General features: G+C 39.2%; 1 protein-coding gene across 1 annotated transcript; it reads right to left on the bottom strand.

The window, feature by feature from the left end:
* Positions 1-64,804: 64,804 nt before the first annotated feature.
* ADAM7 (ADAM metallopeptidase domain 7) lies at positions 64,805-111,024 on the bottom strand. Its single transcript, XM_043927887.1, has 22 exons — positions 110,973-111,024; positions 109,411-109,514; positions 107,444-107,520; positions 103,846-103,924; positions 102,248-102,324; positions 100,828-101,020; positions 99,509-99,562; positions 98,254-98,325; positions 94,934-95,103; positions 90,698-90,782; positions 88,929-89,059; positions 87,167-87,341; positions 85,627-85,716; positions 84,454-84,649; positions 83,702-83,804; positions 78,905-79,091; positions 74,525-74,605; positions 73,095-73,173; positions 72,070-72,175; positions 71,595-71,694; positions 66,063-66,119; positions 64,805-64,919 (listed from the first exon to the last, which is right to left on the bottom strand). Exons 1-22 carry the CDS (start codon positions 111,022-111,024, stop codon positions 64,875-64,877), a joined length of 2,313 nt encoding a protein of 770 aa, XP_043783822.1. The 3' UTR covers positions 64,805-64,874.
* Between the last annotated feature and the right edge of the window lie 21,802 nt (positions 111,025-132,826).

Genomic DNA, 132,826 nt, shown 5'->3' on the forward strand with positions numbered 1-132,826 from the left:
TGGCTGGCATCAGTAAGATGCTGCGTGGCACTATTTGCAATAGCCAGGGCATGGAGACGACGTAAATGCCCATCAGCGAGGAGTGGATGAAGAAGATGTTGTAGATATATAAAATGGAATGTTAATTAGTCATAAAAAGAGACAAAACTGTGCCATTTGCAGAGACACGGATGAACCTAGAAGCTGTCATACAGAGTGAAATAAGTTAGAGAAAAACAAATATTGTATAAGTCGTTTATGTGTGAAATCTAGAAAAACGGTACAGATGAACTTACTGGCAAAGCAGAAATAAAGATACAGAGGTAGAGAACAAACTTATGGATTCCAAGGAGGGAACAGAAAGATGGAATGAATTGGGGAATTGGGATTAACATATACACACTATTATATGTTTATAATATATATATGTTAGTTATAACATGTTAATATGCTAGTATACACACTACTATATGTTAGTATAACATATATATACTACTGTATCTATAAAATAGATAATTAATGAGAACCTACTGTATCACAGTGGTGATGCTCTGTGGTGATCTAAATGGGAAGGAAATACAGAAAGAGGGGATGTTGGTATATGTAGAGCTGATTCACTTTGCTGCACAGCAGAAAGTAACAGCATTGTAAAGCAACTACACTCCAATAAAAATTAATTAAAAAATTAAAAATAAAAGTTTTAAAAAAGATGCTACGAGGCTACTAACAAATAGACTGACTAGGTAGACTCTGGAGAATAATTCTAGCTCTAAGAATAGACCATAAATTAATCATTGATTTCTGAACCATTCCCTATGTGAAATATTGTTCTTAGAATATTAGCATATGCATTTTTTAATTTACAGTTGCCTCTGGGAAATGTTTTTCCATTATTCTTAGCCCAACCTTTGCACCTTGAAAACTCAGCATGTGTCATTCCACAGACAAACCTTTACTAATTTGTTATTTTTTATTTAAATATTAAGTCTCCATGTTCCCATCTGCATAGTATGATGCTTTTCATACCATCTGAAAATTGTGGATCATTAGTTTGTGTTTCACATGGACTGCATAAACATTAGGGCAGGACCTTATATAATTATGCTTTCCTAACTTCTCACACAATACCTACTAGACCAGTTATCCTCAATAAAGCAATGAAGTAAAAGGAAACAGCATGGAATTTATAATTGGAAGACCTGAATTTGAGCCCCAGTTCAGTTTACTTCTAGCCATTTCACTTTGGGGAAATCAATAAACCTCTCCAAAGGGGATAATAATAACTTTGTTATATGCTTTTTGAGAGGTAAATGTGAGATTTTGTAAAGCTACTTTGTAAGCAAAAATGCTCTACCCTAATATTACCATTATTATTCTACAAAAGGAAAGAGGTGTCAGAACTCTGCCATCTCATTATACCAGACAAATGCTGATATCAAATGCATTTCCATTTAAAAAGTATCAAATCCCTCTACAAATACACTTCCCAACTAAAATTCTATTATGAAACTCAGAAGTATCAAAACTCCTGATAAACAACACTGAGGGAGATGATCATGTTTGAATGACTGAAGTCAAGTGTGGGACGGGAGTGGGGTTAATCTGCCAACAGTGTCACAGAAGGGGATATAGGGGCCAAAAAAGTCATGAAGTAGAACTGAAATTTAATTGTTGTTAGTCACTAAGTCATGTCATACTCTTTGCAACCCTCTGGACTGTAGCCCTCCAGTCCATGGGATTTCCTAGGCAAGAATACTAAAGCTAGTTTCTTTCTTTCTTTGTCCATTTATTTTTATTAGTTGGAGGCTAATTACTTTACAATATTGTAGTGGTGTTTGTCATACATTGACATGAATCAGCCATGGGTTTACATGTATTCCCCATCCAGATCCCCCCTCCCACCTCCCTCTCCACCCGATTCCTCTGGGTCTTCCCAGTGCACCAGGCCTGAGCACTTGTCTCATGCATCCAGCCTGGACTGGTGATCTGTTTCACCATAGATAATATACATGTTTCGATGTTGTTCTCTCGAAACATCCCACCCTCGCCTTCTCCCACAGAGTCCAAAAGTCTGTTCTGTACATCTGTGTCTCTTTTTCTGTTTTGCATATAGGGTTATCATTACCATCTTTCTAAATTCCATATCTATGCGTTAGTATACTGTATTGGTCTTTATCTTTCTGGCTTACTTCACTCTGTATAATGGGCTCCAGTTTCATCCATCTCATTAGAACTGATTCAAATGAATTCTTTTTAATGGCTGAGTAATATTCCATTGTGTATATGTACCACAGCTTCCTTATCCATTCGTCTGCTGATGGGCATCTAGGTTGCTTCCATGTCCTGGCTATTATAAACAGTGCTGCGATGAACATTGGGGTGCACGTGTCTCTTTCAGATCTGGTTTCTTCGGTGTGTATGCCCAGAAGTGGGATTGCTGGGTAATATGGCAGTTCTATTTCCAGTTTTTTAAGAAATCTCCACACTGTTCTCCATAGCGGCATTCCCACCAACAGTGTAAGAGGGTTCCCTTTTCTCCACACCCTCTCCAGCATTTATTGCTTGTAGACTTTTGGATAGCAGCCATCCTGACTGGCGTGTAATGGTACCTCATTGTGGTTTTGATTTGCATTTCTCTGATACTGAGTGATGTTGAGCATCTTTTCATGTGTTTGTTAGCCATCTGTATGTCTTCTTTGGAGAAATGTCTGTTTAGTTCTTTGACCCATTTTTTGATTGGGTCATTTATTTTTCTGGAATTGAGCTGCAGGAGTTGCTTGTATATTTTTGAGATTAATCCTTTGTCTGTTTCTTCATTTGCTATTATTTTCTCCCAATCTGAGGGCTGTCTTTTCACCTTACTTATAGTTTCCTTTGTTGTGCAAAAGCTTTTAAGTTTCATTAGGTCCCATTTGTGTATTTTTGCTTTTATTTCCAATATTCTGGGAGGTGGATCAGAGAGGATCCTGCTGTGATTTATGTCGGAGAGTGTTTTGCCTATGTTTTCCTCTAGGAGTTTTATAGTTTTGAGTTTATTTTTGTGTATGGTGTTAGAAAGTGTTCTAGTTTCATTCTTTTACAAATGATTGACCAGTTTTCCCAGCACCACTTGTTAAACAGGTTAACACCTATCTTACTCAAACTCTTCCAGAAAATTGCAGAAGAAGGTAAAGCTAGTTTCATTTCATTCTCCATGGTAGCATCCCTACCTAGGGATCAAACCCACATCTCCTGTGTCTCCAGTATTGGCAGGCAGATTCTTTACTGCTGAGCCACCAGGGAAGCCCATTAGAGCTTGATTTTATCAATCTTTAAATGAATAATTAGAAAACACTCTTCTATAAAATTTATAAGTAAAGAAATTCCTATTCAGAAATCATAAATATAGATGTTATCTAAAAGCTAACAATGACAGGAAACCTGGTTTTGATGGTTTCTCTTATCAGTGGTTGTAGATTAAAAAATATCCAGCAACTTTTGGGAAAGATGAACTCAATTATGATGTATGGATTTTCCTTCCTTTGAAATAAAATTTTGTCAGTCTTCATTTGTATGCTGAGAATCCCTGAGTAAAAGTGATTTGATATGTGTCCAGAAAATCTGAAAGTAACTTCCATGTAGAAGTGAAAAAAAAAAAAATGAGGAATGACATTTATTTAATTTATGTAAAAGGCCAAGTCAGGATTTCTGTACTGGGATAGGAGCAAGAAGACCAATGCTTCTGCCAAAACCAACTAGAAAAGTCAGGTAAAATAAAAATTTTTTAAGATTTAATGTGCCTGAGAACAACGGAATTGTGGGAACTAGAGAGTAAAATTCTAGGGAGAGGAAAGCTTTTAGATGGTGAAATCCAGACATTCAGCTCTCACTGTGGACATTGTCTGATTCAGGGCATGGGCTGAGAGTCTGGGCTCAGCCTAGGTTGCGAGCTACTTCTCGTATAAAACAAGCACCAGAGACTAGGGCAGTCATGAAGGGTTGGTGTGTGCCCAGTTGTGTCCGACTCCCCGTGTTCTGTAGCCTGTCAGGCTTCTCTGTTCATGGAATTTTCCAGGCAAGAATACTGGAGCAGGTTGCCATTTCCTACTCCAGGGGATCTTCCCCACCCAGGGGTGGAACCCGCGTCTCTTAAGTCTCCTGCATTGGCAGGTGGGTTCTTTACCAACAAAGCCACCTGGGGAGTAACAGATTTAGAGATGTGGAAGTTTTTAAACAGATGGCCAAGTTCCCTTTAATGCATGTGCTGAACTACAAATCTCCATAGAATAGGAGACTAAAGAGCTAAGCCCAAATCTCAGAAGAGCTGAGTGGAATTTTCCAGTTTCCTGCTATTTAGAAAACAAATACTTGCAAGAGGCAGGAAACTTGAAAGCAAGAGGTGAGAACTGAAAACCCTTTTAGGACTGGTGAGCTGACGCAGATGCGAAGCTCCAACTTTTTCTCTGGAGGCACTTGCAGATCTGATACAGCTATAATCTGAGAATACAGGTTTGACCTCTGAAAGAGGACTATTGCTGTAGACAGAGAAACCAGCAGAGCTTTTGTGATTTACTCAGAATTGGAGTGATAAAATTGGAAACTCATGGGACTTTTAATCACAGCTGGCCTCCTTCTCAAGACAGTTGTCAAGCTGTGATGTTGTGTGGGATGGGAGGCTAAAGAGCTAAGCTGAAACCCCCCAGAATTAGAGCAGAAGTTCCTGGAGTTTTTCATTGCTAAGGAAACAGATTTACAAAGATCTCAGTGGAAAACCATGAGAGGCCATGCCCCAGGTTCAAAAAGGAAGTTGACTGAATCTTACCACATTGCACCTCAGCGTTGGCCCAGAGAAGCCTGTGATTACATTAATGAGCTGGTCTCCTGCTAACTATTTAGCGAAGGAAATGGGAAACCTCTTTCATGGTAGATAAAATAATTGGAAGCATATGCACATTGTTTTGCCCAAATATATGGCATTCAATAAAAAATTACTAAGCATGTGAAGAGACAGAATACAGGACCAAATGCTAAGACACAAAACAGACACTAGAGGTAAACCAGTCAGTAGTCCAGATACTGGAGTTAGCAGACAAGTTCTTTAAAAATAAAGTTGATTAGAATGTTCTAGAAAACAGAGGAAAAGAGGGGAAATAGGAATATTGTACAACTTTAACATGGAGTTAGAATACATATAAAAAGTCAAATGGACATTATGGAGCTGAAAAATAACAGTCTCTGAATTGACGATTTTAATAACAAATTGAACATAACAGTAAGTTGTATCTGACTCTTTGCAACCCCATGGACTGTAGCCCACCAGGCTCCTCTGTCCATGGGATTCTCCAGGCAAGAATACTGGAGTGGGTTGCCACTTCCTTCTCCAGGGCATCTTCCTGACCCAGAGTTTGAACCTGGGTCTCTTGCATTGTAGGCAGATTCTTTACCAACTGAGTCATCAGGGAAGTCTGAACATAATAGAAGACAGAACAGTGGCTAGGAAAAACAGTGAAAAATATCCAGAGAGAAGCACAGAGAGATTAAAAAAAAGAGTTAAAAAATTTACTAAAATTATCATATGCTGGACTATGAAGGAAGCTTTACAAACTCAAATAATTAATAAAATTTAGTTATGATGTTTCTTCCCCAGTGGAATTAAGCCAGAAATAAATAATAAAAAGATAACTTGAAAATTTCCAATCATTTAAAAATTAAACAACACACTCCTAAGTAATTAGTAGGTCAAAAGAAACTACAACTGAAATTAGAGAATATTTTGAATGGAATTACAGCAAATATACAACAACATTGACAGCAACTCATGAGATTCAGCTAAAGTAGGACTCAGGTAAATTTTTAATTTTATACGTATGTATTAGAAAACAGAGAAGCTGGTATATTTTTTAAAAAGCAGGAATATGAAATTAAATATGAGAGAAGGAAAATAATAAAGTTAACTATAGATATTAATAAAGTATAAAAGAATACAAAGACAAAAGTTGATTCTCTTTAAATAATTAACATTGATAAAAACCGAGAAAGAGTGATGACAAAAAAAAAAAAAAAAGAAAGAAATGAATAAGAGGGATGGAAGGAAAGAAAGAAGAAAGGCAGCAAGGGAGAGGAAACACAAATTATCAATAGAAAGAATGAACATCACCACATGTGCTACACACATAAAAGTGATGAGGATGTTAGAAGCAACTTTCTGCCAATAAGTTTGACTATTTGGATGAAATAAATTCCTTAAGAAAAAACTACTCGAACTGAAAGAAATGGGAACAAAAACCTCTTGCTTAATAGTTAGCAAAGAAATTGAACTCATTATTAAATATCTTCCATATGCAAAAATAACAACAAAACCCAAAAACATCCTCATGTAATTATACCAATGAATGTTCCAAATATTTAAGGAAAAAATCCCACCAATTTAAAAGTATCAAGGAATGAAAACAAAAAGAATAATTCCCTCTTCTTTTTGAGGCCAATATAACCTAGAATTGAGAACCTGATAATGACATTGCACAGCAATCTTTCTTATGGACATAGATGCAAAAATTCTTAACAAAATTTTAGCATAGTGATTTCAGCTACACACACACACATGCATATATATATTATAATTATATATGATAACACACCTTGACTAATCTCTCTCCACTAATACGAGTAAGCTAATATTTGAATGTCAACCAATGCAGCAATTCTCCATGTTAGCAGGAAAATGAAGTGTGTGAGGGAAATCAAATTATCTTTTCTCTTGGTGCAGAAAAACATTGGAGAAAATTCAACACCATTCAGAGTTTAAAAAGGAAAAAAAGAAAGAAACCTTTCTGTAGACTAAAAATACAAAAAGCATTTCCTTATTCTGGTAAATATGGATGAATTTCTCATTGTATCAAGGCAAAAAACCAAATATGCAGAATGCATACCATGTAATTCTAGTTATATAAAATTAAAAACCAAGGAAGAATAATTTATGCTGTTAGAGGTCAGAACAGTGGTTACTATTTGTCTCAATCTGCTTGGGCTGACATAACAAAATATTGTGAATTGGGTGGCTTATTCAACATAAATTTGTTCTTTTCTGGAGGCTGGGGAGTCCAAGATCCAGGTGTCAGTTTTCATTTTGAGGCCTTGCCCCTTGGCTTGTAGGTGGCTGCCACCTTGCTGTCTGTGCACAGAATCTCCTTTTTGTGCATATATAGGGAGACATCAGGGTCTCGTATCTCTTCTTTAAGGGCACTAGTCCTATCATGGGGGCCCTACTCTTATGGTCTCATCTAACCCTAACTACCTCCCTAAATCCCATCTCCAAATGCCATCACATTAAAGGTAAGAGCTTCAACCATTGAATTTTGAGAGGGTACAAAGATTATCCACAGCATCATCATTCAAGAGAAAGTAGTGATTGAAGTGATGGCCAAGTTCCAATTATTGAATTGGTCACTGTTTTCATGGATAGGATCACTGTAAAAATACAACTTAAATATTTAAAGTCTGTGCACATTTTGGTGTATATGTTATGTTTTTTAAAAAGTGCTCAGAAACTTTACATGATGTCCTTCTTGTATATATTATAACTTTAGACTTCTTGCCCCTTTTAAGATTTAGGGAGCTGGTCAAAATAATCTATATGGATTTCAACCACTTTTCCCATCCTAAGTTTTACTTTGCAGTTCTCAAAAAGTTGTCCAGTCTTCTAAATATGAAGCCTTTTTTGAACATGATTCATGAAAATTCAACACAAACAACAAATCTATTTACAAATTGCAATTTTTAAGATTTAAAGTACAGAATTGTATTGGATTTCCTTCTTGACTCTTCTTAACTTTGGATACATTTTGGTTTTATTGCTTCCCATTCCCTGCAGCTCTATTCTTACAGAGCCATGGCAGAATATTTAAAACTTTCAATAGAAAACAATAGAAGGCAAGTCTATGCAGTCACTAGTGACTAACTGCTGGGAATCTATTTTCTTAATTTTCCTGTATGTTGTGTGCTTTGTATTCTTAAGATGATAATATATTGTGTATTGGATTGTCAAAAATAGGAAATGAAGTTTAAGGTAAGTGTATATAAAGCACATGTATGCTATGTTGGTGAAATAAAGGTAATTAAAAATATAGAAAAAAAATTAGCAAGAACTTAATTTCCTGTTGGCCTTCCTACAAAATTCTGAATCATTCTATTTCATGCCTTGAGTCCCCAGGGTGCTATTAGTATTGTGGGGAAAGGTACTTGGAAGACAGGTAAATGGGGCTCAAGGTGTGGTGCTTTTCTCATCCTGGTTTCCCTGGAAAATCATAAGCAGCTACTGCTTTTACTGTTTTTTTGTTTGTTTGTTTTTTAGGGGGAAAGCCAAGACTAGTGAAAATTTGTCCTTGACCTATATTCATTAATATATGAGAGAGAAATGAAGGGAATCTGTTTCTGGGGATGCTAACCAAATGATTTTAATTGCAATGCCTCTAGAGATCTGAAGGGCTTTCCAGGTGGTACTAGTGGTAAAAAAAAAAAAACCTGCCTGCTAATGCAGGACACGCAAGAGACCTGCATGCCTGGGTCAGGAAGATCCCCTGGAGTGGGAAATGGCAACCCACTCCAGTATTCTTTCCTGGAGAATCCCATGGACAGAGAAACCTGGCAGGCTACATTCATAGGGTTGCAAAGAGTCAGACGCGACTGAAGTGACAGCATGCACACACGCAGAGATCTGTAACTTTGTATTTCAAGGGCATGAGCTAAGAGGTGGTGATAGAGAATGAGCTTTGACCCCTCATAAACAGGCTATTGGTTTGGGGCTGTAGAAATCTGTCCTCTTTTGCAGAGGCTGACTCATGTAGCTTCAGAATGAAGCTGTTTATGTTGTCTCACTTTTTAAAACTGTTGTTTATAAGCTCTATGACAAAGGCTGCTAAATAAGTCTTCCTGCTTGGAATTAACATACATATAATGCAACAAGAGAGGCAATTTTCTTGTTCTTAATGACCCTGGCCCATGAGTTTAAAATAACTTGGTCTACTAATCACTAAGCAGATTTTCCAAATTGCCAAATAAATATTTACCAGTGTGCGAATCCTGTCTAATTGTGCAGATTCCCATCATCCTTTGGGAAATACAAAATAATAAAATGTTGTTAATATCTGCTTTAGAACATTGCTATAACCCTTGAATTGCCAATGATGGTCCAAACAAACAAAACAAGTTTATTACATGATTCAAAGTGATTCCTTTCCCAGTTTCTGCTCATCCTTTATCTCAATATAGGCTAAGTCTTTCTAATTGGTCCTAATTTGCTTTTCTCTGCCTCTGACTCCCCTTTTCTGCCTCCACCTTCATCTCCAAGTCTATCTTTAAATGCAGATCTGAGCATGCCACTCTTTTAGTTAAAATCCTTCCATGTATCCCCATTGCTTTCAGAGGAAAACTTGAAGTCTAACTTGGAATATAAGACATTTCATCACTTGGGCTTTGCCTAGCTATTGAGCTGAACGACCTTGACCAGTGCATCATAGCCTCTGAATCTCAGTTCACTCCTCTTCAAAACTGGGATAATGGGTAATGAAGGTTGTACCTCACAGGGCCCTGGCGAGGATTAAATGAAATAAGACATTTAACAGACTTTGCTCAGTCCCTGGATGGAGTAAGTGAGCACGATGTTGGCCATATAACTGCAACTGTACAACAATAACTTTAATGGCCGGCTCCCCAGGGGGCTCAGTGGTCAAGACCCTGCCTGCCAATAAAGGAGATGCAGTTTTGATCCCTGGGTCAGAAAGTTGCCCTGGAGAAGGAAATGGCAATCCACTCCTGTATTCTTGCCTGAAAAATCCCACAGACAGAAGGAGCCTGGCAGGCTACAGTCCATGGGGTTGGACATGACTTAGCAACTAAACAACAAGAAGAGCAACAATTATAATTGCTGTCTCCAACAACTTCCACCACACACTCTCCTTCCAGTCTTAACAAACCTTACTGGTTGCCACATCAAGGGCTTCTTTCATTCTCCTACACCCAGCTATTTAACTTGGTACAATTCAGACACCGATTCCAATCTATGTGTTTGATTTTTTTACACATCGATTTCCTTGGGGTATTCACCAAATGTCCCGTAAATTTAACTTGCTTCTGATACTATCTACCTGGACTTGACATCAGATTCCACAGGTTAAGCTGGGTTCAGTCCTACAAGTCCACTTCCACTTCAGGGGTCCATCTTAGGTGCGGGTTCATATCTGTGCCTCTGGCTGCGTATAAATGAAAGGTTCCCATGACTCCCCTCCTTGGTTGATTAATCTGCGAGTAAGGCTCACAGAACTCAGGAAATCAGTTTACTCACCAGATTATAGAATTCTTACAAAGAATGTTGAAGGTAACAGCCAGATGAAGATATCCGTAGGGCGAGATCTGGGAGGGTCCTGCGCATGGGAGCTTCTGTCCCCATGGAGCTGGGGTGCATCACCTCCAGGTACTCACCAACCTGGAAGCTCTCTGAACCCTGCCCTTGAGGTTTTATGGAGGCTTCATTACCTAGGCACCGATTGATTAAGTCATTGGCCATGAGTGATTGCAGCCTCCCCACCCCCAATTCCCTGTGAGGTCAGGAGTGTGGTACTGAAAGTTCCAATCCTCTAATCCCAAGGTTAGTTTTATTGGCAACCAGTCTTCATCCTTAGGGGTTTTCCAAAAGTCCCCTCATAATCATAAAGAAAAACATCTTTATTGTGCCCATTATAGGAAATACCAAAGGGTTTACAAGCTCTGTGCCAGGAACAACAGTGCCCTAAGACCAAATAGGTATTTCTTATTATAAATCTTAGTATTATACCTGGCTATCTCCTTTGAGTTTTATCTGAAGAATGACCTGCTCAGAATGATCTGTTCCAGTAACATTGTACAGAGTGTTCCTACTGCATGTGCCTTTCACTTGGCTTCCTTTGTCTTTTCTACACCCTTCTTGCTATGCCTGCAGTCTTCAATAAGACAATCACAGCATGTTATTGAAGGTGGGGAGATAGAAACTTAATTCAAATGTCTGTGGATTTCTTTTCTTCTTCTTCTTCTTCTTTTTTTTTTTTTTTTTTGATGTGGACCATTTTTAAAGTCTTCATTGAATTTGTTTTGGGCTTCACTGGTAGCTCAGCTGGTAAAGAATCTGCCTGCAATGCAGGAGTCCCTGGTTAGATTTCTGGGTTGGCAAGATTCACTGGAGAAGGGATAAGCTACCTGCTCCAGTATTCCTGGGCTTCCCTGGTAGTTTAGCTGGTAAAGAATCTGCCTGCAGTGTGGGAGACCTGGGTTCAATCCCTAGGTTGGGAAGATCTCCTGGAGAAGCGAACGACTACCCAAACCAGTATTCTGGCCTGGAGAATTCCATGGACTATATAGTCCATGGGATCACAAAAAGTGAGACACGACTAAGGGACTTTCACTTTAATTGAATTTGTTACAATATTACTTATGTTTTATGTTTTTGGTTTTTTTTTTTTGGCCACAGGCATGTAAGATCTTAGCTTCCTGACCAAGGATCAAACCTGTACCCCCTGCTTTGTAAGGTAAAGTTTTAGCCACTGGACCACCAGAGAAATCCCATCTGTGGATTTCTTAAGTGGAAGTCTAGCACTAATTGCATTCTTCTTTTATGCTTAAGAAGTTTATTTATTTATTTATTTTTGGTTTGAAGTCTCTATATCTTTCATCCTTAGCTCAGTTGCTCAGTCATGTCCGAATCTTTGTGACGCCATGGACTGTAGCTAGGCTCCTCTGTCCATGGGATTTCCCAAGCAAGAATACAGGAGTGGGTTGCAATTTCCATCTCCAGGGGATCTTCTCAACCCAGGGATTGAACCTGTGTCTCCTGCATCGGTAGGCAGATTCTTTGTCACTGAGCCACCCAGAAAGCCCCTTGCATCCTTTAGATGAATATATAATGTTACGAAATGGTTCTTTTCTCTTTTCAGAGCTTTGTCCCCTTGTTATTATCCCTGGGAACCCTGACAAGCACATCTTAGGATGGAGTCAATGTTTTGTTGCAGTACAAAGAGAGAGATGAGAGCATTTTCAGTCTTTGACTCTGATGGATGAAATGGCTGTGAGATGCACCTCAGTATGACAGCTGAGGGCCTCTTTCCTAGGGTCTGCAGGTGACAATCTGAAATGTCCACAGCAGGAATTGTCCCTGGGTAACCCGGCAGTCACAACGGCAAACTTCTTCAATGAGGCCCAGAGCTCCTGGCATTTTGAAGTCATTGCTCCAAGGAAAGGCAAGTTTAATTACTGCAGATGAAATAAATCAGAAGGATCTCATTGGAAATGCAGGCATACCAGACAGCCTTAGCTGCAGTCGTCTCAGCCATCTGCCAATAAGGGTAATTTGTTTTAGCTTCTGAAGGAACAGACTGCACAGTCTAAGGGGAAAGCTTAAAGGCAGAGACTCCAAATTCCTGTACACTCTCTGCCTTTAGGAAAGCAACTAAGGAAATGTTGATGAAGTTGAGGGGAAATAGATGCAGTTCCAGTACCTGGGTGCCCTCTCTGACCCACTTCATCTCCACCCACACAGCCTAGTTTCCAGCTTCTGGAAACTTTAATTTTCACTGTCCCTTAAATATGCTCATCACACCTCTGCACAAACTAGGACTGACTGTATCCTCTACCTGAAATGCCCTTCCGCAACACAGCTGCAGAGGAGGAGATGGTTGTAGGCATCGTTCACTCAATGGACACGAGGTTGAGCAAATTCCGGGAGATGGTGAAGGACAGGGAAGCCTGGTGTGCTGCAGTCCATGGGGTTGCAAAGAGTCAGACACGACAGAGCGACTGGACAACAACGCATTTGTCTCTGCTGTGTTGCATCTTTATATGTATCTGTCTCCTTACTAACCCATCAGGATCTTGAGACACATGTAATTTCATGCTTATATACCTACACTTACCCATATCTCAGTATTTGTTAAATCCTTGAATCTCTACGCTTCTGCCTGAATCACTACATAAAGCACATAGTACCTACTCAGAACAAATATTAGCATATACAACATATTTTTGGAGTATCTACTCTTGGAACTAAATATGACCACCTTTTGTGCATTTTCTCATTTAATTTTCCAAAATGCATATGATCTTGATGTTGTCATCACTGCAATTCTATAGAGGTATATAGTGCCAAGGAACTTCAGTGACGAGTCCCATGTCACAGAGCTTGTAGGTGGCAGAGGTGGTTACCTCAATCAAATGATTCAAGGATCCTAGAATTTCACCTAGCACATTCTGCTTAGCTGGCACTGAATTGTGGAGTGTAGTTTGTTATAAAACAATATTATTATACATTAAATTTTAGTCACTCAGTCATGTGTGACTCTTTGCAACCCCGTGGACTGTAGCCTGCCAGGCTCCTCTATCCATGGAATTCTCTGGGTAAGAATATTGGAGTGGGAAGTCATTTCCTTCTCAAGAGAATCTCCCTGACCCAGGGATCGAACCTGGGTCTCCTGCATTGCAGGCAGATGCTTTGCTATCTGAGCCACACAGGAAGAGCACAATCATAAGAACATTAATACTGTTTTATAGCAGTAATCACCCTGGCAATATAACTGATGAAAATAATTCTGTAAAACAAAGAAGCCAGAATATAGGAATTTGGGATTGACATATATATACTACTGATACCATATATAAAATAGGCCACTAACGAGAACCTATTATGTAGCACAGGGAACTCTACTCAGTGCTCTTTGGTGACCTAAGTGGAAAGGAAATCCAGAAAAGAGGGGGTGTATGTGTGTGTATAGATGATTCACTTTGCTGTAGAGTAGAAACTAACACAACATTGTAAAAAAGCTATACTCCAATAAAAACTTTTATTTGTTTAAAAAAATTTTTAAAAGACAAATCCTGAATGTGAATATTCAGAAGAAAGACAAATAGGTACAGCTTATGAATAAAGACTTATGTATATAGATTAATATTGTTGATGGTTGCTTCTTAAAATTTTCTATGTTTTAATATATTTATTTAGAAATATTGTTTTGATGTATTTTAAGTATACCTCAAGACTAGTCTATCTTTGATAAGTGACCAAAGAACTTTTCTTTCCTAAATTAACTAAATAACTTCATCTTCATTTCTGCAATAGGGTTCTTGGATTTCTAGCCACAAAACAATATAATCACAATAATATTAATAGCTAACAATTGTTGAGCTTTTAGGTATACACTGTTCTAATGTTTGCATGTGTTAAACCAATGTTCAAACAACCTACAATTATTCCCATTTAACAGGTGAGAGATGGAGGCACAGGAAGGTTAACTTAACCCCTTTCATCAGAAAAAGGAGGGTGTAGTTATAAACCCAAATATCTTGTTCAAACTGTATCCTCCCAGGTGGGTCTAGTGATAAAGAACCCACCTACCAGTGCAGGAGACATAAGAGATGCAGATTTGATCCCTGGGTTGGGAAGATCCCCTGGAGGATGAGATGACAACCTACTCCAGTATTCTTGCCTGGAAAATCCCATGGACAGACAGAAGTGAAGCGACTTAGCAGCCATGCATGTGTCCTCACCTCTAGCCCTGAGCAGCAGGCTGGACCCCTCTGGACCTCTCTGAATCTTCCTGGTTTATTCCACACCTGGACTAGGTCTGTTCCTTGGGTATAAGGCCTCTGGCGTGTAGCTTCCACTCTCAGTTACTGATACACATGAAATCCAGAAGTCAAGATGCAGCTCCAGCTGTTGCTCAGATTTCCATGACAGCCATTTCCAAACTTACATTTCAGTACCTCCTCTGACACTTAATGTACTTATTGAAGATTTTTAGTTGTCTCAGCAACTGTGTCAAGGATTTCAAGACCACCTTCAGATTTAGTGATTTTCTAGAAGGACTCACAGAGCTCAGTAAAACTGTTATCCTCATGGTGAACATTTACTACAAAATGAAATCATACAGATTAAAATAAGTCAAGGAAAAAGGTGCATAGTGCAGTAGCCCAGGAGAAACCAGGCTTAACTTTCCAATTGTGCTCTCCCAGGAGAGTCATATATACAGCGCCTACCTCTCCCAGCAATGATATGGGACGCTACATCCGAAGTATTGCTAATGGAAGAGTTCACCTGTGCTTTGGAGTCTAGGGTTTTTATTTTCTAAATAAGTCAGTCCTATAGGCATAGAATGTCTGCAAGACCAACCTTAGCTACTCAGCCTCTCTCCCTCCTCCAACCGCCCAGAGGTCACACTGATACACCAACACCAAGACCCCAAGCAAATACAAATATGTGTTCATCATAAATCACATTATTGTTATAAATCTAATTTGTCTCAAGCTCCCAGGTATTTAAAGATACTCTTATCAAACAGAAAATTACAGAGACTTAGAGGTTCTCTGTCACAAACTCACACATTTCTTTGGAATGTGCAGGGTTTAGGAACCCAAGCCTATTAAATTAACCCTTTTTTAGTCGCTAGTCATGTCCAACTCTTTGCAACCCCATGGACTGTAGCCCACCAGGCTCCTCTGTCCATAGGATTCTCCAAGCAAGAATACTGGAATGGGTTGCATTCCCTCCAGAGGATCTTCACAAACCAGGGATTGAACCCATGTCTCCTGCATTGGCAGGTGGATTCTTTACCAGTAAACCACCTGGGAAGCCCCCAAATTAACCCTTGACTGCATAGCAATAGAATTGTATCCTCATCAAACAATAGGAAACTCTTATGGTCTTCAGTTCAGTTCAGTCGCTTAGTCATGTCCGACTCTTTGCGACCCCATGAATCGCAACACGCCAGGCCTCCCTGTCCATCACCAACTCCTGAGTTTACTCAAACTCATGTCCATTGAGTCAGTGATGCCATCCAGCCATCTCACCCTCTGTTGTCCCCTTCTCCTCCTGCCCCCAATCCCTCCCAGCATCAGAGTCTTTTCCAATGAGTCAACTCTTCGCATGAGGTGGCCAAAGTATTGGAGTTTCAGCTTCAGCATCAGTCCTTCCAATGAACACCCAGGACTGATCTCCTTTAGGATGGACTGGTTGGATCTCCTTGCAGTCCAAGGGACTCTCAAGAGTCTTCTCCAACACAACAGTTCAAAAGCATCAATTTTTCGGTGCTCAGCTTTCTTCACAGTCCAACTCTCACATCCATACATGACCACGATCTAGTATCTATCAAATGTGTTCCACAGAAGCACATGTGGAGGTACTAAAGCATAATGCTTTAGCATTCATATATATTTTGTCAATGACAAATTCTTTGACAGTTCTAAAAGATGAATTATCTGATTTTTGCCACTTCTAGCTGAATATCATGTAAAATTCTGTTGTTTACTTATGACTCATTATTAATGGCATGAGAATCAATTTTTATAACATCTTGAAGTAAGTAAAATTATTTATCACTATACTAAAGGACCTTCAACCATTGTGTTCTTTATTCCTCAGATTTTTTTTTTCCTTTGCTCTGCCTTTCTCCTTCACCTTACTGTCAGGGTTTAGCATAATTTCTTACTGCTCTCTATAAGCCTTCTTTTAGATTTAATGCCTTTCATACTTTCTGATCTTAGTGAATCAGGAGTTCTATGATCATGGTCACTTGACTGAGAAAATGTGGATTCTAAGTAAGAGGCTGAGATTTAATGCATACTATTTATCACGTGGAATATAGATGACGCCAGGCTTCTTTTCCTCCAGCAGGTTTTTGATTGCAGTCTAGAGATCTGAGATTACTAGATTGATGCCATTAAATAAGCTGAGTTGTGTGGGAAGATGTAACTACTTATCTGTACTCTATGTTTTTTAATCTCTAAAAGATATATAAGTACAGTATAAAATTTATTTTACAAAATATTTTGATTGCAGATCTCTCTTATACAAGTACATTTTGGGATGGTCTTTCCAAGTCATTTAGCAAAGGATTGATTAACCAATGAATGTCATTTGGGTAAATGACTAGGAATTTCAACAAAAGAAAGTTGGTTCCCTCCTTCTTATAAAAAATAAATTGAAGTTGATTAAAAATGAAATGTAACTAGAATAAAAGAGTGCTTTGATAAATATTAAGGGAATATTATAATGTCTCAGTGTGGCACTATGGGAAAAACTCTATAGAGAAGTGATGACCATTTTGACCATGGCGGGAGGGTGGAGGTTGGAGACGGGGTAGGGGATGGGGAGGAATCATCATGTTAGCAAATAACAATCATGATAAAGTTAAAAATAAAACTGAAAAAAACAAAAACTGGAGAAATCATTTTCATGTTAAAGATAAGGATTCAATATTTCTACCAAATGAAATCTATTACAGATAAGTAAAATGAGTAAGTATTTTCTATGGTACAGTAAATGTATTACTGTGTTGTAAGTTCCAAGAACAGTGTCTCGTAGGTGATACATTTTATTTTTTTTAATGAGCAAATAGTGCAGAGAAATTTTGAGTATGTAATTTAAATAATTCATATAGAAAATAACTATATGAAAATATAGTCATCTAGTCAATAAAAAACATAAATTAGAATGAACTTTGGTTTTGTCTCTCAGACTTCCAGTGATTAAGAATTAATAACAGTGCTGTTCTTTGCTTTTGTTAACCACTCTGTAAGAATAATCAGAGTATCTTAATTAAATATTTTACCATAACTCATGTTTGGTCTTCTTTTCCCCCATTTTATCTTTTATTTGTTTTTATTTTTTAGCTAAGTTTTCTTATTTGGTTTGACTTTCTCTAATAATTTAGGAAACATATCTATTTTTGCATGTCATGTGTGATTTGCTCAAATTTTTAAAATTATCTTTGCTGGTGTTCAGTCACTCAGTTATGTCCAACTCTATAATAATTAGGAATATGAAAATATTAACTGTCTTTCATGTAAAAGGGGAATACATTATTTTCTATTTTCTATGCTTCTGGTGTTATTTTCTTGGATTTTAGACCTACTGTTTGCATGACTTTCTCTTGGTCACAAAATAGAATTTTCCAAATTTATATGAAGATAGAAATCACACTGGACTTTAGATGCAAACACAGAGTACTGACAAATACTGCTCAGGAGTGGGCACAAGCATTAGTATTTTCAACATGTACTCAATGTATACTTTGTTTTAAGAAAATCAAACATTTTAAGAATCTATTTTCAACCTCTTTATTCTAAAATAAGTTTAGATGATTTATTATTGTGAAATGAAGGGTATAAATGGAGTATATGACTGATGAGACAAAAGGAGATTTTTAGCAAATAATCTAATATGTAGAACTCTTGACAGATTTTATTTGTCTTGAAAAAAGAAATGCACAGTCATCTCACATTTTTTTTTTTACTTCAATTTGACCATGGATATGGCAAAAGGGAATTTTTTTTTTTTTTTGGTTAGAAAAGTTTCATCTGAAAAATACTGTAATTCCAACTAATTCCAAACCCATTTTTACTTTGAACTTTCAAGATTTAATGTCCATGACAAATTATGTCAGATTAGGAGGAAAAACAAGGATGATAAGCTTTCCAATTCATTTAACAAAAAATGCACATGCCTAAAAACTGTATCTGATAATGATAGAGAGAGCATATAATACAACCATTATCAAAATACAGAAGAAAAAAGAAGAAGGAAAAAAGAGAGGAGAAAGGAAAGAGGGAGGAAAGAGGAAATAATCAGAAAGGATTTTGACTTCCCTAGCAATCAAAGAATGCAGATTAAAGCTTTTTGCTTTCATGACCATGACCATGGTTTTCATTATTAATGACGGTGAAAATGTAGGGAAAGAAAAAGTGTTCATTTCTGAGTGAAATTCTGATAAATTTTCCAAAATTTTGTGAAGATTATCCTGGCTAAAATTCTAATCAAGAACTTTATTCATAGGACATTATCTAAAGAGGTCCACAAGGATTTATATACAAGAACATTTGCTATATTCTTATTTATGATAGCAAAAATTAGAAAGTACTTAATATCTAAAAAACATTGTTTAAATATGTGACAATATATCCATAATGTGGAATTTTGAGATCATTGCTAAAGATTTGGGAGAATAATCTCTTTTTTTAAGATTTTTTTAATGTGGACCAGTTGTTTAAAGTCTTTATTGAATTTGTTGCAATATTGCTCCTGTTTTATGTTTTGCTTTTTGGCCTCAAGGTTTGTGGGATCTTAGCTCCCCAGCCAGGGGTCGAATCATTGGAAGGTGAAGTCTTAACCACTGGACTGCCAGGGAATTCTGCTGGGAGCATGATCTTGATATAACATGAAAAAAGTTATCAACAGTATATAATAATATACTAATATTTTCAGATATATAAAATATACATTTAATTATATTGTGCCAGAATAGCCAACACAATATAGAAAGAGAAGAATTAGGTTGGAGGACTGACACTACCCCACTTTGACTTACTCTAAAACTGCAGTAATCAAGACAGTGTGTTATTGGCAAAAGAATGGACAAATAAATCAGTGGAAGACAGTAGAGAGCCCAGAAATAGACCCACATATGTAGTCAGCTGATATTTGAGAAAGGAGCAAAGGCAATGCAACAGAACGAAGATAATCTGTTTAACAAATGGTGCTGGAAGAACCGGATATCTACCTGCAAAAGAATGAAGTCTAGACATGGAACTTACACTCTTCATAAGAATTAACTCAAAGCTTATAGTTACCGGGGGGGGAAGTATCCTGGAGGGATAGTTAGTAAGTTTGGGATTGACGTGTACACACTGCTATTAATATATTTAAAATGAATAACCAACAAGGATCTACCGTATAGCACAGGGAACTCTGCTCAATATTCTGTAACCAACCTAATTGGCAGGAGGAGACGGGGACGACAGAGGATGAGATGATGGGCTGGCATCACCAACTCAATGGACATGAGTTTGAGCAAGCTTCGGGAATTGATGATAGAGAGGGAAGCCTGGCATGCTGTAGTCCATTGGGTCACAGAGAGTTAGACACGACTGAATGACTGAACTGAACTGAGCTGAACCTAATTCAGAAGAGAACTTGAAAAAGAATAGATATATGTATATGTATATCCGAATCATTTTGTTGTGCGCTTGAAACTAACACATTGTTAATCAACAGTACTCCAATATAAAGTAAAAATTAAATATATTAACTCCTAATAATTTTATTTCAGGGAATGGATGTGATAGTCATTCTATAATACATTTAGAGGAGTACTTAAAAAACAGCATATGTAATAAAAGTTATGAGTGCAAAAATTAATTTAAAATGGATAACAGATCTAACTGTAAAATATAAAACTACAAAACATAAGACATATAGCATATGAAGATAACATAAGACAAGATATGGATGACCTTGAGTATGATGGTGACTTTTTAGATATAACACTAAAGGCACAACCCATGAAAGGAATAATTGATAAGCTGGACTTGATTAAAATTAAAAACTTCTGCTATGAGAAAGACAAAGTCAAGAGACTAATATGACAGAACACATATTAGGACAAAATATTTACAGAAAACATGTCTGATAAAAGAATATTACCCCAAATATACAAAAAATTCTTAAACCTTAACAATAAGAAAACAACCCAATTAAAAGATGGGTCAAAGAACTAAACAGATACTTCTCAAAAGAAGAGGTACAGATGGAAAGCAAACATATGAAAAGATACTCTACATCATATCTGATGGGAGAAATTCAAATTAAAAAAAAAATACCATTGCACATCTATTAGAATGGCCAAAATCTGGAACACTGATAATCCCAAATTCTGGTGAGGAATGTGAAGTGATAGGAACTTTCATTCATTGCTCGTGGGAATGTAAAATAGTACAGCTATTTTGGAAAATAGTTTGATGGCTTTAAAAAAAAAAAAAAAAAACTGAACTAAACCTTCTCTGCATAGGATTCAGCAACTGCACTCTTTGGTACTTCTTGCCCAGAGAAGTTGAAACTTATGTTTATGCAAAAACCTGCACACAAATGTTTGTAGAAGCTTATTCATCATTACTAAAATTGGAAAGCATTCAAGATGTTCTTCAGTAGATTAATGGTTAAATGTATAGGGGTACATCCAGACAATGGAATTTTATTCAGTACTAAAAGGAAATGAGCTATCAAGAGTAAAACGACAGGGAAGAAACTGAAGTGCACATTACTGAGTGAAAGAAGTCAATCTGAGAAGGCTTCATACTGTATGATTCCAACTATATGATGTTCTGGACAAGGCAAAACTATATGGAAGGTAAAAGATTTGTGGTTTCCAGGGGTTGTGAGTGTGGAGAATTGAAGAGATGAAACACAAGAGATCTTTAGGCCAGTGAAATTATTCTGTATGATACTGTAATGATGGATACATGTTATTATACAGTTGACCAGATGCACAAAACGTACATAACCAAGAGTGAACTCCAACGTAAGCTATGGACTTAAGGATGCTTATGATATATCAACGTAGGCTCATCAGTTTAAACAAATGTACCACTCTGGTGGGGATGTTGATAATGGGGGAGGCTATGCAGCAAGTATATGGGAAACCTCTGTACCTTCCCCTCAATTTTGCTGTGAACCTAAAACTGCTCTTTAAAAAGTCTTAAAAATATCAAGTCCATCCTAGAGCGTGTCATACAGAGTGAAGTAAGTCAGAAAGAGAAAAACAAGTATTATATATTAATAGGTTAGATAGATAAGTAGAAGGTTTAAAATTTGCATAAGGGAATTTATATATGATGAATAAATAATAGTCTATTGTGTTAACTGTTTATAATTTTAATTTTGTGTAGGGGATTAAAAGCATTTTGGCTTATTTTTACGGCTTTGTATTTTTCCCAACTCTTACAAAGATCAGCTGATGATTCAGGGGACTATGACCCCTTTAGGTGGACAGTTTTGCCAAAATAAATAGGTTTGAGTCTACCTGAGTTTTGGGACCCACGTTGGGGATCCAAAAAATATCCAATTATAGACACTATCTTAAGAAAGAAGATGATTCTGTTGCTTTGCAGCTGGCTGAATTGTGCTCCTTGTTTCTTACCAATTTGTTTAGAATCACATGCCCCCATAACTCAGGGGAGGCTGATTCAGAGGAGATTTGCTCTTGGGAGTGGGGTGCTGTATACATTCATTTCCCAAGAGTTTAGCATCCTTCCTCCTTAACTAACTGTATCTGGTGAGCTATAGAAAATTTACTGCTTCTATTTTAACTGTTCCCAGAAAACCATCAGAGGGTTTTAGCTAGAGTGTGTCTATGAATATTCATAGACAGTCAGCTTCTCTATTAGAAACCACACCCACATCTCCGCAGTATCTGCAGCAAGATCAAGGGCATCCTTGGGGACTCACTGGGCAGCATGAAAACCTGACGGCAGACTGCCTGCACAATGATTGAGGTTTGCTTTGCTGCATTGACCTGTATAGAAAAGCCTTTCTGATGAACCTTCTCATCTCTTGGAAATGTTTTTCAGTTTCTTTTATCTGTTGTGCATGATCTGCCGAATCACAAAACCCTCATTAAATTAAAAGTCATTTTCTAAAATCAGAGATTGATAATGTAGCTTTAAAAAGCTTATATACATTCTTTCTATATTATTTTGGGATGTACAATGAAGTGACATTTTGCATATAAACATTGTAATGTATGTAGAAAGGTGGCTAAATATATAGACAATATGGTTAAATATATAACTAAATATGATGGTTCATGCTATGCATCTCAATGAGACTATCATTTTGAATTTGAGTTTGATATATGAATATGGAGGCATATGTGAAAGAGCTGATATGTGAGAAAAGATTGGCAACTTGCCTAAGATCACATAGCTAATTAGCTAAAGCCAGTGTACATGACTTATTCATAGGTATTATTTATGTATGTCTATGCTGTGTAACATGCTGCTCTGGTGGTTCAGTGTTAAAGAATCTGCCTGCCAATGCAGGAGACGTGGGTTTGATCACTGAGGCAGGAAGATCCGCTGTAGAAGGAAATGGCAGTCCACTCCAGTATTCTTGCCTGGAAAATCCTATGGACAGAGGAGCCTGGTTGGCTATAGTCCATGAGGTTGCAAAAGAGTTGGACATGATTTAGGGACTAAACAACAACAACAATGATGACAGATGCTATGTCACACAAACGTCAACTGGGACCTTCCCGTTCTTTGGGAAGTAAGGAACCCTCGACACAATACTTTTTTGATCAGCTCATATGGCTTAGTCTCTCATAGCCCCCTCTATTTTGAATATAATAAAGGCAGAGGAACCAGAGATCAAATTGCCAACATCTGTTGGATCATAGAAAAAGCAAGAGAGTTCCAGAAAAAATCTAATTCTGCTTCATTGACTACACCAAAGCCTTTGACTTATGAATCACAACAAACTGTGGAAAATTCTTCAAGAGATGGGAATACCAGACCACCTGACCTGCCTCTTGAGAAATCTGTATGCAAGTCAAGAAGCAACAGTTAGAAACAGACACGGAAAAATGGACTAGTTCAAAATTGGGAAAGGAGTACGTCAAGGCTATGTATTGTCACCCTGCTTATTTAACTTCTATGCAGAGTCCATCATAAGAAATGCTGGGTTTGATGAAGCACAAGCTGGAATCAAGATTTCCAGGAGAAATATCAATAACCTCAGATATGCAGGTGACACCACCATTATGGCAGAAAGTGAAGAAGAATCAAAGAGTCTCTTGATGAAAGAGGAGAGTGAAAAAGTTGGCTTAAAATTCAACATTCAGAAAACTAAAATCATGGCATCCAGTCCCACCACTTCATGGCAAATAGATGTGGAAATAATGGAAACAATGAAAGACTTTATTTTTTGCGGGGGGGCGGGGGCACTCCGAAATCACTGTAGATGGTGACTGCAGCCATGAAATTAAAAGACGCTTACTCCTTGGAAGAAAAGCTATGACCAACCTAGACAGCATATTAAAAAGCAGACAGCATATTTAAAAAGCATATTAAAAATCCATCAGTCAAAGCTATGGTTTTTCCAGTAGTCATGTACGGATGTGAGAGTCGGACTATAAAGAAAGCTGAGCACCAAAGAACAGATGCTTTTGAAATGTGGTATTGGAGAAGACACTTGACAGTCCCTTGGACAGCATGGAGATCCAACCAGTCCATCCTAAAGGAGATCAGTCCTGAATATTCATTGGAAGGACGATGCTGAAGCTGAAACTCCAATATTTTGGCCACCAGATGCGAAGAACTGACTCATTGGAAAAGACCCTGATGCTGGGAAAGATTGAGGGCAGGAGGAGAAGGGGACGACAGAGGATGAGATGGCTGGATGGCATCACTGACTGGATGGACATGAGTTTGGGTAAGCTCCGGGAGTTGGTGATGGACAAGGAGGCCTGGCGTGCTGCAGTTCATGGGGTTGCAAAGAGTCGGACATGACTGAGCGACTGAACTGAACTAATTCTGAATGTTGTCTTTCAATCTCTTTCATTTTTAAAATGTTTTTTGGAGTACAGCTGCTTTACAATGTTGTGTTATTTTCTGCTGTGCTAAAGAGGTAGAAGTGGAGAGCAGTAGATTTCTGAGAACTGACTGCCGACGCCCACACCCAGCGTCAGTGACCCACAGGCACAGAGACATCAGTGGCCGGAGGCTTAATGAGGTTCTCACTTGAGAGCGAGAACTTAAAGCTGAACACAGATCGTCCATCTCTTTACAGCCTATTTCTTTCCTGAAGTTCCCGCCAAGGTGTATCCCTCTGATCTCACTAAGCATCCTGCCTTTCTCTTGTGTTCTTTCTTCCCCTATTTTTTCTGTAAGGAATTTCAGTTCTTTTTAATGTGCAGAGTAGCTGCAAATTTGTGCCTAGCTCAAATTTGCTTACCGTAACCTATCAATCTGCTCTCAAAACAAGGCTTTTCTCTTTAACATATCCTCTTTAAAGGCGAGGATGGGATGATTTGAGAGAATAGCATTGAAACATGTTACATTAGTGAAGTGAAAGTGAAGTCGCTCAGTCATGTCTGACTCTTTGCGACCCCATGGACTGTAGCCTACCAGGCTCCTCTGTCCATGGGATTCTCCAGGCAAGAATACTGGAGTGAGTTACCATTTCCATATGTGAAATAGATGACCAGTGCAAGATCAATGCATGAAACAGGGCACCCAAAGCCAGTGCTTGGGAACAACCCAGAGGGGTGGGGTGGGGAGGGAGGTTGGAGGGGGTTCAGGATAGGGGGAACACATGTGTACCTCTGATCAATTCATGTTAATGTATGTCAAAAAACTGTCACAATATTGTAAAGTAATTATTCTCCAATTAAAATAAATTAATTAAAAAAAAAGAACAGTTGGGATTATGTAATATAAAACATGCTTTTCTTATTAGACACACAAGGCTTTTTCTTAAGCGTTGGAGCCTCAGGGTTCCATTTTCGACTTACCTCTTTACCCGATATTATTCCTGGATCCCTTTTGCTTCTCCAGTGCTTCAAACTTCAGTTTCTATTGAAGTGATTTGCAAATTCCCTTCTCAACATCCACCTCCTCTTGTTCAGCAAACCCACACACAGATCTGCATACTGGACGTCTAGATTTGGAAGTCCTTCAAGCACCTTAAACTGAGCATATTCAAAACAAATATCTTTATATCCCACAGACAACCTATTCCTTTCTGTACTCCTGTGTTTGTGGATACCAGCACTGTCTTCACAAACACCCAACCCAGAAATCTAGGCGCCGTTATCAAGTTCTAACTTTTCCTTATACTTCATTTTGGATTGCTAATAGAAATCTCTCTCCTCTAAAATCTATAATTTTCTTGCCAGGGGTATTAGTTGTCCTTGAGGCCTTCAGTATTTTTTTTCTCCTGGGCTCTGGAAATACTAAGTTAGTCTACTCCATTTGGCCTGTTTCGGTTACAATCTAGGGCTTCCCTGGTGGCTCAGTGGTAAAGAATCCGCCTGCCAGTGCAGGAGATAGAGGTTCACTCTCTGGGTCAGGGAGATCTCCTGGAGGAGGAAATGGCAATCCACTTCAGTATTCTTGCCCGGGAAATCCCATGCACAAGAGGAGCCTGGCGGGCTACAGTCCATGGTATTGCAAAAGAGTCGGACACGACTGAGCACACATGTACATTATAATCTATCTTCTTCCACTCATGCCAGAGAAATCTTTCTAAACAACAAATCTTACTTTCTCCTCCCATCAAAGGTCAAGCCCAAGTCCATGCAGTATTCAAGTACAATGTCTTTCACTCTCTGCCTCCAGGTGACTATCAGACTTAACTATTTCTGTTTTCCTCCAGATTCCCAAATGCTTGTCCAGCTTCTTTCTACATTTCTCAGTAAGTTGTCACGTTCCATGTTTTATGTTTCTTTGTGTACCTGTGTAAGTGTTGCTGCTTTTGCCTTGAAAAAGGCAATCTCATTTTTCTGTTTAATGCCCCCTCTTCTTCCTGGATCCAATCCCAAAGAATCTTCTTCACCCCTGTTCTTTTCCCTCCTACTTAGCACTAACTTCCTCTCCATCCCTGTGTTTCTAGAGCAGGAATGTTTTATACCTTTAATAAAGCATATGCTTTATCACACTGTAATTATAAACTTACCCCTTGATTTCCTCACTAGATGGGAGCTCCCACATCAGGAATGCATCATATTCAAATGTATGGCCTCCTTATTTAGTGCAGTGCCTAGAGCAAGCTGGGTGAATGAATGCTGTTGAATTAAACAATAAGTGGTTCTTATTTAATTATTGATAGCTGGAAGCAAAGGGACTTCAGATGATCTCTTGAGAAGGCCTTTCATGTGACAAAGACCCTCTCCCCAAATTTTACCTATGCTCTTCTGAGCTGTCTTTGTGGCTTCACATTGTCCTTGGGTCCTTTGGTCTGTTGAGTTCAGTTTTAGCAAAAATTCTGTTATTTTAGCAAAATTCTCCCTGCCCTTTATGTTTTCGCTTAGTAATTTTCCACTCCCTGACCTTTAGGTCGACTCTTTGGCTATGAATCCCCAGCTGTCTTTCTGTATTCAGTGTTAAGCCCTATCTATCTCCTCTATTGGCAGGCATGGTGACCCATTCCTGTATTCTTGTCTGGAGAATCCCAAGGACAGAGGAACCTGGTGGGCTACAGTCCATGAGGTCACAAAGAGTTGGACATGACTGAAGCTACTTAGTATACACATCTCTTCTGTTGTGATAGTCTTGAAACCTTTTGCAATAGTCCTGAGTAAAATATTCCTTAACATTTTAGCTAAAGTCAGAATAAATAGATTTTTCTTTAACATAAGCCATGTTGTTCCCTTTGAGGAACATAAATGAGATTCTCTGGGAGGTACACTGATTCTTCCAGACCACTTTTAAAAATTCTACAGAATTGATGTTCTTTCCAACCTACACAATGGTTAATTTGTGTCTAAAGGCTAACTTACTTGTATGTCAGAATCTGACTACCTATATTCAGGCTAATACCATTTTTAGTTCTGTTCAGTTCAATTCAGTCGCTCAGTCATGTCCGACTCTTTGTGACCCTATGAACCACAGCACGCCAGGCCTCCCTGTCCATCACTGACTTGCGGAATTCACCCAAACCCATGTCCATTTAATCGGTGATGCCATCCAACCATCTCATTTTAATATCCCATTAATACATATATGTTCATACTTACACATATAAAAACTGGTTTTATAAAATAATGCAAAAGTATATGTCCATATAAATAATTATTGACCACTGCGATTCTCTAAATGAGATAAAAATGCTAACAAAAGAAAATCACCCAGTGTCTAAGGAAGTCTAAGCATTTGTTATATGCTACTTTTCCACATTTCCCTAATCAATATAATATCCTTAAGCAACTGTACACTTATTCCAATGATACTGACACTGATTAAATGCTAGAAAACTCTCGCAGGAGCATATGAATTGCAATATTTTAGGAAAGTCAATACTTCATAATTGCACTTCAGTATTTCTTAAATATTAAAATGCCTCATGCCTACCTCAAAAGACATATTAAACAGTACCTTTCCTGAGTACTTTGTTAAATATTTTTTCAGCACCTACTGCTAGAGACTGAGAATATGGGAGGAAAATCCAGAGCAACTTCTTGTCCTCATAGAGTTTATTTTGTAGTGCAAGAAAATGACAATAAGAAACATGGAGGAAAATATAACAGTGCAAAAAAAAAATAGCAATATAAAAAATACAGCAATGTAAAAGATGGGGTTTATATAGAGGATATTGTTTTATATGGAGTGATTGAGAAAGATCTCTGAGAAGGTAATAATAGAGGAAACATCCAGAGAGAGAGAGAGAAAACCATCCTGTACAAATCCCATATGAAAACCCAGTGCAAAGGTGAGGTTGGAGTGTTGAATTATTCAAGGAGCAGAAGGGGCTGGTGATAAGAGAGAGGCGGTATACCGGAGATGGTAGGGCCAGATCACTGTCAGGCCTCTGGATTTTAATTTTGAGTAAGATGGGACCATTGGAGGGTTGGGCAGAGAGGAGTGATGTAGCTGTCTTTGTTTTTAAAATGATCACTCAAATCACTGTGTGAACCATTGAGTTTATGAGGACAAAGGCATAAGCAGAGAGAGTAGTAAAGAGGTGAGTGTAATAATGAAGAGGAAAAGGACAGCAGTTTTGACCAGCAGTGTAGTCAAACGCTGGGCTGGTTTGTGGAGATATTTTTGGAGATAGGCCTGCAGGATTTGCTGATAGAGTCACAGTTGGATGGAGGAGGAAAAAATGGAAGAAGGATGCTTCCATGGTGTTTTCTCTTAACAACATGAAGACTAAGATTACTACCTACCAAGATCAGAGGAGTGGTGATTTTGGAAGGAGGGAGTTGAGTGGTGAGGAGATCAGGAGTTTGCTTTTGAATGTGTTAAAAATCTATAACCAGTGCTGTCTCTTAGAAAAGAAATATGCTGCATTTGTTCTTGCCAAGATAGCAAGAGGCTTAAAGCTGTAGTTCTGCCTATGCAGTGGATTGTACACATAGATGGTCAGACTTTGTAACGTGAAGGTGGATTACTTGCCTGGAAACCTGTGGGTATGAAGATGGAAATTAAGTGTCCCAAAGTCACCAACAGTCTTTCCATGTTTCACAAAGACAGAAGTGGTCTTCTAATTAGATAATTAAGCTTCAAAGCAGCTTGGATAGAACTCTGTCCAGAGAAAACCTGCATCTTTCTCTCTAGTGTTAAAGCACAGACAGCTTTCTCAGCTTCAGGGACTCTGCAGCATATGAAAATACCACTTCTAGCCAAGAGGCTTTCTGTGCTTGCTTATAAAGGGCTCTATGTTGCCTCAAAAATAAGAAATCATCAGTGTTGCCTTTCTTAAAATTATAGGCAGGTCTGGAATTTGAGGTAGACATTTATGTCTTTTGTAACTCTTACATATACAGTATGTGATTAGATGTCCTTGCATGCAAAACTCTATGAAATAGGTTGGACTAGCACAGTTATTATCATTGTAAGCTAAGAAATCCAAAGTCCCCCAAAAAGGAAAAGAAAAGAAGACAAGAAGAAACATGGGAGGTGGAAGGTGGGATGAACTGGGAGAGTAGTGTTGATGTGTGTACACGACTGTGTGTAAACAGACAGTGGGAACCTCATCTATAGCACGGAGCTCAGCTCAGCGCTCTGTGCTGGCCCAGAGGGGTGGGATGGAGGGTGGGCGGAAAACCCAGGAAGGAGGGGATGTATGTGCACATATAGCTAACACAACATTGTAAAACAGTCACACTCCAATAGTAAAATTTTTAAAATGTTAATAAAATCAAATTTAAAAATGATAAACTACATTCTAGAAGTAGTAGTAGCAGCACAAAGTTACAAAGATGATTTTATCAGAGCTGAGATGAGGGAAAGATGTCTTAACTTCTGGTACAGTATTCTTTACAACACCGTACACGAATATAATCACTGAGCATTTAACTCTGTGTTTCTTAATTTCTTATGTAGGTTTTCTTTTGGGCCCAGCAAGGATCCCTGCAGTCGAGTTTATGTACAAGTGTTGCTGAGATATAATTCAGAGGAAGTTATTGTCAAGTTGAGGAGGGACTTGCTTTTATTGAGTGATCATAAAATATCTTATATAAGCAATTGGAGACTATCCAGTTCTTTCCGGTTGCAGAGAAACTTACCCTTCAACTCCTGGAGACAAGAATTTTAAATTCAACCAATGAAGCACAGGCAAATAGCATTACCTCACCCAAAGAATGTTTCATTGGCTGTTCACTTTCCAAGTTGCTTAAAAATAGTTTCTAATACTTTAACCCTTGTGTTTGTAAATCCTACGTGATGCAGTGTTAGAGCAAACTCCTAATACTAAAGACATTCTATGTGATATACAGATAATGTATGGTTAGATTAAAGAAACAAATACCACTTATCTCCATTAAAAATATATTATAATGCCAGTGATCAATTTGATTTTTTAAAAGAAACTTTAATTTTCTTTTTTGCTGAATCATAATATCTGTATTTGCATGCTAGAAATGTATCATACTTGAACTAAAAGAGCAAAAAGACTCACAAACGGATGGTCTGCTATGTGTACCAAATCCCACAGCTTCTGAAATATCCGGTATTTTCCATGCGTTATACTTTCTCATACATTTGTCTTTGGCAAGTTGGGGGTTGCTATTGGTGTATGTGCTGTAGAGGGAAGTAGAAATCTACTTATGTGTGAAAAAATGATGAATCCACTTAAGGAATTTGTTGTTGTTGTTTAATCACCAAATCCTGTCTGACTCTTTGTGAACCCATGGACAATAGCCCACCAGGCTCCTCTGTCTATGGGATTTTCCAGATAAGAATATTGGAGTAGATTGCCTTCCTTCTCCAGGGGATCTTCCCAACCCAGGGGTCGAGCCCAGGTCTCCATGGAAGCCACCAGGGAAGCCTCCAAAATGACCGTAATTCTTAATAACTAATAGGATGATGAAAGTTTATTCCAGAAGAGAAGATCTGAGTCTTCTGTCTCTTCTACAGTTCACAGACCTAGTTCCTCTGAGTTTTAAGGTGGTTTAAAGTGTCATGATCTTGGAAAAGATCTGGATTTGACACCTCGCTCTATCATTTTCTGAATTGCAATTTCTGACAAGCTATTTAAATTACATGAGCTTTACTTTCCTTGTCTATAAAACTAGGAGAAACGGAACCCTACAACAAATAGTTATAGGGATTACAAAAAAGTTGCATAGATTCTTCCCTCTTGCCATCTTCTTTACTATCTTCCCTTTATTCTGGGTGAAATTTTTTCATTCTAGATGATGTTTTATTTGTATTAGTTGCTCAGACGTGTCCGACTCTTTATGACCCCATGGACTGTAGCCTGCCAGACTCCTCTGTCCAAGGAATTTTCCAGGCAAGAAGACTGGACTGAGTACAGTTTGCCATTTCCTCCTCCAGGGGATCTTCCCAGCCCAGGGATCGAACCTGCATCTCCTGTGTCTCCTGCATTGGCAGACAGATTCTTTACCGTTAGTGCCACGCAGGAAGCCTATTTTGTTCTTAGCAGGAATCTTCTGGTGTCACCTCCCACTTTACTCATTCTTGTCCCATCATGAGATGCTGAAACATTTTACTCATGGCTTAACTACTTTCTGAGGCTCTTGCCAATCTCCATCAAAACAGAAAGAAGTACATAAACAGCATCCAGCTCCCAAATTAATGGATATTGCTTTACCTTGAACATCTGAATGTCACATGGATACGGCCGTAAGCTTTACCTCTGAAGTATACTTCTTTGTTCTAAATGGCTGTGTGATCTGAATGTTCAACTATTCAGTTTCATAGTAAAATAAGTCTTAACCTTTGACCTAGCCATTGTTGGTGGCACCTACCTTTCCTCAAGAATGAGCCATGGTGGCCTCTCAAAGTATGGGGACTCTTTTCATAAGCCACAGGCTTGACCTGATTCTATGTTATAACTACTAGTAGTAACCTATTTGTCTTGATCTTTTGGGACTTTAGTTTTTTTAATTAATTGATTTTTGACTGTGCTGGGTCTTCATTGCTGTGTGCAGGCTTTCTCTAGTTGCAGCCAGCAGGGGCTATTGTCTAGTTGTGATGCAAGGGCTTCTCATTGTGGGGGCTTCTCTTGTTGCAGACCATGGGCTCTAGTGCTCAGGCTCAGTAGTCATGGTGCATGGACTTAGTTGCTCCATGGCTTGTGGGGATCTTCCTGGACCAGGGATTGAACCCATATCCCCTGCCTTGGCAAGTGGATTCTTAACATTTGGATTACCAGAGGAGTCCTGGGCTTTAACATCGCTGGGCAGCCAATTGGCATATATCCTTCAAGAGTAGTTTATTCATTCCCTGTTTCATTTTTCCATTCATTTTCTGAGCATGTAAACTCTACTTCAGACCCTTTCCTAAGTTCTAGAATGCAGAGAAAAATATACTCGAGTTAGTTCCATTGGTCTCAATCTGATCATGTCTCAGCTTCACCTCATACAGCACTTATCCCAACATGACTTATAGCTGAGCCCAACATATCCTTAAATGCTACCTTTCACTATATATAGGAAAAGATGTTCAAACGGGAAATGAAAATGCCATTAACAGATCCAAATGCATATTGAATAGTTTGGGTATTTCCTGAAGTCTTTAATTCACCTGAAGACAAATAAGCAAATAGTCTTTTCCAAGTAGAATTATTTACATTAAAAACAAAATAAGTTAGAAACAGCAACATCTTTAGAAGTATTTTTAGGTAACATATTGCACTTTCCTAGGCAGAGGCAGAGCATGGGACAAAACAAATTTAATACAGAACTCTGTCTTCTCTACACAAATTCTCCAATCTTCCTAGTGGTTGATTTGTTACAGTTCTAATAAAGTTAATGGAAATGATTAAAATCTTTCCAAGTATTTCTTGCTTTTATTTAAAAAATCAATTCCCAACTTTCCATCAAATTGCAATAAAGAATGAAGCCAATATGTAGACTTTACAGAGTCTGCCAGAAATGTCTATTTAAAATGACCTAACACAAGGACAAATGCCCCAGTGCTTTTGTGGCCCTCCAATGCCTGATCCACTGGCAGCCAGACTTGCGTTCTCTGAGCCAGTCCTTACAGGAACAGAGGTTGTGATTGGCAGTTGCTTTTCTCTGGTTGATCTTGGAATTAAGTCATATACTTCAGTCTGAATTTCAGTGGTCACATGGAATCTCTTTTCATGTCAAGTTGACATTGGATTTTGTATGTGGAGATAAGGGCGTAGCATAGCCAGAATTTCTAGCTGGCCCTAGAACCCCAAGTTGATTTCCATGTTAGGGTTTCTCTCCCTGAATTGTTAGTTCCCATCTGAAGGTTGTTTTTTGTTGTTGTTGTTTTTAAATTCTCTCCTATCAAATCTCCCTGGTGGCTCCAAGGTAAAGAACCCGCCTGCCATGTAGGAGATCCAGGAGATGTGGGATCCATCCCTGGGTCGGGAAGATCCCCTGGAGGAGGAAATGGCAACCTGCTCCAGTATTATTTCCTGGAGAATTCCATGGACAGAGGAGCCTGGCAAGCAACAGTCCATGCGGTCTCAGAGTCGGACATGACCTAGCGACTAAATAACAACAACAGCAATGCAGTCTCAGTGATTAAGATCCTCTTGTTCTCTGTAGCTGTTCAATACATTTATTTTTGAAACAAATATTTATTGAACAATTACAATATGCCAGTCAGGTACTGGATTACAGCAGTAACAAGGTGAGATTTTCCCTATTGCCACAGATTTTAGAGTCTATTGAGGTGATAGGTATGTGACAAGACATTATTTTAAAATACAATGAGTGTTAATAGGAAAAATATAATACCTATCTCCTCAAGGGGCTCAATTTTGAATCTGCTCAATGAGGAAATTTCCTAGAATCATAACAACAGTTTACCTGATTGCCAAGAATCCTGTTCCTCTCCCTTTCAATTTCTCCATATCATGTCCTCCCTTCCTGATTTTACTCCTCAACACCGATCACTTAGAAACTCATAACCAAGTCTTGTTCCACTATTTCACTATGCTCAGAGCTACCTGGTTATCTCTTCAGCTGACCTCAGTTGCAAGGTCAGCTCCTTCTAGCAGGGCTTTGGCATTTAGCCTCAAGCTAGCCACTGTGCCTTACTCTTCCTCCCAGCTCTAGGCAGAAGTCCCAGGATTCAATGCATATCAGCCTATTCGGCTGCGAAAAAAGTGTGTTACTTGCTCAGTTGTGTCCAACTCTCCACCGCCATGAGCTGTCACAGCCAGGCTCCTCTGTCCATGGGATTCTCCAGGCAAGGATCCTAGAGTAGTTGGCCATTCCCCTCCCCAAGGGATCTTCTCAACTCAGGGACTGAACCTGGGTCTCCTGCACTGTAGGTAGATTCTTTATAATCTGGGCCACCAAGGAAGCCCATTTGGCTACAAAGATCTCTGCAGGTAAATATTTAAGGAAATTTGGATTTGAAACTGACTTTTTCTGTGGTTGAACCATGTCAGTGCCTTAAGATACAATGCATTGTTTCTTTAAGGAGTTTGTAATCTCTAACAGAGAGCCTGATTCATTCCAAGGCAATATTATACTGTAAACTTCCTTAATGAGGTATGCACTAGTTTCTCTTGTGCCAAACAGAAATAATTAGTGTTGAGTTGAGGATCAAAAAGAGATAATACATGGGAAAACACTTCAATGCATCCCACCCATGTGAAATAGTTTTATAGCTGCTTGCTAAAGGATACACTAGTAAGATGAAAAAGCATTACCACCATAAAATTGGCTTGCTTATGCCCAAGAGAGTAAAATTTGTTCTTCTTTGGGTGTCAGTTTTCTCTTCTATTAAATGAATGACTTTCCAGTATTAATATTAATTCCATTATACTATAGTATCTTATCAATGCTTAAATATTTCAGGAAGATCAATTAATAAACAAATCCACTATCAACATATTCATAGTCAAAGTGTTACTGAAAGGTATGTGTGGGGTCTGGCTACTCACCACTCAAAAGCCAATAAACAGGCCAGGCTGGTGGAAAGGGAAGTTTGCTTTACTTCAGATGCTGGCAGCTGAGAGGAGGAGGGTGGCGGGCATCTGTCCAAAGGCCAACTCCCCCCACCCCCACTGGCAATCAGCGGGGCAAGAGCTTTTATAGACAGAGTGGGGAGGGAACTACATACATAAACAGCACAGTCAGCTCCAAGAGTCATCTTCAGATTGGTCCATGGTGGTCTGACCAGCATCATCTTTGTTGTTTTAGGTACAGTTAATCTTCAGTCCCAGGGTCCATTTGTTCCCATTTCTCTGTGGCCAGTTCTTGGAATTGCGGCAGCTCATGTCCTGGGTACAGTCTGATCATCATGTAGTTAACTCCTCCACCTGGTGTTTCAGTATCTATAAGACAGCCCACAGGATAGGACTCAGAATATTATCTGTGGCCCTTGAGAAAGAACTAAAGGTCCTTGACTATCTTTAATGACTACATTATTATTATTTAGTCTCCTTTGACTGTTTTCCTTTGTTTCAGCATTCCTCACGTCTCTGATTAAACTTATTTTTTGACTAAAGTTTTCCACAGACAAAAGGAAGCCAGAGAACATGGTGGGCAGAGGTGGGGAGGGATGGTGGTAGCAAGGACCGTAGAGTCCTGCTCTGTTTCAATCACAGGGCCTATGTGACAGGCTTCCAAAAGTATTTGCTATTTTTCATATTAGTATTAGATAGTTAGAATTAGCATTTCTTTCTACCAAGCAGAGGATGGGATAAATAGCTCAGTAAGTATAGTTTACTGACTCTTGACAAAGAGAAGTATTAATAGTGTAGTGGATTTGAAGTTGCAAGCCTTGGTTTCAGGTTCCAGCTTTTCCACGGAATGCTTTTGGGCAAGTTGTGTTACCTCTCTGAGGCTCAGTTCTCCCATCTGTATAAACAGCAACAGCTTCTCTTTACAGAGCAGACTACCTCACAGGATCATTATGAACTTTAAAAATAAAATATTTAATCATCTGAAAGGTACTACATAAAACTAAATGATTATATGTTGTCTTCTAACATGTTTTATTATGAATAATTCAAGAATTTATTCAATAAAATGCTGTGGCATTGGAGAAGACTCTTGAGAGTCCCTTGGACTGCAAGGAGATCCAACCAGTCCATCCTAAAGGAGATCAGTCCTAGGTGTTCATTGGAAGGACTGACGCTGAAGCTGAAACTCCAATACTTTGGCCACCTCATGCGAAGAGTTGACTCATTGGAAAAGACCCTGATGCTGGGAGGGATTGGAGGCAGGAGGAGAAGGGAACGACAGAGCATGAGATGGCTGGATGGCATCACGGACTCGATGGGCATGAGTTTGAGTAGACTCCAGGAGTTGGTGATGGACAGGGAGGCCTGGCGTGCTGCGATTCATGGGGTCGCAAAGAGTCGGACCCGACTGAGTTGTGTCCTGTGTGAACTGAACTGAACATGCTTTATTACAAATAATTCAAGAATTTATTAAATAAAATGCATATGGCACTTGGACACTTCCAAATATTTTTAAGTATAAAAATAGCCTTAGCTCTGGCAGCCTGGATGGGAAGGGAGTCTGGTGGAGAATGGACACATGTATATGTATGGCTGAGTCCCTTCACCGTTTGCCTGAAACTATCATAACATTGTTAATCAGCCAAACCCCAATACAAAATAAAAAGTTAAAAAAAACTAGTCTAAGCTCTTTTATCACTTGTAACTTAACTGATGACCTAACATTGGCAGGATTAGATTAAGCTATTAAGAAAACTCCCAGTTATCAGTTTTTGGGGAATGAGCCCTATGTCCAGAGTTTGCCTCATGGGCAAATGTGTTGTCAGGAGACCAGCAGTTGGGTACAATCTGTGCCTCACTGCCAAGGCTTTGAAGAACAACAGACTGTATCCTCTTATATATATGGTCCATGTTCCAAACTGAAGTACATTATACATTAAAAAATACAGGAATGAAAACATTAGCAGCATTAAGGCTAACTCTGCTGGGAAGAGAGTTTGTGGTGCATTGCAGATAAGCAGCAGCGGCAACTGCTGAGTCCAGTTCTGGAATCAGCTTCATTTCCACTTGCCGCCTTGGTCAATCAGCTCAGGAAATGGAAAGAACCAAAGTTCACCAGTGGGCCAGAAGGGATCCTGAGGCAATTTTCCAGGGAAAGTTAAAAACAAATCAAGGAAAAGGGAAACGACTATCCTGCACCGAGTTGCTATAAAAATCAGATTAAATGCAGAACATCCCAGGTGAGAATCCTGTGAAAGAAAATAATTAAAAAATGTAATTTGATGTAAAAGCTGTATTCCAGAAGGACATACTGAGATTAATATTCGCTACCTTTGAAAGAGATGTGAGGGCTTCAATCGTCTTTCCCAGGGCACTTGTGAACACCGAGTGCTTGATGCTGTAATGCCATTATCCCGTTCATCATTCCTAACAGTCAGAACAGTCCCATTTTCTCACTGGGGAAATGGATTGGGTTTAACTGCACTAAGCTCACAAACTGGCCATTTCCAGGTTTGTTCTTTCTCACTACTAAACCCCAACCATCATTCAAATCTGTCAAGCAGAGAAATTTTATAAAATGCACTTAAAACTTAAGTGGTTGAAAGAGCCCACGGTTGCCTAGCAACAGAGCTTTCAGAGGTAAGCAATGTGACGCGCTGAAGAAATCTCTAGAGAAGAGAGGAAACCTTGCTTCTAGGTGTAGCTTTCTTGCTTCTTTAAGTAGAGGAAGCATTTCTGCACTTGAGGGAACTCACGTATAAACTGACGTACTTGAATTAGATTATCACTAGGGTTCCTTTCATTATTTTACCTGTGATTGGATGAAATATCAAATTATTATCATATCAGACTCTGAGACATGACCCTTGGGTTTAGATTTCTAATTTCACTTACTTGCTAAATCACTTCCATCGTGTCTGATTTTTTGCAACCCTATGGACTGTAGCCTGCCAAGCTCCTCTGTCCATGGGAATCTCCAGGCAAGAATCCTGGAGTGGGTGCCATGCCCTCCTCCAGGGCATCTTCCCAGGGATTGAACCTGCATCCCCCGCATTTCCTGCATTGCAGAGGATTCTTTACCCACTGAGCTTCTGGGAAGACCAGATTCTAATGTTTTCATTGATTAATGCATTTTTGACCATTCCCAGTCAAATTCCTTGCCTGCCTAACCCTCTAAGTAAGATACTGTCCTGTCAATATACAATTCTTTTGCATGATTTACTTAAAGAACGAATGTTTCCTGAGAAAGCTATACTTATATATATAAGGCACTATACTTGGGCTAAGGGAATAAAAATGAGTAAATCACAAACTGCATCTTCTAGGAACTTGCAGCCATGCAGAGCCAAAAATAAATTTAAAAATTATCTAGATACTCTACTTCTTCTTATGTTGGACCATTTTTCTTTCATCTTTGTTCCTTCCTCTGTTTTCCAGTACCTGGCAAAATGCAGTTGTTTAAATAATATTTACTGAATGAGTAAATGACTTAAAAGTGGATTTGGACAGAGGACACTGGGGGTCACAGTCCGTAGGGTTGCAGAGAGTAGGACATGACAGAGCAACTAACAGTTTCACACTCACATACATATATGTGTGTGTATATCTAATTCTAGTGTTTAGTTGAGCATGACTATAAGGGGCTTTGCCATGAGGCTTCATAAATCATCTCCAGATGCTCAGCAGGAAGCAGAGTAAACAGACACAGGCTGGGTCAAAACTTACAGACCCAAATGTAGCCCTCATCTCTGAGAGCGTACATAAACCTGAATGAGTTTATCCACAAGCAACGTTAATTATTTCTGGATCTGGGTTATCATTTAAATATGATGGATGGTGCAAAGTAAAGAGAATGTCTAGATAGTGGAGATATATCTAGTCAAGTGAAATCAACATATGATTGCAGGAGGTTTATTTGGCCTCAAACAAAATGGAAATCAATAAAAGAAGTAGAGAAAACACATTTTTTTTAATTAAAAGAAATCCATACTTTTTAAAAATTAAGAACTGGATAAGCAGACATAATGAAAACACATAGCTGAAGAATAACACTGACTGTATGACTATGTCCTAAGTCATTACAATAGTCTCCTGACAGTAGCTGGCAAGAATAACTTGAAAAATAACTTAACCCAGCAGTAGGACAAAAACATCATCAGTAGTACTTAATATACCCTTTTTATATGTATATGTCCATATGCATGCATGCGTGCTAAATTGCTTCAGTCATGTCCAACTCTTTGTGACCCCACGGACTGCAGCCTGCCAGGCTCCTCTATCCATGGAATTCTCCAGGCAAGAACACTGGAGATGCTTGCCATGTCCTCCTCCAGGGGATCTTCTTGACCCAGGGATTGAATCCTTGTCTCTTATTTCTCCTGCATTGGTAGGTGGGTTCATACCACTATTGCCACCTGGGAAGCTCATCTATCTATCTGTGAGTGAGAAAAAGTCAGTCAGTCATGTCTGACTATCTGCAACCCTATGGACTATACAGTCCAGTGGAATTTACCAGGCTGTAATACTAGAGTGGGTTGCTGTTCCCTTCTCCAGGGAGTCTTTCCAACCTAGAGATTGAACCCAGGTCTCCAGCATCGCAGACAGATTGTTTACCAGCTGAACCACCAGGGAAGCCCATATATCTACACAGGGGTTTGCAAATCCCCAAAGTATTAATAAACGCCAGTGAGGCTTCAGTTGTGTGTCAGAGTCCTGTACACTTCAGCTGGACTCCAGCTTCAGATTTTCAATGCCATCAGGACCTGGAGAGCAAATCAGGAAGTGCAGACAGAAGCCCAGGTCTGTAGTCTGGAAACTGATAGTAGAAATGAATGCAAGACTGCAACAAAGTTTACAAACAGCTGCCTGTGAATAACTGCAGCAGAATAGACCCTGGGCTTGGAGAAAACGCAGTTTCCTTCTGGATCTCTTTGGTTTTATCTAACTTGACCCAGAGGTGAGTGTTCACATGATGGGCTCACAAACTATAGTCAAGCCTGCATGACTAGGGCTGGAAGGGGCTCAGGGTGGTGATCCTGTAAAAGTTTTCAATTGTATGCATTCAGGAAGGTCTCACTGTATATAGTTTATCTGTCTTAAAGACAAAATTAGAAATTGTATTGCCTTATTCCTCAGGTAACAATCCCTTTTTCTCAGTGGAATGTGTAAACCTTCAAGTCATGCATGAGATACAGAATCTGAAATAGTGCTTCCACATTGGGACTTAATGAGAATACATGACGAGGTAGGGCCAGCAAATTAACAACCTCAAAGACAAAGGTTTATAATAAACATCTTATGCCCGTGATATTCTAGTCAAAAAGAATGCAAACAATAATACTGAATTCAAAACAGGGGAATTAGATAGCAAACCTGCTCTCTGGTCCTCTTTACCAGTTGGAAGAAGATGCCTTTCGTTTTCACATTTCTGAGTTAGAGTCATGCACTGTGTTTTATGAAAGTGCATTATTAAAATGTTTTGATTTGTTTGTACTCTAGGATATAAAACCAACTGGGGGATCTGGGATGTGTAAGATGTTTATCCTTGCTCTTTGATGATTAATCACTGCCTTCACTTTCCCTTGCTCTTCACCGGGTATCTCAGTGTTCATAAATACCTGTCATAGAAATTATAAATAGAATAAAGGACTCAGAGTTAATGAAGCTATTTTTAACATAGTGATATTGCTGACACTTATGAACATTTTCTATGTGCAGTTTCTGTCCTAATTTCTTTACATATATTAGCTCCTTTGATCCTTATAACAGCCTTATGAGATGGATACTGTTATATTTGACACTTGAGGAAAAATCAGACATGGAAAGCTTACCAAATTTGATCAGGTTTACATGTGTAAGTGGTGTAGTTAAGAATCAAACATAGGATTTATTAATATGAGTCCCTTCTATACACTTAACCACCAAACTCTTCTGCCTCTTAAAGATGTTGAATGCTATCAACAATCAGAAGACCTACTTAATAAGCCTAACTTTAGCATCATCTATGAATTAGATACTGGGATCAGATGGTAAAAAAATCTGCCTGCAATGCAGGAGTGAAATGAAGTGAAAGTGAAGGTCACTCAGTTGTGTCCAACTCTTTGCGACCCCATGGTCTATACAGTCCATGGAATTCTCCAGGCCAGAATACTTGAGTGGGTAACCTTTCCCTTCTCCAGGGGATCTTTCCAACCCAAGGATCGAACCCAGGTCGTCTGCATTGCAGGTGGATTCTTTACCAGATGAGCCACAAGGGAAGCCTGGGTTCATTCCCTGGGTTGGTAAATCCTCTGGATAAGGGAATGGCTACCCATTCAGGTATTCTTGCCTGGAGAATTCCATGGACAAAAGAGCCTGGTGGGCTATAGTCCACGGGGTCAGATATGACTGAGCGACTAACACTTTCACTTTTCAACACATGCTCTAGATGAGTAACACACTTTGTCAGTAGGTCAAAAAGATACACAACCCAAACTACAGATGTGGAAAAAGGTACCCATATTCAGATTCTGTGTCTAATATTACTAAAAAAAAAGAAAAAACAAATCGGTGCAGAACGAGAAGCAAGTTCAGATTTTTATAGCACCTGTCTTAGACTTGAGTTGCATCCCCATAGATTTCAGCCACAATATTTCACAGAGGAATTTGTTCCTGCAATGTTTTCAAACCTGCTGGTAAAAGTCCTTTATCACTACTGCATTTCTTGGTTTTCTTTCTGCTTAGGATCTAAATCATTTTGCATGGTCTATTTCTGTATCTGGAGGTAGGAGTGAAGACTAACTCCCACATCTTAGTTCAACCTCACAGTACCTCGATTTTGCTTAAATGTACTATTCTCAAGGATTCAGTTCTGGGAAACATGAGGCTAGAGTTTTTGGAGGATTGGTGTTTCTGAGTAGAGGTCACTCAGTATAAACCAAGCTAGCATCTTTGCTGTATTTATGTAAATTCATGCAGCCTAATCGATAGAGCCAAAGGATATGGATAGGAAAGAAGCTGTATTACACAGTAACATAGTTTCCTGCTCCTCCACCCCAGTGGATTGGTCATGTTAGGTGGTTTAAGGCTGGTGGCTCACTGGATTACATAAGTCATTGATAAATCAGTGGCAGTAACAAGACTTTCACAAATCACAACCATGAGCTTCTGTGACTCCCAGGTCTATCTCTGTAATATTTTTCATTTTGCTTTTTAATAGAGAGATCTGACACTTTAGTTCTTAGTGGCCCAGCAATCAATCCTATGCTAAATCTAGACTTAAAAACTTATGGGCTTATCAACCTAAGACACTGACAGAACTCAGGGAACTTTACAAGTTGTCATCTTTCCCTACTTCTAAGGCCCTAGGATGTCAGAGCCGTCACTGCTCAGGCCCCTAGTCCTTGCTTTTTCTTTTTGCTTAGCCACAGTGACTTGCAAAAATCACTCATAAAGATTTTCCCCATCAAGCAAGCAATAAAAAAGGATGCAAAGCATTTGGGAAATGCAAAATGCTACATAAATTTAAGCTCAGTTCTGTTTATTGTAAACCTTGCATGAAAACAAATATGACTTTTGCTTAATTTAGGAGAAGAATTGATGTGTTCAGTGAGGAAACTGGTGCAGTGTAAAAAGCTTAGATTTGGGTTCTGAGAGACAAGAGTTTTACTTTCAGCTTTGGCACTTACTAGGTAGGGGATCTGACAGATTAATCTCTCAGAGCTTCAGCTTACTAGGTAGGGGATCTGGACAGATTAATCTCTCAGAGCTTCAGCTTTCTATATAAAAATATATAATAATAATCACGGGCACCCATGAACACTCACGTGCACACACACACACACACACACCCTCAGAGATTTGTGAGAGCTACTTGATATAACAGGTAAAGTGCCCAGCAGAACGTCTATCTGACAGTTTTCCTAATGTTCTTGATGCTAAATCACTAGAGCAAATGATGCTCAATAGAAAACAAATAGGCACATGGTGCATCCAGTAAAGTTATCACAAAGGAAGAGGAAACCCTGATGGTGTCTCATTCTTTCTCATCCTAGCAGCTCTGCTTGGACTAAAAATCCATGCGGACCTGGAATGACATTGAATGAATAGATAGAACTCTTCCTGAAACTACCCAATAACAGGTCATTGCAAGTTCGTCAATGATGGGGAATGATGTTGATGTTGGAGCATGGACCAAAGAAACACGATGCAGAGGAAGCAATCCTGGACATATGCCAGGTGTGGAGGGATCTGGCTCCACCCGGTTGCCAGCTAGCCAGCCCTCCAGTCTTTGTAGGTGGCAGTTTCCTCACTTGAAAAAAAAATGAGGAAAATGGCCCAATAACCTCTGATAGCCTTGAATTGCATTTTGAATCTGTGAAATGAAATTCCTTCATGAAAAAGAGATTTTCTACAGCTCAGCAAATAGGCCGGCTGCTAAGAAGAGCCATAAGGTTTTTAGAGCAGGAAAGAAACCAATCTCTATTATTTCCAGGATGGGAATTTAGCTTTAGCCGTCCCTGAAGCACTGGCTGTTGGCAAAGCCATGAGTTCCATCACTGAGGAGTAAAGCACAAATGACTTTATTCCAAGTCGGAAATGTCACCTGTAGATGCAGCGACATTTTTCTAACCGTATCATTAATAGAGGTGTCCCAGACCTTGAGGATTTTACAAGAAAGTGAAAAAGTAAAAAAAAAATAAAAAATAAAAATAAAAAATAAATAAATAAAAGAAAGGTAAGAGAAACCTCTCTTGACTTGAACATTGAGAGTGAGACAAAGTGATTTTAAAAGCATCTTCCATTTCTAAATTTTCTATTTTTATTCTACATACATAATAGAGTTCTTAATAATCTCACAGTTGTATTTGGAAATGACACAGATTTAAGGAATGCTAAAATGACTTTTCTGCTCAAAAATACAAAGTGACTCTTCAGTACCTAAATAAATTTCAAGATGCCAAAAGTAGGCATTCAGATCCTTCACCACATACAATCTATCACTTCAACATGATATGTTTTCCAGGGTTTCTTTCAACACACATTACTCAATATACATTTAAAATTCCCTTTCTTTGTGAAAACTCCTTAAGTAAGGGATTGCAGTTTTATTTTTCTGGTAGTCCTTATGAATGCCTTGCATATAGGTGGTGATAAAATGTATGAAAATATAAAAGAATAAACAGCATCAAGTCTTTTTTCTCAAATACAAAATGAAGGAGCAAAATAATTAAGGAAACCCAATGAAAGTGTCTTCCCTGGTGGCTCAGTGGTAAAGAATCCACCTGTAAATGCAGGAGATGCGAGTTTGATCCCTGGGTCGGGAAGATTCTCTGGAGGAGGAGATGGCACCCCACTCCAGTGCTCTTGCCTGGAAAATCCCATGGACGGAGGAGCCTGGTAGGCTGCAGTCCATGGGGTCGCGAAGAGTCGGACATGACTGAGCGACTTCACTTTCACTTTTTACTTTCATACATTGGAGAAGGAAATGGCAACCCACTCCAGTGTTCTTGCCTGGAGAATCCCAGGAATGGGGGAGCCTGGTGGGCTGCATCTATGGGGTCACACAGAGTCAGACATGACTGAAGCAACTTAGCAGCAGCAGCTGTGTGATCCTGGACAAATTCCTTAACAACCCTGGGCTTAATAAAACTGATATTAAATGAGGAAATGCAGGGAACAGCACAGAGCTCCATCCTTCTTTTTTTAAGTTTATATTTAATTTGTTACAATACTGCTACTGATATATGTTGTGGATTTTTGACCAGAAGGTATGTGGTATTCTTAGCTTCCTAACCAAGGATCACACCCATCCTCCCTGCGTTGGAAGGCAAAGTTTAATCACTGGACCACCAGTGATGTCCCAGCTCTTCTAAAATGTTCAGAAACATGTTAGTATTTTTCCTCTCTGCTGATTCTGTATTTCTTATTCTTCTCTATGAGATAATAAAGAATAAGCCATGGGCAGTCATTTAGATGATCAAAAAGCATACACCGATTTATGACCTGTAATCTTCTGGGGTCCACTGTGAATGGGCTTTGCTTGCAACCATTTCTGGGTCACTTTCATCTCTTTGCCCTTTTCTATATTAGTGCTTCTTGTAGACTGCAAATCAAACATGTGTCATGATACATGTAGCATGAGGCTAAAGAATTATTGACTCATTTTTTCAGAAATGGAAATTAGGAAAACTTCCCTCTGTAGCCATCATTTCTGGATGAGTTTCTGGACATTTTGACAGCTTTGCAGTTTCCAAGCTCAGAATTGTGTCCTAGGTCTATTTATCTGTCACCTCTCCTCTACTGAGCAGAGATTTAGGAAAGTGCCATAACTGTTTTAACTAAAGATTTCAGGATTTCCAAATGGGCCATGATAGAAGAATTGGCTTGGCTCCTATTGGGTCCTACATCTTCCTGAAAGTCTAATGTAGTGTTTTTGAGGAGAAAAATAAGAAAAGTGAAAATGTTAGTTGCTCAGTTGTGTCCCACTCTTTGAGCCCCCATGAACTCTAGCCCTCCAGGTTCCTCTGTCCTTGGAATTATCCAGGCAAGACTGCTGGAGTGGGTAGCCATTCCTTTCTCCAGGAGATCTTTCCAACAGAGCACCATCACAAATCCAAACTCCTATTAAATTAACCAAAATCACTGAAACAATTTCTCCCAGTGGTCTGATCACGTTTAGCTGATAACTTCAATGTTTTTCTATTGCTAATTTAAATCTAACATCTAATTTAAATATTTCTACCTAGCTTTCAAGCTCTTCTACTGAATGGCTTCATCTACTCATTAAATTCCATCTTCCCTTTGCTCCCCAGCACCTGCTGCCCACAAGCTGTTAATGTTCTACTTGGTTATTACGGCGTCCTGCCCCAGGGTCACAGCTGCAAGGCCTTGCATCTAGACCGCAGAAGCAGAGCCCAGAACCAAGACCACCTCAGAAGCTGACTGAGTCCCTTTGTAACTGTTGTCAAAAGCCCTCCTGATCATCACTAGCCAGCTTTCTGACACCAATTAGGCAAAAATACCCACCCCAGTGTTTACCCTATAGCGCCCTAAGCAATCACCTAATGCCAGCTTTCCAGCAGGAACTGTCTTGGTCTTGGAGCTATAAAAATTGCTACCAATCCATGAAAAGCATCAGTTCACCTTGAGCCAGCCCACTGTAATAACAACATCTCCCACTCTAATAAATAAAAAAATAAGTAATAATAAAAATAATATAATAAATATAATAATAATAAAACAAAATTCTCCCTTCTGATGACTCTCCCTGGCCGGTCAGGAGGTTTGCACACTGCGCTCGCAGTGCCCACTTTATCTCTGCTCTTTGTCTTTAATAAACTCACTCCATTATGAAACGCTCTGTATCTTGAAATTATTTTCCACCCTGTGTTTGCACTGCCATGACACCTACTTAACATAAACGTCACCTGCTTCCTGAAATGCACTCCAAGCTCCCTAGTCCCAAATCCTTTTTCTCCGAGATCAAGTTGGCCTTATCTTGTCCATAAAACTTTTCTGATTAGTCCAACTTTTGTAATTATGAATTTCTTACTCTTCCACTAACATCCTCACCATCCCCCCACCAATGTGAACAATTCTGTCTTGGAACTGTGAATGTTTTGCTTAGATAAGTTAATGGCCTCCACCAGTGGTCCCCAAACTTTTTTGGTACCAGGGACTGGTTTTGTGGAAGACAATTTTTCCATGGACAGGGAGAGGGGAGGAGGGATGGTTTGGGGATGATTCAAGCACATTACATTTATTGTGCACTTAATTTCTATCATTACTACATCAGCCGAACCTCAGGTCATCAGGCATTAAATCCTGGAAGTTGGGGACTCCTCCTCTAGGCCAAGCCTTCCTCCTCATAATCTTACCTGCCATGTCTCTTTGCGTCCAAATTTTAAAAGAAGTGATGTGAATAGGAGCAGGGCCTAATGCAAAGGATGGAGAGGGTAGTTTAAGTTTTATTTATTTATTTATTTTTTGCATGTTTCCTGAGATTATAGTGAACTGAATTTCATAATATTTTAATGACTTAGCTTGATACAAGCCAATTTGTTTTAGAGCCCATGTAATTGCATGTGGCACCAAATGAGGAAAAAGGATGAATGTTCTCCCCACCTCTGCCTGAAACTAAGCAGAATTTTGACTTGTAGTCAATAGGGTCTAGGCAGGTCACAGATGCCACATTCAGCTGAGGATAATTGATCAGTATGCATGAAAAGAATAGTAAGAAGAGAAATTGCTATTTTGGAAAAAGGTGTGATTAGGGTTTTAGGAGAGTCAAAAAAGATGGTAAAGCATCTCACGTCTACTGAGTGTCTTACCAAGTTTTTTTTTTTACTAGAATTTCTCTCTCATACTCATATTCAGCCACAAAAGCACATCAACAGTGGCCAAATGTCTTCATCCTAAGTGCTTATCCCCCAGTAGCACACCGGGTGGGTGGGGAACTCTAAATAGCTTCTTACTTAGGAGACAGGTGGGCAGTGAGGCTGAAAATGCATGTTAACGATCGGCCTTCAGTGGTAGCAGAGGCTGAGGATTGGATGCCCTTGTTACTGAAGATTATTTGTTCTCTCTCTGACTGTTTTAGGACATCGACAAGCCATTTTCTATGCTGAGAATGGAGATGGGAAATCAGGCATGACTCATTTTTCTAAGTTAAAACACTATTTCTTTTTAAATTACAAAAAGTAATCTCCATTGGCTTTTAACTAGTAAATTATGCAAACACACAAAGAGAAGTTTAATAATCTTCTTGCCCCCTTTATTTCCTTTTCTCTACAATAACCAAAGTTTTGAGCCTGAAAGATGACCTGTTAGAAAGTCTCTGGGGTTCAAATCCATCCACGCTCACATATGAAGTAGGTTACTCTGTGTTCCTTTTCTATCTGGATGAGTGCTTGCTACTTAACATGAGATTTTTTTCTTAAAAATTTAACTTTTTTTCCCCAAGCTGATATAAGTAAGAGCCTTGAGAACAGAATGATTTAAAGTATCTTTTGGAGACTTCCCTGGCAGTCCTGTGGTCAAGGCTTTGCCTTCTGGTGCAGGAATGCAAGTTCGATCCCTGGTCGGGGAGCTAAGATCTTATATGCCTCAGACCAAAAAGTCAAAACATAAAAACAGAAGAAATATTGTAGCAAATTCAGTACAGAAAGTCTTTAAAAATGGTCCACATCAAAAAATCTTTAAAAACATAAAGTATCTTTTGTGCCCTATCAGATAAATCTTTACCTCCCGAACCAACCAAACCCACACAGCACCAAGGTGCATTTCAGACCATGTCTTGGGCTTCCTACCATACTCTGGTTGCCACTAGAAATACGAACGTTTCCTTGGTTATCATTGGCTTTATTAAAAAAGCTAGCTAACTAAAGCAAATCTGGTAGTCCTATTTCTAATATCTTGTCAAAAAAGTGCCTTAAGGAGGAAATTTGTACCTCTTGTAATTAAGGGGAAAAATATATACTCAACAATATGCATGGGCTTCCCTGGTGGCTCAGACAGTAGAGAATCTGCTTGCAGTGCAGGAAACCTGGATTCAATCCCTAGGTTGAGAAGATCCTCTGAAGAAGGGAATGGCTACCCACTCCAGTATTCTTGCCTGGAGAATCCCATGGACAGAGGAGCCTGGCAGGCTACAATCCACGGGGTCTCAAAGAGTCAATCATAACTAAGCACATACAACATATACATAGATCAAAATTTTGGTATGAAAAAGGGAAGGATTTTAACCATAGGACTGCAAGTATCATTGGCTTAGAAGATTTTACCATTTTTCTTGTGACGTAGCTATTCCTCTTCTAAAAACCATTTTTAGTTATCTCATATAAGTGGGCATTCTCTGACTCTGCTAATAAAATTTTTTCTCAGTGATAAGAAGAAAATTGCACTATCATCTGCTAAGTACTATAGTGTAATGCAAGGTAGTCTGATCACCACTACATCTAATTAAAATAGGAAATCACTTTTTAAAATCCTTCTGTATTAAGAAGATTTAATTATAACAGTCCTATATTAGCAGTACCCCTTAAAGAAAAGAGGTTAAGTAAACCCACAGTGCCAGAATTCTTAGTCAAAAGCAGGATGCTTTGACAAGTCGGTCAGATTTCTAGTGTCACTGACATGACGTTGTTTCAGCATTACAGCAAAACTGGGTTCTGTCTTGATCACTCGAAGACTGGTAATCTCAATGATTTACATAAGCCACGCAAAATTGGATTTCACAATAAGAGAGCAATTTACCCTTTGTATTCATAGGTGTGTTTGTTTGTTCAATTTCTGAGTCTTTTCATAGGACTGGGCTTCCCTTGTGGCTCAGACGGTAAAGAATCTGCCTGCAATGCGGGAGACCTGGGTTTGATCCCTGGATTGGGAAGATTCCCTGAAGAAGGAAACAGCAAGCCTCTCCAGGAATTCTGTTCTGGAGAATTCCATGGACAGAAGAGCCTGACAGGCTACAGTCCATGGAGTTGCAAAGCGTTGGACACGACTGAGCGGCTATCACTCACTCATTCACTTCATAGGACAGTCTGATTTCTTATCCCCTCCATCCTCTTTACTGGTTGAACTCACAGAAGCCAATGTATATGAGGAATTCACACAAGCCTAGTGCAGGCACAGACTCCCATCTCTAATTATTCCAGACCATCTCCTATTCTACTCATCCTAACAAATTGTCCCTAAATTGCCTAGCTCTCCAATTCCAGTTAATTTTCAATACGCAATTTCTTGACACTTCTTCTACTGCATTTTAAGGACCCACTTTGTATATGTCTCTTTGGATTAGCCGCAGTTTTGTCTCTTAGTCAATTTTACATTGTCCCTCTGGCAGAATGATGATGGCACAGTCTTGGTGCTTGTTGAATCAATGCCGGGATTTAGTCTGCCCTGCCTAAACTCTCAACTAGGGGAAACCAACTTGTAATATAGGGGAAAAATTATTGTGAAGATCAGAAAAACAGCATCTTTTGATTTTCAGCCAGAAAATAAATATATTAAATTTTCATCACAATTGTCTACATTATTTTCTTATTTATATGAACCAGAACTTTGATTTCTAAATTAGATTACTGAGTCTCATAAAGAATAGCTGTCTTATCTCTTTTAAAAGTTTTTTTTTTTTTCTAAAGAATGAAGCGAAGTGAAGTCGCTCAGTTGTGTCCGACTCTTTGCGACCCCGTGGACTGTAGCCCACCAGGCTCCTCCATCCATGGGATTCTCCAGGCAAGAATACTGGAGTGGGTTGCCATTTCCTTCTCCAGGGGGTCTTCCCAGCCCAGGGATCGAACCCAGGTCTCCTGCATTGTAGGCAGACGCTTTAACCTCTGAGCCACCAGGATGCATACATATGTAACACTGAAACACTTTGCTGTACATCTGAAACTAACACATTATTAATCAACCATAAACCAACATAGAATAAAATTTAAAACAATAAATAAAATACTTTTTCATGAAATACATATAGTTTAAAATATCCAGTAATATTCAAGATTTATAATGAAAGATAAGAGCTTCTGCTGCATACTTCCCCATTCTTGGTTTCCATCCACTATACACCAAACAATCAATACTGTAAGTTATTTCCACTATCTCAGTATTTCTAAATAAGTTACTTATGCTTCCCCTCAGCTATATCTCACAATGCTGCATAACTGGATACCTTCTTTAGACCTGCCATAAAACTTATTACTTCTCTCTTTGGCTATGTCTAACATGCTGTTCAGCACATCCATTGCATTTTAATTTTTAATTATATTTTATCTATTTTTAAATCTAGAGGTTATTTTTGTTCCTAATTTCTTTTTCTGGTCAACTTTTAACTCTTTAAATGTAATTATGTACTTATTTCTTATTTTTGAAACCACTAATTCCAACATTAATTATATTTGTGAATTTTAGTCTGTTGTTTTTTCCCTACTAATTCTTACTTCTAATGATTTAATTTCAATTCTGCTTTGAAATTTTCTAAAATGTGGTATGCTGTTCATTGAATCCTTACTATGAGACAAAAATTGAAACTGTGATTAAAGTGGCATTCATTTAGCTTCCATCTCTGAATTCATGTTTCTCATGGTTTCTGAATGCATAGAATTTCCTTTGTTTCTCTGGTAGCTCAGACGGTAAAGAATCTGCTTGCAATGATGAAGAATCGTGTTTGATCCCTGGGTTGGGAAGATCCCTTGAAGACGGGAATGGCTACCCACTCCAATATTCTGGCCTGGAGAATTCCAGGGACAGAGGCTACAGTCCACAGGACTGCGAAGAGTCAGACACGACTGAGCAACTAAAGCTTCCCCTTTCTTCAGCCCCTCCTCTCCCTCCTCTGGTCAGTAATTCCTCTTGCCTGTTCACTCGATGCCAGCCCTTGTATACCAGCTGTGGTACTGGACTACTGTACTTTTCAAGGTACTGCACTGCAAGATTAAAAATGTTGGTTTTTTTGCTTTTATTTTTTATGCATTATTTGTGTGAAAAGTTTTATAAACCTAGGACAATACACTACTATATAGCCAATTGTGTTAGTTGGGTACCTAGGCTAACTTTGTTGGACTTACAAACAAACTGGACTTATGAACTGGCTCTTGGAATGAAACCTGTATATAGGGGACTTACTGTAGAAGAGCCCACCCTAATGACCTTGTTTAACTTAATTACCTCTTTAGAAGCATTATCTCCAAATACAGTAAAATTCCAAAGTTTTAGCTATGAGGACTTCAGCGTATGAATTTGCAGATGGGAAATCAATTCAGCTCATAACACACCTTCCTCTGGCTTCTCCATATTCATATCCTTCATGTATGCAGAAACCATTCACCCCATCACAACAGCCCTAAATGTCTTAACTCATTCTAGCATGTACTCTAAAAGTCCAAATTTTCATCTAAATATGATCTAAATCAGGTATGGGTGAGACTCAAGGTATGACTCAACCTAAGAAGAAATTTCTCTCTAGCTGTGAACCTGCTTTTGTTTCTGGCTCCTTGGAAATGGCAGCTGGGTTTTGGTCTTTATGTATCTTGCTGTCCATAATTTGCCACAACCGCACATGCACACATTTATTTTTAGTCTCTTATATTAATAGTTACTTGATGTTTTGTTGCTTGAGGAAGTATTTGTCCAGGTGCAAACACCTCAGCAAAGGTCTCCGGTCCCAGGTCCCAGTCTGCCTCACCCGATTTGTTTCTGGCTCCTTGGAAATGGCAGCTGGGTTTTGGTCTTTATGTATCTTGCTGTCCATAATTTGCCACAACCGCACATGCACACATTTATTTTTAGTCTCTTATATTAATAGTTACTTGATGTTTTGTTGCTTGAGGAAGTATTTGTCCAGGTGCAAACACCTCAGCAAAGGTCTCCGGTCCCAGGTCCCAGTCTGCCTCACCCGATCCAGCCATGAATCTCAGGATGGGGAGGAACTATGTACTGTATCAACATCTAGGGGAATTGAGTCCTATGCCAAGAATTATCAATATCTCAGTTATTTTCCACTAAGTATCTGACTTCATTGGGCATTATTTTCATTACTTTAAAAAGCAACACATTTATTTAAACTCTCAATGGTAGGTAATGAGCCTATCTTGTATTCAACCCTGTGCTACTGGTCCAAGGATCTGCTGGAGGTAGTCAGCTTTTAGCACAATAATTGAGAAAGTGAAGAAAAAGTGAAAAGTGTTAGTCGCTCAGTCGTGTCTGACTCTTTGTGATCTCATGAACTGTAGCCCCCAGGCTCCTCTGTCCACGGAATTTTCTGGGCAAGAATACTGGAGTGGGTTATCAGTCCTTTCTCCAGAGTATCTTCCCGACCCAGGGATCTAACCCAGATCTCCTGCATTGCAGGTGGATTCTTTACCATCTGAGTTAGCAGAGGGAGCAGAATAAATATTTTTAAGTCACCTTTTAAAAAAAATAATAAAACTTTTCTGAGTAATTTTCCCTAGTTTTACTTTGCTATCATATTAATTCACTACACTATCTACATAAGAGTCAGTTAAAAATGCCTCCAACTTACTATTGCCTCTAGTCTAAGCTGGTTCATCCTCTCTCTTGGTGAAGGACCTGATGAGGCCTTGTCTATATAGAACAGAACCCTAGAAGCCAATATCAACTTTCCCCTCTGCCCAATTCCTCTCCCCTCACTCAGAAAAAAAGCCTTGTGAAGCCACCCTCTTTTGGCTGTCTCTACCATCCTTGGTCTCTATAAAGCATGGCATCTTCTATGATGAACTTCTATGATGGACTATGAATGGACCCATTAAACCCTGGTGTCCACAGACTTTCCAGTTCTTATAGTCCTCAGTTTCTGCTTGGTAAATCTTTGAACATTTGTTAAGATCTCAATGAAAAGGTGCCTTCTTGAAGGCTCCTCCACTCCAACAAACAGTGTACACCTCCTCTTCATTAACCTGGGCAGCCCCATCTATTCTTCCTCCTACGTGCCTTTCATCACCTGTTTTGCCTTTCCATGAGGCTTGGGTTCCTTGGGCTTTCCTGGTGATTCAGATGGTAGAGAATCTGCAATGCAGGAGGCTCAGGTTCAATCCCTGGGTCAGGAAGATCCCCTGGAGAAGGGAATGGCAATCCACTCCAGTATTTTTGCCTGGGAAAACCGATGGACAGAGCACTCAGGCGGGCTACAGCCCATGGTTTCACAAAGAGTTGGGCACGACTGAGCAACTGACACCTTCACACTTTCACTTTGAATTTTTCATTCTTGTTCAGTCACTCAATTGTGTCTAACTCTTTGTGACCCCATGGACTGCAGCACGCCAGGCTTCCCTGTCCTTCACCATCTCCCACAGCTTGCTCAAACTCATGTCCGAGTCGGTGATGCCATCCAACCATCTCATCCTCTGTCGTTCTCTTTTCCTCCTGCCTTTAATTTTTCCCAGGGTCTTTTCTCAGGGTCTTTTGTAATGAGTCAGCTCTTTGCATCAGGTGGTCAAAGTATTTGAGTTTCAGCTTTAGCATCAGTTATTCCAATGAGTATTCAGGACTGATTTCCTTTAGGATTGACAGGCTGGATCTCCTTGTAGTCCAAGAGACTCTCAAGAGTCTTCTCCAACACCACAGTTCAAAAGCATCAATTCTTTGGCGCTCAGCCTTCTTTATGGTCCAACCCTCACATCCATACACGACTAATGGAAAAACCATAGCTTTGACTATATGGACCTTTGTTGGCAAAGTATTGTCTCTGCTTTTTAATATTCTGTCTCGGTTGGTCATAGCTTTTGTTTCAAGGAGCAAACCTCTTTTAATTTCATGGCTGCCATCATCATCTGCAGTGATTTTGGAGCCCAAGAAAATAAAGTCTGTCACTGTTTCCACTGTTCCCCCATCTGTTTGCCAGATGTGATGGGACCAGATGCCATGATCTTTGTTTTTTGAACACTGAGATTTAAGCCAGCTTTTTGACTCTCCTCTTTCACCTTCATCAGGAGGCTCTTTAGTTCTTCGCTTTCTGCCGTTAGAGTGGTGACATCTGCTGAACCTAGAATAATCACCTCCAATACAGCAAGTGTGCAATGAACCCATGCTGAATAATGGAGTAAACGGATAATTAAAGAAGCAGAACCTAAATGGTATTGATCCATGTTTGCTATATATTTCGTTATTTTAAGCCATTTTTCCCTCTGAAATATATAAGGATCATTGGTCTCTGTTTCTAGGTTTTGGTTGTTTGCTTCAAGAGTTGCTTTAAGTGGGGGAGTTCCTAGTGAAAAAGGTCATATTTTGGCTGTTCTGTGATCCTGGGAATGATTTCCACTGTAACACTCTCTTTTTTGAACTAGCTTTTATTGGAGTATAGTTGCTCTACACGGTCGTGTTGGTTTCTACTGTACAACAGAGTGAGTCAGCTCTGTGTACTGTATACACGCGTCTCAGCCGCTCAGTCATGTCTGACTCTTTGGGATGCTTTGGACTGTAGTCTGACAGGCTCTGCTGTCCATGGGATTTCCCAGGCAAGAATACTGGAGTGGGTTGCCATTTCCTCCTCCAGGGGATCTTCCTGACGCAGGGATTGAACTCTCATCTCCCGTGTCTCCTGCTTTGCAGGTGGATTTTTTTTTACCTGCCGAGCCACCGGGGCAGCCCTGGAAGTATCTATATATCACCTCCCTTTTAGATTTCTCACTCTTCTTTCTGAGAGTTGAATATCCAAGTGAACCCAGGGTGCAGTTGGCATCACACTGGACTTATGACTGATAATTCATTTCTGAAGGTGGGATCTTGTGTGTCAAGTGCCCAGCTGATGATATTTTCAGCATAGAAACCTGTTAAACCACCAAGGCAGCGTTAATGAGATGGAATGAACTGATTTCTACTCTGGGTTGACTGGCATGGCCTCAATACTGTGGTATCAAATGAGTTCCGTGTGCTCCTTGGAAGATATTTTTTTCATTCCTTTGGCAGCATAAACACCCCAGTAGATAACAATGTCTTCATCCAAGTCTCTCTGCAGAGAGAGCACCACACACATTTCTGAGATCAAACTCATCTCCATTTACTTACCCTGGACCTGAATAAGCATGTCCCTGAGTCAGGACCTCAGGTTTCTTTTTTTTTTTTAATTTCACCACTCCTGGGTCATCAGTATAAACTACTATATCAAGAGCCTGATGCTGATAAGGTAAGAGAATGGAAGAGTTTAAATATGAGATGAGAATGATTTTTATTATTTATTTATTTATTTATTGAATCAATGGGATATTGTTATCCTTTTTAAAAAATATTAAAAAAATATATTTTGGCTGTGCCACGCAGCTTGCAGAATCTCAGTTCCCTGATCAGGAATAAAACCCTTGCCCCTGCAGGGGAAGCTCAGAGTCTTAAAAACCAGACTTCCAGGGAAGTCTCAAGAATGATTTTTAAATGCTGGATGATATGCCTAAAATCATTTGTTTTCCTATCCAATGAGCCTTTTTTTTTTTTTTTTTTTGAGTCCGGCTAGAATGATGACAGGCCTTTGAATATTTCCTTCCCTCTAATCATTACTTTGAAGAACCTGCAGAAGATGTGAAAATGAAATTGATATCTGCTGCTTTATGGCAAAAACACAGGCCCACCCACTGCACCTGGTTGGCAAACCACTTCCTAGATCAATGTTGTTTCCCCAAGAATAAACTCGTAAGTCATTCTGAGACCACCTGTGATGTTGTTATCATCTTGGGGCACGATTCAGTGCTCAGTTGCTAAGTTGTGTCCAGTTCTTTGAAACTCCAAGGACTGTATCCCACCAGGCCCCCCAGTCCATGGGATCTCCCAGTCAAGAATACTAGAGTGGGTTGCTATTTCCTCCTCCAGGGGTTCTTCCTGACCCAGGGATGGAACCTGCATCTCCTTGGCAGGCAGAGTCTTTACCACTGAGCCACCCAGCATGACCAATCAGCCTCAAAACTGGAGTGGGGAAGAGTTCAGATTGTGGCTTTAGTCTGAAGCATATGGTCAGATTTTCTTGTTTTGCCATTTACAGCTGCATATAGGGACCGGTTATGCTTCGTTTTCTCATCTGTAAAATAATACTGGTCACAAAGCTTTGCAGTGGACATCCCAGGGTGAGCGTGTAAAAGTCTAGAAGTTTAGACCTGGAGTCTAAAAAGGTGCAGTACAAATGTCCTCTTTCCTTACCTATTAAAGATGACCATTCATCTGGTGCATTCTTTATTCAAGCAAGGAAGAAGGTTTCATCAGAGACTCTGTCTCTGTATTGATGCCTACCATCCCCCGACGCATTGGCTCCTTTCGAGTGTCAATAATTCTGCTGGTTTTCCTTCTCTGCCCAGATGGTGGGGGCAGCACCAGACAGCTTTCCTAGGCATGCTAAACTGAAGTAGAACATCACCCAGAGACAGTCCTGTCCTGTTGAGGAAGCATCTTCCAGAGCCTAGAAAGTGAAAGTGTTAGTCGCTCAGTGTGTTGGACTCTTTGTGATCCCATGAAATGTAGCCCGCTAGGCTCTTCTGTCCATGGGTTTCTCTAGGCAAGAATACAGGAGTGGATTTTCATTCACTTTTCCAGGTGATCTTCCTGACACAGTGATCAAACCCAGGTTTCCCGCATTGCAGGTAGATTCTTTACTATCTGAGACCCTGGGGAAGCCAGAACCTAAAGTAGTTGTAAAACACAGAAAAGATTTCGGGATCACAAGCACCCGCTAGGGAGTGGCCAAGAGAATGGTAAAAGGAACTGCAGCCTCAGCTGTATCCCCAAACAAAGCCCTCTGTGAACAACAGCATCTCAACCAGCGATTGCCTAAATTGGGGGGTCATTACTGGGTGGATGTTCTTGTCTTTCCTGGCTGTGTAAACCTATGAATCATTGTCCCTGTGGCTCCAAAGGTTAGGAAGTTTGCTGGATGGAAAATGAGAGTGGGAGTGAGATATATTCATTTCCTTTCCAGGAGTCTGAAATTGAGGGAGTCTACCTTTCCGCTATCAAAATTATATTTACCCGAGCAGCATGGGAATGATTGAAAGCATACTCTTTGGAGTTAGACTTCCTGGGTTGATGTCCTGACTATGATATTTAATCAGCTAGCTCTCTCTCAGTGGATTATTTGACTTTTGATCTTAATTTTTCTCAAACTGTAAAATGAGGATAATAATATTAGCTCATATGTACTAATGTGAGAGTTAGACCATAAATAAAGCTGAGCACTGAACAACTGATGTTTTTGAATTGTGCTGAAGAAGACTCTTGAGAGTCCCTTCGACAGCAATGAGATTAAACCAGTCAATCCTAAAGAAAAGCAACCCTGAATAGTCATTGGAAGGACTGATGCTGAAGCCACCGTATGTGAAGAGCTGACTCACTGGAAAAGACCCTGGTGCTGGGAAAGACTGAGGGTGGGAGGAGAAGCAGACAACAGGATGGGGTGGTTAGATAGCATCACCGCCTCAATGGACATGAATTTGAGCAACCTGCAAGAGATAGTGGAAGACAGAGGAGCCTGGCATACAGTCTATGAGATCACAAAGAATTGGACTTGACTTAACGACTGAATAATACTCACAGAGTTGTTTCAATTTAAGAATGAAATTATGCTATTAAGTGCTTAGATTAATGCTTAACAAATAGCATGCACTCAATAAATGCTGTCTTTGCTCTCCTTGTAGCAAATCGCTGGTGTCCATGGCTTTTGCAGTCACTTATCTAGGATTCTCTAAGATAGCCCTGGCGTGGTTTCTTCCAAACTAGCCCTCCTTTTTCTCTGTCTTTCATCTCTGGAGACCCCCCAAGGTTTAAAGTTATATCTTCTTTTCTGAGCAATCGATATCCATTACGTATAGCTCAGGGTAGCTTTTCCTGGAGAAAGATGTTAATGCATTCTGTCAAAGCCTCAAGGCAGCCACTTCCTTACATAATGGCTTCTGAGTTTCCTGAAAGCCTGACCTTCAGGCAGAAAAGTGATCAGGAAGCTGCCAATCAGCTCAGCCTTCCAATTATTTCTCAGTCTTTGGTGATGATCCATTGTCGTCAAGGGTCCACCATTGAGTCCCAGCAGTCACGCAGGCTGTGGCTTCTCCTGACATTTAAAATCCCTTAGGTGTACCTGGGTGGGGAGGGGTGGGTACCTTCAAGCATCCACGGCAGCAGTGGCCAATCTCATGGATTCCAAAAACTAAGTAAACAAGATACTACAAGATTTAAAAACAAAAGCAAAACTCACAAGAGCCTTCAGGAGACTGGGTTATTTGGGGCTATTGACAAGTCAGCTTCAAGAGGACTGGATTTCAAAACAGAGTAAAAAGGACTTGTCTTTCCAGTTAGAATCTCCAATCAAAGCTTTCAGGCTGCCAACCCCGCTCTCCTCTCTTTTCAGCGATATGCTCTTTATTTTCTCCCTCAACCCGTGATCCTGGCAGACAGGGAAGTTTAGTCTGTCAAAATTCACCCAAAGCTACTTCCTTAATGATCAGGAAGAGGACTTTAACAAAATTCTTAGTGAGTTTGTTTAAAGTCACTGTTTCTGACGACTGGTGTCTAACAAAGGAATGGAATCAGGCTACTTGCTCGCAGATTTAGTTTTCTATGTCGCCTCCTAGTGACCTTTCTAGGAACTTCATTGTTAGGTTATCAGGTACCGAAAGACCTGCCACAGAAGTGGCAAGGAAATGTTTATAAGGAAATGTTTAGCTTTCTTCAGGATGATTTCACAATTTTAGCACATCCAAAGTTCAGTTTTTAAATTCCACAATCACCTATCAGTCCAGGTGCCTTGATAAAAAGGCAGAGTGGCTCTATACCTGGTTGATATTTGAGAAGACAGTCAATCAGTTCTCTGCAATCACATTTATATCCAGGAATTCAATAAACTATGGATAAAAAAACATTGAAAAAAAAATTCGAAAGTTCCAAAAGGCAAAAATTGAATCTGCCACATCTCAGCTCTTATTTATGTAGCATTTACATTGTGTTTATAACTATTAACAAAAGTACTATTTTCCTTGCATTAGGTATTATAAATAATGTAGAAATGATTCAAAGTATACATGTGCATTGCATAAGTGTTAGACACTCCGTCTTGGTAGTCGCTCAATCTTGTCCGATTCTTTGCGACCCCATGGACTGTAGCCTGCCAGGCTCCTCTGTCCATGGAATTTCCCAGGTAGGAATACTGGAGTGGGTAGCTATTCCCTTTTCTAGGGGATCTTCCAGATCCAGAGATTGAACCCGAGTGTCCTGCATAGCAGATGAATTCTTTACCATCTTGTTGATCCTTTAATGGACCGGAACCTGGTGGTTCCAAGCGTAAGAGAGAAAGAGGCTGATATCCCCTGGTTTACGCGGAAAGCCAATAGAGCCCTGTTCTTAGGGCTGGCGCTGCTCCACGTAGGCACCAGGTGCCCTCTCGAGTGGGTGAAGGCGCAGTGCGCCTTCTCGAGAGGGTCTTAGAAGCCCGGGCAAGAAAGTGAGCTCAGCGGGCCTCCACGCTCCGAGGAATTAGCCAGAAATAGAGACAGAGAAAGAGAGAAGGAATAGAAGGAAAGAAAGACACGGGGACCAAAGCTCTGATGGAGCAAAGGTGTTTTAATCAACATGGCGTGGGCATATATACTGTAGTAATTCTCAGCAAAGATAAAGATTAAAATTCCAGACTTAAAAAACATAAGATGACCCCTATCAAAGAGAGAGTTGCAAACAATCATCTTTTACCATTTGGCTCATAAAAAGGAAGTGGGTACTTATCACTGTAATGAGAAATGCCTGGATTCCTCAGCCCCAGGAAAGGCGTGCCTCTCCTCTTATTCCTGAATGTTCAGGAATAAATAAGGGCCAGAGGGTTCCTGACAGATTCAAAACAGCGCAGAGGAAGCCTCCTGTTAAATGTTACCTGACACATCTGAACCACAAGGGAAGCCCATAGGTTACATTGCAAATAATAGGGGAAAAAAAAAAAAAAAAAAAAAAAAAAGGACAACTTCACCACTTTATGTAAGCTACTTGAGCTTGGGAGGTTAGTCTCCCCTGGGGGCCTGGAACTAATCCTCCGCTGATAGCCAAGGAGGACTATAATGGATGCTACTGGGAATGTTGGTTTTGTTTTAGTTTGTGTTGTCATCACTGCAGTCCTAGGCTTCCCTGGTGGCTCAGATGGTAAAAAATCTGTGTGTAATTCAGGAGACCTGGGCTCGATACTTGAGTTGGGAAGGTCCCTTGGAGAAGGGAATGGCTCACTGCAGTCCTGGCAGAACTAATGTAAAAATACACTTGATATTCCTTGGCACCATAACATTTAGATAATATATTGTAACAAATACAGATTTTGATTTATTTTTTCAGAGGATTTTTTTAAAGTGACTTGCAAAAACTTACACTGCAGAATTCATCCCCTGCCCGTCCTTCACCTTTTGACATGTACAGCCACTAGCATCTCTGATCAATTCGACTTCTTTTTATATTTTATACTGTTTTTCCTTGGGGTTCCTGACCCTGCATCACTCAGTGGTTGGAGATTTAGGCGCTGGTTTTGTCCACACTCTGGGAGCCTATAAACTTTGGCCCTCAGCCATTGATCTGCATGTGGGCTGGGGAGCATAGGCAGGGTTCAGCTGGGTTTCACTCCCATCTTGGATTTTCCTCTTTGTGGTGTTCTCCTGAGTACTCAATGCCCAGGCAGGTCTTTCCCCAGTTAGCTGGGAGGATGTGGGAGACGCATCAAACCTACCATGCTTCTCCTATGCCCACATCCTTCTTGTACCATTTCAGGTTGGTTCACTCTCACCCTCCCCGTGATTACAACTTCAGTCTAACTAAGGTGCATCTTTGTCCTATTTGTTTCCTATCAGCACTTTTAAAAATTAATTGAGAAATGCAAATCAAAACCACAATGAGTTACCATTACACGCCAGTCAGGATGGCTGCTATCCAAAAGTCTACAAGCAATAAATGCTGGAGAGGGTGTGGAGAAAAGGGAACCCTCTTACACTGTTGGTGGGAATGCAAACTAGTACAGCCACTATGGAGAACAGTGTGGAGATTCCTTAAAAAACTGGAAATAGAACTGCCATATGACCCAGCAATCCTACTGCTGGGCATACACACAGAGGAAACCAGATCTGAAAGAGACATGTGCACCCCAATGTTCATCGCAGCACTGTTTATGATAGCCAGGACATGGAAGCAACCTAGATGCCCATCAGCAGACGAATGGATAAGGAAGCTGTGGTACATATACACAATGGAATATTACTCAGCCATTAAAAAGAATTCATTTGAATCAGTTCTAATGAGATGGGTGAAACTGGAGCCCATTATACAGAGTGAAGTAAGCCAGAAAGATAAAGAACATTACAGTATACTAACACATATATATGGAACCCTATATGCAAAACAGAAAAAGAGACACAGATGTACAGAACAGACTTTTGGACTCTGTGGGAGAAGGCGAGGGTGGGATGTTTCGAGAGAACAGCATTGAAACATGTATATTATCTAGGGTGAAACAGATCACCAGCCCAGGTGGGATGCATGAGACAAGTGCTCAGGCCTGGTGCACTGGGAAGACCCAGAGGGATCGGGTAGAGAGGGAGGTGGGAGGGGGGATCGGGATGGGGAATACACATAAATCCATGGCTGATTCATGTCAATGTATGACAAAAACCACTACAATACTGTAAAGTAATTAGCCTCCAACTAATAAAAATAAATGAAAAAAAATTAATTAATTGATAATTAATTAAGCCTTGTTGGAATATAGTTGCTTTACACTGCTGTGCCAGTTTCTGCTGACAGTGAACCAGCCACATGCATACACGCATCCCTGCTTTTGGGATGTCCTTCCCATTTCGGTCCCCACAGGGCCCTGAGGAGAGTGCTCTGAGCAGTGTGTTCCTTGTGCTATACAACAGGTTCTCATGGCTGACATATGGTTTGAATTTCTTCTTCCCAACCCACAAGGGCCCACTGAATGTCATTTAAAGAAACGCAAATGCAAAATTAGATAAAAGGTCTGGGAAGCAGCAGCACATGTGATAGGCCCTGAAGAGCCCCAGATTCGTTAGCTTCCAGATAAACCCACCTCTGTCCAGGGCAGAGGGCACTTGACCTAAGTGCAGAGAGCCAGTCCAGCATCTCAAGACACAACATTCCAGGCTGGTTGAGTCTAAGCTGAGGCATTAATAAGGGTTGTTTATTCATGACTGGACAGCAAGACGTTCAGGGGGCTGAGGTAGAGGGCAGAGTTGCTTAGATAGTAGGTCTAGCAGGTGTGTCCATTCCCAGAAGGAGCCTTGACAGCACTCGTGGATTCAAGGGATAGGATTCAAACCTCGGGGAAATGACAAGAGCCAGAAGTATTAGGGCTATGAAATCGTAACCTTTCCACAACCAGAGACAGAACTGTGTTTACAAGGGGACCACTGGTTGTGAAAATGCTTCTGAGTCTGTAGACAGTATTAGAAGAAGAAGATCCCTAGGAAATAGAGCAGAGAGAGGCATTTGAAATGAATATAAAGTCTTGAAGACCTAGGGTGAGTGATATGGACAAGCATGATGAATATTACTTAAAATTAAAAAGAGGCTTAATTGTCAGAAAGCTCCTGGGGTTGTTTAAAAAACAGGGCAGCAGATTAGAAGTCTAGAATGATTATCTAGGCAGGAAGCAATGAAGTGGGAGGACTTAGGGAATTCCAGACATTTATAATTGGAGAGAGAGAGAAATTTGGAAAAAAAAAAATCACTAGAAACTGGTAGTTAGTTGAATGTGGAGCCCAGGACAGAGGAAATGAGTGGTGATGGGGAGTTTTCTGAAAGAGATGTGGGAACAATGATTATTTTAAAGGGAGAATAAGATATCACCAAAATGTATATTGTTCATCAACACATGTATTGTTCAGGGGACTGGAATGTGTGAACATCTCTCCATTTTGTCTATTTAAAAAAAAAAAACAATTTATAGTTGATGTACAATGTTGTGTAAGTTTTAGGTGTACAGCAAAGTGAATCAGTTGTACGTATACATGCATCCACTTTTTCATATTTTTTCCCATATAGATCATTACGGAGTATTGAACAGTTATCTACTTTCATATAAATATGTGTGTATATGTCAAGTCCAATCTCCCAATTCATCCTTTCCCCCAGCCCCGTATCATGTTTGTTTTCTACATCTGAGAGTCTGTTTCTGTAAATAAGTTCATTATACCACTTTTTTAGACTTCACATATAAGGAGTGTCACATACTATTTGTCTTGGACATGAAGATTATTGCTTGCTTTAATGAGGCTAGTGTATACGATATGGAATTTCTCCTTTTTCAAAAATTTACATAAAATGTTTCAGTTAGCATGTTTTGCTTTAAGCATGCATTTATCAGTATTCTTTCTCAAGGAATGGCTTTAATAAGAGTAGATGCCTACTGCAAGCACACTACGTATAAACTGCTGATTCACTGCCATCCTTTGCTGATTTAACTGGCTCCTCCCATCAACCAGTCAGCGTTCCAACAGAAATTCACCAGGAACAACCAGCTTTCTTCTTTCATTTGCAGCTTTTATTTCATTGAATCAGAAAATTTGCATTTAGCTCTTAAAAACTTTATTTCAGTAAATGAAAAAATGATTGCAGATAGCTTGAGCAGTTAAGAAAAAAGAAAATAGAGAACATATGAGAATATGATGAGATGCACCCTTATAAGAAAGAGCTGAAATCATTCCCAGGACAACCCCACATACCAAAGTAATCAACCAGAAATAGAACAGAACTTGCACACTGGAGTGCTCAAACCCATATATTGCAAGGATCTCAAAAGCCCTTCATGGAAATTGTATTTCCTCTCTGCTGGAGTCAACTTTTTGAAAATTTTGTACGTCTATGAGTTTTCTGGCTAGTTCTTAAAGAAGTCTAAAAAATTAAGGAAGTTAGAATTGACTTCTAGGCTTTTTGAATGACCAGGAGAGCTTCATGTCCTCTTTGGCCACCCTCACAAGTTTAAGATTTGGTAGCTGAAGTGATTATTCTTTTTCATCCTTCACTGATAGGGAATGATCAGAACAGCCATTGACCTTTTAATTAAGTAGTGGAATCTGATGCCTCCTGCATGGATTTCCTTGGCATCTCTGCAGGAGAGAACTTTATTTAAACCATAATTAGTGGTAATTATGTCAGGTTCAAATTAAGATAAGTACTTTTATGTTCCCAAAGAAATAACCTGTAATAAAAGATGTTTTCCTTCTTAGACTCAACATTGTAATTTACTTCCAAGTTTTGACTCATGTTTTAAGTAGTTAGATTAATATTTTGTAAGAAAATACTAGTGTAAGTAGACTACTTATGGTTGTATGAAGCTAAAGGAGCATTTAAAAAAGGATAGTTTTTTTTTTTTTTTTTGGTATATTAGCGTGTGTCTAAGCCACAGGTTGTGAATTCTACAAGTAAATGTTATGGAAAGATGCTACTTCTCTTCAGCATGTTCTGTCTGGATAAAAACAGCTGAGAAACTACCAGATATTTGTGTAGCAAATATCTAGGGAAGGTTAAGAAGATCATGCTTCCAGGATCCTCAGCCTAGCCTCGCACAGCCATTTTGGATATCCAGTTTCAAGCTCTAAATAAAAAGAGATGGTTAAAAGTGATTTATTTTCTGCAAAATCTATAAGCATGTTATATTTCAGTGACTCATTTATATCTGCTAATTACAGCAAGCTTTTTACATTCTGTTGTACGACATTTATCCACACTTTCCCAGATCTCCTTAGCCATGGCTAATTAAGCAGTTATTGTAAAATCGACCAGTCTGTCACAAAAGATAGAAAGCCATTTTGTTTTTTAATACAGGAAGGCAAACAGTTTGCTTGCCCTAAGGACCGTCTCTCTCTGCTCTCCAATACGAGGCAGCTTCATCTTTGTGGAGGGGAAGGACTGCTTGAAACCATTTCTGGTGGCTCAGTGGTAAAGAATCCGCCTGCCAGTGCAGGAGACATGGGTTGGATTCCTGGCCCAGGGAAGATCCCACATGCAGCGGGGCACCTAAGCCTGTTCACCACAACTACAGTGTCTGTGCTCTAGAGCCCACGTTCCACCATCAGAGAAGCCACTGCAATGAGAAACCCTCACACCACAACTAGCGTAGCCCCCGCTAGCCGCAACTAGGGAAAAGCCTGCATAGCAGCAAAGACCTAGCTCAGCCAAAAATAAAATAAATAAAATTACATTAAAAAAAGAACAAATTTCTAAAAAACATTTCCTTCTCCATCCCCAAAGGGAAAGTGTATTGGGCAGGATTTCCAGTAAGAATGCTTTCTAGGGAAAACCCTCCTATTAGCCCAGTACTTTGTAGAGACTCAAGAAAAGTCAATGAATGGATGAATGAAGGAATGAAAACAAAAACTCTAAAATGTAGTCAGTCACACAATGCTCTTTTGTCTCCCTTTGGCAAAAACCACAAATTTTTGATAAATTTTCTACCAGTAGACACAGTCATTCAAAATAAAATTATCCCTCAGATTTAGTGAGTTATTGATTTGTAAGTGAAAGTTTTAGCAAAGCAATCAATCATGAAGCAAACTGTTCCATCAGAAAGGATAACTTCTCTATAATTGTTGTTTAGTTGCTCAGTCATGGTGGACTCTCTGCGTCATCTCAATCTCAATCTTTTGATAAGAACAGAGAATCTCTCCGTTCAACGAGTAGGCAAAAAGCACAAAAAGAGCATTTGAGAAGGAGGGAACCATTTGATACGGGAACTTACCATTTTGGCGCTTGAATTGGGATCTGCCATTCCTCTGTGCTCTTTATTTGCAGATTTCTATAGTAAACATTTGTTGTGTCAGGAACTAAACCAGAAGATATCATGCACAGACATACATACACACTCAGACCACCCCTTTTTGATCCATGAAAAACTAAGACTGTGTAGGAATGAAGTGGGCAGAGGTGGGTGAGGGTGGAGTACTGGTTAAGGGACGTTTTATCAGAAATCATGTTTTCTTGTTGGCCTTGCTGTAACTCCAACTGCCAGTGCCACCCTGCCTGTCCAGCACACTCTGAGACCCTTCTGTGTGGTAGGAGGAGTCTGTGAAGCCACAGACTGAACACTCTCTCGGTCACCCCCTTCAATCCAGTGAAGAATGTATAATGAGAATTGCTGATTTTATAGAGATATACTTGATGATTAGCACCCAGCTGTAAATAATACATTTCTATGTGTACTTGAGAATACAGGTGCAGATAAAGACTCCAGTGGTTTAGGTGATCTTAGAGACCCTGTAATCTCTCTCTTCTTTTTGTATCTAAGTAAATGAAGACTTCAGGAAATAAGTCCATCAAAGACACCAGAGATTATGAGATATTGGTGCATATTCAGAGATTGCATGATTCACTAAAATTTCCTGTCATGAATAACCATCTTCTAAAGAAGGCTGAGCACTGAAGAATAGATGCTTTTGAACTGTGGTGCTGGAGAAGACTCTTGTGAGTCCCTTGAACTGCAAGGAGATCCAACCAGTCCATTCTAAAGGAAATCAACCCTGAACATTGCAAAGACTGATGCTGAAGCGCCAATACTTTGGACACCTGATGCGAAGAGCTGGCTCTTTGGAAAAGACCCTGATGCTGGGAAAGACTGAGGGCAGGAGAAGAAGGGGGCAGAAGAGGATGAGATGGTTAGATGGTGTCACTGACTCAATGGACATGAGTTTGAGCAAGCTCCGGGAGACAGTGAAGAACAGGGAAGACTGGCGTGCGGCAATCCATGGAGTAGCAAAGAGTCAGACACGACTGAGCGACTGAGTAAGAATATGATGGTAAAAATTATAATGGAAACCTATAAATCTGAGCTAAGGAAAAATATCTGGGCTCGTTTATTGTAAAGAGAGATGTATTTTACTTCTCTGCTTTCCTACTTATGTAATGTCTCTGTTTTGGCTCCATGTCTCTCATGCATGTGTGTGCTGCTTTAGCTAACTGGCTTCTCTGTCATCAACATTGATTCGGGAAACACACATCCTCAGTTTGTGGAAAGCCCTCTGCTGTTCAAGGTCTCTGGAAACCATCATTCAGCTTTACCCTGAGAACCAGGGCTGGGACTAGAGCAGGGTTAGCAAGGCACTTGTCCCAGGAATAACATTTAAGAGCTACAGACAAACTCTGTGATCATAGCAAATAACATAGTAAAAAACATTACTGTGTTTTTGTTTTTTTTAAATCAGAACTAATTCCCAAGAATTCATGATGAGACAGGCAGTGTTTTAAATAAAGACAGCATCTGTGTACTTACAGGAGTCATTGTACTCCCATCACCGTAATCCCAGCCCTGCCGAGAAGTTCCTATTTCTGCCCAGAGCCAGAGAGCTGTGTTATATCACTGGACCTTTTCAAGGAACTGAGGAGTGGGTAAGTGGCTCCAAGATTATTAGTGACATGGACACAGACTGCACAACTGGCAGAGAGGAGGGACATACCAAAGTGATGTAGTGCGGACTGGAGATGCTGGTTGGAAGTCTCTCCAAGGGCTCTGTGGTTCTTCGCTGGTGAAAAGAGATACTCTTAAGCCTTCAGTTAATGCTCAAACAAATAGGACTATTTCCCATGCCTACAAAATCAATTTTCAAGTCCTCCCTAGAATATAGTCTTAGTAAGTGTGCAAATGTTGAAACACACGGAGATAACACTCTTGCCTAGGTTGTCCTCTTGTGAAGGATGAGTCTAAGAACCTACCTATGAAGCAATCATACTTCTGAGAGAGTGGGAGTTTCTTTGCATGTGTTAGTGCTAAGTTATTTCATACTCTTTGCGACCCCATGGATGCAGCCTGCCAGGCTCCTCTGTCCGTGGGATTCTCCAGACAAGGATAACTAGAGTGTGTGCCCTGCCCTCCTCCAGGGGATCTTCCCGACCCAGGGATTGAACCCATATCTCTGTATGTCTCCTGCATTGCAGGCAGGTTCTTTACCACTAGTGACATCTGGCAAGCCCAGGAGTTTCTTTACATTCTGGCCTAAGTTACCCTTTGTTAAGTGCTGTCTCTTAACCCTCAGTGGTTTTATAATACAATCAGAAAGAATGGTTTGGTGGAAACGGAACTGGGAAGAGGCCTGGGGTACCAAAAATCTAACCAAGCATCATTAATGTAACTGAGAAAGGATCCCAAACACCATCCTTCCCCAAACCACAGTTTTGCTAAGAACTAGCCTTTTGATGGGTAACTAATGTATCAAACAGGCATCAGTTGAATCATTATTATTTATATAATTTTATGACAAATAATACAAAAAGCCTAAACAAGAGACGCAAGGACTCAGACTGCCCTGTACAAATCTACACTTACAACATATCATGCGATGTGCATGTGTGTGCTCAGTCGCTCAGTCATATCTGACTCTTCGTGACTCCATGGACTGTAGCCCACCAGGCTTCTCTGTCCATGGAATTCTCCAGGCAAGAATACTGGAGTGGGTTGTCATTTCTTCCTCCTGGGGATCTTCCTGAATCATGGATCAAACCTGTGTCTCTTGTGTTTCTTGCATTGGCAGGAAGATTCTTTACCACCACGACACCTGGGAAGCCCCATATTATTCTATATGGCTAAATTCACTCAAATATTTATTAAGCTCTTCTTCTAAATTCCCCCATTCAACCAAAATTTTGGATAGCTCTTTGGGATTTTGTATTCTAGAAGTGCAACAAATATGCCCCAGGTGCTATGTGAACCTCTGGTAACTATTTATCATTGATCATGTGGTCAGAGGATGAGATGGTTAGATAGCATCACCGACTCAATGGACATGAATCTGAGCAAACTCTGGGAGGTAGAGGCTTCCCTGGTGGCTCAGATAGTAAGGAATCTGCCTGGAACGCAGAGACCCTGGTTCAATTTCTGGGTTGGGAAGATCCCCTGGAGAAGGGAATGCTTATCCACTCCAGTATTCTTGCCTGGAGAATTCCGTGGACAGAGGACCCTGGTGGGCTACAGTCCATGGGATCACAAAGAGTTGGACACGACTGACTATCACCAACAGGGGCTGGTGAAGGACAGAGGAAACCGACGTGCTGCTGTGCATGGCATTGCAAGGAATCAGACACGACACAGTGACTGAACAGCAATAAACGGTCAGACTACCTTCTCCCGACTACCTTCTCTGAGAGTGAAACTGCTTTGCATATTAATTTAAAGAAAATGCAATTGGGAAAGTTACTGCAACCGTGCATGAGGCATAGTAGACAATTAACAGACATTAAGTGCTAAATATATACAAACACGGGGCTAAGTGCAGTTACATACAGCTTCTTATTTAACCCTGACATTGGCATCCTGTGTTTCCATATCAGAAAATCTCAGTGTAAGCTTAAAAAATTACCACACAATATTTTCTGTTCATCTGAGTGGACAATGAAGACTTGTTTCTTGGGGTCACTATTATCATAATAAAAAGTAAGAATGGATAAAAATGATAAACATCGTATTACCACAGAAGGAGTTTACAATCCTGAGTAAGAGAAGTTCAGTAAAAGCCTTTCTACTGTAATGTCATACATATGTCCCTCAGGGTATGGTGGGAGCTTGTTCTATAATTCTGTACAGTAAAAAGCACAGGACTTATGGGAAATGGAGAGTTGGGGCAAGATCACTAACCAAAAAAAATTCCTAATTTAAAACACTAACACCATTATATTATCATTGGCATTTGCATCTATCAATAATCTGTTCATACTTCCTTCAATAAATAGGCGCTTGTGGGCAGTTTCATTGGTATAATCTTATCACCAAATTTTCTTCATTGGTTAATTTTTTCAAAGGATACTTTTGTAGCTTTTTAATCAGCACTCACACTCTTTTTCTCCCCACTGAGCCAAATACATTGGAAATCATAACTATTGTTAAAGGTACTGAACAAGCCATGACTTGCTGGGATTTCTCCAGGATTGTCATTTTTTTTTTTTTTAAATTTCTATGGGTATTATTTTAATACGCTTTCCCTTTAAAGTAAAAAGATACACAAAGAAATATATGAATAGAAAAGTGTTGAGATGGGTGAATTTTCACAAATGAGCACATCTGTGTAACCAAGCCCCACCAAGATCAAAAAAGGAACTTTACTGCCAACCTCTATCCCCCCAAAATCCACTCTCCCCTGTGATAACAACTACCCTGACATCTAACATCATAGATCAGTTTTGTCAGTTCGAACTTATGTAAGTTGCATTGTACAGTTTGCCTTTGAGTTTGACATGTTGTCTAACAGTATGTTTGTGGTAGTAATACATCACCTACAATAATATGTTGTAAACATCAGTAGTTTGTCCATTTTTCCTTGTCTGTAGTGTTCCATTGTATGAATACATAGTGAAATGTTCACCTTTTTTGTTACTAGATATTTGTTTTATTTTTGCTTCTTGTAAATAATGCTGTTGGAACATTATTGTTGATGTTTTCTGATATGCACGTGTACCTCTTTCTGTTGGGTGTATTCGTATGACCGAAATTGCTAGATTACAGGCAATGTGTATGATCAGTTTTAGGCCATAGAATCAGTTTTACCTACTGGTTGTATCGTTTAAATTTTCATTAGCTTTTATGAGAGTTTTCACTCTATATATCCCCACTAACAATTGGCGTTGTCATCCTTATTCATTTCTAGTCATTTCATGGGAAAATACAATACAGATAAAAAAACATACACAAAACAGATTCGTGGCTTAATGAAACATTTAAGGTAAATACTCTTGTAATTACTAAACTGATTAAGAAATTTCAAGTTTCCCATCATTACTGCCACCCACTTCCTACCCATCTAAATTAACCACTTTCCAAACTTAAGGTAATGACCTCCTCCTTGCACACAATTATACTTTCACCCCTGAATATTTATCTCTCAACACTATACACTGTACATTTTTAATTTTTATGAGAAAAAGGCTTTTCCCAATATTTTTCTGCCACTGATTTCTAATAGAATTTTATTTTGAGGACATATTTTGTATGACACCAACTCTTTTAGATTTATGAAGACTTGTGGAGGTTTACATTTGTAAAATTTTCCAGCTGTGCACAAATTAGTATTTTATTTAACCAACATATTCTATTCAGAAATAATGTCTTGACTTATTTGAATCCTGCCATTCTTTCCTTCCCTACATGTCAACAGAAGGTCATTGATGTGGAATCATGTTAGACTATTCTTCTACATTTCCCACTTCACTTAGCTTAGGGATAGTTCACTTCAAACATACATACAGCTACTTTTGCAATTGATTAAAACTGCTGCAATCAATTTTTTCTTACATGTAGAGGATGAATATCAGATAAGATGGGCTCATTCCTTGTCTGCTGCTCACCACCAAAGTATCCTTTATTCTCCACTCCTAGGCTTTCTCGAGGTGGGCTGTCAAGAAGGAATTGAATATTGATACCAGCTATAGTATGGGAGAAGCCTGTGGTTAATAGTAAATCATCTAGAAGATTTTTAAAAGACTGATTGATACTCATGTGACACTCTATAACAATTAAATCTGAAGGAGGAACCAAATTTAGTGTTAAAAAAAAAAAAACCTTGTAATTCCAATGTGCAGTGAAGTTTGGGAACCATGGGGCTAACATTTGAATGAGAATGAAGTGTGTAAAAGCTCAACTTGTTACACTTTTACTTGGTCTTCAGTAAGAGGCTTATACCTTCTTCCCACCAAATAATCTTTGTGGCTACAAAGTTTATATTGTCTAGGTAATGGTCCCCTTCAACACATAAAGATTACAGACCTACCTTTGAACTTGCTTCAGTGTAATACATTTTTTGTAACGAATTAGTAATATGACAACCACAACACCAAAAATAACCAGGACAAGCACAACCACCAGGATGGAGATATCTGTAACATTAAAACACATGAGCTTCAGCCAAGACATCAACCTTGGAACCATGGAATCTTAACATTTAACTGAGAAGTTACAATTATGTTTCTGTCTTCCTTGAAGGACTTTAATTCTACCCTCCTCTGTTTTTTTTTTTTTTTAATAAAGTCAAAGACCAGAACATTGTACAAATTATTATCTGTATTAGCAATGGACACGCCACCCAAGATTCCATTATGTTTAAGAGAATCCCAGTTAGTGGGAAAATTTGGATTATCAGTGATTAACTGACTATAGAAAAGGCCTTACTGGGTTAAGGATTCTTGGAGGAACTAATCCACATTTAACTGGAAGAAGATACATTCATTTCAGATTAATTGTAGTAAATTCAAACTTGGGTATTTAAACATTAACAATAAGAAAAATATCATACAAATCCATACAGAAATACAACACATGTGTAGTGGACTTGTCATATAAAGCAGAAAGTATTCTCACTGGTGAGGTTTCTGATATATGCAAGATATTATGTATATATACTTTGTTGTTTTATTGTTCAGTTGCTAAGTCGTGTCCGACCCTTTGTGACCCCATGGACTGTAGCCTGCCAGGCTCCTCTGGATTTCCCAGGCAAAAATACTGGAGTCAGTTGCCATTTCCTACCCCAGGGGATCTTCCCAACCCAGGGATCAAACCCATGTCTCCTGCATTGGCAGGCGAAATCTTTACCACTGAGCCACTAGGCAAGCCCCTATATATTTTTAAATGATTATTATTTATTTATTTTTTGGCCACAGTTCACAGAATGCAGAACTTCCCTGACCAAGGATCAGGGAAGGATCAAACCTATCTATGCCCCTTTCAGTGGAAGCACAGAGTCTTAGCCAGAGGACCACCAGGACGTTCTAAGATAGTATGTTATTCCGGGATGCTCACTGGTAACATTTAAGGTTTCCTCCCATTCCGCAGATGCCTGAATTCCCTCGCACTGACACTCAAGGTCACCATCATCCACCTGGAAGAGCCATCAATCAAATAATTCATCACATGACTGACATAAAACTTGTGTTTTCCACCTCATTCAGCTTAGCATTCACACACACCCAAAATACATACACGCACACACTCATGAACTTTTTACTGATTAATTAACGAATCCAAAATCAAGGTTGGGAAAAATAAGGCAATAAAATACAAGGAGCAGCTATCTTTGAAGATGGTCTTGGAGCAAGAGAAGGATTCTGACAAATCTGAAACTGAATGAACCAGATGGTTTGGCTTATCTTTCCAGAAGCCATCAATCTTATTGAATGAACAGCTCTTGCTAAAGTTGGGCATATCATAGCCAAAGAGAAGACTTCAACTAGATTTAGTGAGATAACATTAATGTGAAAAAAAAAAAAAAGCAGTGGCATAAATGTCTACTTCATCAAAAAGCATTGTGTAATGGTTAAGGACATACACTGTTTCTATACCGAAAGCTCAGCTTTTCCTTTCATAGAATATCAGTGTGATTGCTTCACCATCTCTAAAAGAGGGCATAGGAATAGTACTTATCTTTTAACGTGATTATGAAACTTTTACAATTTAATATATACATAAAACTCTTGAAAGAGTACAACTCTATACAAGTGTTACTGATTAATTTGGCTTAGGAAAAATGTTACCCACAAAAGCAAACTGCTAGATACTGCTAGTATTGAACAGTGTCAAAATGAGTGAGAAATTTGTTGTTGCTTTTTTGTTTGTTGCTTGTTTGTTTTTCTCAAAAGCTTTGGGCTAACGTCAATACTGGTATAATTTAACTGTAAGAGAAATGATGATAGATGCAACTTTTTTAAAAGATTCTTTTGGAAGTAGATCATTTTTAAAGTCTTTATTGAATTTGTTACAATATTGCTTCTGTTTTATGCTTTGGGTTTTGGGCCAAGAGGCATGTGGGATCTCAGTTCCCTGATGAGGGATTGAACCTGCATCTCTTGTGTTGGAAGGTGAAGTCTTAAAGTCTTAACCATGGTCTGCCAAGGAAGTCCCAATAGACCCAACTTTAAACTTTTGGTTTAAACTTCATACATACATAAATTACTTGGTTTCTAGATTACCAGTCCAATGACAGGACATATACTTGCAATATTGGCATTATCTATGTATAACACTTGGTTTGGCTCTTTGGTTCAGTATTATAAATGCATGAAAAAATATGGATCCCAAATGCATATTTGATTTAAAAATCACCATGCATACATATATACATATATACACACACACTCATGGGTGCACCTGTACTTATACACAGGCTCGGGAATGAAGTCTTATGCAAACAAGTGACTGGTAAGACGTCAATTTAAAAAGGAGTCAAACCTTACAGAATTTTCATTGCACTGAGCAGAGCAATCAGTTGAATTGTAGGCCTTTTCAATAGTCACACATTCACCACTGCTGCACACCTAGAAATGAAGTCACCAAGATCAATTAGAATTACTCACTCAGAATTTGCATCATTTGTCCTAATGAAAAACCACATATAGAGTCTTCTGTGGAAGAGGAAATCTTCTATAAATGTTAAGTGGGTATTTGAAAAAAATGCACTGTACAGTCAAATATTGTTATATACAATTAATCATGATAATTAATTATGATAATAAATAATTATGATAATTAATCATGATAATGTCTATGTCCTCATGACTTCTTCAAATGTTAACCTATCAATGATTCTACCATTGTAATTGCAGCAATTTCTTCTATTATTTCTACCACATTTTCTTCTAATTTGATAAGGATCCATGTTTGTTATATCATAGTTGCTAGCTGGGCATTTTGTCAATATCCATTAATCTTATTATTATGATTTATACGTATCAATTTTCTTTTAAATTATGCTTTTGGGGGGGTAAGTTTTATGACCAAATTACTGTTTTGTTGCTCTAGGTTATTACATGGCTTATCTTAGCTCATTTATTTGCAAAGAGTCAAACACGATTAAGGGACTAAACAGTTTCTTTATCTAGAATTCCTATTAACTCTGTATCAGATTTCTTAGAACTGCATTTCTTACTTTAATTCACTTTCTTTTCTTTTTAGAAATTTCATCTTAGTTTTCTTTTTTAAGAAGAGTAGCTTTCAATTTACTGATTTTTTATAGTTTTGATTCCATGGCTTACTGCATAAATTGCATAAAAGCAATCATGATTCATTTTGTACTCTGAAGGCAGTGCTTCTGGATTGCAAATTGTATCATTTTTATAAATTTAGTACCCTTTTTAAGAATAATAGCATGTTTTACTTTTTAAATTAATTTTTAGTGGCACATAGTTGCTTTATAATGTTATGTTTATTATATGTTATATGTAACATATATGTTATGTTTCTTCTATGTTGCTATATAATGTTATATCACGTCATATATCCATTAAAATATAAATTTAATTTATTTCTAAAGGTTTTTCCTCTTTCTAAAAATGTATCACTTTCACGGAAACTGTCATCTTTGATTTCTCAGACTGTCTCCTTTGTTCACCATCCTGGTTTCTTTCATGTATGTTTTTTAGTCTTCTTTCCTTATGTTTACAGAATGGGTTTTCTATATACATGATTAAACACTGAGAAACTTTGTTTTAAAACCCATGCTGACCTCTTTTCAAGTATTTCAGGTTCTACCAAAGGAAAATACTGAGATGTTTCTTACTTTTATTTTGCAATTTTGAATGTTTACTAAAGAGATAGCTACAGAGACCAATTTTGAGCAATTCTGTGTGAGAGAACGAACCAACGAATTTCCTCTTTTCTCTACTCTTATTCTCTCTGCAGTCTTATTTCTCTCTTACTTTCTCTTCTCTTTTATTTTTCATCTTTTTTTTTCTTATCTATGTTGTAAGTTCCTAGTATAACTAAGGAAAAGGGCACCTAGGTGTAATGGCATATGTTTGCCCTATTTTCCTATGCCAAATGAAACTGACCCAGAAGGAATAACTACTAAGAGAAACTAGAATGCTTTTAAGGCATTTGAAGTTCCTCATGTCTAAAAAAATAGTAGCTCAGTGTAAATATGAAAATGACAAGTTCTATAAGTAGTGTCTTTGTGATAACTCTATAGACTAGCGTTTGCTATGCATGGATTCCCTTATGAGGAACTGGTTCACGAACTGCCACTATCAAAAGTGGTGCACTTCTGTGCTGAGATTCCTCTTGATGGATTTAGGTCCTAAGTGTGGTGGTGGTACCTGCTCACAGTGTGTTTGCACCATCACCAAACACTCCTTAACAACTGCTCCCCTTTCAGCCTCTCTGCTGAATCCCAGTCACTCTACGAAGGGGACCTCATACTTTTGCTTGATACCTCTGGCTGATTTTCCCTACCTGAAGTGAACAGAAAACTATTTGGTATTTTCTTTAAACTGATGCCTCATACACTCTGTTATTGAAAACTCTTGACCTTTCTAGATGGCGGTTGGTACACAAACAAATTTTCATAACTGTTAACTCTTCACCATTTTTATATTTATTTAGTCATTTTCATGAGGTGTGTAGCTCAGTTGTGTCCGACTCTGCGACCCATGCACTGTAGCCTGCCAGGCTCCTCTGTCCCTCTATAGTTAAAATTATACACTTGAAATATGAAATATAGGTCTCTATGAAATTATTAACTTCTGATTCCTTTTTTATATGCTGAATTTTTACTTTCCAATTAATTTTCTGTCTCATTATATGAATGATACTGTAATGTTTGTGGGTGGTGGTGTAGAGAAGGGGAGCCATGTCATAGATACTTTTCAGTTTCAAAGTTGCTGATTTTAATACGGTATTCTATTTTTCAAATACTCTTGTGCTTATAAACCATGATGTGCTGGCTATTGTTTTTAGTATACATTCTCAAGTCTTCACCTAAGAGTGGTAAAACCTTCCCAAACTTAGCTTCATTTTACCTGTTCAACTTAGTTTCCTACCATTTCACCTGGAACTCCAATCACACTAATGCTGTCAGTTACCTGGATATGCCATATGTTATACTTTGTACCTTTGTATATTATGTAGGTATGTCTTTTTAAAAAAGCATTTTCTCAAACCATGAACAAGATGAAAAGACAACCCTCAGAATAGGAGAAAATATTTGCAAATGAAGCAATGGACAAGGGATCAATATTCAAAATATATCAACAACTCACGCTACTCAAATATCAAAAAACAAGCATCCAATAAAAAAAGAGCAGAAGACCTAAACAGACATTTTTCCAAAGAGGACATACAGATGACCAACATACACATGAAAATATGCTCATCATCACTAATTATCAGAGAAATGCAAATCAAAATTACAATGATCTATCACCTCACACCAGTCAGAATGACCATTATCAAAATATACACAAGCAATAAATACTGAAGAGGGTGTGGAGAAAAGGGAACCTTCTTGCACTATTGATGGGAATGTAAATTGATACAGTTACTACAGAGAACTGTATGTAGATTCTATAAAAAACTAAAAATAGAGCTACCATGTGGTCCAGCAATCCTACTACTGGGTATATACACAGCGAAAACCATACTTCAAAAAGACGCATGCACCCCAATATTTATTGAAGCACTATTTACAATAACCAGGACATGGAAGCAACCTGAATGTTCACCGACATAAGAATGGATAAGAAGATGTGACACATATATACAATGGGATATTATTCAGAATAATATTTAACAGGAACAAAATTGGGTCATTTGTAGAGATGTGGATAGACCTGGGGTCTGCCATACAGAGTGAAGTCAGAAAAAGGAAAACAAATATATATTAATGCATATATGTAGAATTGAGAAAAATGATCTTATTTGCAAAGCAGAAGACACAGATGTAGAGATCAAACACATGGACACCAAGGGGGAAAGGAGGGAGTGGAATGAACTGGGAGATTGGGATTGACATGTATGCAATATTGATACACTATATAAAATAGATACCTGATGAGAGCCCGCTGTCAGTAAGGGGAACTCTGCTTTCAGTGCCCTGTGGTGATATCAATGGGAAGGAAATCCAAAAGAGAGGGGATGTATGTAAATGTACAGCTGATTCATTTTACTGTACAGTAGAAGCTAATACAACGTTATAAAGCAACTATACTCCAATAAAAGTTCGTTAAAACACAGAAACATGTCTTTTCTCTTCTTCTGTATGTTGAAAATGTTCATAAAGTTGAAGCTGAAATGTCTCTCATTCAATGGCATCAAGAGATGCCATTCCATGTTCTCTAAGAAAAGTCAGTCACTTCCTTTGGACTCATACACATTGATCACATCACAATGAAAGCAACTGAGTTGAATTGTAATGATGCACTTGAGTTAATCTAAGAAATTCTCAAGTACACACATCTTTACATCACCTGTGTCCTGCACAGATACTGGCATTGTAGTACATGCCCAGTAAATACATCTGAATGAGTAAAATAAATGAAGACTGTATGGCTACTTCATAGGCAATTAAATTCAAACATTAAGTCTATAATTTCATTAAGCATCTACTGTAAGACACTAATTAAGCACATTTGTAACATTTACATAATTGGTATAAAAATATTAAAATGAATATTTATTTATTAAAACGAATAGTGTTGTTGCTACGCTGCTTATTTAAAAAATGTTGCAGACTTTTTTTCTGTGTTCCCAAAGATAGGCCCTCTGGGGCCAATTATGGGATCCAGTGAAGTTTTAAGTGACTGAACAAGAAGTTCTAATAAAACAAAGGGCATTCATCTTACCATTCCATCGCCACATTTTGTGCCAGGTGCAACCAGGCCAAAATCCTTAGATTCATGGTACAAATAGAAGGTTTTGCATTCACTGGTATTCTGTTTCAGATGCTTCTTAAGGTGGTAGATCTTCTCTTCTCCAAGGACAAAAGAGTGATGCCCACCTGTGCAAAATATCTTTCCGCATTTGATATCTCTGAAGGGAAGCAAGAATATTGGCTCACACTTGGGACAAGAAATAGGACTGCTAGAAACTAGGCTGGCAGTGGAGTGGCCTGCTTATTTTTTTTTAAACTTAGGCTTGTCAGAGCCCAGGAGAGGCCAGGTAAGCCTCTGGACAAAGTCCTGACCCTGAAAACTGAGATGAGCAGACAAAGATACTAAATGACTATATTTCTTTATGACACCTAGGTAATTCTCATAAAGCAATATTAGCTCAAGCTTATAGGAGAATATTATTAGTAATTTGGATAAGCATAACTTGAATCAGTGGCATATTGGGCACCTACCGACCTGGGGAGTTCATCTTTCAGTGTCCTATCTTTTTACCTTTTCATACTGTTCATGGTTTTTCAAGGTAAGAATACTGAAGTGGTTTGCCAGTCCCTTTCCCAGTGGACCACATTTTGTCAGTGACTCATCTGTCTTGGGTGGCCCTACATGGCATGGCTCATAGTTTCACTGAGTTAGACAAGGCTGTGGTCCATGTGGTCAGATTGGTTAGTTTTCTGTGATTGTGGTTTTCAGTCTGTCTGCCCTCTGATGGAGAAGGATAAGAGGCTTATGGAAGCTTCCTGGTGGGAGAAACTGACTGAGGGGGAAACTGGGTCTTGTTCTGATGGGTGGGGCCATGCTCAGTAAATCTTTAATCCAATTTTCTGTTGACCAGTGGAGCTGTGTTGCCTCCCTGTTATTTACCTGGGGCCAAACAATGGCAGAGGTAATGAAGGTAATGGCGACCTCCTTCAAAAGATCCCAGCATGCACTGCTACACTCAGTGCCCCCAACCCTGCAACAGGCCACCACCCACCCATGCCTCCACTGGAGACTCCTGGACACTCTCGGGCAAGTCTGGGTCAGTCTCTTGTGGGGTCACTGTTCCTTTCTCCAACAGGAGATGGCAAGAGTGAACGGTGACGTTTTAGGAATCTGCAAGTTAAAATGGAGTGGAATGGGTGAATTTAACTCAGATGATCATTATACTTACTACTGTGGGCAAGAATCCCTTAGAAGAAATGGAGTAGCTATCATAGTCAACAAAAGAGTCTGAAATGCAGTACTTGGATGCAATCACAAAAATGACAGAATGATCTCTGCTCATTTCCAAGGCAAACCATTCAATACCACAGTAATCCAAGTCTATGCCCTGACCAAGAGTGCTGAAGTTCAATGGTTCTATAACGACCTACAAGACCTTCTAGAACTAACACTCCAAAAAGATGTCCTTTTAATTATAGGGGACTGGAATGCAAAAGTAGGAAGTCAAGAAACACCTGAAGTAACAGGCAAATTTGGCCTTGGAGTATGGAATGAAGCAGGGCAAAGGCTAATAGAGTTTTGCCAAGAGAATGCACTGGTCATAGCAAACACCCTCTTTCAACAACACAAGGGTAATCTCTACACATGGACATCATCAGATGGTCAATATCGAAATCAGATTGATTATATTCTTTGCAGTCAAAGATGGAGAAGCTCTATACAGTCAGCAGAAACAGACTGGAAGCTGACTGTGGCTCAGATCATGAACTCCTTATTGCCAAATTCAGACTTGAATTGAAGAAAGTAGGGAAAACCACTAGACCATTCAGGTATGACCTAAATCAAATCCCTTATGATTATTGAGTAGGAGTGACAAATAGATTAACGGAATTAGATCTGATAGACAAGAGTGCCTGAGGATCTATGGATGGAGGTTCATGACATTGTACAGGAGACAGGGTTAAAGACCATCCCCAAGAAAAAGAAATGCAAAAAAGCAAAATGGCTGTCTGAGGAGGCCTTACAAATAGCTGAGAAAAGAAGAAAAGTGAAAAGCAAAGTAGAAAAGGAAAGATATTCCCATTTGAATGCAGAGTTCCAAAGAATAGCCAGGAGAGATCAGAAAGCCTTCCTCAGTGATCAGTGCAAAGAAATAGAGGAAAACAATAGAATGGGAAAGGCTAGAGATCTCTTCAAGAAAATTAGAGCTACCAATGGAACATTTCATGCAAAGATGGGCACAATAAAGGACAGAAATGATACGGACCTAACAGAAGCAGAAGAGGTGGCAAGAATATTAAGAAGAGGTGGCAATAATACACAGAAGAACTATATGAGAAAGATCTCCATGACCCAGATAATCAGAATGGTATGATCACCCACCTAGAGCCAGACATTCTGAAATGCGAAGTCAAGTGGGCCTTAGGAAGCATCACTAGGAACAAAGCTAGTAAGATGATGGAATTCCAGTTGAGCTATTTCAAATCTAAAAGATGATGCTCTGAAATTGCTACACTCAATGTGCCAGCAAATTTGGAGAACTCAGCAGTGGCCACAGGACTAGAAAAGGTCTGTTTTCATTCCAATCCCTAAGAAAGGCAATGCCAAAGAATGCTCAAACTACTGCACAGTTGCACTCATCTCACATGCTAGTAAAGTAATGCTCAAAATTCTCTAAGCCAGGCTTCAACAGTACGTGAACTGTGAACTTCCAGATGTTCAAGCTGGATTTAGAAAAGGCAGAGGAACCAGAGATCAAATTGCCAACATCTGTTGGATCATGAAAAAAGCAAGAGAGTTCCAGAAAAAATCTACTTCTTTATTGACCATGCCAAAGCCTTTGACTATGTGGATCACAACAAACTGTGGAAAATTCTTAAAGAGATGGGAATACCAGATTACCTGACCTGCCTCCTGATCAGGTCAGGAAGCAATAGTCAGAACTGGACATGGAACAACAGACTGGTTCCAAATCAGGAAAGGAGTATGTCAAGGCTGTATATTGTCACCCTGCTTATTTAACTTATATGTAGAGTGCATCATGAGAAACTCTGGGCTGGATGAAGCACAGGCTGGAATCAAGATTGCTGGGAGAAATATCAATAACCTCAGATATGCAGATGACACCACCCTTATGGCAGGAAGCCAAGAAGAACTAACGAGCCTCTTGATGAAAGTGAAAGATGAGAGTGAAAAAGTTGGCTTAAAACTCAACATTCAGAAAACAAAGATCATGGAATCTGGTCCCATCACTTCATGGGAAATAGATGGGGAAACAGTGGAAACAGTGGCTGAATTTATTTTTGGGGCTCCAAAATCACTGCAGATGGTAACTGCAGCTATGAAATTAAAAGATGCTTACTCCTTGGAAGAAAAGTTATGACCAACCTAGACAGCATATTAAAAAGCAGAGACATTACTTTGTCAATAAAGGTCCGTCTGGGCAAGGCTATGGTTTTTCCAGTAGTCATGTGTGGATGTGAGATTTGGACTATAAAGAAAGCTGAGCAGTGAAGAATTGATGCTTTTGAACTGTGGTGTTGGAGAAAACTCTTGAGAGTCCCTTGGACTGCAAGGAGATCCAACCAGTCCATCCTAAAGGAAATCAGTCCTGAATATTCATTGGAAGGACTGATGCTAAAGCTGAAACTCCAATACTTTGGCCACCTAATGCAAAAAACTGACTCATTTGAAAAGACCCTGATGCTGGAAAAGATTAAAGGCAGGAGGAGAAGGGGATGACAGAGGATGAGATGATTGGATGGCATCACTGATTCAATGGACATGAATCTGAGTAATCTCTGGGAGATGGTAATGGACAGGGAGGCCTGGCATGCTGCAGCCCATGGGGTCGCATATAATGGGACATGACTGAGTGACTGAACCGAACTGACTGAACTTGAATCAGGACATTAAATTTTTTTCTTTCTTGCATAGTGCACATCAGTTGATTCTCATTTAAAAAAATCTATGAAGTTGCTATTATCATAACCCCCTTTTCACAGATAAGGCAACAGTTGGAAATAAAGTAAATTAAGTGTACTTTTTTAGAAGTATATTTAGAAGCAAAGTTGAACTTGACTCTAGGTTTTTATTATTGTTGCATTCAGTACAGATCTTGTTTGGGAGAGTATAGAAACCATGTCATACATCATAAACAAACCCAGAATATGGGTTTAGCACATGTGTTTTAGAAATTGGATCTAATATTCAGTTCTCCCATCCTGTTTTCAATGTCAGCATCTATCATTCTTTCTTCTGATGACTTTCCTTCTCTCTTTCTCTTTCCCCCTTTTCTACCTATTTCCCCCTCTTTCTCTTTCCTTCTATCTCTCTCTCTTTTTTGTAGTTTCTTCCCCTCCTTTTCTTCCTAGGAATCGTAAATCTTCCCATCCTTCCCTGCATTCCATGATTTTCAGTTACAAAATACAGAACATAAAAACCAGTTAATTCCATCAGGGATGTGTGGTCTCTCCCTTCTTGCTCCCCTTTCTTTCTAAAAATCAAATATATTAGTCACTCAGTCATGTCCAACTCTTTGCCACCCCATGGACTGTAGCCCACCAGTCTCCTCTGTCCATGGCATTCTCCAGGCAATAATTCTGGAGTAGGTCGCCATCCCTACTCCACAGGATCTTTCTGACCCAGAGATCAAACCCAGGACACCTGCATTGCTTGCAGATTCTTTACTACTTAAGCCACCAGGGAAGCGCTCTCTTCCTAATCTCCTGAGTGAAAAAGAGAGACTGTTGGCTGTCAGTGTAAAAGCTGTTCTGATTTTGCAAAATGCTTTGAGAGGGCACATGCTTTTCTTTACAAGGTACTTACTTTTCTTCACAAGGAATTAATATGCGTCCCTTGTTTTTGCAGTATCCAAATTTATTTCCAATTGTATTCATCTTGTAGCAAATATCAGAACTGGCTTTCGCTTCTGGGATCCAAAGCAGTATGATAAAAGTAAAACAATGACAACATGATTGTGACAAATCATAAATTCCTTACTTTTCTAATGTCATTGAAATTTCATTGTCACTTACATAGTAGTGAAACAGAATGGGAGGCATAAATAATTTTAAAACTATCTTATTGCCTCAGGAGGATATTTTAGGAAGTAATATGGATATAAAAAAGAAACAAACAAACCTTAACCCACATACTTAGATAGTCAACTAATGTGTGTGTGTGTGCGTTCTTAGTTGCTCAATTGTGTCTGACACTTTGCGACTCCATGGACAATAGCCCGCCAGGATCCTCTGTCCATGGGATTCTCTAGGCAAGAATACTGGAGTGGGTTGTCATTTCCTACTGCAGGGGATCTTCCCAACCCAGGGATTTAACGTGTGTCTCCTACATCTCCTGCATTGACAGGTGGCTTCTTTACCACTGAGCCACCTGGGAAGCCAGTCAATTAATATTAGAGGTAAAATCAATGAATATTAAAGGTATTATTTAGAAAGGTGCCAGGTCATATCTGCCATAAATGACATTATCTCCAATCTTGCCCCCCAAATTCCTAAAGGACAGTAACAGAGAAACAGCGCTATTATCTTTACCCATCATTCACTGCCACTGTCTCTTACCATGATCAAACAATTCAGAGCACTGATCATCCCGGGTGGGACAGCTCCCCATGAAGCAGTAGCCTTTTGCGTTCTTGCAAGGAAATCCATTTACTTGGAATTGGTCCTTAGGACACCCTGAAGAGTGACCAGTGCACCTCTCAGGAAAATCACATTCAGTTTTTGCTGGTCTGCATATAGACCCTGCTTTTTTCAGCTGTGGAAGAAAAATGAAGAGATTGATTCTTGGGCATCCTTAGGCAGGCAAGGAAGGGTCAGTGAGTAGGAGGAAGTAAGTAGGTTGACCCATTTAATTTAACTAAAAGAAGTTTTAAGGATGGGTCATGAGATCATGATTTCCTTCTCCTTTCCACTGAGAATTACTATCTTTATTGGCTTGTATATAATTTTAGGAATGACAGGCTGGTGGTATTGAAATTTGGATTTGGAACAGCGGTGGGGCAGAGTTGGAATGGTTATAAAATGGGGAAATGAGCTTGTGTTCTTCTCATCTTGCCTTCTTCATTCCTTCATCCCTCTCCCCCAGCCCACCATACACACAAAACTGGGAACCCCTGACTATATATATATGTTGACTTTCATTTAGAGAGGGCATGACATGGAAGTATTCTCTCATTTAGTCATTCAATATGCATTTGATTGTGCTGGGGTTTTGGAAAGATTTGAGGATGAATTAAACACACTTCCTTTCCTTTTTTAGTTCATGATCCAGTGGCATGAAGGAAGAGTCAGTGAACCCTTGAACAGAGGCATTTGGGTTTCTGGTCATCCTTCCTAGGGATCTATCTCTAGGTACTAGTTACTATCGCTTCCAATTCCAATAAAACAATTTTCCCTGTAAGTTCACTGAAGTAGGGGGTGCCATTTCCCCCCTCAGCTAAGGTGAAATAGGCTAGTAGTCATTGAAAAAAGGACCAAAAATAATGTTGGTTGTATGACTCCATTTCTAAAATTCTAAGCACTGCTTACCCACTTCTCCACTTCCCAAACCACAGCACAGATCAGGGTTTAAAAGTCAGAGCATTTCAGAAGAAGCTCTATTGGGTACCAGCAAATCTGGCTGCAATCTGGGGTTGGTAATGTAAGGTCACTCAGTGATCAGACAACTCTTTGGTTCTGTGTATACTTAATAAACTGAAAACAGAGAAACCCAGTCCTAGCAGAGTCTCTTACCTGGCAAGACTCACAGCATTCTCCTTCAGCACAAGTAAACCCTGGCTTCAACATGCATTTGCGTGCATCACAGCAAGGATTACTGCAGTCCTGGCAATCATCAGAAATGCAAGATCAGAAGTGCTTTGTACTTTGGCTCCTGTTTAAAGAGTTCATTTACTGTGTTTCTGTGGAACTTAGCCTTAGTTATTTTTCAGAGTTCAGTTTAAATGCATGGTCCTTGATGGTGATAAGTGTATAAAGGCTCCTGCTTCCAACCAGTGTCTGGGACTTTTACTTTGGAGCTGTTCAGTACTCCACAGCTAGTGAATTCTCACAAGCCCAAAGTTTGTGACCTTTTTGGCACCAGGGGCCAGTTTCATGGAAGACACTTTTTCTATGGACTGAGATTATGAGGGATGGTTCAGGATGATTTAAGTGCATTATATTTATTATACCTCCGATGATAAGATGGGAGGCGGAGCTCAGGTGGTGATGTGAACAATGGGAGTGGCTGTAAATACAAATGAAGCTTTGCTCACTCTCTCACTGCTCACCTGCTGATGTGCAGACCGGTTCCTAACAGGCTACAAACTGGTCCATGGCCTGGATTAGGAGCCCCGAGGTAAGGTATTTCAAGTGTTAGAATGAAACTGTAGCAATACTCCAAACAATGCACATGGGCAAAAGCATCAGTTTCCGAAGTTAAGGTTCTCTTCATATTTAACCTAGACATTTGAAAACTAGAAGCCGTAACCTCTGGACCTGTCACAGTCTCCACTCTGATCATGGAGTCTCTTTGTGGCCATCTTACTACACTTTTTTTGAATTGTGCAATGTCTACAGCATAGCTATTAAAAATGTCCTTGGACTTCCAGCATCAGCACAATGTTGTAGGTTCGTAGGAATAGGATCTCAGTTCTACTCCAGACATGCTGAATCAGAGTCCACATTCTAACAACATGCCGGGGTGATGGATGAGCACTTGATAATGTGAGAAGTTGTTATCTAGGGCACATACCTATATGATGAGCTCTAGAAAGAAAGAGCTTCTATGTAGAAGAAAAGCAGATTAAGAGTTAATTTAAAATATGCCTGCAAGGCTTATTCTAAATGTTCCAGAGACTGCTATAAATCTGTGTACGTTTGGAAGGTTTCTGCTCAATTAAATTTTCTAATAATGTGAACTGGTCAACAGGGATATAGACTAGCTTCATAAGGCCCTGAGTCAAACTCAACTGACTGTGTGGGATTTTGTAGAACAAATCCAACTGTGGAAGAGAGATCGGACTTAAGGAGACCTATGGGCCCTTCGCACTAGAAGAGCCAATTAGCATATAAACCAGGCTAATGAGGTAAGATCACTACACACAATTCAGGACTTGGGAAGAAGCTTTGCAAAGAGGGTACCCAACAGCATGTTTCCAATTCTTTTTTTTTTTAAAGCATACTTGTTGAAGCTTTACAAGGATTACCATGGTTGATTAATGGCTACATCCGTGCCTAGGTTCTAGCTGAGTTGACATTTTGTAAATTGAAAGACAGCATCATTTGCAAATACCTGAACAAGGCCACAATCACACTCCTCTCCATCATCCAACCTGTTGTTTCCACAGTATGGGTAATCAGATAGCTTGTCAGAAAATGGAACATTGAACATGCATGTTAGCTGGTAATCCCTGAGAAATTGCTGGTACTGGGCTTTGCTGCATTTACTGAATTTCATTGCAGGAATGCTAGAGATAGGATGAGTTAAAAATAAAGATTAATCATATCAATGCATAGTGGTAGAACAGCCATGAAAATTCTATGAAGAACTGAGAACAAAAAACAAAGAGAAGACTGCTCTGGTGGTCCAGTAGTTGGGAGTCTGCCTGCCAATGCAGGGGACGTGGGTTCAATCCCTGATCCAGGAATATTCCACATACCTCAGGGCAGCAAAGTCCATGTGCCACAACTGCTGAACCCATACTCTAGAGCCTGCACACCACAAGAAGAGAGGCCACCGCAATGAGAAGCCCATGCACCACAACCAGAAAGTAGCCCCTGCTCGTCTCAACTAGAGAAAAGCCCACAAGCAGCAACAAAGGCCCAGAGTAGCCAAAACAGAACAAACAGAAATGACGGACTCAAAGTCCATTTACCTTTCCTGCTCTCACCTTACAGTTACTGCCGACCAGTAACTGGGCTCTTTATTACATGAAATGTCTTTTTGAAATACAGCCAACACAGGCTAGTTTAGTGAAAATATTCAGACTATATATCTTCCAGAATATGCTTCCTGAAGCCTGTGTGCGTACGTGCTAAGTCACTTCAGCCCTGTTTACCTCTGTGACCCTATGGACTGTAGCCCACCAGGCTTCTCTGTCCATGGGATTTTCTAGGCAAGAAATACTGGAGTGGGTTGCCATGCCCTCCTCCAGGGAATTTCCCCAACCCAGGGATTGAACCCGCATCTCTTATATTTGTTGCATTGGGAGGCAGGCTCCTTACCACTAGTCCTGTCGGGGAAGCCCCCTGCAGCCTACATCTAGGCCAACTCTACCTGCTGTTTCCACATCACCTTTTATTGTTCCACTTGAAATAATCTATATATTTGTCTATCATCTGTGCAAGATTGCTAGCTTCTCAATACAGGGACTGAATCATGTTCAAGCTTTTAAAAAAATAAGCACTAGCTAACAGGATACCTGGCAGAAATTGTTCTCTATAACATTTCTTGAAGCAATTAATTTTCTTACACATCCTAGGAATGTGATATACTTCTTTTCAAATTGAAACTCACCTCCCTTCTATCTTCCTCTGGTTTTGACTCCCTGCTCATTATTATTGAAACAATGATTAACTACAGATGGATTTTTAAAGTCTTGAAGACATTTGAGGGGGATGGTGTGTTCCCCTCCCAAATATTACTAATTATGTAGATAATGATGTAAGATTAGATATTAGTTACTGAGTTCTTACCCAGGATATATTAGGAAAATTCCAGATAATAACTATAGTGCTAGTCATTCAGTTGTGTCAGACTCGTGACCCCATAGACTACAGCCCACCATGTTCCTCCAGTCCATGGGATTCTCCAGGCAAGAATACTAGAGTGGGTTGCCATTCCCTTTTCCAGGGGATCTTACTGACCCAGGGATCAAACCTGGGACACCTGCATTGTAGGCAGATTCTTTACCCTCTGAGCCACCAGGGAAGCCCCTCTGAACCACCAGGGAAACCGTAGCCCTATAATAACCATGTAGCCCCATAGCACTGAGTTTTAATCAAAGCCATTCCTCCAATATGGAAATATTTTCTCTATATTGTTGGAATCTCACCTTCCACCACTGTTCATCACACATTTTTCCAAAGCACAGGTACATGGGTAATCATCATGACTCATCCCAAGGTTATGCCCCAACTGGTGTGCCATTCTGCTCGCAATTGCATTGAGGTCAGGTAAAAGATCCTGAGGCCAAAAAAGCCTTGCATTAGAAACTTCTATGAAATAGCACACTACAGTACACAAGCTCTGAAGTAGTCACTAAGATCTGGTTTCTCGCTTCTGGCTAATTAGTATCTTATCTGAGAGATTATGAACTTAATTATCTTCCATTCTTGCACCTTAATTTCCTCACTTATATGATGAAGTTGGACAAAACCTTTTGATGGTTTCTAACTCAAACATTAGTAGATTTTTTTTTTTGGTGAAGTAATAGTCATTATTGATTTTATATAGACTCATTCTTACCAATAGCTCAAACTTATTAATTAGCATCCTAACAACAAAATAAACAGTATTGATTGTCTCCTATTACTAGATATTCAAAGGGCATAAAAATAAAAATATGTGAGTTTAGGGTTTTCAATTTAAAATCTCACATTAGGCAATAATGTGATACAATCATGAGGAGGGAGTTACTACTATGAAAAAGTCAGAAGATCGGTAATGGAAAATCCAAGGCAGTGTTGATTGCTATCACTGTTCTTAGTTCTATTTTATATTTTAACCTCTATGTTAGTGGAAAATTTTAATTTCTGAAGAGGGGTGGGATATCAAGTTACTATAAAGGAAAAACATCCCTAATTTGGTAATTTCATCTTACTCATATGACATTTAAAATGTATCCTGGATGGGTTATAATGTCATAATTGGAGTGCACAGCCTATATTAGATTAATTTGACTCTATTATACAAAATTTTATTTCTGAAATACTATAGGCAAAATTATAATCATAAAAAAAACCATGGGAATAAAAAATCAGGTAGTCATCTTAGTAAGTACTAGCTTTTAAGTTCAAGGTCTTACAAGACTTTCCTGAGCATAGCAACAACTAGGTAAAGACACTAGAGGAAATCAACTTTGATATTTAAAGCTTATCTTAGGGTTACTTGGACAGAATTTACTGGAAGCCTAGTGACCTGGGAAGGGATTGGGTAAACAAGCAGTGTTGGCAGTTGATAGTTCGTAGGCTTGCTAAAATTGAATGGTAAGGTCATCTAGATATGATACTTGAAGTGGTTTATACATTTTCTGAATAAAAGCAATTATGTTCACTTGCTAAACCAGCCATCAAGTTTTATGTACATCACATGTCCTTATAAATAACTGTATGTAATAGGCAAAAGAGCTTTCCTAGTGTTGGTATGTTAATTCATATATTAACATAAGTACTGAATACTCTTTTCATATGTAAGAACCTTTCAGTAGGCTTATACCATTAATAGGATTTTGACAGAAAGTTGCTGCTGAAATCTTCAGATTTCATACTTGACTTTGTAAAAAACTAGAAGTATATACCAAAATTTTATCAGTGTGATTATTTTGATCATGCTAGAGAAGGTTTCAAAGGCAGGAAGAATCATCCAAAATCCAATGTTCTTTTAAATTCTGAAAAGCACTGGTTTATCTTCATTATGTATCTATAGTTTTTATGATACACTTCCCATTTAAAAAAGAAACAAGACAGCTTCATCATGACATATTTTGATGGGAATGTATGATAAGATGCATACGTGGTTCCTTCCAATAGAACACAGAAAATTACAGTAATTTAAGGTAAAATTTCTAATTAAGTAATGTAACATAAATAAAACACAGCCCACCTTAACAACACTTGAGGAATAATAGGGCAGGCACATCCCCCCTGGATAGGAAGTTCCATGTGCTTGTGCGTAGAGCCACTTTCCACTGTGAACAAGATACAAATAAACCCGTAGTTCAATCAACACAAAGACTGAAGTGAAGTGAACCCCCCAGTGCTAGTACCCTGGCACATGAAAAGTGCCCTTTCTTTTTCCTGGAGTTCTGGAATGGAGGATGACCTTAGTTGATATCAAACTCATTTTAAACCTGTGGCATTTTAGAGGCATTGAGAAAGTCAATGTAATCTAGAAATTAAACCATAAAAATGCCCTTTCCAAAAAAAATAATAATAAGGTCAGAGTCCATTTGACTTAACTTTAGTTTGCCCTGCACTCAACTTTGGATAAGGTCACTTAAAAGACCTAAATATTTAAAAGGGTTCAGAGGGGGAAATGCAGCATAGTGAACGGACTCAACACCATGATTAGTTTGCTGTGCTTGAAAATTAAAACAAAAATAATCAACCATAGAAACTCATAGAGAATTTGATAACTATTATCAGATATTTTAAAACACTTGTCATGTAAAAAAGGCCTATTCCTGGATTGTCTAAAAAGACAGATATAGATGTGTATACTAAAGGGACCCAAATTTGATATGCTTTCAAGAAAAACATTTAGAGTTTTACCACTCTGAAAAGAACTGTCATAGGTTGGAGGGCCATTCTTAGAGTATAATAAAGTGAAAGTAAAAGTCATTTAGTCATGTCCAACTGTTTGCTACGCCATGGACTATACCATTCATGGAATTCTCTAGGCCACAATACTGGAGTGGGTAGCTGTTACCTCTCCAGGGGACCTTCCCAACCCAGGGATTGAACCCAGGTTTCCCGAATTGCAGGCAGATTCTTTACCATCTGAGCCACCAAGGAAACTCAGAGTATAATACAGAGGGTTCAAATACAAGAAAGGTTGTCAGGTCAGGTGACCACTCTCAGTCTTCAAATTTTTTCATCAAGAAGAGATGTTATTTTTCTGTCTTCACTACTGAAATATTTATCTCCCTATATTTAAAAGTCTTAGTATTTGACTATGCATCTTAGAAGAATTTAGGATTCCAATCTTTCCAGACTCTGGGAATCTTGAGAGAATATCAGCTATGGAGATGAAGCACCAGAGAAAGCACCATCTGGATTCTAACTTAGCTCATCATTACTGAAAACCAAAAGTCACAGCATGATAATGTCATATATGGTATCCAACCACTTCTAGATCTATGTGAATATAGAAGGAAGACATATAAGAAACCCAACACATAAGAAGTTCCAAATATGATGCTCAGTTAAACATTTAGCACTCCCCTCCCCACATTCTTATTTGTAGACATACTAATAGTGTGTGAAGCTACTGCTCAGAATAATAGACATTTGTGGAAATAAAAGTTTGTCTACGTAAAACCAATTAATATTTCTAGACTAATTTCTTAAGTATTTTAAGACATACATCCATGAATTAGGCAAAGGGGCTAGTCTTGCTTGCTATGAAGGTCATGATGATATTTTAGTTTACCCCCCATGATTTTGGGACATAGTAGTCCAACTCTTTGTGACCCCATGGACTGTAGCCTACCAGGATCCTCCCATCCATGGGATTTTCCAGGCAAGAGTACTGGAGTGGGTTGCCATTTCCTTCTCCAGGGTATCTTCCCAACTCAGTGATCGAACCCGGGTCTCCTGCATCATAGGCAGACGCTTTACTGTCTGAGACACCGGGGAAGTCCATAGTACATGAATGTGTGAAACTAAACCAGATGCAGTTATTCCCCTGGAGATACGTGTTACAGTCATTGTGATACCAGAAATGATATCTGGAGTTCTGGTTTGCTCATCAAGCTGCCAAATGACTAGACCTGAGCTCCCATTATGGGCCTTGCAAGCTTCATAGTTCTGAGCTCAGACTGAAAGTTAACACTGAGATAATGCTGTTGTTATTGTTGTTCAGTCACCAAGTCGTGTCTGAGTCTTTGTGACCCCGTGGTCTATAGCACGCTAGAGTTCCCTGTCCTTCACTGTTTCCTGGAGTTTGCTCAAACTTATGTCCTTTGAGTCAATTATGCCATCCAACCATCTCATCCTTTGTTGCCCCCATCTCCTCCTGTCCTCAAGTTTTCCCAGAATCAGGGTCTTTTCCAATGAGTCAGCTCTTTGCATCAGGTGGCCAAAGTACTGGAGCTTCAGCTTCAGCATCAGTCCTTCCAACACTCAGGGTTAATTTCCTTCAGAATTGACTGGTTTGATCTTCTTTGAGTCCAAAGGACTCTCAAGAGTCTTTTCCAAGACTGCAATTCAAAAGCATCAATTCTTTGGTGCTCAGTCTTCTTTATGATCCAGCTCTCACATCCTTACATGACTACTGGAAAAACCATAGCTGTGACTATACACACCTTTGTTGGCAAAGTGATGTCTCTAGTTTTTAATACACTGTCTAGGTATGTCACAGCTTTCCTTCCAAGGAGGAAATGTCTTTAATGTCATGGCTGCAGTCACCATCCACAGGTATTTGGGAACCCAAGAAAAGAAAAACTGCTGCTGCTTTCACTTTCCCCCCTTTACTTGCCATGAAGTGATAGGATCAGGTGCCATAATCTTACTTTTTGAATGTTGAGTTTTAAGCCAGCTTTTTCACTCTCCTCTTACTCCCTCATCAAGAGGCTCTTTAGTTTCTCTTCACTTTCTGCCATTAGAGTGGTATCATCTGCATATCTGGGCTTCCAGGTGGTGTGAGTGGTAAAGAATCCATTTGCCAATTCAGGAGATCTGAGAGATATAGGTCCTATCCCTGGGTCAAGAAGATCACCTCAAGGAGGGCAAGGCAACCCACTCCATTATCCTTGCCTGGAGCATCCCATGGATAGAGGAGGAGCTGGATGGTCTACCGTCCATTAGGTAGCAAAGAACTGGACACAACTGAAGCAACTTAGCACACGCACACATCTGCATGTCTGAAGTTGTTGATATTTCTCCTGGAAATCTTGATTCCAGCTTGTGATTCATCCAGCCTGGCATTTGGCATGATGTACTCTGCATGTGACAGGCAGGGTGACAATGTACAGCTTTGCTGTACTCCTTCCCAATTTTGAACCAGTCATTTGTTCCATGTAAGGTTCTGACTGTTGCTCCTTAACTCGCACACAGGTTTTGCAGGAGACAGGCAAAGTGGGCTGGTATTTCCATCTCTTTTAGAATTTTCCACAGTCTGTTGTGATCCATACAGCGTATTCAATGAAGAAGAAGTAGATGTTTTTCTGGAATTCCCTTGCTTTCTCTATGATCTAATGGGTGTTGACAATTTGATCTCTGGTTCCTCTGCCTTTTCTAAATCCAGCTTATACATCTGGAAGTTCTCTGTTCACATACTACTAAAACCTAGCTTGAAGGATTTTGAGCATAATTTTAACAGCATGTGAAACGAGCACAACTGTTCAGTAATTTGACATTCTTTGAAATTGCCTCTTTGGGATTGGAATGAAAACTGACCTTTTCCAGTCCTGTGGCCACTGCTGAGTTTTCCAAATTTACTGGCATATTGAGAGCAACACTTCAACAGCATCATCTTTTAGGATTTGAAATAGCTCAGCTGGAATTCCATCACCTCCACTAGCTTTGTTTGTAGTAATGCTTCCTAAGGCCCACTTGACTTCACACTCCAGGATGCCTGACTCTAGTTGAGTGATCACACCATCATGGTTCATCTGATTCATCACCTGGTTCATCACATCATCTGGGTCATGAAGACCTTTTTTGTATAGTTCTTCTGTGTATTCTTGCCACCTCTTCTTAATTTCTGCTGCTTCTATTAGGTCCTTATTGTTTTCTGTCCTTTATCATGCCCATCCTTTCATGAAATGTTCCCTTGATATCTCAGATTTTCTTGAAGAAATCTCTAGAAAGTGTATCTGTGGGCTGTTTTGTAGGCCTTAGGAGAAATACTGGGATTATAGGTAGATGAAATAGGTAAAGCTGGTACCACCCTTATATAGTAGCTTTAAGGACATCAAAAGAGATGCTGAAAGACCATTATTAGGAAAAAGATCATTTACAAGGTCATTTGGAAATTTTCTGTTTAACCACACATAATGTTTTATTCCTGTGACTTTTATCCAAAAGTCAACTGCTTTAAAAATATTTTAGTTTATTGTGTTATTTTCTTTTTAAAAATAATCCATCTAATATGCAGAAAAATAGAGCAGTTACATACCTGAGTAACATACTGTGATCAAAATGTTTCCTTTTTTTAAGGATTATTTCTTGCCAAGCTGAAAAACGCAATAAGGTAGTTTCTATGTTTGAATCTACTTCTATTTTGTCTCCATTTGTCCATATTTCAAGGCCAACTAATGCCACATGAATGTTCAAGGTTTTATAAATCTGTTCAAAGGAGAAACAATTTTTCACAATGTCAAATTGCAGAAGGATCCTTTATTGTGACTATATTTCTTTATATTAAAAAAGTAATTTTGATGTGTGAAGTACATAGTCAAATGTTCAGGCCTCATTTTATAAATAGTTGTATTGAAACAGAATGTGAGGTTGAATCATCCAGAATATTGGGTGAACCGCCATGGCCAACCAAGAAACTTGGCTAAAAACATCTGATTCTCCTTGAAATATAATTCTGATAGGCACTGGGCTCACGATATCTCTAAAATAAATACATAAGTAAAGCTCTGAGATAATACCTGACCTGAAAACATGAATTTATGAACACTGGCACACAACAGAATGAATATTCCTTATCCATCTCTCTACTGAGGTCATGAGTTGGTTTGGTAGTAGACTAGAATGTTGATATTGCATTGTCTGCAAAGGGATTTGTGCAAAAATGTTCATAACAGCTTCATTCACTGTAGCCCAGATTGGAAAATACTCAAATGAATATCACTGGGAGAATGGGTGAACAAATTGTGATTTCCATACCCTAGAAAACTACCTAGAAATGTCAGAGAACAAACCACCAATACACACACAGCTACATGAATGCATCTCAGGCATTGTGCTAAGCAAGGGAAGTCAGACACAGACAAAGACCCGCGGGATAATTCCATTTGCATGAAGCTCTTAGAGTAGAACTAATCTACAGTGAAATTTTTCAGAAAGTAGTGTGGAGAGCCAGCAGGTTACTCCTAGGGATACAGGAATTTTGTGGGAAATGGATTCTACTATGGTCATAGGAGTGTGGATCACATAGGTGGGTTCATTATTCAAATTTTTATAGCTAAGACTTGTGCATTTCAAACTATTGAACTTACCACTCTCAAACCTGTAAAATAATAAAAAGAAGAAGAATGCAGACTTGCATATTTCAAAGTATTGAATTTACCTCCCGAAACTTGTAAAAATACAATAATAATAATGCAAGGGGTGGGCATTGGCTAGTGATATTGATAAAGGGTAGAATGATGGTAATCACTGAAATTGGATGATGAATACATAGAGGTTCATTATACTGTTCTGCTTACTTTGTGTATGCTTAAAATTTTTCATGAATAAAAAGTTATAGAAATTAAAAAAAACAACAAACAAACAATAACTTAGCTCTCATGTTTGTGCTCCGTGTTTGATTTTTGGAATTACTTTGTTGTGTAAGAAAACTTATTGGGAATTGCTCAAAGCCTTAAAGCAGATGGAAATAGTTGTAGCTCAAGCCTTCTCACCCTTATTCCCATCTGCTTTTGTAAACACAAAGTTGATAGATACTTTGATGCCAGGACAAAAAGAATTTAAGCAAATATTATGAAGATTTTGAGACAAAGAACTATGTGTTAAATCAATTTTATATCTCAAAATAGCCAGTACAAGTCAGTTGAAAGGAGGAGTGGATAATAACTATAAACACTGAGTTAAGAACAGAAATAGAGAGGTCAACTTGATAATATTCATAGAAGGTGTAACCGATTATTAAGAAGTTTAATATTCACATCATTGCTATAACAATAATCATGTACTAATTTTTCACTTTTCTTAACCTGCATAATATATATAGAATTTCATGTGCCGACACAATAATCGTGACTCATGGTCATTTCATAACCATGAAGAACTATGGTTTTCATAAACTCTTATAAAGTTAGATCTTTAGCTAACCCATGATCTCAAACCTAACTAGATGTCCATTCCTTTGTCTTTTTTGATGAGTTAGGTCCTGTGAGATGTTTTCTTAACCTGGGTTCTTTGGACTCTCTACCTTCTCGGGTGGATTTCAGGTTCATAAAATCGTAATCAAGTGCAAATGGAAACGATATTTGCCATTCTCTGGATATATTCTTTTCTAGTGAGAAAATATCACTGAACTGAACTGAAAATATTTAGTACAAATTCAGCAATGTGCAACAGTTTGGGGATGGGAACTCAAGGAGAGAGATAGATCTGTGTTATATTTGGATCCATGTTAGGGGAGTAATAAAGATAATTGCAAGAAACAGGAGAAACAGCCCTTGAGATTCCCCCAGAGCAAAGCCACTTCTGGACTGGTGAAAACCTCTAAAAGATGGGCATCCCAACAGTGCTCAGCCTAAGAGATGGGCAGGCAGAGCTGATAGTCTTCAAGCAAAGTCAGTGATCCTGTTCAGCCAGGAAAGCGGGTTAACTTGACTTAAGACAGCCAACAGAGCTTTATCAGTTTCAGAGCTGCTTCTCCTCCTGTGCCCAAGCAGAGAATCTGATTTGCAGCCTTGCTCATTGCTGAATATAGACTTCAGTCTGTCTGACCAGGGACTCTTACCATGGAATCTTCATAGCCCATTCAACAGCCCTAGGCCCAGTAGAATTTGAACAGAGGTCAGCTCATGACTTCCCCTATCTGCAAAGCAAAACTGATGGCCTCACTTAGCCCAGGAATTCAGTACACAGTCGGGCTGGTTCAGGTCCCCAAATATTCTAGTGAAAAACTAGAAACAGATCAGCTGGTGAATGAAAAAAATCACTGACCTAAAGGGGTGATTTCTACAGTGTCTTTTTGGGGAGCCCTCTTTATCCTAGTAAAGGAGCTGGCTAACTCAGAAGGAGTCAGTTTTTAAAACATGTGTAAAATTCACAGTATTATTTATTTAAAAGGGTTCTAGTTCATTCTAAGTTAGACAAAGTAATCATTTGCTGCTTTTCATAGAAATGTTTCCCCTGATCTCTCTGTTTGAAGATGGGCTATAAATTAGCATTTGAAAGCCTTTTTGCTATACAATTCAAGGTCATGGAACAGTAATTTCAAAGAATGGATTTGATTATTCATGGTGGGTAGTCAAGTCTTTGTACACTGCCTTGTAAATTTTGTGCTTAGTAACAAATGCTTGAAACTTATCTAAATATTAAATATCATTTACTTAGAAAACTTAAAACTTACAGTTGTGATTCATTTGTTGCTTTGATCTTTTTTCCAATGTAATTTTGTTAATTAGCTGCCTTGGTGAATTGTATTTTGGGCTGTCTCAGAATCAGGATTACTACAAAAGTCCAGCAGAGATCTAGCCTAAAAGTTTCTTTCATTTGTGTTTTTGGCTTGATTCAAACTGTGTCAAATCTTACCATGTTAACAAAATTGACCATTCCCCAAACTCGGTTCCTCAGTCTACTGTGAGGTTGACTATTCCTGCGATACTGGAAAAATAGACATTCAATTAACATTCATTGATCATAGAAACTGAATGCAATTTCAACAAAATTATTCCCATTATGGTATATTTCAAAGAAAAAAATTCATTGGCTTTCCTTCCAGTGAGCTGAAAAATGTATACAACTTATGCAGAAATACACTTTTAATATAAAATAACCAGATATAGCAGTTTCTAAAGGCAGTTTTAACTTGGCACTATTTTAAGGTGTTTCTTTATAACTCTGTTCCCTCTTCACATTACATTATATAGCATTATACTGATTTATTAAGCCAACTGATAACTGTTCTTTAAAGCAGGGGTCCCCAATCTCTGAGATCAAATGCCTGATGATCTGAGGTGGAGCTGAAGTAATAATAATAGAAATAAAGTGCCCAATAAGTGTAATGCACTTGAATGCACTTTCAGGATGCTGAAACCATCTCCCCACTTCCTGGTCCATGGAAAAATTGTCTTCCAAGATACCAATTCTTGGTGCCAAAATGGGTTGGGGGCTGCTGCTTTAGAGTCCATATGTATAGCAGAACTTATTAAAGCTGTATCAACCAGTATATTGCAAAAAACAACTTTCTCAGCCCTCCTGTATCCATGGTGGCCACAGACTCAGGAGCATATAATCAAGGATCATCCTGGAGCCAGAGATATGATGGAGAAGGACTAGTAATTGTGGTCCATCCCACTTCTCTCCACTTGGGCTTCCCTGGTGGCTTAGCAGTAAAGAATCTGCTTGTGATGCAGGAGACTGCCAGTGATGCAGGAGACACAGGTTCAATTCTGGGTCAAGAAGATCCCCTGGAGAAGGAAATGGCAGCACATTCCAACATTCTTGCCTGGGAAAGACAGAGGAGCCTGGCAGGCTACAGTCCATGGGGTGGCAAAGAGTCAAACACGACTGAGCGATTGAGCACAAACCCACATATAGATTGTGAACATATTTTCAATTTTTTTGTAAGTTGTTCATCATTTCCATATGTTCATAATGGAGAGGGAGGGTTCTATTTTGACTTAGCCTGCTGTATACCCAAAGGACCTTATTGTCTCTTACATATGTCCGGAGAAGCTAAAAACATAACTTTGAACCTGGAATGAAATTCTGATGAAAATACTACTTTCTCTTTGCTAAAAAATCACAACTACAATAGAGAGCAAATGTTTAAGTGAAAACTCACCATGTTATCATCGGCAACAATGAACAGTTCAATATGCTTTTCTTTTTCCTTGCTCTGGAAATGTATGGAAAATTGAATGAAGTATGGTTAATGTTTCTTATCTTAACATTTTAAGTTAACATTTTCAAGGTGAAAAATGTTGGTATTATGTAAGGTGAGGTTCAAGAGTATATCCAATAATTCCAGAAATTTAGGTAAATAAAACCCACTATGTTATTAAGACATGTGGCTCTAGTCATCAGATTTTAGTGAAACTGAAGCAACATTCCATATTTTATATTCCTTCATTTCTTTGTTTAGTCTTTCAGGTAAAATAAGAGTTATAAGTAAAGAATCATGAATACAGTTTTTAACATTTAGTTTTTTTTTTTTTTTCTTTTATAAAGTAAACACTAAGTAAGTTCATGTAAAAAAGGCCATCTATAGCTGAGAGCAGGACATATAACCAGTCAATAGGACTGACTGTATTCCTTCCACTCTTCTGTCTCCCAGTCTCCCTTTGTTGAAATTCAATTCCAAGGAACCTTGTAAAATATTGCTAATTATAGATCTTTATTTTATAAAACACAGTTCCAGGAAATTCTGTTTTCAGCCTTCAGTATCAGGCGCTAGGTATATGCATATTCTCTTGAGTATAAACCAGAGGCATATCGTTCAACTATTTAACTAAGTTATTCTTTTCTGAGCTAATTAATCATTTATTAATTGATTGATTTAATCAAAAAACACCTCTTAGGCATCTAGAAAGTTTCAGACACAGTCTAAACCGTGGATATGTGAAGAAGACAAACATTCACAGATCTTAAGGCTAACACCTCGTGGGGATTTAAGATGATATGAAAAGCCTAAAACACTATCATTGTAGTGTCATTCCACTAGAAATTCCACCCTAACAATTAGAATATTTGGTTTGATGTGAGGGAGATAATCTGGCTTATAATCAACAACTCCTCCCCCAAAAAATGTGGCAAGAAAGACAAGGAAAGAAACGACAATATTTAGGAGCAATTTCAAGATGTAAATTTCATTCCTTCCAACCACGTTTAGCTCTAATACTATAAATCTATATATTTAGGGTTGCAGATATCCACCTTCTTTGAAATTGGTGAGACAAACTGAGACTTGCTATAGAAAACGAACACTTTCTATGAAGATAAGAACAACAAAAAATTGACATTTCAGATTTCAAACAGTGAAGAGTCAGATTCAGGTAGCATATATACTGCATCCATTGGGCTTATAATCTCTCTCTTGAGATGAGAAGGAAAATAAGAGGCATTTGACATGGGATAAAAATGATTTAAAAATAAAGCACTCACTTCCATTTTGGAATCTTCCAGGGATTTAGTATTATCCTTTGGAACAGTTGTCCTGGTAAAGTTGAGCTCTGTACAAGAATAATTTATAGGCTGCTGCATCAGGGGGTCATATCTGAACACCAAATGTTCTCCCTCATCTGAATATTTCACTGGTTCAATGAGGTATCTTTGATCTCTCACCCTGAAGAACCCCCTGTGGAAATTAGGAATACAATGTCTATTTAAAAATCTCTCTCATTTTACTGCTACATTACTAGCACAGTATTTCTCTGTTCCACTTTGTGGAGTTTGCCTTTTTAAGAAAGGGAAACATACTTTAAAGCAATTATCCTCCAGTTAAAATAAATAAATTTTAAAAAATAAGAAAGGGAAACAGTGGAGTCAAGGCCTCATGTCAGCAGGTAGCCAGGTATCCTGAGTGAATAAGAGGTGGTATACTGATGAGATGATTGGATGGCATCACTGACTCAACGGACATGAGTTTGAGCAAACCCTTGAAGACAGTGAAGGACTGGGAAGCCTGGTATGCTATAGTCCATGGGGTCACAAAGAGTCAGACGTGACTTAGAGACTGAGCAACAAGAGGTGATACGGCATGTGACTCTTTGCTAAGAGACAGCTCGTCCGGATTTCAGAAATTTGACAGCCCCATCTTTCCTCTGAAGCCTGAGTAGAGTAGCAATTCCCACTCATGGCTGAGGACCCCTGGCAAGTCTGCGTTCATGCAAAAATTTTGTGAATTTGTATATATTAATTAAAGAGTAAATATATGAAGGTACAGACACTGCTATGTGGCAATTGTGTTGTTAAAGGGTTTTTTATTCTTGGAAATACTGAAAACTGAACACGTAAAATCCTTGTAAATGAAGATACAAGTTTCTTGTTTTTCTACTTTGCCTCCCAACATCTTCTTCCTTTGTCCTTGAGCCCAAGATCTAGAGAAAACTTATATAGGCTTTACTTCTGACTATTTTACTTTCCAGAGGCTGGAAACACTGCCTAATTTAGTAAAAAGCTGTGAAGCATTGTGCTGTGATGTGGTAGGAATTTATAGGATTAGGAAGTAGAAGGCCCGTTTTTGGACAGAGTTCAACCACCAGCAAAATGAATGTTCAAGAACAAATCTCTGATGTCAGTATCCTGATCGGTAACATGAGAGGCCAGGCTGGATGAATCTCAGTTATCTTCCAACTCTGAATCCCTTGATCATATATTGAAAAATTCATCTTGCTTAAAGCATGTTGTATCTTTTTGTCTAAAATGAACATAAAAAATGGGCTAGATTGGATATTCATGCCAAAAATATACAGTACCTTTTTTGCCATTAATTTTTCTATATGAAGTGTCTATAAAAAATAAAAGTGAATGTCTTTGAAAATTCATAGAATAACTCATTTAAGTAGAAAGATATGGTGCATACCTCAGACCATGACACGTGCTGATGCTGAGAGCAGAATCAAACTCATGTAAGATAGATCCTTGGTAAAAACAGTGATCCTAAAAGAGATGAAGAGGCTATTGACATAAATACATGTTTGGGTGTTATATAAATATTAATATCTCTACATTTTATATTCATAATACATCATTATTTTATTTTCACAAATGACACTTATATTCATTAATGCATTCATTCATTGCATTCTTGTTGGAAGATTTTAAAGCTACTTTAGAATCCTTTTGTTTTAACTGCTTGATTATTTTGTTTACAACAGTATATAAATTCTTCCCTGACAATTTTAACAGTCTATGAGTTGATGCTAACCTCAGAAATGTGACCCTTTTCCTTAGAAATATTACTCCTTAATCCATCTTAATATCTCTATTAAACTACCCTCCTCGTGCTATCATACATTTCCCCCTGTTGCATATGAAATCAAATCAAAGTTTTTGATGATCACAAAAATTAGGTCTCACTCTCTAACCAGGTTCCTTCATGACTTCCCTGCCTCTCTGCTTCGATCAGTTGTTATCTTTATTACACCCTCCTTGGTGCTCCATTCATGGTGATTCCACCAGATAATTTCTCTTTCCATCAATTCCTTCTGTTCAGTTCCTGTCTATGTGTGACAATTTCTATGGCCCTAGACCTCAGACCCTCACAGACTAATATCCACTCCCTTTGTAGAATAATGTAACTCAGCTTTCTTACTATTCTATTTTGCAAAGAGTGCAAGATGACTTAGATATCATAGCTGATAACTGCCTTAAATAGAGGTGATATGGTTTAAAATGTATACATTTGGTAGAAGAGAATAAAGTCATCCTTGGCTAGAAGGCTGCAGTGGGCATCTTCTGGAATGGAAGATAAATATAAAAAAAGAACTTGTATCCACTGAAATAATACTATAATAAATGAACCAAAACTCATTTGGAGAATGAAAGAGGACTCAGTGTTGGTGGATCAGAAGGACTGGGCAAGGGGATTTGATTCACATAAGAGTCAAATAGATGGAGGTTTTAAAATTGTTTCATATCTTTAAGCTTTATCCTTTAGCTTAACTACTGCTCCATCAGGGTACCTCATAATTCTTTGGTGTTCTGCTTTACCATTCCTCCAGACTTAACACCATTTTGGGTACAGAGAAATCAATAAGATACATTAGCAGTCACTGATTTGCCTGTTAGGCAGTTATCAGCCTCCTTTAGCATTCAGAGGATCATAGCCTCTATTCTAGGATCATTTAGTGATGGTAGTCAATGCAAGATTCATTTCTTTTTTTAAAATTGTATACTTACTCTATTTATTTTTCACACTCTTTGACCAGTATTAGTGGGAGGAGCGAGTGAACAGTGGTGCTTAGAAGCTCTCATGAGTTGATAGAACCAAGTTAACTCTTCAGTTTTTAAAATTTTTTAAAGTTACTTATGATTATTATTTTTTAACTAACACTTCCTGCAACTTTCTGATTCTGATGTAACACTTTCTGCAACTACTTGTAAAGCTAGAATGGTTTCAAAATTATGCAAGGAAATAATATTTTCAAAGAAGAGACAGAGGAAGGTCCTGTAAGATACCGTGATCTGAGGATGTGTGGTGATTTCCTCTCCTTTTGTGGAGTAGTACGTCTCACTGTAATTTAAGGCTAAAAGCTCCCTGAAAAAGAGGACAGGGAGATGGTGAGATTCATTTATTCTAATAAGTGAACAGATAAAACCTATTATGTGAGAGAGATGCCTCCAGGTTGCTTTCAGTTCTCAGCAAGATCCTCTTATGCTAAAGATAAGCAAAATCAATCCCAGTCACATGAGAAGATTCTATATAGATTTCAGGGTGTGGTGCAGGCAGCAAAAAAAAAAAAAAAGAAAAGAAAAAGATCCTGGCAGTTCTAAAACTGCATCATTTTGAGAAGAACCTAGGAAAAATATTATCTAAGGAAAAATCTCTTGCCTTAAGTGCCAAAATTAATGCAAAATATTTGTGATATTATATATCATATATGTATATGTGATATATATGTGTATATATGATACATATGTATATATATAGTATACATTTTATCAGAACATATACCTGTTGGGTTAATGTGCATTAAGATATATGTGCACATTAACCCAACAGGTATATATTTTGATAAAATATATACTATATGTATACATATATATCATATATACATATATGATATATAATATCACAAATATTTTGCATGCATCAAATGATACATGGACTTAAAAAGATTGCAATTTTTACATTTTATAAAAAGTTATACAATATTCCCTTGTGGCTCAGCTGGTAAAGAAGGTAAAGAATCCTCCTGCAATGTGGGATACCTGGGTTCAATCCCAGGGTTGGGAGGATCCCCTGAAGAAGGGAAAGGCTGCCCACTCCAGTATGCTGGCCTGGAGAATTCCATGTACTACATACAGTCCATGGGGTCTCAAAGAGTCAGACACAACTGAGAGACTTTCACTTCACTTTCATACAATATTAACTGTAAATATATATTTTAATCTCTAAAACAAAAACTTTAAATTAAAGCAGATAGATATTGCTAAAAAGACAATAGATAAAAAGCCAGTAGATAAAGTAAAAAAGAAGTCAAATAATTCAAAGATCCAAAGAAGAGTAGGAAAAGAAAACCAGAGAAACAAAAACAGAGACAAACAGAAATTAAACATTAAATACAACCATATCATTCATTCATAACATTGTAACATATCATTTATTACATTAAATATTAATGGCTTAAGCTTTCCAATTAGAAATAGTGTCAGAAGTCACTAAAAGGCAGCAACCAACCACTTGCCTTCTTACAGGAGACACATTTTAAATGTTAACACACAGGTGGGTTGGGGAAAACGGATGAAAAACCGTACATTATGGAAACAGTAAACATGTGAAGACAGAGCTAAAGTGTATTAATATCAGGTAAAATACACTTCCCAGCAAGAGTGACATTTTAAAATGACATAATGAGAAAAGAGTTAGTCCACAATAAATAAAAAACAATAATAAATATGTGTGAATCTAACTGCTAAGCTTCAAAATACATGAAGCAATTATTTTAAAAATTCAAAGGATAAACAATTCCAAATCATAATTGAATGTTTTAATACTCATCCCTTGGCAATTGACAGAACACATAAAAGAGTAATGTAAGTAAATATAAACGATCTAAATAATTCTATCAGTCTAGAACTCTTCATCCAGTAACTGAAAAATATTTTTTTTTCCCAAGGGCATATGGTATGTTTAACAAATTAGAACATAGGTTTGTCTATAAAACAAATTGCAATAAATTTTTATTTAAAAAATGATATCATACAAATCTTGACAAAGGTTATACCATAAACTATCAGATATTGGTATCAAATAAATAATACACTCTTAAGTAATCCATGAGTCAAAGAAGAAATCTCAAAAGAAATTAGAAAATATTTTGAAAGGAATGATAATAAAAATAAAACATGTCAAGGTTTTTTAGATGCATCTAAATTAATACTTGGAGGAAATACAAAGGTTTTAAATATTTTAAATACCTATGACAGAAAAGATGAAATGTTTCTATAAAAAGAGAAAAGTAAACCCTAGATAAGTAGAAAAATTAAATAATAAAGATAATAGATGGAGTCAGTGAAATAAATAGAAAAGAGCAACAATGAAAAAATACAAATTTTGGCTATTTGAAAAGATGAGCTAATTGATAAACCTCTTCAGATTTGTCAAGAGAAAAGGATGGAGAACTCAGATTACCAGCATTAGAAATTATAAAAGTGTTATCAGATACTATAGACATTAAAAGAATAATAAGAGAATATTATAAAAAACACTTTATACCAAAAATTTGACATCTTACATGAATGTATGTTTTCCTTGTGAATTAGAAGTTAAAACTGATACAAAGTGAAGGAAAAAATTTGAATAACTCTAACCCTCTCTGAATAAAATTGAATTTGTAATAATAAAACCACCCCCCCACACACACAAATCTTCAAGGCACAGGTAGTTTCATTCATGAATTCCATCAAGCATTTTAAAACTAACATCTTTTGGGAAATATAGGAAGAGAGAATACTTCCTAACTCATTTTTGAGGCCAACATAATGTTAATATAAAAATGTGACAAACATCACAAAAATGTAGAAATGCTTAATAATATTCATCATTAACATGGTTTCAAAAACCTTTAACAAAATCTAAGTGAACTGAATACAGCAAAGAGGGTTTTATCACAGGGATGCAAGTATGGTTTAATATTCAAATATCAATCAGTGTAAATTACCATGTGGACATTTCAGTGGATGCAGAGGTTAACACTTTCAGAACTTTTGGGGACTAAAAAAGAACTTTAAGGAAAGGCACACAGAAATTTCTCAATAAATGTTAGCTTCCTTCCATCCTGAGGATGTTAGAATATGCAGATTTTGAACAAATTATCAATATAAGTATGTTATTAGGTTCATATTTCTGTACATTTGTTCAGTGGGAGACTCAAAGTGGAAGGATATTTTGTTGTTGTTCATTTATTTACTTAATTTTTTAAGCTAATAGGCCAGAGTCTCAATTCTTCAGTGGAGTTATCCTATATTTTACTCAACATCTGAGAGTTCTTCATGATTTCAATGTTTGAGGCTGGGAGGAAGAGCTATTGTGCGTAGGATCAACAGAAAAGAAAGAAGTGGAAATTGAACAAAAACAGCAGCAACAGTTGTGAAGAGAGCTAATGAAAAAAGTTTAATGTAATGCATTAGAATTATTTAAGGTACACAAAATAACTTGATAAACTAAATTCTTCCCATCCCTTAGAGTCTGCTCCAGCAGAACTCTATTTGATGTCTATATTCAATAATTTAGAAGTCACTTAAAAAATATATAGTTTTCAAGCTTCTTTTGTTTCACTGATTCACAAAGCATTAATGTATGCACTCTTACAGTGAGCATACTCCAGGTAACCCAGATTGGAAGTAATTTAGGAACAGGAGAGCAGTGTACATAATTGTTGTTAAATGTTATTAAATTGTTGAAATGATACAAGCTTATTTTAGAAGAGTAAGAATTCAGATTACATATACATAAGAAGGGCTCAAGGAATTCACTTTACCAGAAGTTTTTTATGAAAACTAGGATACTATAGACTAGTACATCTCTAAGGTATTGAATTGTCATAGAACTTACCTTGATTTTACAAGGTGCATTATTAATATTTTTCTATTTAGGTTTAGTTGATACAACAATTCTTCTTCAAAAGCTTCCTGAAAAACAGTATCCATCATGTGACTTAAATGTTTGCCCATTGAGTGTGTGTTGGTGGTGGGTAAAGGGGTAGGTAGAGGGGAAAATTACAGATCTTTCACAGTCTACCCAGCAACCCGGAAGTCCTTTCAGGCAAAATCATAAATACTGATAAAGCTGAATTTCTATGAAAAATTTTGCTTTCAAGTTATTTTTTTAAGTTTTTTTTTTTTTACATAGACCATTATAAAAATCTTTATTGAATTTATTACCATATTGCTTCTGTTTTGTATTTTACTTTTTTGACCAAGAAGCCTGTGGGATCTTAGGTCACCAACCAGAGATCCAACCAGCCTCCCCAACCCCCACATTGGAAAGTGAAGTCTTAACCACTGGACTGCCAGGGAAGTCCCCACAAGTTATTTTTTTAAATTTCATTTTATATCGGAGCATAGTTTTTAAAATTTATTTATTTTAATTGCAGGATAATTGCCAAGTTATTTTTTTCTTAATTTTGGTGGACTTTTTTCCAGTTATAAAGTGAAATTAAATGAAAAAATGCATACTTTCCCTACTTTTCCCTTATTCAGAAGTATACAAGTTACTATATATCCTTATAGTTTTACTCCCCTGGATCTTCTGTTTATGTTTTCTTAACAGTTGGTATACACTGTCCTATACTCTACATCTTCACATAAAAATAAATCATGACCATGAACATTTCCTGTTCTAATATATCTTTTTTTACAGTATGTATTTTTTTTAAAACTGGAATACACAAAATGAACTTATTTAATCTACATCTATATTAGAAATTTCACTTGGGATATCCACTACAGTTAGAATTTCACGATCAGCAATGTAGGGGGAAAATGTAAAGCTTTTGGTAAATATTACCAGATAGCTTTGAATAAAGGAAGTTCAAAATTAGAATTTCAACAGAAACTTATAGTGATTCGTTTCCTTGCCTTAGATATTGTTGCTAATAAAAGTCTTTTGAATAACGAAATGATAACATTGTGATAAATTGTTCCTTTTGATTACTTTTGAAATTGATATTTTCCTTTTATTTGTATATGACTTTTCTATCTATGTCCTTTGGTTGTTGTTGTTCAGTCACTAAGTTGTGTCTGACTCTTTGTGACCCCATGGACTATAGCCTGTCAGGCTCCTCTGACCATGGGATTGTCATTTCTTCTGAGGCTCCTCTAAATCGTGATCATTTTTCAGACTTCCCTTATTTCTGATGACCTTGACGGTTTTGAAGAGTACTGGTCAAAAATACTGGTCAGGTTTTTTGTGGGATGTCTCTCAGTTTAGGTTTATCTGATGTTTTTCTCATGTTTAGACTGGAGTTATGAAGAATTGATGGAAAACAACATAATCAAGTGCCATTTTTCATAGCCTCATATCAGAAGAACATACTGTCAATATGACTTATTACTGATGTTAACCTGGACCATCTCACTGAGGCAACATTTTCCAGCTTTCTTCACTTCAAGTTATATTTTTTTCTTTCTTCCATATTATTCTATCTACTCTTGGGAAGGAAGTCATGAAGTACAGCCCATGCTCAAAGGTGGGGTGCTATGCTACACCTCCTGGGGAGGGGGGGTTGGATTTCTGCATTAAGTTTCTGATTTCTTCTTTAAGAGAGATTTGTCTATTCTCCCTCATTAATTTCCTTGTTCAATCACTTTTTATGTAAGTATGGGCTCATGGATATTAACTGATACTTTGTGTTATGGTCCAAACCACCCCCCCACCCCCTACAACTTCTACTCCACTCTCCACCCAAGCATATGCACTAACAGCAGTAAGAATCCTCAGAAAAGACAAGATACCTCACTTGTTTGCTTTCTTCATACCTGCAAAACAATGCATTTTATTTATTAAATCAAAGCCCGTACCTGTACGTCATCCTCATGGATGTGCCAAACATCTCGCTTCTGCATCAGAGGAAGCCTTTTAGGATGAACCAGTTCTTGACCCTCTACTCCAAGGATGACCTCTTCTGAAAGGGAACATAAGCAGTAGGGGGGGTGGGGGATATATTTGATATTAACATTCATCCGTAGTAATTGGATAACAGAATTAATCTCATGGAGTTCATTTGCTTCCAATTAGCAGCCAGGTAGAAGAGCATCCCCACTTTATAAGTATGGAAATTGAGACTGATATTTCTAAGTTAGGAAAATGTGGACTTCTCTTGGTGGCTCAGACGCTAAAGAATCTGCCTGCAATGTGAGAGACGCAGGTTCGATCCCGGGGTCGAGAAGATTCCCTGGAGAAGGGAATGGCTACCCACTCCAGTATTCTTGCCTGGAGAATTCCATTGGAAAGTAGGCAAACAGATTGGGGTCCTTCAGTTTCTTACATCTTTTCACTTTATTCTGCAGGTGTGACCTTTGTCTTCTACTCCTGCCTGTCTCTGGATCCTGCCTCCTGTGGAAGCCAGTCACTGCAATAGTTTGTTTCAATATAAATTATTGATTTTATCTCTATGGGGCATCTGTATTTGAAGTTAACTCTTATAGCTAAATATAAGACTTTCCCATGTGAAAGGGATTTTAGATCCTTTGAATCAGTGCTAAAATAATCTCTATATTACCTATCAGATTGGTAAACATCTGTCAGGTGAGTCCTACCAACCCCAGTACAGAGTGATGTAGAGCAAATAGCGTAGGATTTTGGGATCTGTTCTTATTGGAACCAGAGTTTTACTAGTTTATTAGCAGTATGACTGTGAGTGGGGTTTCCCAGGTGGTGCAGTGGTAAAGAATCTGCCTGCCAATGCAGGAGACACAAGAGATGTGGGTTTGATCTCTGGGTTAGGAAGATATCCTGGAGGAGGAAATGGCAACCCACTCCATTTTTCTTGCCTGGGAAATTCCAAGGACAGAGGAGCCTGGTGGGCTACAGTCCATGGGGTTGCAAAGAGTTGGACATGACTGAGCAACTGAACACACATACATAACCATGAGTAATATGTCTAATCTCCCTGATCTACAGATATTAATCTCAATGTTCTTACCACTGAAGTGGAGACAATATAGAATTTTAAGAGTGCTAATACACAAAGTGGTTAATGGCTAACATGTCTCACTTCCAGTTCAGTCACTCAGTCATGTCCGATTCTTTGTGACTCCACGGGCTGCAGCATGCCAGGCTTCCCTGTCCATCACCAAGTCCCGGAGCTTGCTCAAACATGGTGTCTGCTGCCTTGCAGATATTTAGTAAAATCCACTCCTTCTTCCTTCTCACCATCTATCAGAGTACTTAAGAGTAATACAGCATTTTATAGAACTATTGAATCTCAAGATCAACCATAATCTAGTCCAAATTCTATGCTATGTTCTCAGCAAAATCAGTGAATATTAATATTTTATCATTTACAATTTAAACTTGGTGACAAGAGAGATGTTTCCTCACAGCATACTCAGAAAACTATCATAAAAAGATTAAGACATACCTTTAATTTGAAAAATGAGTAAAATCATGAAACATAAACTCCCGGGAAACATTCTGAATGATTCTGGCAAACTGGGGCACATGTGTTTGAGAAAAGACGTGCACAGTTCTTGGTCCTTGCTTCCACAGAGAGGATGAAGACCCTAGCAGACAGACAGGCAGTTTTGATCCAGCACAAGGAAGTGTTCCTTATTGCGTTACACAATTCGTGAAGTGCTTTAGGCTAAAACCTGGAGGTTGGACATCATGTACTAATTAAAAGCAACCACTGAGATTGTGGTGGTGGAGGAAGTGGGCTGGACAGAGATCCCTATATTACACCTGTTATAAATATGACTCCAGATGTACTAAATTATTTTTAAAGTGAAAACATCACATTTGTCTTGGAAAAAATTACTGAAGCATGTTCATATAAACTGTGGTGGAACAAAGTCATCTATGCTGAAAGACACATGTAAGAACTGTCAAGGAAAATTTGATAAAATAAAGTAGATAGAAATGTTGAGAACTTTTTTTTCTTAGCGAAATAAAGGCCTGGACCATGTGGGACATGAGGATAATGATGTTTGTGGTACTAAATGAAACAAAGATATGAATCCATATTTCATCCCCACCCCGATAAAAGAATCCAGAGAGTCACTAGGGTAAGAGGGAGAGATGAAGGGAAATAACTTTCCCTTTCCTGATTTTATTAAGATATAATTGACAACAGTTTAAGGTATATATCATACAGATTTGACATTATATATTATGAAATGGTTCATGTCATATAGACACTAAACACCCCCCCCCATTTTTTCCTTTTGATGAGAACTCTAAAGATCTATTGTCTTAACAACTTTTAAATACACCACCTAGCCCTGTTCACTACAGTCATCATATTGTACATTACATCCCTAGTACTTATTGGTCTGATAGCTAGGATAGATCACTTTCATCTAAACTTATTTATGAAAACTCATTTATGCTATAAATCACAAATTAATTTTTAAAAAGGCAAATAAAAACTCCCAAACTACATACAACATATATAATAAAATGTGAGGGCATAGATCCTGATAATATAGAACTCTTTCAAATAAATACAAAAAGAAAACATTAATGGGCAAATGTGCAAAGGACCTGTACAAACCCTTCTTTATGCAGGTGTTCTCTCATTATATTAGAAGAGATATACCTTTGCAATATAACCCCATATCTGCTTGGGATTCTATCCCTCCACTATCTCCATTATTGATTATCCCCATAATATTCCCATAAACTGAACTGGTTTACCATAACTGGAAGTTTTCTTTAACTCTTTATGTTGTATTGGGGTATAGCCAATTAACGGGCTTCCCTGGTGGTTCAGATGGTAAAGACAATGCCTGCAATGCAGGAGACCCAGGTTCAATCCCTGGGTCAGGAAGATCCCCTGGAGAAGGGAATAGCTACCCACTCCAGTGTTCTTGCCTGGAGAATCCCAAGGACAGAGGAGCCTGGCAGGCTACATTCCTGGGGTTGCAAAAGAGACATGACTAAACAACTGAGCACACACATATTAACATATTGAAGACTTTGGAAAGATACTCGGTAATACTAAGCACCCAGTAAAAGTAGACTATAATTATTTAACTTAACTAGGACGAGGTTGTATAATACAGTAAATAAAAGTGGACATTTAGATCCAAACCACCCGGGTTCTGTTCTCAGCACTTATTTTTCCTACCTACAAACCTTGGACAAGGTCTGACCACTCCATACCTCAGTTTTCTCATCTCCCAAAATGAGGGTAACAACAGTATCTTGGGGGTTCTCTGTTGGTTCATATGGTAAAGAATCTGCCTGCAATGCGGGAGACCTGGGTTCAGTCCCTGGATTGGGAAGATCCCCTAGAGGAGGGTAGAGTTAATAGCCAGGATTAAATGGTGCTAATTTAACTGAAATCACTTAAAAGTGGTGTCTGCTCCATATTAAAGGCTAGATAAGTGATGATTTTTTAAAGAACTACTTAAATGTTGAATTTTGCTTTTATTAGTTTTTCTGTACCGATTTTATCTACTTCTCATCTTCCTCTCCTTCCCTGAGACTCAGGAGCTCTGGCTTCCTTTCTTTATCCCAACATGCTATGTTTTCTCCTATCCAAGAACCTCTGGATACACTTGTTTCTCTGCCTCTTTGTGACCAGATTAATTCCTCATGCTTCAATTCTTAGTTCAAGGGTCACTCTCTCAAGAAAGACTTCTCTAACTTCAGGGTCTAGCACAAGCTTCTGGTTGAAACAAGATACCCTTTTCTTTTCTGAAAAGTTGTTAGTTTATCACAAACTTATTCGTCCAATTACTTATCTATTTCCTGCAACAAATATAACTTCCAGAAAGCAAACTCTGCTTGCTTTTTCTTACTCTGGAACCACAAATGTAGAAGTGTCTTGCATACAGACAGTGTATTCAATATAAATTTGTTGAATGCAATAAAACTAATTCACAATATGAGTAGGATCTGGTTCCATCTTCATGTGTTTCTCAAAATTTTGAACATAATTGGAATAACTTTAAGTGCTCACTTCTACCAGCAGAGTTTCTTTCAGGTCAGCACAAGAGATAGTTGAAGACCAAAGGACATACACAATATATCGGACCTGTCATCAAACAAATATTCATCCACATATCAGGTGGAATTTACCAGCTTCATTCACAGTAATGATTACAGAGAGCATTTTAAATTGGGTGATAAGTAGGAACCATATTGAAGTTGCCTTTATTACAGTCAAAGTAGAAAAAAAAATTTAAATACCAGTTGTGGAATCCTAGTTATTTATGGTGTCATGTTAAATGATACAGCTTAAGGGCATTTGTCTGATGCCTTTAGCTATGGCTGAGCTAGCTTTCCAGCATGTCTAAAATACAGCATTATCCACAGTTAATCCAGGTGAAACAACCCAGAACTTTCAAAGAAAAAAATTTTTGTAACTTAATCAGGCCCCATAATCAATAAGGGGAAAGCAGACATGAAAATTTCTGCCTGACCCCATGTTCTTTTTATATGTTAGTAGTTTTTTGGACATAGAAACAAGCTTTATTTTCTCATAATCACTCTATAACCAAGCATTCAAACCTGGAGAATATTATACTTCAATTCTGAACCCGACCAAGTGACTAGAGTAGGATAGTGAAATATTATAGGTAGTTTATATATTTCTTTCACTCTCAAGTCATAGCTTTCTGTTTTCAAAATAACAGCATCACTAAAGTATGTAAAGCTTTAAAAACAAACAAACAATTAACCCTGAAGCAGATTTCAATGAAAGTGGCTCTGGGAAGTCCATTTATCATACAAAAGCAGATTTTAAAGATTAAACGAATATGAGAATATTCTGTTTCCTCCTTATTTTTCTGCTGCAAATTTGTGGAGCAACCTCTCATAGGAGGTTCTCAAATCTACTCCTATCTTGGTTTCAGTGAGGGGTTTGGAGGTTGTAGATTCTTTTTTTTTTTAATATTTCAATGATTTCTATTTAGTTTTTTGGCTGTGTCACATGGCTTGTGGGATCTTAGTTCCCTGACCAGGGATTGAATCCATGTCCCCTGCTTTGGAAGCATGGAGTCTTAACAACTGGACCACCAGGGAAATCCTGAGATTTTAGATTCTTATGTCCAATCTTTACGGTTGCTAGGATCAACCCTTTAAGTCAGGCAGGAGTATGTGTCTCAGGGGCCTCCTAGCTTTGATAACAGCGTGTCTGCCTTCTCCCTTTGACCTCCCTCACAATCCACGTACCCCTTCAGGTTTCCTCTTGAGCTTCCTTCTCCCTTTCTTTTCCTCAGTCCTGCTCCTTCTCTCTGAGCTAGCAACTTAGCAAGTCCTCAACCCTCCTTAAAGACTTAGAGTGAATTTACAATCGTGCAGGCCCAGAAAGTGTGACAGATGATAAAGAATACACTCTAAGTCAGAAACAAGAGGCGGTCCACTATGCAGACTCAAACAGCTTATTCTCTTCTGTCCTTTGCAAAGAGAAACATGGAAAAAGGGGGCAATAAGTTAAGTGAATAAAGAAAATCTTATACAAATTGCAATAGAAATGGCAAAAACTAAACACAGAAATACTGGATGAAAGATTAGCATTTTCTATCTGACTTTAAAAGAAATACTATTATAAAGTACTCCAAAGTCACATTCATTAAGTTCTTTTTGTAGAAGCTAATTTCAGCCCATTAATTGTGTTTCAGTGCATGAAAAGAACACTAGATTCAAAATAAGGAACTCTATGTTCACCTGTGAGTAATTATTCTTTCTTTGGCAAATCATTTATTTGCTTGGCTCCAGTGCTTCCTGTATAAGTTAGGGATATTAGATTATTTGATCTCTAAGATCTTTTTTTTTTTTTAACATCAGGGTGTTATGTTTCCATGCTTTTACTGAATTTATTTTTCCTTTTCTAAGACCTCTTCATTGTAAATAGAAATTTTGACTTATTAGAATAACGATAAGGTTGGATTTTTTTTTCTCACTATCCGTTTTGTTGTTGTTCAGTCACCAAGTCATATCTCTGCGACTCCATGGACTGCAGTACACCAGGCTTCCCTGTCCTTCACCATCTCCCAGAGTTTGCTCAAACTCATGTCCACCGAGTCAGCTATGCCATCCAATCATCTCATCCTCTGTCACCCCCTTCTCCTCTTGTCCTCAATCTTTCTCAGGATCAGGATATTTTCTAGTGAATCCTACTGTCTATAAATTGATATACACAATAAATGTCATGATATAGATGCAACAAGAGCGCTAAAAAATTTGACTTACTTTGTCATGCAAAAAAAAGTTATTCGTGGGGAGTAGCAGATCCTGAGTAAAAAGAGTGCATAGGAATTTCACCCTTTAATTCTGATAATCAAATTACTTAGCTAATGACATTAAACAAATTACTTAATATTCCTAGAGTTTTGGTTTCTTCATGGCAAATTAAAGATAATAGTGCTTCCTACACCAGATCACTGTGTAGATTAAGTAAAATCATTAATGATGAGTACTAATACATAGCACATATACTACTCTCAATTTTGTTGAAGGGTTGACATTATTCCTCACCTTCAATTTAACTCTACTTCATAACAGCTTTAGGAAATACATTAACTTCAGTGAGGTCAAAATGTTTAAACAACATAGACTTAAAGTCAATGGGTGACAAGGTATGAAATGAAATGTGATTAAGTTTTCTCCAGTCGGATAAGTGGCAGCCTTCATGATCTTATCCATAAGTCCAGTTCCTACAGAACTATGTCACACATTCACCTCACTTCTCAACACACTGTAACATTCGTATTTTAATAAATTATAGTAACTCTCTTGATCTCTCATGCCTTCCAGCAACCTCGATATTTTTCTGATCCCTTTATAACAAAATCCTCTCAAGGAGTTATCAATAATTCCTGTTCTTAGTTCTTCATTCTCTCTTTAAGTCACTCTCTTATGTCTCCTGCATTGACAGGCAGTTACTTTACCACTAGTGCTACCTGGGAAGCCCTTCTTAGTAGCATGAACGGTCAAATGTGAGGCGACATACGTTATTCTAGCTAGCCCCTGTTTGCACAGTATTTTAAGATCATCAACTGAACAAGTGGTGGAACTTTACTTTGAGTGATTGCTCGGTTGGTTGGCCTCTTCAGTTCTTAGTGGCCCTGCTCCTTTCATCAGTATGCCTGTGTGAGTTCTCCTGTACGGCTGGCCACCCTTTTATCTGCCCACAGAAACATCTTTTTCAAGGTTGGTTAAATAGAACTCAGAGTATACTTGTCAGTCTTTTGTGGTTTCATCGTATTCTTCATTTCATGCTATTCTTTGCCTCCAGTTTGACAAATACAATAAATTACTCTCTGAGTGAGGGACCACCCTGCCCACCTTCCCAAAACCCAACACATCTAGTACCACATTCTTCATGATATTTCTGTTAGCCACCATAGCACACACTGGTCCTTCCTTCCCGTGATTCCTAAAACCCTGACTAGCTCTGGTGTACAGTTGGTGTATTGGTATGTAAGCATCTTTGAGTGAATCTTTCTTCTCTGCTTGTTATAATAGACTTGATATAATGGAGCCTGCAGTATTGAGTGAGCTTTCTTGTTTATATCTTAACAAAGTAAAATGAGAGTTGGACCATAAAGAAGGCTGAGTGTTGAAGAATTGATGTTTTGGAATTGTGGTGCTGGAGAAGACTCTTGAGAGTCCCTTGGACTGTGAGGAGAACAAACCAATCAATCCTAAAGGAAATCAACCCTGAATATTCATTGGAAGGACTGATGCTGAAGCTCCAATACTTTGGCCATCTGATGTGAAGAGCTGACTCATTGGAAAAGATCCTGATGCTGGAAAGATTGAAGAAAAAAGGAGAAGCAGGTGGCAGAGGATGAGATGGTTAGATAGCATCGCTGACTCAATGGACTTGAGTTTGAGCAAACTCTGAGAGATGGTGAAGGACAGGGAAGCCTGACGTGCTGCAGTCCATGGGGTGGCAAAGAGTCGGACACAACTTAGCAACTGAACAACAGCAATGTCTGAGTTATCCTGTGCCTATCACTACTCTCAAATATCTGCAATGATAGAGATCACTAGTATAATTTTCACCCTATCTCCTGAAGTATGTGTGAGCCCTTTGAAAACAGAGACCATGGCAAATATTCACACATCCCCTGTGGAGTCTAAGAGTACCAGAGCTTGCATGTTGTTGGTACTCAATAAATAGCAATTTAAGAAGTCAATTGTAATTTATCATGACATTATTGCTGCACTCAATTTACAGATGATAAATACGAGTTTACCAGAACTGAACAAATATTCTACCAAAATTCCTATTTTCCTGAATCTTTGAGCTTCTTTGGATCTCCGTTGTAGTTAACCCAAGGCTTAAAAGCCCCAGAGTCACCTGGGGCTAAGAGCTATTCATGGACCATCAGGTACTAGGAGCCAGGGTCATATTAATATTTCAAATAGCTTTGATATCCATTGTGCCTTTCTTCTGAAACCAGGAAAGGATGTGATACCATCTCTAGAGTCTGCCCATTCAAACTCTGCAGTTTACTTTCACCCACAAGGATGCCTTCCGGCACAACTTGATCTTGGTGTGCCTGTACCAGCAGCACTTCATTAATCGTGGGGCAGAGGCTGGGAATTGCCCTCAAGCCTGTGCCAGAAACTCCCCCACAGGGCCAACGTCGCCTTCTCACAGAGGGAACATCAAGGGAGGGAGGGGTTGCTGGCACCTGGATATCTCTTAACTCAGAATGTCCAGTCTTGACTCATCCTTGAAATTAACCCCACTACTTGGTAATGATATAAAACTTACACCCTGAGCACACACTCTGTGAGACATTTGCTTGTTCAGTGTTAACGATATGTGGCAGCTAAATGAAATAATAACTCAGCCATTTGACAAATGAAAGAACCGAGTCTCCACAAAGAAATTCATCCATTTGAGGGTGGTCAGCAAGTGGTGGAGCTTTGTGTACACCCAAGTCCTTAAGGCAATGTGTAGGGTTTAGTTGCTAAGCCATGTTTGACTCTTAACAACCCCACGGACTGTAACCCTCCAGGTTCTTCCTTCTATGGGATTTCCCAGACAAGAATACTGGAGTGGGTTGCCATTTTCCTCCTCCAGGAGATCTTCCCAACCCAGGGATCAAACCCAGGTCTCCACATTAATTAGCAGGAAAGTACTTCACTGCTGAACCACCAGGGAAGCACTCAAAATTAATGTGTGAGGTTCCCACTATTCTACTCTCTCCCTTCTGAGTATCACCAAGAAATCCTACAATAGTGATAATCTTAAAAAAATTTTTTTGATCTTTCAAAGTAACCAGTCTCTGCGTAAGGTTTGAAATTTCTTTCCTGCTTCAAACTCCAACCACATGCCATACAAATATGAAGAGAGTATTTCAAACCTTTGATTTCCATGGTGTTCTGTAGGTGATGGTCTGACAGCTGCTTGGGCCCATGGTTAGAAAAAGAAATAGAAATTGGAGGGTTTTAATTTTTTCATCCATTTCTTCTTTTAAGAATCATATTCAGGGAATTCCCTGTGGTCCAGTGGTTAGAGCTCAGTGCTCTCGCCGTCATGGTCCGGGTTCAGTTCAGTGTCTCATAGCATGGCAAAAAAAAAAAAAAAGTAAAAAATGTTTAAAAACAAACAAAAGAATCACACTCCATTCTCCCTTATGATTAAATAGAATTCCACCAAGAAAACTATTTGCTCTCATTCTCTTCCTATGAAGTCAAGAAATGTGTGTTTAATTCTGTGTTATGTTATTCTCTTTTGTTCCTTGCTGCGGTTTAAGCCCCTCTTGTCTTTGCTGTCTGTGCTTCTGGTCTTTCCTTTGTTGAACTTTCTCAGTTGCTACAGTTGAGTAGTATGTACTTAAGGAAATTGTAATAGTCTCTTAAGTTGGACAAAAGCCAAAACTCTAGCTAGATATTAGTGGGGTGATGAGATTTGTTCACGGGTATGAACTCTCTTTGGGTTTCCCAGGTGGCTCATTGGTAAAGAATCCACCTGCCAATGCAGGAGATGTGCATTTGATCCCTGGGTGGGGGAGATCCCCTGGAGAAGGAAATGACAACTTACTCTAGTATTCTTGCCTGGGAAATCCCATGGACAGAGGAGACTGGTGGGCTACAGTCTATGCGGTCACAGAGAGTCAGACACAACTGAATATGCACGCTTGCAAACATACTCTGTATAATACAGCATCTTTCCTTTGTAGTATTTTCCCAATGCTGTTGAAAACTTCAGTTCAGTTCAGTCACTCAGTTGTGTCTGACTCTTTGTGACCCCATGGACTGCAGAATGCCAGGCTCTCCTGTCCATCCCCAAGTCCCAGAGCTTGCTCAAGCTCATGTTCATTGAGTCAGTGATGCCATCCAACCATCTCATCCCCTGTCATCCCCTTCTCCTCCTGCATTCAATCTTTCCCAGCATCAGGGTCTTTTCCAACGAGTCAGTTCTTCACATCAAGTGCTCAAAGTACTGGAATTTCAGCGTCAGCCTCAGTCCTTCCAATGAATATTCAGGACTGTTTTCCTTTAGGATTGACTGGTTTGATCTCCTTGCAGTCCAAAGGACTCTCAAGAGTCTTCTCCAACACCACAGTTCAAAAGCATCAATTCTTCAACAATCAGCTTTCTTTATGGTTCAACTCTCACATCTGTATATGGCTACTGGAAAAACCATAGCTTTGACTAGACAGATCTTTGTTGGCAAAGTGATGTCTCTGCTCTTTAATATACTGCCTAGGTTGGTCATAGCTTTTCTTGGTTGCAGTCACCATCTGCAGTGATTTTAGAGCCCAAAAAAGAAAATCTGTCAGTTTGTGTTGTTTCCCCATCTATTTGCCATGAAATGATGGGACCAGATGCCATGATCTTAGTTTTCTGAATGTTGAGCTTTAAGCCAACTTTTTCACTCTCCTCTTTCACTTTTATCAAGAGACTCTTTGGTTTATCTTCACTTTCTTCCATAACAGTGGTGTCATCTGCATGTCTGAGGTTATTGATATTTCTCCTGGCAATCTTGATTCCAGCTTGTGCTTCATCCAGCCTGGCATTTCACATGATGTACTCTCTATATAAATTAAATAAGCAGGGTGACAATATACAGCCTTGATGTACTCGTTTCCCAATTTGGAACCAGTCTGTTGCTCCGTGTCCAGTTCTAAATGTTGCTTCTTGACCCACATACAGGTTTCTCAGGAGGCAGATAAGGTGGTCTGGTATTCCATTTTTTTAAAGAATTTTCCACAGTTTGTTGTGATCCACAAAGTCAAAGGCTTTAGCATAGTCAGTGAAGTAGAAGTAGATATTTTTTCTGGAATTCTCTTGTTTTTCTATGATCCAACAGATGTTGGCAATTTGATCTCCGGTTCCTCTGCCTTTTCTAAATCCAGCTTAAACATCTGGAGGTTCTTGATTCATGCACTGTTGAAGCCGAGTTTGGGGAATTTTGAGCATTACCATGCTGATAGGGCCCACATGGGGTCTCATTGATAAGATGGCTCATTAGGTCAACCTCACAAACAAAGATTAAAATCACAGTGGTCCATGAGACTGACGAGATTGCCTAAATGGCATGCTATTTTCTCAATGGTGCCTATCTTCTCAAAGCTGTGAGACCACCAGATTCCAGACCTCTGGCTACGTGACCATCCCTTCAGAGAATTTTTCATTGGTGGGGTATAAGAAAGACCCCGACAGAAAGGGAGGACGCTGGTTCTTCTTAAGGGCCAGTCACCCTCTTTTCCCTCTAACGAATTTCCCTTTTCTTGCCTGATTACCGGGCTTGCTCTCTTGTTCTCTGCACTCACCCTACATTCTGGTGCCAAAACCCAGGAAGGAAGACCACTGCAACTGGGCGGGCTCCTCTCACAAGCCCACCTCCGGTGGCCCCTCCCTCAGACCTTGCCAAGAAACTGAGATGCGCTCCGGGCCAAGACTCTCCGCTTGCCTTGCTGAGTTGACATCCACACACTGGCCTACATTTCATCCATCGGTTAGAAGGGTGAGTGAAATCCCATTCTCTTGGATCCTATCTCTCTCTCTTGACTCATTTCCAAGTCCTAGTGCTAGGCGGGAGGATCCCCAAGGCCCTTGGGCCCTTGGCCTTGTGCCCCCATCTGACTTTGAAATAGGGGATGCCCATTTCAAAGCAGACTATTATTACTCTCTGAGAAAGTCCCGAGAACAGGGACGCCTTTTCTCTCAGACCTTTCTCCTCGCCTTCTTTCAGCCTTGTCTAACCTCCTTATTCAGCTGCAATGGGGAATTCTCAATCCCAGCCCTCAAAATCTACTCCTCCAGGATGCCTTCTCTGAAACCTTGGTTTTTCAAGGACAGATAAGACCAAAAAGACTTATTTACTGTTCTAACACTGTCTGGCCGGAATACAGGCTTGATAACAGGTCCCAATGGCCAGAAAATGGAGCTCTCAATTATAACACTCTGCAGGACCTCAATAACTTCTGCCGCCGCAACGGCAAATGGTTAGAAATCCCTTATGTTCAGGCTTTCTTTGCTCTTTGCTCTTGACCCACTCTCTGTGAATCCTGTTCTACTTCTCAAATACTCTTAGCACACTCTGGGCCACATCCTCCTAATACAATGTCTCCTGATCCCTGTTCAGGCTTTTCTTCTTCCTTCCGACCACAGCCCACCCCCTATCACTCCCAATCCCATTCCAGATCCAGTTCCACAACCTCCACCTTACTCCCCTCCGCCCTCCCTTCTTCTCAAATAAGCTCTGAGACCTCAGCCCCACCCTCTACCCTGAGGGTCCCTAGATCCGGAACAAATTTAAAACAGGAAACCTCACTGCAGGATCCCTTTAGGGGAAGTAGCTAGAGCAGAAGACATTGTTTGGGTTAATGTCCCATTCTCCCTCACCCATCTATCTCAGATAGAAAAGCATCCTGGCTCCTTTTCCTCAGACCCTGATAATTATCTAAAAGAATTCAAGTATCTTACCCAGTCTTACAACTTTACCTGGCATGATATTTACATCATATATTCCTCCACTCTTCTCCCAGAAGAGAAGGAATGAGGATGGCCAGCCTCTCAAGCACAGGCTGATGAGATACACAGGACAGATAACACTATCTGTTCCCAGAGATGATCCCAACAGGGATTATCAGGCAGGGAGACCTGGGGGAGCAGTTTCTAATCACATGGTTGCTTGCCTCATTGTGGGCCTTCAAAAGGCAGGGCATAAAGCTGTCAACTTTGATAATTTCCAGGAAATAACTCAAAGACTAGATGAAAACCCGGCACAATTTCTAGCCAGGTTAACAGAAGCCCTACAAAAATATACAAAATTAGATCCCACTTCAACAGAGGGCACCATTGTCCTTAACACCCATTTTATTTCCCAGTCATCCCCAGATATTCAAAAGAAACTAAAAAAGGCATAAGAAAGCCTTCAAACCCCTCAACAAGACCTTTTAAATTTAGCCTTTAAGATTTTTAATAACCGGGAAGAACAGGCAAAGCTAGAGAAGGCCCAATGAAATCAGGCCAAAAGCCACCTTTTAGCCACTGCCCTATATGGCTCCAAGCTTCCATCAACCAACAAAGAAAGGAAGCCACCTGGGCCCTGCTTCAAATGTGGTAAAGAAGACCACTGGGCCTGCTCAAGCCTAAAGCCAAGGCCCGCTTCAGGTCCATGTCCCAGCTGGGGCATAAAGGGACATTGGAAGGTCGACTGCCCAAATCCCCTTCCAGGAATCCAGACATCCCCTCCTCCTGAGCAGGAGTCCTCCGACCCAGCTCCGCCCAGCCTCCTTGGACTCACCGCTGAAGTCTGAATTTGTCCAGGGCCCCAGGCCCCAACTCTCATCACCTCTAAGGAGCCAGGGTAACTCTTACAGTGTCAGATAAGCTGGTCTCCTTTCTCACTGATACAGGGGCCACTTACTCTGCTGTGCCTGCCTATTCTGGAAAAACCAAGGCCTCTCAGGCCTCTGTTATGGGGATTGATGGTTTAATATCTACACCATGAATAACCAAGCCTCTACCCTTGCACACTTCAAGATACCTCATTTTCCCATTGTTTTCTCACACTCCCTGAATGCCCCACTCTTATTCTTGGGAGAGACTTTCTCTCAAAATTCAAAGCCTCTATTACTATCTTAAGCTCACCCTCTGATCTAGCCTGGCTACTGCTCCTCAACCCCACCTCCTCTTCCCCTGCCCCGTTGCCCTCTTTGTCCATAAACCCCACAGTTTGGGATACAGATAACCCATCTGTTGCCTCTCAACATGATCCAACTTATATCCATCTCAAAGACCCCTGCATGTTTCCCAATCAACCACAACACTCCATCTCCCAAAAACATCAACAAGGGTTAAAGCCTAACATCACTAAACTCCTACATCATGGCCTCTTGTGCCCAATTCACTCTCCCTATAACATATATATCCTACCTGTCAAAAAGCCAAATGGCTCCTATTGCCTGGCCCAGGACCTGAGACTTATCAATGTGGCTATTGTCCCCATACACCCAGTAGCCCAGTAGTTCCAAATCTCACTACCCACTTCACTGTTCTAGACCTCAAAGATGCCTTCTTTACTCTTCCTTTACACCCAGACTCTCAAGACCTCTTTGCCTTTACCTGGACTGATCCAGACAATCATTGCTCTCCAAAAACTGACATGGACAGTCCTCCCAAAAGGCTTTCATGATAGCCCTCATTTCTTTGGCCAAGCTCTAGCATCAGACCTAACCTCTCTTGACCTTACTCCAAGTACTGTCCTCCAATATGTGGACAATCTCCACCTTTGTGGTCCTTCACTTACATACTCTCAACAACACACTATATACAACTCTTCACTTGTCTAGCTGATTGAGGCTATCGAGTATCTCCCACCAAGGTTCATCTCTCTCTTCCTAAAGTCACCTATCTTGGAGTCCTTTTAACACCAACAAAAAGACATATTACTACCAATAGAAAATCCCTTATATCCACCCTACCACTCTCTACATCAAAAAAGAGATCCAGTCCTTCTTGGGGTTAGCTGGATATCTATGCCTCTGGATTCCTAATTTCATCCTCTTGGCACCACCCCTATATCAAGCCACCCGAGGAGCTCTTTCAGATCCTCTAGCGCTGAAGTCAAATATCCTTTCAGCCTTTAACAACCTTAAGCAAGCCATTCTCTCAGCCCCAGCTCTAACTCTTCCTGACCTTTCTCACTCCTTTATACTCTACACTGCTGAGAGACACAAAATTGCCCTAGGAGTTTTGGGACAAAATCAGGGCCTCTCCTTCACCCCTGTCACTTATCTGTCAAAGCACTTATATACCACAATTCAAGGATGGCCAGCCTGTCTACATGTTCTGGCAGCAGCTGCACATCTGGCTCAGGAAAGTAAAAAACTTACGTTCGGAGCACCCACTGTTACTCATTCACCACATGACCTTAAGGACTTACTTTCTCACAAATCCATGACCCTTCCATCTCCTTCATGCATTCAGCTAATTTATGTCACCCTTCTTGAATCTCCTGAGTTTTCCTTTGAATGTTGTCCTACTCTCAACCTTGCCACACTTATCCCTAATTCTTCTGAGCCCCCCATCCACACTTGCAAAGAGGCATTAGAAGAACCTGATGACCCATTTCTCCCACATTTCCTCAATCCCTTTAAATAACCCTGACTTTACTTGGTATATTGATGGCAGCTCCTCTACAACATCAGAAGAAAAAAAAGTACCTGGATATGCAATGGTCTCTGACACCGAAATTATTGAATCCCAACCTGTTGCCTTGGGAACCTCTTCCCAAAAGACAGAACTTATTGCACTAACTAGAGCCCTTACCCTTGCAGCTAACAAGAGAGCAAATACATACACTGACTCTAAACATACTTTCCACTTCATACACTCATATGCTGCCATTTGGAAGGAATGAGGCCTCCTATCTACTAAAGGCTCTCCCATAACTAACAACCCTCTTATACTCCAACTTTTAAAAGCAGCTAACATGCCAGTTGAAGTAGGCATCATGCATTGCTGAGGTCACCATGTGGCCTCAGACTCCATTTCACAGGGCAACGATGCCTCAGACAGAGAAGCAAAACAAGCCTCCCTAGGATCATCAGCTCAACAACTTGTAGTAATCCCCAACATGAAGCCCCTTTACCTCCCTGAAGAAAAAACACAGTTATTACTAGAGGGAGCCCAACCATAAGGAGACTGGTTACAAAAACAGGGCTGCTATATCCTTCCCCAATCTCAGGCCACACAGATTCTTTCAGACATTCATCCGGCCCTACATGTAGGCACTAAACTTCTTTATCATCTCCTAAGAACTCTTATCACCTATCCTAACCTCCTTTCACTCCTACAACAAATCACTCAGTCTTCCATTATCTGTTCCTCAGTCTCACCACAGGGAGTCCTAAAGCCTATTCCCTCATTCCCAACACAACAGGCTCAAGGACATAACCCAGGAGAGGACTGGCAAGTTGACTTCATTCACCTGTCTTCAACACGAAAAATAAAAAACTCATGCTTACTCTAGTAGACACTTTTTCAGGGTGGATTGAGGCTTTTGCTATGAGATCAGAAATTGCCTCAGAGGCAACAGTTTCTCATAGGAGAAATCATCCCTCGCTTTGGCCTCCCACTCTCTCTCCAATCCGATAACGGGTCAACTTTTATCTCCCAGATCCCTCAACAGGCAGCCCAATCCCTTGGCATAACCTGGAAATTACATATTCCTTACTGACCCCAAACTCTCTCTAGAACTACAAAGGGCATGGACTGAACTCCTTCCCATGGCTTTGGCTTGCATTAGGGCTACTCCACAGGCCCCGTCTTTGCTCAGTCTTTCTGAGCTCATGTATGGCTGCCCTTTTCTCTTAGGTCAGTTCCCTACTGCCAGCCCCTTGCTGGGAGATTATCTTCCCACCTTTAGTCTTATTAGACACCTCTTGAGAGAACATGCAGATCACTCTCTCCCAAAGCCTCACCAAAGAATTCAGCTGACTTAACACTCATACCCGGGATCAAGTGCTGCTTAAAACCTTACACCATAAAGGTCTCCAGCCTCAATGGACTGGTCCATTTGAGGTCATTCTAACCACACCAACAGCTGCTAAACTAGCACATCATTCCTCTTGATTTCATATCTCTAGATTAAAGCAGGCCCCCAGAGACGCTCCATCTCTGCCAAGAAACATTTCCCGCTCAGACGCTTCTTGCTACACCAGCACTGTTCTGGGACCCACCAGGCTTCAACTGGATCAAATTCCAGAAGAAACAGAACAGTCAAAAACAAATATTGACAAGTAAAGCAAAACAGACGTATTCGTTACTAATTGGACTGGGATTTCCCCTACTTACCCTATTCACAATAGGACTTTACTCTGGGTCTCCCAGTGAAAGAACTATCATTCAAAAACTTTCCCTCTGCTTTACCTTCTTCTCCATAGTTCTTGTTTTTTCCGGTGTGGCCCTCCTCTTACTGTGATAAGCCTAGATGAATTCATTATCCACTTTCCTTCACATAGTAACACAAGCCCTGACCTTTCCTGGAAATACTGTTACTGATCTCCCCTTACTCCTTGACTTTATAACCAATTTTTGGCTCCTGGGACATTTCATAGTGTTCACATCAACCCAAATTGATTTCTACATCTGGATTCTTATTTTTATCATTTTCTCCCCTTAGACATGAGACATCAATCATGATTTTACCCTCACTCTGTCTTGTTTTACAGTCCAAACTTCACATTAATACCCTACCTATAACTCACTCTGCCCCACACCTTCCCTTTCTATTCAGAACTCTAAATCTGACCCATCACTTATCAATACCTCAAACCCGACCCTGACCAGTGATTGTTGGATTTGCTTATCCATCTCCTCATCCAGAGGATTGGCATTCCCCATTTCCACAGATAAATGAACTCACATAAACACTTCTCTTTATCACACATAGAGAAGAAAATCTCTCTTCTTATCATACATATGTTATTTATATTCAATTGATCAAATTCACAATTCCGACAAGATTCGGAGCTCTCTCCTTACAGATCTCACTTCTACTCATAAAGGACCAACTATAGGAGGACCCACCACCTCTGATGTTCGTCTACAACAGGCTCCTTTCTGTTTTTCCAGAGAAAACTCTATAGACAATTCTTACCCACAACTAGGAGCTATGCCACCTCACCTCTATAATCACACTTCACTTCTCTCCTTCTCTTCGGGCCTATCTGTCTATCATGTCTCAGGAGCTGCAGGACATTCTCTTACTTTCTCGGGGAGACTCCCTTCTGCATATGTTGTAAACACTCCTCTTGTAGGGGCTACACAGGCGAGTTCACTGTCAGTTTCAGAGACTACCAACAGGTTCCCAGAAAGACCCCTATTTGCTATTGATTTCAGCTGTTGTCTTCTTACCCCTGGAATATTTTTCTTATATGGAACCACTACTTGTTTATGTCTTCCCACTAACTGCACAGGAACATGTACCCTGGTACCTCTGGCCCCAGATATTTCTATTGCTCCTAACAGTCAGACCCTTCCTATCCACTAACTCATAACTGACCCAGATGGGCAATTCAATTCATTCCTCTATTAATCAGTTTAGAAATAGCAGCTGGGATTGGGACAGGGACCGCAGGACTTACAACCTCTTTAAATTACTATCAAAGCCTTTCTAAAGACCTCACTCACAGCCTAGAAGAAATAGCTAACAGCCTTATCACTATCCCAAACCAGCTAGATTCCTTGGCAGCCGTGGTCCTCCAAAACAGAAGAGGATTAGACCTCCTCACAGCAGAAAAAGGAGGCCTATGCCTATTTTTGGAGGAAGCCTCCTGTTTCTAGGCCAATAAATCAGACGTTGTAAAGGAAGCAGCAAGAAATCTGACAAACAGGGCGTCAACGCGTCAGTAATTCATGGGAAAGCTGGTTAAGCAATTGGGATTGGATACCCTGGGTCCTACCTCTTCTCCACCCTCTCCTTCTGTTACACTTATTCTAATTTTCGGCCCATGTTTAGCGTGTCTTTTTTCAAAATTTCTTCAGGACCGCTTACAAGCCTTCACCAACCGAACTATCCACAAGCTAACTAAGATTATCAAAAACTTCAACCCCACACAAATCCCCAGCCTTTTCTTATGTCACCCCCAAGACATCCCTGTACAGCAGGAAGCAGTTACAGAAGATTGACCTTAGGCCCTTATCCTAAATCAAAAAGGCTGGGTTCACATGATAGGGCTCACATGGGGCCTCATTGATAAGCTGGCTCATTATGTCAACCTTGCAAACAAAGAATAAAATCACAGTGATCCGTGAGACTGACGAAATTGCCCAAATGGCATGCTCTTTTCTCACTGGTGTCTATCTTCTCAAAGCTGCGAGACCACCAGATTGCAGACCTCCAGCTATGTGAGTATCCCTTCAGAGAATTTTTCATTGGTGGGGTTTAAGAAAGACCCTGACAGAAAGGGAGGATGCTGGTTCTCCTTAAGGGGCAGTCACCCTCTCTTTTCTCTCTAATAAATTTCCCTTTTCTGGCCTGACTGCTGGGCTTGCTCTCTTTTTCTCTGCACTCACCTTACACATTCTAGCTTTGAAAACTTCAGTCCACAGAAAAATATAACTCTTTTATTCATAATTGTCAAAACTTGGAAATAACCAAGTTGTTCTTTAGTAGGTAAATGGATAAATACACTGTGGTTTCCATCCAGACAATGGAATATTATTCAGGGCTAAAAAAAAAAAAAGAGATATCAAGCATGAAAAGACAGGAAAATACCTTAAATACACATTACTACTGAAAGAGTGTAAGAAACCAATTTGCAAAAGTTACATACTATATGAGTCTAACTATATATATGACATTTGTAGTGAAAGAAAGCAGGTCAGTGATTGCCTGGAACCTGGGGGAGAGGAGGCTTGGGGTTGACTGGAATATGGGCATAAAGAATGGGGAATGGAAAAGCTCTGTATCTTGATTGTGATGACATTTGTCAAAATTCATTGAAATAGATCCTTAAAGTAAGTACATTTTATTGTATGCAAATTGTACCTCTATAAAATTGTATGAAAATACAAAGGGGAGAAATGTACAAAGCGAACTAGAAACTAGAGAAGGGTGCTGTCTATCTGCTCAAAGAATGGGTAGATGTTTGCAAATATTTGTCCATCTAGTGGTCACTAAGTCACTCATCACCAAATCCTCAGGAAAATATAAGGGAAACCCAGAGACACCACTTGGGTTGCTTACATGTTTCAACACTTAATGCTACCTACTTTATACTGGGATTTCAATGACCAAAAAAAAAATCACCTGTTATTTGCTCATTTTCTTCTAGAAGTTTTCATGCTCTAGCACTATTTAGCTGTTTTCCATAGAAGAGGCCAGTAAGGGACTAGGGAGTATATTCTTTGTTTCTGACAGCAGGTGTCAGGATTGCCTAATAAAAGAGAAGCATATTCAAAGTTTTTTTATTTTTATTTTTTAATGCAAAAGAGAAAGGCACTAATCACCTTGATGTATGACCTTCAAATACATGCAGCTAGTATCATTAACACATTGTGAAATTCAACATGAGTGCATTGCCCTCAGTGGCAAGTAACATGCTGGTAAGCTATAGCATTGATTTAACAGCAATTGTTAGAATCTGCCTGCCAAAGCAGGAGCCACAGGAGACACAGGTTCAATCCCTGGGTTCGGGAGATCCTCTGGAGGAGGAAATGGCAACCCACTCCAGTATTCTTGCCTGGAGAATCCCACCGACATGGGAGCCTGGCAGGCTACAGTCCATAGTGTTGCAAAGAGTCAGACACAACTGTAGCTACTTAGCACGCAAGAAGGAAATAAATAATTCTCTCTGCTGTCTGAAAAAGGAGCCCGCGGCAGGTGCCTGCTGTTTTTTTTCCTTGGCCTACAGTAGGAACGCAATAAACAGAGGAAAGTAAACTAGCTAGCAATCTGCTCACAATGACAGTCCCAAGCCTGCAACAGACTTTGATAAACTTTATCTTCCAGTGTTCAGCGGGAGCTTTTATTTTTCTTTGCTCACTTTCTTGGAGAACTCTTTACTATTGAATACTACTTGTTTGCATTTCTCTTTTGTTAAAAAAGTAAATTAGGCCCTAATTTTTCTTGTAGCTGAGTTGTGAGAAATATCCTAGCATATTCCAGACATGAGTCCATCTTCCTCAAACTTACTATTTCTTCTGTTTATTTATGAACGGAAAAATTATTGCCCTAAAAAATCAAATATCAAATGCACACTGAACATGTGCATGCTCAGTTGCACCCAACTCTTTGTGACCCCATGGACTGTAGCCCACCAGGCTCCCTTGTCCATGGGATTCTCCAGGCAAGAAAACTGGAGTGGGTTGCCATTTCCTTTGCGAGGGGATCTTCCTTACCCAGGGATCAAACCCAAGTTCCTGTACTGGCAGGCACTGCCAATTGGCATTCTTTACCACTAAGCCACCTGGGGCCTATAACCCAATTTAAAAAATAAATAAGTAAAGTTCAAACCAAAAGTTGAACCAAGATAACCAGCTTCTTCATTCAACAGTTAACCAGAGAGCAGTTTGTTCTATTGAACTGAATGGTAAAACTTGGCCAGGGAGGCAGGTTTCAATCCCACCCAGTGGATCAACTTTGTTAAGATGACTTGAAGGAAATGCAGATCGGACCGGTAATTGAGGCTGCAGGAAGGCCTTAATTCAGGGACAGATGCTAATTGTGGAAGTAGGTTTCTTCTCTCTGCCATTGTAGCAAGGTCACGTATGCTTCATAAGCACACCCAGGGTCTGCAGTAAAGGCGTTGTCTCAGGATCATGGAAGCGCTGAGGATTTCCTAGGTTAACAGTGGATTTCTACATAGGCTCTGCTGCTATACATATTTTGGCCACACGAGAGCGCACAAAGTCCTAAGTGCTGTCCACAACTTTGCAAGCAGGCTTTGAGTCCACGGCCCTGCCTGGGTCCCTCTAAGTTTCCAGACTTCAAATTAAAGTCCACTCGCCCTTCTCGCAAAGTCGTCTTCTTTTTTTTTTTCCTCAGATGCAGGAGAAAAGTAGAATAGACGGAGATGCAAGAATAGGAAAAGGCAGGAAATCCTTGCTCCGGGAGGTCCTGCCAATCACCTTTCCCTGGAGAGCCCCGCCCACCCTGCTCTGTGAGGCCTAAGCCAGGCTGAGCAGATCTGCCATCTGTTCCCTGTTACTGGAAGCCCGGACCTTGTCCAGAGCATTCCTGAAAGAGAGTGTCCTGCAGGGCAGTAAGCAGCTTTCCTGGAAACTTACAGGGAGAAGCCTCGCGGATAGTTCTTAGACGGGATTTTTAGTGATGAGTAAATTCCCTGGCAATCCAAAGAATGCTCAAACTACCGCACAATTGCACTCATCTCACATGCTAGTAAAGTAATGCTCAAAATTCTCCAACTCAGGATTCAGGAATACATGAACCGAGAACTTCCAGATGTTCAAGCTGGATTTAGAAAAGGCAGAGGAACCAGAGATCAAATTGCCAACATCAGCTGGTTCATCAAAAAAGCAAGAGAGTTCCAGAAAAACATCTAGTTCTGCTTTATTGACTACACCAAATCCTTCGACTGTGTGGATCACAATAAACTGTGGAAAATTCTGACAGAGATGGGAATCCCAGACCACCTGACCTGCCTCTTAGGAAACCTATATGCAGGTCAGGAAGCAACAGTTAGAATTGGACATGGAACAACAGATTGGTTCCAAATAGGAAAAGGAGTATGTCAAGGCTGTATATTGTCACCCTGCTTATTTAACTTATATGCAGAGTACATCACGAGAAACGCTGGGCTGGATGAAGCACAAGCTGGAGTCAAGATTGCCGGGAGAAATATCAATAACCTCAGATATGCAGATGACACCATCCTCATGGCAGAAAGTGAAGAGGAACTAAAAAGCCTCTTGATGAAAGTGAAAGAGGAGAGTGAAAAAGTTGACTTAAAGCTCAACATTCAGAAAACTAAGATCATGGCATCTGGTCCTATCACTTCATGGCAAATAGATGGGGAAACAGTGGAAACAGTGACAGACTTTATTTTGGGGGGCTCCCAAATCACTGCAGATGGTGATTACAGCCAAGAAATTAAAAGACACTTACTCCTCGAAAGGAAAGTTATGACCAACCTAGATAGCATATCAAAAAGCAGGGACATTCCTTTGCCAACAAAGGTCCATCTAGTCAAGGCTATGGTTTATCCAGTGGTCATGTATGATGTGAGAGTTGGACTGTGAAGAAAGCTGAGTGCTGAAGAATTGATGCTTTTGAACTGTGGTGTTGAAGACTCTTGAGAGTCCCTTGGACTGCAAGGAGATCCAATC

This window comes from Cervus elaphus, chromosome 16, assembly GCF_910594005.1.
Source record: "Cervus elaphus chromosome 16, mCerEla1.1, whole genome shotgun sequence".
NCBI lineage: Eukaryota > Metazoa > Chordata > Mammalia > Artiodactyla > Cervidae > Cervus > Cervus elaphus.

Excerpts from the sequence above, each read along its gene's own strand:
- ADAM7 (XM_043927887.1), bottom strand. The coding sequence starts at position 111,024 with ATGTTTCCCGGGAGTTTATGTTTCATGATTTTACTCATTTTTCAAATT. Across the intron at positions 103,925-107,443 it reads ATGCACCTTGTAAAATCAAG|GGAGCTTTTAGCCTTAAATT; the intron begins GTAAGTTCTATG and ends CCTCTTTTTCAG. Across the intron at positions 84,650-85,626 it reads AATGCTGTGAGTCTTGCCAG|CTGAAAAAAGCAGGGTCTAT; the intron begins GTAAGAGACTCT and ends TTTCTTCCACAG.